At 40.2% G+C, this 144,179-nt stretch overlaps 3 protein-coding genes and 2 pseudogenes across 3 annotated transcripts; 3 read left to right on the forward strand and 2 right to left on the reverse strand.

Moving 5' to 3' along the window:
- The first annotated feature begins 3,196 nt into the window (after window positions 1-3,196).
- Window positions 3,197-27,540, forward strand: LOC132479208 (RAD52 motif-containing protein 1-like). The gene is made up of 6 exons (XM_060082778.1): window positions 3,197-3,286; window positions 22,272-22,394; window positions 22,771-22,939; window positions 23,898-23,996; window positions 25,646-25,731; window positions 27,189-27,540. The coding sequence occupies exons 1-6, from the start codon at window positions 3,197-3,199 to the stop codon at window positions 27,288-27,290; spliced, it is 669 nt and encodes a 222-aa protein (XP_059938761.1). The 3' UTR covers window positions 27,291-27,540.
- A 947-nt stretch (window positions 27,541-28,487) lies between these two features.
- LOC132479210 (leucine-rich repeat-containing protein 37A3-like) lies at window positions 28,488-54,042 on the forward strand (annotated as a pseudogene).
- Window positions 53,951-57,635, forward strand: LOC132479211 (leucine-rich repeat-containing protein 37A2-like; annotated as a pseudogene).
- Window positions 57,636-58,633: 998 nt separating this feature from the next.
- LOC132479212 (uncharacterized protein SPEM3-like) lies at window positions 58,634-61,309 on the reverse strand. Its single transcript, XM_060082779.1, is given in 3 exon segments — window positions 58,634-60,070; window positions 60,072-60,364; window positions 60,367-61,309. Coding segments are annotated over 3 exon segments (2,673 nt in total).
- Window positions 61,310-61,827: 518 nt separating this feature from the next.
- LOC132479213 (uncharacterized protein SPEM3-like) lies at window positions 61,828-82,852 on the reverse strand. The gene is given in 8 exon segments (XM_060082781.1): window positions 61,828-61,843; window positions 62,112-62,262; window positions 62,508-62,623; window positions 64,776-65,319; window positions 65,322-66,508; window positions 66,510-66,921; window positions 66,924-67,380; window positions 82,763-82,852. Coding segments are annotated over 8 exon segments (2,973 nt in total).
- Window positions 82,853-144,179: the final 61,327 nt, after the last annotated feature.

Raw genomic sequence — 144,179 nt, forward strand, 5'->3', positions numbered from 1 at the left:
AGCAGAGCAAACATGGATTTTAAATTTTATTTATTTTCAGTGTACAGATGGAGGCATATTCATGCCTTAGACCTCCCAATCTGTACCTTTTATCATTTTCTTTTAATACATATTACTTTGTGGAAAGAACCAATGATCTACTTTTGGGCCTATGGAGATGTTTGTTTATAATCCAAAAGGGAATATTTAGAAATAGGTCATCTTGTGTGGCTAGTGTTGTTTGGCCTGAGCTGTGTCAAGACATTTTCCACAATTTTCACACGTGTAGACCATGAGAAGTGTTAGTATTGACTTCAAAGTGAAGTTGGTGGTTGGCCACTGAACAGGTTGTCACACAAAGCATTCTAAAATGGGAAATGCCATAGTACTGAAGTTTGTGGTGAAGCGAGGGTCTGTGTCTTTGAGTTGAATGAAGACATAGCTTTTTTAGTCTGTCCTTTTGGCTGGGAAGCTGGGACACTATTTTTAGGTAAGGCGGGAGTTTTGGGGAGTCAGTAAATGCCTCTCTATCAGCTGGTGTGCTTGATTTTTGCAGTTGTTAGCAAGAAGTTTCATTTCTAATACCATAAGTATTCAATCTACATTGTTTTAAAGTCTGTATACATTTATGCACAGTCCAGAATTTTACTGGAGAAGGGAGTGATGCCAAAATAACGGGAAATCATTCCTACTTGCAAAGCACCTTGTGTAGTTTAAAAATATAGAGCATATTCATGAAAGGCTAAGAATATTGCAGAGGGACCTACAAATAAGTAGACCAGATCTTACACATGCATTTTTGTCCTCTGTTTAAGAAGTAGGCATGGTATTGATATTAAATGCAAATTAGTCTATAATTATCTGTCAGACTATATTTAAGATTCTATTTTTGTTTTTTGCGGTACGCAGGCCTCTCACTGTTGTGGCCCCTCCCGTTGCGGAGCACAGGCTCCGACTGTGCAGGCTCAGAGGCCATGGCTCATGGGCCAAGCCGCTCCGCAGCATGTGGAGTCTTCCCGGACCGAGGCACGAAGCCATGTCCCCTGCATCGGCAGGCGGACTCTCAACCACTGTGCCACCAGGGAAGCCCTAAGATTCTAAATACAGGCCCAGCACAAGATGTAAGGTCCTTTGGTCTGTTGTTTTAAATGCTTAGCAGTTTTAAATGCATAGTAGATTTGGGGCCAAGTTTATCAACTTGTCGATAAACAAGAGATGGGGAGGAGCTACTTAAAAAATTATAAACAAATTGTTATAGCTGTTTATTTCCATCAACTTAGAGAAGTATACATGCAAATATAATTTGATTTCTAAATAATAGTTTGAATTGTTTTCTAGGAGAGAAGTATGATATGTGTGGAGACTGTGGCCGCAGCAGCTTGTAGTTCATTTAAATTGCTGGGTGTAGTCAGGATGACTTCGGTAGCACTGGCTAGGAGCCACATAAAACTTAGTGGTATGTCACTTCACCGGTGGCTGAGATTATACTTTTGAGCCATCCTGAATTTAATAAGGTTAATATTCCTCTTTCAAAAATAAATAGTAGATATAACATGAAGATTTTTAATTTATATGTCTATATATGTGTGCATATATATTTATATATGTATATATCTTTATTTTAAAAGCTACCAATTGTCTAAAGCAAATTGAAAGTTTTTCAGCATACTACTAAAGGTCATACCAACCTGTTTACTGGTGTAAATTGTACTGGGTCAGTTTCTCCAAGGGCAGGAAGTTGTCTGGTAAAGCCAGAATTTGTGTGTTCAACTTGTTTTGACCCCCGGAAACCATGATACATTATTAGGTTCTTCAAAGAATGCAGGCACATTTTTTTGAGTAAACCATTGTGACGTGTGAATGTTTGTGATTTTTGTTATTTCTGTGCCATATTTTAGGTGTTCTCAGAACATCTGAATTTGCTTTTTTGCTTTCTTCTGTCGATATTCTCCTGGTGGTGAAAATATTCCTGTGAGGCGAGCTTCCTTTCAGTAGGCAAAATATGTAACTAATATAGTTTAAAAAATTATTTATTTTTATGTAAAGCTGATGCATGCTATGGTAAACAAATCCAAGCATTGCTAAGTGTATATAAGAAAAAAGATAGGGCTTCCCTGGTGGCGCAGTGGTTGAGAGTCTGCCTGCCGATGCAGGGGACACGGGTTCGTGCCCCGGTCCGAGAAGATCCCACATGCCGCAGAGCGGCTGGGCCCGTGAGCCATGGCCACTGAGCCTGGGTTTCCAGAGCCTGTGCTCCGCAATGGGAGAGGCCACAATAGTGAGAGGCCCACGTACTGCAAAAAAAAAAAAAAAAAATAGATAAAAGATAAAAAGCCTCTGCTCTCCTTCCTCCATCGTTAGCCATGTCCCCCTAATCTGACCATAGAAAGCAGTTGGTGTTACTTGGTGTTTGGAAGACCTCTCTTGCCTAGGTGCTAGGGCTGTAGTGAAAGCAGAGGGAGAAGTCATGGAAGGCATGGCCACTGAACTCGTTTAGATGTTAGGCAGGTATTCCACCCTTATTTCCTGTGATGTTAATTAATATTGATAATCTTAAACCTCCATTAGTTTAAGATAACTGTAATTGAATTGTTAGTGAAACACTCAAACAGTTAATTGCATTGTCAGGTTGGTATAGTTTTGATTTGTTGATCTTGTAAGGAAATAAATATTTGGAAATTGAATTCACGTAACGTTAGGGCTGGGAGTAATGTTGGTAATTATCATCTGTGGAATTTTATGATGAGATGCACAGTATACTTACTATAGCTTCTATCTAGTCTGTCTTATTTTCCAGATGAGGAAATTGAGGCCTGGAGAAGTCAAGTGACTTTCCCAAGGTCACACAGCTGATTAGTAGCAACATTAAATCAAACTGTTATCTCTGGACCCTTATCTCAGGACTCTTGGTCCTGGCTGGTTATGCTACATTTTACTGCAGTACTGTGGACCAAAGGACCATATGCTGTGACCACTGGATACAAATGCTTCAGAACTGATACATCAGCAGTGGTGTTTTCTAGTATGTATTAAAAGGTTCCTTCTCTCTCTTTCAGAAATTATAAAGAGCTCTGATGGGCTCTTTGGGTGATACCCAGTGCAGTGAACTGCAGGTGAGTAAGGTCTGGAAGAGCCTTATTTACAAAGCAAGGACTTGGTAATGCCTGAGGAAAAGACAAAAGGGACTTAATCTAGAGGAGGGTGTCTGGTCAGCAAGATGAGGTGGGACAAGGTGGAGGAAGTAGGGCCCTGGTGCAGCAGTGGTGACCTGGCTGAATTGGTTACTTCTGGAGCCGACTGGATGATGGTGAAGCTACTCCAAACAGACTGCCTGATGCTTTGTCAGTTTGTTTGAAGAGAAGTGAGGGTAGGTTAATCTTCCACTTCTGTTTTGAATGAGTAACTGCACAGGGATTCAACCTATCTTCATATGATTGGATCTTCAGAGGTCCTTCTGTTTCTGTGTCAACATTCTTGAGTGTTGATCACCCAGTGCTCTGATGAACGAGTTAAGTATTAAATAGTTTGTTTTCCTGTTATGTACTATGTGTGTATTGTCATGAATGACTACATATGTGCATTTTTGAGGATCTGGATATCAGGAACATATCAATGGAAACAGAAGGTTAAACGTTTTTCCTAATGGTTGTATTAGTCCTTTAGATTATTTGTTTACTGCTGAAATGCCCTAAGAATGACATTTTAGTCTTGAGTATTTATTATTTCACAGTAATTAATCTACTTGGTCCATTATAGTATCTTGGCCATTCAGTATTAAACTAAGAAAATGGTAGTACTACAGAGAAAACAATTAGAAGACAGTTTTAATATTGTCCTTGTGGGGCATCAGTGCTAAAATTATTTTTTGATGTATTTTTAATGCTAGTCCCAGAGACTATAATGAGACAATGCTATATACTTTTAGGGTTTATAATTAAACTTAGGCTTGGCTACTTATTGATTGCTAAAGTAAAACATTGCTGTAGGGGTTCTTTGTTTCTTGAGTTAGGGAAGTTTGCACGATTCATCCCCCACAGGTTCATGGGGATGATCAGAAGGCTAGTTGAGCTGGTTTCTTGGTCCTTGGAAAGCTGGGATCTAGGTTGTCATAGGTCATTGTGATAAGAAGTACATGAGCATTCTCAGTTAAGGCCAAAGTGAGCAGTAAAGAGAGGTGTGGACCTCTTCCTGAGACTTTATCGAGTTTGCATCCTGGGACCCCTAAGTTTCCTCAGTATGGTAGAACTTTCTCTCTTAAATTATAAAATAATTTAAGCATTGTTATTAAGTAAATTGTTAAATATTTGGGTTACTACCCCTAAAACAGTTGATTTTCTTTTTGGCATTCTGTTAAAAAATATATATATAGATATATATCTATATATATGTATATATATTACACACACACATATTTTATTGTACTCATTTTTAATTATAATGCATTTAATTTGAATTTTTTCTACTTATTACATTAGGAAACATTTCCATGTTATAGTTGTCACAATTTTAATTGACATGATTACACTTTGAGAGGCTGCAAAATATGTCATCAAGTCATGCCCTCAATAATTTACTTAAATCTTTTTATGTTAGATATTTATGTTGCTGGCTGGTTTTCAGTTAATACTTTAATCTACATTATTGCAGATATTATTGTATTTTTTTCTGGCTAATTATATCTCTAGGATAAATTTTTGAATGCATTATGGTGTTAAATGGTATGAATGTTTTTATGGCTTTTGATATATATAGCCATACTGTTTTTGAATAATATTATACCAGTTTGTACTACTAACAGATACACAGATGTACCTGTTTCACCATAAATGGATATAAATACATTTTTTTCTTAAAAGTTTTTGCTTTGTTAATAGTGTAAAGTTGTATTTGTACTTCTTTGTTCTATAATGTTGAATTTTTCTCTTTGAGTCTCTTCATGGTGAATTGTGTGTTCATATCCTTTGCTATTTTAATCAGTAAACTATCGATGTGGGCTTTGGATGGTAAGGCAAGTATAACCAGCTAATAAACAGGTGATTATTACAAAGATGATCACAACCTGTTCGGGGAGAATGTTCAGAGAGAGTCTAGTCTGGATGGTAAGTTTTCTTGAGAACATAGTGGTTGAAGGGGAACGGGTGAGTTATTCCAAGGTTCAGCTCAGCACATGTTTAGTGCGCATCCATTGTGTACCACGTGTTGCGTCCTCTTAGTGCTCCTCAAGTCATCGTGGCGAATACTTGGCTGAAGGAGGGGGCTGCTTGAGGCTTGACTTGTGGGACTTTGGCTGCTGAAGTCTCTTTGTGGAGGGCTGAGGGGATGACTGACAAGAACCTCTTTAGCTCATTCATGGCATACCACAGTGCCACGTCACAGTCTTTGAGAAGCTCTGTTCTGAAGGATACAAAGACGAATAAAGCATCATTTTCTCTGACAAGGATCGAATAATCTAGTAGAGAGAGTAGGGGCACCAAAACAAGAAAGGACTAATAGTAGTTTGAAAGGTGCTGTAAGAGGGGTTCAGACAAGGTGCTTAGGGGTTCAGTGGAGGGAGTGATACTGCCCCCTTGGGGATGTAAGGGAACACTTCAACTGAGGAGGTGGCATTTAAATTGCACCACTGTGAAATTAAGGCGCCAGGGCAAGAAGAGGGCATTCTGGAGGGAAGGGTAGCTTGAGCAAAGGCTGAGGGGTGGTGTTGGAAATGAGGTGGATGTCCGGAAACTGAGTATCCAAATTACCTGGACCCTGGGTTACATGAAAGGACATAGTGGACAGTGAGGCTGTTGAGAGGTCATGACTGGGTTTTGGAGAATGCATATGATGGATTGTGAGTGAGGAGAAACTAGAGACAGGGTTTTCAGTCGGGTTCATGGTACTACTCCAGGTGAGGGATGATGAAAGCCTGAGTTGGTGTGCTTGGGAATGGAAGGAGGTGGTGGAGTCAAGAGATACTTTGGAGGTTGAACAGAGAGATGTGGTGACTGATTAGGTAGGAGGGGAAGGAACAGTCAGTTCTGTGTCTTAAGTCAGAGATGATGCTGAGGTGTTTGTGGTTGGATGGCTGGCAGAATGGGACAGCAGGAATACAGAAGTCAGGAGGAAGAGCAGGTCTTAGGGGTTTAGAATAGAGAAAAGACGATTTTGGTTTTGTGTGTTGAGTTTAAGGAACTAGTAGAAAGGTGAAATCAGAATCTTAACCCTGGAAGGAACAGATGCGGAAGTTCGGGGCCCAGAGGAGCTTGAGGGACCAGTGAGGTCTCACAGTTAGATAAAGCAGAGTGAAGACTGAAGCTTCCTGATTCCCAGTGCAGCACTCTCTTCAGTGCCTCAGACTGAGAAACTTCTCTGCTGTGGTGTTTTCCTCACACCCAGGTGTGCTCAATAGGATGTTGGAGGTGGGAGAGCTTATGTTGGGAGTGAAGAGCTTATTTCTCAATTACATTTTTTATTATGGAAAATTTCAGATGTATAGAAGTGGAAAGGGTATAATCAATCCCACTGTACCCGTTGTTCGACTTTAATAGTTAGTAATGTTGTTTCCTCTGTTTCCTCCCTCTCCATCAATTCTATTGAAGCAAATCGGATAAAGTGTTTTGGTGAACTTGAACTCTGGGTATCTGTAGTTAAGGAGAATGGAACAGTTCAGTAGGGTATGTTCTGAGCTTTCTGGGTGGGGGTCTAGAGTGAACAGAAGTAGCATTAATTGCCAGGATTCCTGGGCAAGTCGCTTCCGTCTTCTGCGCCTTCGTCTGTCTGTGAGACGGAGGTAATCATGGCAGCGTCACAGAAGCCCCTGAGATAAGGTGGAGCAAACGCCCTGGGAGCTGCGGGCCTGAGCTGTTACGCAGGTTTAGTTGTTGGTCATAACAGAGAGGTAGTGCTGTTCCTCCGGGCTCCTGTGTTGCTGCCATTCAATACATGTTTATTAGTCAACCAAGAATTATGTGACGTACCTGAGGCTTCAACAGGAAACAAAAGAGACAAAATCTCAGCTCTCCTGGAACTCCTGTTCTAGGTCTGGAGTATAACAGGAAGCTAATACCTTAATAGTGATTAGTGTGGGCCAGACACTGTTGTAAGTGCTTTCATATTTTACCCTATTTAATTCTTGCAGTAATGCCTTGAAGTGTAGCCCTGTTATTATTCCCATTTTGCAGATTTGGAAATCAAAGCAGATTTTTAAGCAGATTGCCTCAGGTCACAATGCCAGGATTCAGATTCAGGCAGAGCCGGCTTCAAGCCTGTACTCTTACCCCTGTGCCATTAAAACGCTTTAGCTCATTCATGGCGTACTAGTGTTTGGTACAAATAAGAAAGGTAGGCCCTGATTGAAATTATTCCTAAACAAGTAAGTGTTCTCTTCTTGAGGGAGAAAAAAAGACAAAACCAAATGAAAAAAATGGCAGTACACAGTTCTCTGTGGATGGGGGTCTATTAGTATTCTTACACAGAAAAGAATGTTTCTTCCTAACTTTTTATAGGCTTCAGCAACTTTCTTGGTTTCTTTAGATACACATGGCTACCTCAGTGGAACGAAGTCATTTTCCTGCTGGTACTTGGGAAGAGTCTCTTCTTGAATGAATCTCCTTCTTGCTTACAATTCTTCTTTTTTCTCCTACTCCTCTCTTTCCTTACCTTGGGGCAGTTCCCTTCTCTGATTTCCCCTGTTGTCTGATCCTCCTTTTCCTCACAGCTGTGGTGTCCCTTCCCAGTGTGATCAGCTGCCCATGTTCTCAGGGATTTCCTTCCTTCTGCTTTTGCCTTCTCTTCCCTAGCCTGCCTCTGTCCGTCTTCTTGGGCCTTACCCTCTGTTGTGGCTCTTCTGAGTTTCTTCAGCGGGACTAACGTCAGGACCAATTTCCCGCCTCTGGCTCTGGCTCTGCCCTGCCAGCTCGTGGTTCTCCTTCCTGGGCAGGGAAGATGGGGAAATGGGCAGTGAGCATTCCTTAAGTTTGCATCAGGATTAGGACATGGGCCTCACTCCTTTTAAGGAGGGTTAAGAGGGTATTATGGCTTGCATACCTGTGGGTTTTTTTTTTTGAGTATTGTTAAAATATGCATAACATAAAATTTACCGTTTTAATCATTTTAGCATACAATGTTCAGTGTCATTAAGTGCATTCACATTGTTGTACAACCCTCACCACCATCCATCTCCAGAACTTCATCATCTTCCCAAATTGAAGTCTGTACTCATTAAACACTAACCCTCCATCCCCCTCTCCCTCAAGCACCTGGCAAACATCATTCTACTTTCTGTTTCTAAGAATTTGAATAGGGTCCATTCATACCATAGGTACCTCATATAAGTGCACTGATACAATATTTGTCATTTTGTGACTGGCTAATTTCACTTAGCATGTCTTCAAGGTTCATCCATATTGTAGCATGTGGCAGCATTTTCTTCCTTTTTAAGGCTAAATAATATGCCATTGTATGTAAATACCACATTTTTAAAAATCCATCCAGTTTTTGATAGACACTCAGGTTGCTTCCACCTTTTGGCTCTTGTGAATAATGTTGCTGTGAACTTGGGTGTATACATATCTGTTCAGGTCCCTACTTTCAGTTCTTTTGGGAAATACCCAGAAGAATTGTTAGATCATATGGTAATTCTGTGTTTAATTTTTTGAGGAATCCCCATATTTTATTCCATAGCAGTAGCACCGTTTGATGTCCACCAGAAATGTAAAAGGGTTCCAATTTCTCCACATCCTCGCAAACACTTATTTTCTATTTTTTTGATAGTAGCCATCCTAATGGGTGTGAAATGATAATATATACTTGTTTTTAAAGGTGTTTTATGTAGAATAATAGAATTTCAGGACTAGAAATGGTATTAAAGGTTTCTGGTTCAATTAGCTGTAGACAGCAACAAATGTTCTCATGTCTTAGCATTTTCACTTCTTTCTCAGTTGGAGAAAGGCATTTTGGGCAGATGGGTCTCTACTGGATCTTCGGCTCGATGAACTATGTCTGACCCAGGCAGGGTACATGGAATGCAGCTTTGCAAGAGATCTGCTCTTCTCTTCTGCCAGTGACTCTATTTCTTATACTTCTTTACAGTTTCCAACTGTGTCTTCTGGGTTATTTAATCTTCTTTCCAGCTTCTTTAAGGGATAAGGTAATTGTATTCAAATAAACATTTTTATTTAAAAAAAACGAGGTAAGTTAGCAATTAATGAGCCCACAATCAGTATAAACTGCTCAGATGATTAAAAAGACTGTATTCAATATCAATTTGAAGGAAACCTAAATATTACTCCTGGATGTTAGCTATAATTCCTTACTATGTAAAATAAGTCACCCCTTTTCATTTTTTTTTTAATTTGGAGGAGATGAGTTAAGCAGCATAAAATAAAATATATTTTATATTTACGAGAAGATTATAACTTCTGGATTAGTTTGGGTTTTGAATCTTTTTTAAGTTAAAGAAAACTATTAGTTTAATTTATATTATGAAAATCTTTACACCTACAGCAAAGTTGTAAGAATAGTATAATCAATACCCAATTGTTAGCATTATATCATAATTTGCCTTGTCTCTCTTTCTCTGTCAAATAGATAGAATTTTTTTTTCCTGAGCCAGCTGAAAGTAAGTGGCAGACATCTTAGATGGCATTTCATTCATACTTCATCATGTGTCTCCTAAGAATGAGGACATATTTCTTCATAAACATAATACCATTCTCACACCTAAGAAGATAATTCAGTAATACTAATAGTTATACTATCAGATATCAAGTCCATGTATAATTTTTCCTATTTCTTCCCAAAATATATTTTATTTCTTTATTTTGTTTTTGACTCTTTAGTTTCTATTTTTTAAATTAATTTATTTAATGTATTTATTTTTGGCTGCGTTGGGTCTTCGTTGCTGTGTGTGGGCTTTCTCTAGTTGCAGCGAGCAGGGGCTACTCTTCATTGTGGTGCACACGCTTCTCACTGTGGTGGCTTCGCTTGTTGTGGAGCACGGGCACTAGGCGTGGGGGCTTCAGCAGTTGTGGCGCATGGGCTTAGTTGCTCTGCAGCATGTGGGATCTTCCAGGACCAGGGCTCCAACCAGTGTCCCCTGCACTGCCAGGCGGATTCTTAACCACTGCCCCACCAGTTATTCGTTTTTGAAAAAATTTATTTCCTCATTTGTTTTTATGTGATGATGCCTTTATTTATTTATTTTTATTATTGTTTATTTTTGGCTGTGTTGGGTCTTTGTTGCTGCGCGCGGGCTTTCTCTAGTTGTGGCAAGTGGGGGCTGCTCTGTATTGTGGTGCAAGGAATTCTCATTGTGGTGGCTTCTCTTGTTGCGGAGCACGGGCTCTAAGTGCGCGGGCGTCAGTAATTGCAGCACCCGGGCTCAGTAGTTGTGGCACACAGGCCCTAGAGTGCGCGGGCTTCAGTAGTTGTGGCGTGTGGCCTCAGTAGTTGTGGCTCACGGGCTCTAGAGCACAGGCTCAGTAGTTGTGACGTACGGGCTTAGTTGCTCTGTGGCATGTGGGATCTTCTAGGACCAGGGCTGGAACCCGTGTCCCCTGCATTGGCAGATGGATTCTTAACCGCTGCACCACCAGGAAAGTCCCAGACATTCCTTTTTTTAATGACAATTTTGAAGAGTCCTGGTTCATGTATTTCATAGACTGTCCCTCAACTTGGGTTTGTGTGATGTTCTCCTCATGACTGGAAGGGAGTTAGGGTTTTGGGGAAGGAGATGTTTACTTTTAATATTTTGTTTCATCTCTCTCTCTTGGCTTTTTATATAAGATATTCAGTGCAAATAAATTTATATTTTAAAAAGTATGCTTGTAGACTATTATTTTATAATCTGCTTGCTATTTTGTAATCTGCTTGGGATGATGGTGGTCGTGGTGATGGTATGCTTATTTTTTTTCTGTATGGGGGCCTCTCAGTGTTGTGGCCTCTCCCATTGCGGAGCACAGGCTCCAGACGCGCTGGCTCAGCCGCCATGGCTCACGGGCCTAGCCGCTCCGGGGCATGTGGGATCTTCCCGGACCGGGGCACGAACCCGTGTCCCCTGCATCGGCAGGCAGACTCTCAACCACTGCGCCACGAGAGAAGCCCAGTACACTTTTGTTTCAATTATGCAGTTGGTTCTCTTGCGTTCATTTACATTTTATTTATAAAGCTCCACTGCTTTGGATTACGATGTGTTTACTAGGCTACACAGATAATCTGGAAGGGAAAATGCAGAAATACAAATGACAGAAAATATTTAATAATAATAAAATTTCCTTGGCAAGCAGCAAAGTTTTCTCAAAGTCAGTCGTTTAATATAATTTGCTTGCTTCATAAATATGGGTTTTTTTGTTTTTTCATATCTTTATTGATTAGTAAGCATGTTAAATGACTTGGGAGGAATCTCACTCTCTTCAAGAAATAATTTGGAATTATTGATCCAGAATGCTGCCAGTTCTCAAAAATGGGTCAGGATAATCAAAGTAATAGATGGAAAAAAAATCTCAATTTTAGCTGTTGATATAACTTTTCTTAAATTTAGGGTTCTTTTTTATAATTTAAGTTACTAAAAGAGATGGTGGAAGGTCCATCAAGATATTTATTTTATGTATTTCAAGCATTTTACTCTGATGTATTGAATTCCATTCATTCTGGAATTTAGGAGAATTTACCTCTTTACTAAAGAGATTATTCAAAGTAGAAAATGATTGATGACCTTCGCTTCCAGTTTTCTTCTCAATAGACTTAGTCTCTCTTCTAATGCTTCTTGCGTACTCAGTAATTGTATAAGTTTTAGAGAAAAATGCAGGTCTGGCTGAATATTAAGCACAGTACAATAAATAAAGCTTTTTGACTTTGCAGAATATTTTACATGTGTGTCCCATAGATTCATCAGAGATTCTAGTTTTGGATAAAGGCAAGTACATTTCAAGACAATACAACATCCCTGTGTATGACATTGGCATTCAAATGAGAAGTGAATTTGGTTCAGGACAGTTCTAGAAATGCTTAGCATTTACGTTATTTTAGGTCAACTCTTTGGGAAATTCAATTAGAGTATTTATTGAATGGTTTTAGTGAGCTGATTGGTTGTCATGTCATGTCATAGATGGTATAAAACATGACTCCTATTTATAAAATAGTTGTGTTGGTCATATAAGCCATCTTCCATGTGTTATTTAATCCAAGATAATGGATGATTAAGAGGCAGATCATTCTCTAGGAAGTAATTTTGGTTTTGAGAGAGGCATTCTTAGGGAAATAGGCCTTGAAGTGTTCATTTAGAGCTGGGCAGGTTTGAGGTTTCGGAGAGAGGAGGGAAAGGATATTTGGGTAGAGGGAAGGGCATTGGCAGAGCCTCAGAGGCCTGACGGTTCCTGGGCCCTGTGTGGGAATGGTGGGAAAGTTGGGTTGCAGTCAGCCTGTGGGTGGCCTGGACGTTGTGTAATGAGCGTGGCCCTCAGTTTATGGGCGCCCTCTCTAGAGTGGTCTGTAACTTGCTTCCTCTCTGAGGAAGTGTGACATGCTTCTGCTAGCTGCAGTGTCTTCCCCACAGCTGTGCTGTCCATTGAGGAGAAGGGGGCCTGCTCTGCCATGGCTTCCTTACTCCTCAGGGTATGGCGTGTGAGTTATTTTAATAATGTATCAATCTGCCTTTTCTTTCTTTTGTCACGATGCATTTACTTTCTAATGTGGTCTTGTTTTCAGGGTAATAACAGGGTTTCCACAGGGAAAATCATAATTTATGAGGCAAATTACTGACTTAAAAAAATGAATCTCTAATTTTTTCTAGTAGTTCTTCTTTTGTTTAAATTTTTGTTTTGTTAGTTATGTAAAAAACTTATGTATACTAATTTCTGCTCAGGTGGATAGTGGTACTGTTTAGCACAGCTCATTGGTCTTCTGAAACCTTTACAAATGCAGTCTGATTCATTCCAGCCAAGTTAATTATGAGGTACATCATTTTTTCCCCTAATGGAGACAAATGTCAAAGACAGAGATACAGAAATCATCTTCAGTTTAGATTGAAGAAATGTCAGTTACTACTGTTTGTTCCTGCTATTTGATCACAGTTTATTTTTATTTTTTGAAGTCTGTCTCTAATCAAATAAGATTTAATGTTTTAGCAGTAAAAGAGGACCCTGACTAAATTAATAAGAAAAGTTAATTTAAGGACAAGAATTGATTTTTAAAAATATAAAAGTACATTTCATGACTTGATTTCAAGATTATCTGGTGGTATCCTTATACTGTCGCAGAAGGAAGTCCACAGTGGGATGAGAATGATGCTTACAAATCACCACCCTTATTATCTATTACTGAAGATGTCTTAGTCCAGGCCAGTCTGCCTACCACCTCTGTGGTACACTGTTGATTTCATTTTTCTTCCAGTATTTACTTTTGGTCCTGGACCAATTATCTAGCTGTGGTGGGATTCTTCAAAAGTATCCTACATTTTGTACTTAGTGAACTAGTGATTGTCCTGTTTGCAGACATTCTTTCTGAGGCTCTACTATTGCCTCGAAAACCGACATTTGCAGAAAGGGAAATGTATAGGTTTTCCTTTTAAATGTATTTATTTTTATTTATTTTTTATTTATTTTTGGCTGTGTTGGGTCTTCGTTTCTGTGCGAGGGCCTTCTCTAGTTGCGGCGAGCGGGGGCCACTCCTCATCATGGTGTGTGGGCCTCTCACTGCTGTGGCCCCTCTTGTTGAGGAGCACAGGCTCTAGACGCGCAGGCTCAGTAGTTGTTGCTCACGGGCCCAGTTGCCCCGTGTCATGTGGGATCCTCCTCTTCCAGGTCTCTTACCCGTGTCCCCTCCATCAGCAGGCAGACTCTCAACCACTGCGCCACCTGGGAAGCCCAGGTTTTTCTTTTATTAACAAACTTATCCTTCTTTATTTCTTTCCAGTTTTTAAAAACCTTGTCCATTGTGACATTGAGATTCATATTTAAAAATAATTTTAAAATTTTATTCTTAAAATTATCATACAGTAAAACTAACTTTTTTCTTTTATCCTGTTAATTTAACACGTGTAGTTTGTGCAACCATCACTGCAATCAGAATACAGAATAATATTATCACCCCCCAGAATTCCCTGATGCTATCCTTTTATAGTTAACTATCCCCATCCTATAACCTCTGCAACCTCTGACCTTTTCTCCATCCCTATAGTTTTGTCTTTTTGAGAATGTCCTATAAGTGGAATCATACATGCAAGCTTTTGAGACTGGGTTCTTTTACTGTGTCTTTGAGATTCATCTACGTTATTGCATGTATTGAAAGTTTATTCCTTTTTATTACTGAGTAGTTTTCCATTGTCACTCATTAAAGGACATTTGCATTGTTTCCAATTTTTAACATTTAGGAATAGAGCTGCTGCAAACATTTGTGTACAGACTTTTGTGCAAACATAGTTTTCATTTCTCTATCTTTAGGGTAGCTGTCTCTGGGGAAAGGGAATTGCTGGGTGATATAGTGAGTATATTTTTCACTTTATAAGAAACTGTCAACCCTTTTTCCAGAGTGTCTGTACCATTTTGTATTCTCCCACTAGCAATGTATGAGAATTCCACCTATTCCACATCACTGACTCCATCAGTGATTTTAATTTAGCCATTCTAATAGGTATGTGGTAATATCTTATCATGGTTTTAATTTGCATTTCTCTGATGACTAATGCCATTGGACATCTTTTCATGTGCTTATTTGCCATCATTAGATCCTCTTAGTGGAGTGCCGTTGAAATCTTTTGCCTAGCTTTTAATTGGGTTGTTTTCTTACTGTTGAGTTTTGAGAATTCTTTATATAGTTGGATACAAATCCTTTTTCAGGTATGTGATTTGCCATTGTTTTTTTCTCAGTCTTTAGGTTGGCTTCGTATCCTTCTAACATAATAGTGTCTTTCAAAGAGGAAAAAGGTTTAATTTTGAGAAAGTCCAGTTCATAAATTTTTTTTATTTTTTATATTATACTAAGATGGATAGATTTTAAAATAAGTTTCTGTTCTATAAAAGTGGTGAAAAGTAACTTAGTGATGGGAATGTCCTCATAAAGTTGACTTTGTGGAAGGTGCAAATGTTATTTTCTGGAAAGGTAGTACTAATTAATATACCTCTTAGTCTTGGGAACATCTAGGACTTTTGTTTAACCAAAGGATGCAATTGGTTGAGGTTTGTGAGGGTTTTCACACTTTTTAAAAAAATGATAATCACTAATGTGGTTAAATATGTATACTTTCATAATGCAGAACTATGTAGGAATTAGTCCTTAAGACTCTTCCAGGGTTAAAATAGTGGTATATTACATTCACATTTGATGCTTTGGGTAGTGCCTGAGTTTCAGTTTCTGCTTCACTGGAACAGCAATAGAACTCTGAGTGTAGGTTCAGATTCAGTGTCATGGCTAAAAGCACGAGCTGCCTCAGATTGTCTGCATTTGAATCCTGCCTTTTATTTACAGTGTAACTGTGGCTGAGTAACTTAACTTGTCTGTGCTTCAGTTTCCTTATCTGTTAGTGGGAATGATAATAATAGCATCCACCTTGTAAGGTCATTATGAGGACTCAAGCAGATTACATAATATAGTCATTTCAGCGGCCTCTGGCCCACAGTAAGCATTCAGCAAATGGCTCTTGTCATTCTTCTTATTATTGCTGAAATAGCTTTATGATAAAATTGTTTAAACAAATGTTTTGGAATATTTTCAAGAGTCAGAATAACCACATATCACACTAAGTCATTTCTCTCCCATGCCCACTTTTTTCTCTTTGCACTTGTTATTATTAATCAATACCTGTGACCAGTGTTTTTAATAATCATGTATATACACACTGTTTTACAAGACAGCTATCAGTTCATTCCATTTTTCACATCCTGTGAGGTACTAATCAGATATACACATATACATCAGTTCGCTTCAGCTGCCTGAATTATCAACCTAAATTGGCTTAAGCTGGAAAGAAATTTGAGTTAGGCTCACCTAACTGCAAAGTCAGGCACAGCTAGCTGGATTCAGGGCTCAAGTAAAGTCATCAGGACTCAGGTTCTCCCCACGAGTCAACTCTGCCTTTTCCTGTATGGACTTCAGTTGTAGGAACTGTATGTTAGAAACTTGGCTGTAGCATATTCACCCCCTGTAGCCTGTCAGCATTTAGATTCAGCCGGAAAGAGCGCCTGTCTCTTTCCCAGAAGCCTCAGCAAAAGTCTCATGATGTCTCATTGGCTCTTATGAGGTCACATGTCTGACCTGGAGCTAATCGCTGTTTGAGGCTGTGAGACTGGGATTGGCCAGTTCTGGTCACGTGTCACCCGTGGCTCTTTGGCGGAGTCGAGCCCACCGGAGCCACGCTGACTGAGAGGCGGGGAGAGGTACGTACTCTGAGGGAATTTGTGGGCTTTTATTACCAGAAAAAGGGATGGACGCTGGCTGGTCAAACGACTAATGTGCTGTTAGGCTCTTTTTGTATATCGGCAACGGATCACAGGGGTTAATGGATTTGAATTAGACCGGATTTGAATTAGAACCTTGGTTACTGATTCCAGCTTTTTTGTCTCCAGGAGTGCCGTTCCCCACAGGGGCAGGAGTTTGCAGAAAGTTAGTGTTGTGTATTCTTTTGGTGAAAGTCGGATAATTTTTAACAGGAAGAGAAAGAGTCAAGGCAAATAGGGGTGGCCTTCTCAATGGGTGGACGTGGTGCTTCTTCCCACACTGGTGGGTTTAAGCGACTCAGCGCCCTTCTCCGGGCCTTTCTGTCCCCATGGCAGAGGCTGTACAAGACCCACTTTGGTCAGTGTCTGTCCGCTACGTGGCAGGTTTGCATGCCGTAGACACGGGTGTATCCGTGTATCCTGGCCAAGAGTGTTGGCTACATGGTGAGGTGTGTCTGGTGCTGGCGTCGTTTAGAGGTAGTTTCTAGATCTCTGTATTTTTTATAGTCCATTTTAGTGTGGCTTGAGACATTGTGTCACTTTGACTGCGGCTGGCAGTTTCTATTTTATGTTTTTCAAGAAGACGCTTGAAATTCTTCAGGAGTATGTGTAGCCAGGTCATGCTGTTTTCTGAAGAACCAGAGAAGGCAGTTACCAGAGACCTGCCTTGTATGGAGAGCTACGCTACAGAAGTACCCGCAGTGAGGTTCAGGGAGACCGCAGTTAGAAATGAACTGTTGGGACCTGATTAATTGTGGTAGGCATCTTCATATCCAGTGCTGAGGTGGGCACCTGAGCCTACATATCAGAGACATTAACTCTTGAAATTAAGTCACTTCCCCCCATAGCTCCCGCAGTTAGTAATTCTGTCCCTAATCTCTACTTCTGTGTTACTTTTATTGAGATATCCCTGGCTAATATGTTTGGTGATTAATGTTGATGGTAGGTTTTGTGATCTCCCCTCAGAGCCAGTTTTAGGGGTTAGCTTGTCTTTGTCAGCGATGTACAAGTACACTTGTTTCTCCAGTGGCTATTGGAGAGCATAATCATTATTATGGTTGCATAATCATAACCATTATTATTTTACCGAGATGGTGAAAATGGGTGAAAATAATTCCTCTGTCAAGTAGACAGAGTAGTTACATAGCATGATATTTTATTTTCTATAAATACAGTGTTGCATGTTGAAATCTGTAAAGTGATTTCCACTTTGTATAAATTGAAAATATGGAATTTTAGTGAAATAACAATAGCTAACACTTACTGAGCACTCACTGTATGCCAGGCATTCTTTTAAGCACTTTACACGTATTATTTCGCTTAATTCTTAAGTGAAAATAAATAACCATAGGAGGTAGGTATTAGTTCTCTCCTTGCCATTTTAGAGGTGAGCAAGTTGAGATACTTGAGGCTAAGTCATTTGCTCCAGGTCACACAGCTGGTGAGTTCTGAATGTAAGTCCTCTGGCTCCAAGTCTGTGCTTTGGATCACTATGCTGTGTTCTCTCCCTAGTAAAGATTTTAGCTCATGTGTTGTTAGTTTTTCTTTTCATTTTGCTTCCTTTTGTAATATTTTCTAGATGTGGGCTAGGAGTTGTATAGAGAAGATTTGCTAATTCTAGGACCTTTGGAATCCATGGATTTATCCATCTTCTGTTGCTGTTATTTGGCAAGCAAACACTATATGCTTGTTTATATCAGTAGGTGTTAACCAGGAATGAGTTTGCCCCCCAGGGGACATTTGCTGATGTCTGGAGACAGACATCTTTAGTTGTCATAAGTCAGGAGACGTGCTCCTGGCACCTAGTGGTCAGAGGCCGGGATGCTGCTGAAACATTTATGAGGCACAGGACAGCCTTCCGCAACAAAGAATTGTTCAGCCCAAAATGTCAATAGCATCAACTCTGGCCTATAGAATAAGTGACTGATGATCTTGTAATGCCATTCTGATCTCTGATGGGCAAAGTCACATTAGTAATGTAGAAATGATTACTTTTGATGTTTGTTTGATAATTGATTTCCCCGAATTAATGCATGTTTGTATAAGGGACATAAACACCAACCATAACTTAAATATTGAAGTTCCCTTAAAGTAACCTGGGAATTATAGCCCACTGAGGGAGGCCATGTAATGCCTGAGGATACAATACACCAAATATTTGTTGGATTACCTTGTGAATTACACAATTAGAATTCATTTTTTGTGTTGTATTAACTTGTCAAATGTATAAACATTTTAAATATCCTGTAATTTTTAAAACCGTGTTTTGGTATATTTTTAATTAAAAATTTCATACTGAGAAAAGTGGAGAATATTACATTGTACCCCGTGTATGTACCACCCATATTTAACAAATGCTAACAAATACTGAAGTCCATTTTGAGCTCTTTCTCATCCCATCCCTTAGGTGTTTCTACATTTTTTATTATACCAAACATCTCAAAAGTTGAAGGGGCCTGGAACTCTTCCGATGTCTGTCACCAGGCCTCACTCACTGCTGCTGCCTTTTGTCTGCCTGTCAGCTTCTCCCCTCATCTTTCACTGCAGTATATAGGCGGTAGAGGGCGGAGCCAGGTTGTCTTTTCAAAGCTGGAAAGGCCAGGCCGAGAGTGGATGCGTAGGCTGGAGGGAGGCGGGAGGACAATAAGTATGGGTTTCCCCCAATGACTGAAAGCAGAGCGTTCCCATGAAACCTTTCATAAGCCGAAGTGGCGTAAAGCGAAGAAGCAGTGACCATAGGACACATCTTGCTAACGGATGCACAAAATAAATTGAGCTAAAGTACAGAAGCTCAGTGACAGTTCAAAGCTATGGCGGCTTGACGCTGAGGTGCTGAGTGTGGTTCCTGGGAAGGAGCTGGGTGGTGCCCCTTGCACCTGCCTTTGCAGCGCACAGTGCGAATTGCCTCTGTACGGGCTGCTGCACAACACGTGCCGGGCACTGTTCTCATTTTCCCCCCTTTTTTGTGAAAATAGATACCTCTTTGGATTTCTTTTGGTTGGGAAAACAGGCGCTAACGTGGGTCTTTCTTAAAAGCGAAGTGGCATAAATTGAGCTTTGGAAGGATGGAGGAGACCTGTACCTTGGGGCCGTTTGGTGAGGTAGAAAGTGGGGAGAGTGAGCGAGGGTGAGAACAGGCAAGAAGAGCAGTCTCAGAACCAACAGAGGTGGTGGTGGGAGGTCTGCAAGCGTGGTCCGCTGGAGCAATGTTGTGACTGTCAGGTCAGAGGATCTTAGGTCTTCTTTGCCCAGGATTGCTGCTCCCTGCATTATGAGTGGTATAGCTCAGGAGAGGCTGCGCTTGAATTCTCAATCTCTATTACTTGGACTGCTTAGTGGTCTGTTATTAATGGCAATGCCTGCTCATCACCAGTTGTTCACAGGACTTCTACATGATAGGTTCCTTCTTTTTTTTTTTTTTTTTGACCACACCATGCTGCCTGCGGGATCTTAGTTCCCCGACCAGGGATCAAACCCTCTCCCCGCCCCTTTCCGCCGTGGAGGAAGCGCGGAGTCCCAACCACTGCACCGCCCGATAGGTTCCTTCTTTATTTAAACACCTCCCATCATGCTCCATTGCTATGGAATAAAGCCCTCGCTTCTTGTGGCATTGGAGGGCATTCTTAGCTCCTTTCCCTCCTTCTCTGACACACCTGGAGTGTATCATGTGCTTTTTCTTGTCTTGGTGACTTCTTGTGCATTCTCTCTGATAAACTCCCCTGTGCTCTCCCTATCATCTCTGCACAGTGAACTTGTGTTCTTCTGTTGAGGGCAGCTCATGCCTTTCGGCAGATGGAAGGTATTTCTTGTTATTTTTCATTTGTGCTTTGCCTGTCTTGCTAGAATCTGAGTTTCTTGAAAGCAGTGATGGCATGCTTCCTCTTTGAGTTTAGTGCTGCTAACACAGGGCCTGGCCTCAGGAAATGTTTGCTGAACTGTATTAATAGCCAGTTCGAACTTGCCCTTGAGCCAGTGTTTTGTACTGGTGGGAAAAATCCTACACGGTGTGGACTTTGATTCTCTGAAGTGTCAGTTACAGTATTGTAAGACGGAAGATAGGAGTCTGGGATAGGAAACAGTTTTGCACCTTCTGGTTTTTTTTTTTTTTTTTTTTTTTTGTGGTACGCGGGCCTCTCACTGTTGTGGCCTCTCCCGTTGCGCAGCACAGACTCCGGACGTGCAGGCACAGCAGCCATGGCTCATGGGCCCAGCCACTCTGCAGCATGTGGGATCTTCCTGAACCGGGACACGAACCCGTGTCCCCTGCATCGGCAGGCGGACTCTCAAACATCGTGCCACCAGGGAAGCCCTAGATTTCTTTTGTTAATGCAGAGCCTTAGTTTACTACCCACACCCCCAATATTGTTACCTACTTTAATTATGTGTTCTTTTTAAATTTTAATTATTTATTTTTTTGGTTGCACTGGGTCTTAGTTGCAGAAGGTTGGCTCCTTAGTTGCGGCTCAAGGGCTCCCCAGTTGTAGCAGGCAGGCTCCTTTAGTTGCAGCTCACAAGTTCCTTAACTGTGGCGTGTGAACTCTTAGTTGCAGCATGCATGTGAGACCTAGTTCCCTGACCAGGGATCGAACCCGGGCTCCCTGCATTGGGAGCACAGAGTCTTAACCACTGCACCAGCAGGGAAGTTCCAATTATGTGTTCCTTTATTCATTGGCATGTAAACATAATTCTTATCTTTTTTCCCCTGTATTTTTATAAATACAGAAAAGTGAATAACATCTTAAAATAAAATGAAGGAAAGGCCTAATGTATCTGAGTTTTTCTCAGTAGCACGAAGGGAAATGTTTGCCAGCAAGAACTGTGGCAAGGTTATCCCAGATGTCAACTCTCTCTACTACCAGGGGCTCAGAGCCCTTCTGAAGCTTCCTAATTGTCCAGGACAGCTCCATTATGACTCACCGTACAGGGCCTAGCCTCTCATGCGACACTCAGCATTTAAAAATTAGTCTTCATTTCTCCTTCCCAGCAGGCAGCTTCAGTTGGAGAAAGTAATTTCATTTTCTTATGTACTCGTTCATTCACTCAGTCAGCAGACCATCACTCCTCTCTTATATGCCAAGACCTATGCTTGCGTCTGGTAACAAGGAAAGAATAACATATGGTTCCTTCAAGCACTTAAGGAGCTCATAAACTAGTGACAGAGGAAGATGCACAAACCAATCAATAAAGAATTAACAATGCTTTGACTTTATTTGTATTATTTGAATTTTTATGACTATATTTATATACTACACCCTGTTCAAAGTGGAAATAGATATTTAAGAAAGAACTAGTGATGTAAAAAATCCACAGTAATATGTAAGTTATTTAGAGAGTTAAGACTGGAAATATTTGCACTCTCAAAGAAGCTTGTTCATGCAGATGAACCCCTACTTCTTTTGGTTGCTTTATTTACATTTATAGAGGTATAGGTATTCCCTCTTCTAACAGGGGTTAGTAACTTGGGGAGGGGGTGCTACAGATTAAGGTCCTGATTCAGTGGCAGGTCCATCTTACCTCCTCTTCAGGTCATATTCTCAAGCAGGAGCTACAGGATGAGATGAGTAAAACAGTTCACTTCCTTTGCTTACCCCCAGCCCCATAATAGGCTTCTGCTGGGCTTCCTTGGTTGTTTTCATCATCACTTTCACCACCAGAGGTCAGGGAACCTTCCGGTTAATCAGGGGACCTGGAAATGATGCAGAAAAGTACTGACTTAAAAATAATAAATAACATTTATTTAGGGCTGACTGTGAGCTCATTGTTTAAAATGTCCTACTTAATCTTCACAACCACTCTATGAAATTGGTATTGATAAATCTCAGGTATATCCAAAACAAGTCTCTATGTAGGATTGTGATATTTTTAGGACTTTTATGTCTTTAGGTTCATCTTGGCACCAGACATAAGGCGGTTCAACATAATACGCTGGCCCTAAACAGCTCCAGATGCCAAGAATTGGCAAATCACTACTTTGGTTTCAATGGGTGGTCAGAAAGGATCATCAAGGTGAACTCTGTAGATTTTCTTTGACTAACCAGACTCCTTTCAACATTGAACTCCTAGACTTTAGAGAGAAGAATAGAACAGGGCTATGGGGAGGAGATGTGAGAGCCTTCCACATGGAAGCATGTGAGCATTGGCCTGCCACCTAGAATTAGTGATAATCTCAATGACTTGGATGGCGGTGTCCATAATTTTCTCCAGTATTTGTATGGTATATAATAAAAAATAGTTGTCCATATCTAGTCATTCATTTGCAAGTCTCAACTTGATTTTGAAGCTATTGCATACCTAAACTATTACCTGGGATTGCTGGAGTTTCGTTTTTATTTCTAACAACAGGATATTTTGAAGTCTAGCCTTTAATTCATAATCCTAACAGCTTCAGGATCTTTCTAACCTTGAAGAAAGGGAAAATGAAGCTATTGTGACACCAATTCAGAAGCAAAGCCTGAAGTTCTTCTGTGCTTTAGAGGTGGTGTTGCCCTCCCACGAGTGCAGGAGAACCGAAGTTGTCATGGCTGAGGAACCTTTGGATAAGTTGGAGGAAGGTCTGTTTTCCAGTATGTTTGTGTGTGGGGAGGTGAGGGTGTGGGATTTCTCTTTTTTCCTTTCTTTCTGAAACTCACCTTTTCAGACACATCATCACTTTTCTAAGCCACTAAAAGCCCTGGGCAGATTTTTTCTGCCTGACAATATAGGTTTTTATCTTAGGCAATACCTGACAGCACCTTAAACTTTAGAATTTTAGAACTGACCGCCTGCCAAGAAGCTTAGGAGGAGGGAAAATGAGTTAGTTTTTTTTGTTGTTGTTGTTAATGATTTGTTATGTGCTAAAATATTCCTTCAAATACAGATGTCTTCTGGCCTTCAGTTATCCCAAGAAAATCATTGTCTAAAGATGGAAATAAACTCTTGTGTAAATATTCAGTCCTTTGCCTCCTATAGAAGGGCCTGAGCAGAAAAAGTAAATGTAGATCCCTGGAAAGGGGATTCCGATTGGTACTGAGTTTTTTCCTAGAATCCATGGCACTTGGGCTTAGGGTTTTAACTCAGAGGCAGAGCTGTTAGCGAATGGAGTGGAGGAGGCTCCACCATCCACCTGAGTGGGTGATGGTTGAGAAGAGGCCGGATCATCTGCACTACCGGCAAATCTATCTCACTGTATGAATCCAGCCCTTTACGCACAGGAGAGCAGGGTCTGTAGCAGTGCAGCCTCAGCTTGTCCATTTGAAATCTGTGAGTAGTATGAGATTTGTGCACGTTCTTGGTTTCCATTTCCCATCGAGTGTTTTAGGAACTTCCAGAATAGATCTGAGCAGTAAAAATGTGCCATGCCAGGGTATACCTACAACAGAGACATTCACCCGTACCCCAGTGTTGTGCCTGCCCTTAATCACTAAGATAATGATCTAAGAATCACAGATGCATTTTTAGTTTTACACACCTAACCTAGAAATCAGTTATGCAGACAGGCATTTTAAATTCATCTGTTTTGGTTGGATTTAGGGTCATTATCATTCCTTATGGAAAGGAAGGTAACCCAGAAGCTTGCTATTCAGAAGGCTATGACAGATGCATTCCAGAAACTGCTGATTGTGGCTTTAGGTAAGACCTTTTTGATTGTCCTTGAAGTACTTCAGTTTCAGTGAGCAAATAAAGTTACTTGAAAAGTTAATTGGATGAAAATAATGGTTACCTAAAACATTACATATTCTTTCATTCACCAGATGCTTTCACAGCAGCAGTCTTAAATTTGTTCTTTGTGGCATTTATGAGAAAAATGACAGCAAATATTATTGTCCCCAGTGTTTAGATGTAGAGTGACTTGCCACAGTTCATATAGAAAGTGTTTGATCCAGTTCTTCCCCAATTGCTTGCTTATCTTACAGAATAGTGTAGTGATTATAAGCCTTGGACACCTGTGTTTGAGTCCTAACTTTGTCTCTTAGATTTTGTTGTTGTTGTTGTTGTTGCAATTTTAGGTTTTTCTAGCCAGAGACATTTGAAGGTATTTAATATCTCTAAGCTGCAATTTCTTTATCTGCAAATAGGACTAGTAATACAGCTTATCACCTAATGGAGGATATTGTAAGAGTAAATGAGATGATGAATGTAAAAAGCTTAGAACTATGCCTGAAACATAGTAAGCAGAGAAAATATATTGACTATTATTATCATCATTTTTTTCTTGTTGAAGAGTTTATTAGATTATGTTTTTGAAATCAGTTTAATTTCAGTTTTCATTTCTGATATACTGGGTGAATATGATTCTTATATAATAATTGGCTATGTTTTTGTGGGCCTTGAAAGTGGTCATGCTATTGAATAGTGTTGATTGTGTTCCCTATCGAGTTATACAGCAGTGAGAATGTCACAGGCTGTGCCCAAAGGAAACTTTATGATGAGTAGATTCCCAGAACAGAATTGCTCCCCTGCTTCACAGCCCTGCAGGCTTAGAGAAAATCCGAGCTAAGTTGTCAGATACCTTATTTGCTTGTAAGAGTTGACCCTGGATTGGTCTTGGCCTTCCAGCCTGGGCAGTCCTTCCAGTGAAGTTTGACTTCCCTGGTCATCAGGCAGAATCTCCATCAGCTGTCAACTCTGGGTAACAACCTTTAAGAACCAAACTAAATGTCTGGGTTGTTTGTCCCTAATATGCCAAGGTATTCCTTATATGTACTCCAAACTCCTTAGACAAAAAGCCTGGTGGCTCTAGCTTGCCTTGAGGAAAGCTGTATTGTCCAAAAGGTACATGGGCCAGTTTCTGCCAGTAGAGTGTTCAAATGCTGTCTCTCTCTGTCTCTGTCTCCAAAGCTTTGTTCATTGTATCTGGTAGAATTTTGGTCCCAAGGAGTAGGCACTTGCCTTGCTTCTAATATGAAGTATCTATTATAGTCCAGTGGTATCTCTCCAGGTTTGAACTCATTTTGACCCCCACCTAATGCCTTCGTATTTCATTGTATTGTGATTGAACATTTTTGTTTCCACAGCTTTTAATTTCTATGTCATTATTCCTTAGTTCTTATTTCTAAGATCATAAAGGTTTTTGAACCAAAGTTGATACTTCTTATATATTTTTTCACAAATAATTATGATAAAAACTGGAGTGTCAGATGAGGGAACTTCTAGGAAAATGCTCTTATTTTCTGCTTTTAGAAATCAAAAGAATGTCTAATTATTGGGTGCTACCATTGTATACAGGAAGTTTTAGAACAAGAAAACTTCTGAATTGATCCTTGTTAACTTTATTTCAGAAATTGGTAAAACAGCCGTGGCATATAGACTCTGTGAAGACGTCACAGATGCTAGAACCAAAGAGGAACTACAGGATTTAATTCAAGTATGTGGAGATACAAACTCAAGGGGTACACAGCCAGTGTAGCCATAATTCAAAACAAGCAGCAGGATTTGGAAGACTTTGGCATGTCTACTCAGCTCTGTCTTCCTTAGGAAAATGTGAAACTCTGAAACTGCTTTTGAGGCAGGGAATTTCTAGGACTTTTCCAAGTCCCGAGCCTTGCCTCTGGCCCGTTATTTGAAGTTTGGAGAGCAGGATTGAGGGCCATCAGTGTACGTCTACAGTTGTGGACACAGGAGAAGACACAGGCCTTTTAGAACGCCCCTCAAATAGAATTGCAGGGATTTGGGAACAAAGTAACTATGGCCTTAAGTGTGATTATGCTACAGTGTTTTAAAACTATTCATGCCTTTCAAGTAAGGTATATTACCCAGATCTCAGCATCTCATATATATCTTGTGTTAAATATTTTGCTGAAGAACCTTTCTGTAAACCAGTTATATGGATGCCTCGAATTAGGGATTAAGTTGTCAACTTAATTTCTAAAAGAAAACATTAATGTACTGTATATAGGATTTTTATTTAAAAGGAGCAAAAAAATGTGTTTCATGTCATTGAGAGCTTATTTTGGGGCTAGTTTTCTGATTATTTAACTCACCCCAACGTTGCAAAATTTGTTTTGAAGGGAAGAAAGTAGAGAAAGGAAAGGTGGTTATGTTCTGAAAAATGTAAAAATTTTGAAAGTTTTTCCTGTACAAAATAATTATTTTAATTCAATTGAAATCAGTCAAGGAACCTTCAAACATATCCATGTTTTGGACTTTAAGAAGTCTAGCTTCCTGTGAAATGTGAGAGGAAAGGACTCCGTATTGATAGTAAAGATTTCGGAAAACTGATTATAACAACAGATCCATTCCTAAATGAGGCCAATCTTGGAATCAGTTCCATTGAGAAACCATTATGTGCTAGGCACTGGAAATAAGATGAAGCTCCTTCTCTCTTGGAGTTTAGGTGTTACAGGTGTACCAGACAATTAAAAAGGACTAAAATTAAATAGAATATGAAAAGGACTGTGAAGAAAGTAAACTGGGTGCTAGTTATAGTATTTGAAGAAAATTACTTAACATGCTGACTTTAACATTCTAAGTGTCTTCTCCATGTCTGCACACAGGGTAGACCTCTGAAAAGTGACACAGTAGTTTTTTCTAGATTAATGGCTCTGTTGAGACAACGTGGGATGGGGGAAGTTTTCCCATGCTAATATAAAGGGCCATTCACTTGGTTTTAGACACTCTTTCCCAGGATGAATTGCTCACCTGCCCCAAACCCCTCCTATAGATGTTCTGGAGTCATCACTGATTCAGTGGTAACTTCTGATAACAGAGTGGTGAATTGAAAATGAGACGTGAATACTGAGAGTTTGGAGGAAATGGCAATATTTTAGAATAATTGTAAGGTGTGTTCCACTCCCGCCACCCTGACTGGTGCTCATTTTGCAGGTCAGCTACTTTTCTTGTCAGCCCTGTAGCCAAAGGGAGGAAGAATGTCTCTCAGACTTCAGCTTCGAGGAGGAAGAGTTCAGATTGCCAGAACTGGACTAGCACTTTTGAATTTCTCAGAATGCCACATCCTGTGGTTTCCTCGGGAAGCTCTGCATCCTTCCCAACCCCGCTCCACCCCTGGGCTGCTGGAGTTTGTGGCCACTGGGGTCTGCAGCCCAAATCCCGCCTCATTGTTTGGGGCCTGGGAGGGCAGGGCGGGGTTGGGAAGGGGGCCCGGCAGGAGGTAATTGTCGCCTTTGCAAGGGGAAGGGTGGCTTGTGCCCTGGGGACTCTGGGAAAAAGGCTCACTCTGGTGGTGTGCATTGGATCTCTGCAGGAGCCTAATAAAGGTGGAGTAACTTACAGATGTCATAGAAAACGGGTGGGACGTTAGGTGGGGGAGGGGTGCGCGGTTGCTAACGGTTGCTAACGGTGAGCCCTCGCGTTGCAGCGCTGGCATAACGGTTCAGTTCGGCTCTGAAGGAGGATGTGGCTCTGGCTTCTCACTGGCCTGGGTCACTGTGCCCGGGAGCCGCCACATGTTATGTCCTGGCTGTGCCTCTGTGTTGCTGCTGCGCCCCACGGCTCCTCCTCACATGGCAACGACTGTGGCTTCTAGTCCAGGCAGTTCATCCTCCGGAGTGGGCCCTGGGCCCCGTCCAGGTGACCCCCTACCCCCCGTGGCTGACTGAGTCTTGGTCTTCATACGCCTGAGACAGCCCTCCCAAATGGCCACATGCCCTTACACCCCTGGCAGAAGCCGGGGGCTTTAATTACTTGATGTTCTCGTCTCCAGTCCAGATGTTGGCCCCACCTCATCAGGAGTTGACTGAGACTGAGGCTCCATACCCGGACACGGATTCCGTTGGAGTGCTCCCTACAGGGCCAGATCAGTTTGCTGTTCCACATCAGTATCTGAATAATGAGCAAATCCAACATGAAAAGCTCCCAGAGGCAGTTCCAGTGCTAGAGTGGGATCAGAATCAGCCCTTGGTTCTGCCTCCTCGACACAAAAGTAAGACTAAACACATAGGTCTAGATCAGGCTGAAGGTCACCAATCATTTGAAATACTTGTTCCACCTCTAGGTAGTAAGAGCTCAAAACCAATGAGCTTTATTGTTTCACCCCCAAACCTGAAGAAAGTTCTAGTTCAGCATCGACGGCTTGCCAAAGTTGTTGTTGGAACTATAGCCAATTAAAAAAATAGCACTCAGGGTCTAGAACAACAGTTGCAGGGTGATTATTTATATCCCAGTATGGATGCATTTTATCCTGAGGAGAGCATACCTAGGGATTTTCTGGGGAGCACAGATGAACCTCCAGAGCCCCCTGAGGAAGCTGAAATTTCTGCATCCCAGCAGGAGGCCCAAACTCGTCATCCAGAGCTCACTGAGGAGGCTGAATCTTTACCTCATCAAGAGGCCCCTGCTCAGCATCCACAGACCCCTGAGGACGTTGAATCTTTTTCACCCCAGGCAGAGGCCCAGGCTCAGCATGCAGAGCCCACTGAAGAGGTAGAACCACCTCCACTTATGCAGGAGGCTCCATCTCAGCCTTCAGAGGCCCCTGAGGAACTAGAAACTTCAAGTCCTCAGGAGGCCCTCGCCCGGCCTTTGGAGACACTTAAGGAGGTTGTAGTTTGACCATGTGTTCATCATGGGATAGATGAAGCTCAGCAGTCACACTTGTACAATGTCACTGTTAAATCTCTGGCTCTGGCACTTCCCATAAATCCACAGGTCACTAAAGAGGTTGAACCTTCTCCAGTCCAGCAGAAGACCCCACCTCAGCCTCCAGAGCTCCTTAAGGAAGTTGTAGCTCAGTCTCCATTGTATCCCGAGGTGACAGTTCCAGCGCAGAGCAGGATCATGCTGAGCATCCAACATCCCCCAGGATCAAGAGCAGTGGTTCTCAACCAGGGTGAGTTTGCACACAGGTGACATTTGGTAGTGTCTGGCGACAGTTTTGCTTGTCAGAACGGTATATGCTACTGGCATCTAGTGGACAGAGACCAGAGATGCTACTAAACATCCAACAGTGTACAGGGGAGCCTCCCACAGCAAAGAATTATCCAGCCCAAACTGTCAATAGTGCTTCCTAGCTAGAGAAATAAAGATCACTTAACACAAGTATTTAATGAGCATTTAGTATTTTGTATCTAATGCACCACATATATAATCATGAAAGTATAAATCATAATATCTCCCACAGTGAGATTTCTTTAGTGTATGGAGGGAGTAGTGATGTTATGTTTCATCATATATAAATTAGAATTATTGCCAATGGATAAATGTTCTGAAAGAATATCTATTTTTCTAATTCTTTTGCTCGTGTCTTGTTTTGTAGAAATCTTGGTTGCGATTTACTCACAGAACTGAGCTTTGGAACGTTTCAGGCCTGGCATGGAATGCAGTTTTTACACAAGTTGTAAGTGAAATAGAAGATGAATACATGTAAACAACTGTGTGTAAAAACAGTCATGCAGTTATTGGTTAGCTGGGTGTAATTAAGCCCAGTATGAATTATGGAAAGTATGCCTTGAGAGCCATTTATTTATTTTTTTCAAATGAGGAAACTAAGGTACAAAGAGGCCAAGAGACTTGTTTAACTCATATATATGAAAGGCTCTGCTTTCCATAGTACTGATCTTTGGCATGGTCAATTAAAGGCACCAAACAAAAACACTCAGATTAGCATTGTCATGGAATCCCACTGATGCCTCTCCAATATGAGAATGGTCCAGGAACTTCCACTTTTGAATTTCACTTGGATTCCTTTTCATGTGCAAAGTTCCTAACTGCTTAAAATGTATGCAACACAGAGCTGCATAGAACTAAGTTGAGCAGGGTGTGGTTCAGTGGGTGTGGGTGCTTCCCCAACCATCATTAGCTCTTTTAAATGGTAAAGCAGAAAGAATTCCTGAACACCCACCACAGGGCTCTCCCCAGCCACCCAGAACATTATTTTTCAAAAAAGCATATATTGCTGAAGTGAATTATCTGTGGCCAATAGGAAGCTTTGAGGTATGGAAAAAGACGTTGTTTGTGTTCAGCTGTAGTGTGAAAAATATAAAGAAAAGACTTTGCTGTGGCCTAATTCAATATATTTTCTTTGCTGACTACTCTTCAGTAAGAAGTGTGGGTTTTCCACCCCTTCAGCTCAAAACTTCTCTGATTTCTCATGGCACAAGGAAATGATAGTGGGTACGTTCAATGGCCCGAAGGCGATTTTAGACTCAAGGTAAAGAGCTCTTCTACACCTGGCTTTGGAAAAGACTCTCTTACCTGTCTTGTGGTTCAGAAATCCAGTTTCACACAGTTCCCACATTTTGGGTTAATGAAGGTGTTGAGGCTGTGTCTGGAGCTGGGTTAACAATTCCTGCAGATGCCTATCTTTAGCGGCCTCCTTCCTTTCCCTTGTTAGTTTGCTGACGCCTACCTTGGGGAGAGAGCACCAAGGGTCGGTTTTTCTTCTGTTAGCACACCGGAGAGCAGGCTCGTGAGGTCCCTTCACCAGGAGGTTTTAGTAGCGTCAGTACAACGTCTGAAACTCACCACCTTTCCTAAACATCCCAGAACACCAAGAGTTCCTTATAAGAATCAGAGTTTCACTATAGTTATGTAGGCAACACAGGACAATACATTGTGGAAATAAATAAATAAATCACAGTTTAAAAATTAATGAATTCATTCCAAAACATTCACTGAGTGCCTTGCCCACTGTCTGTGAACACTGTACTAAGTGCTGGGGATACAAAGACGCATAGGGCAGGGACTTTGTCCCCAAGAAGCTTTCATACTGGAAGGAGAAATATGGATGTTGATGGGAAAACATATGAGAGCCATTCTAGCATCTGTGCAGCAGGGTAACAAGGAGAGGGATGGGGTGATGAAGTAGCAAATGGGTGGTAGGTTAGAAAAGATTTGTAACGGAAGAGGCACCAAGTTGTTCCTTTGGAATTTGTACTCCTCTTAAATGACAGAAAAAGGTAGTGAAAGAATCAGAACTATCTGGTGTTGGAAATAAATTAGTATTGTACTCTGAAAACTCATTCACAGTTACTTTCAAAAGATTGTCACAGTATAGTAAGTCTTTGTTTTGGACTAAGTCTTTCTAATAGATAAAGCTAATTTGCTTCAGGAAACATTTGCCATGGTGAGATATAAACTTTATTGCATCTCTTAACCAAAGGCAAGCCACCAAGGGAAGATGCCACCCTCGAGTTAAATCAGTTTACTACCTATAATGACATATTACTGGGGTGTTTATAAGTTGCTTGCATTAAATAAGTTTGGAAAAGGGCCCCAGCTGAGGTGGATTTATCATGAATTCAATGAACCTTAGGCTTCAGGGCTCCTCACTTGCATAGGTCCCTTCCAAGGTGTTGAGAGGGGTCCTAGGGATTTGTCTATTTATAACTTTGCATGTTATTATTAGATAGGATTTCCCAAAGTAGATGAGGTTCAGGCCCCACAAAACCTTGATTCATCACTGGGTGTCAGGTAATTATAAGTCAGTAGGTTTCTTGAGTGAAGCCTCTATGTTATTGAGAAATATCAGGTGAAGTAGTTAGCAGTGTGGTAGTCTTTTAAATCCGAAATCTACCTCAAAGATGAGCCAAGAGCTTATTAATTAATAAAGTACCACTTTTTGAATGGTGGTAGTAATCATATCTCTTTCAGATAAAATCAGGAATGAAATATACTTTGGAAAACCGGCAGAGGTTGATAATCCTAAACGTTAAGTATGCTTTTTTTTTTCTGACTGTAAAGTGTTTCTCCTTCATTCACCTATGCAGGTCCAGACTGATGGCTTATTTTTAAAAATTCTTTTAGTCACTTCATTGGATCTAACAATACAAGCTCCATGATTTTAGAAACTGAAGGACTCTACAATGTAGAAAGGCTATATAACTTAAGCAGACAGAGCACATTCACATGCTGGCTTGTCCGTGGTACATCAATATTGTACCAAGAACATAAGCACGAAGAGAGAATAAGAGGAAAATCAAAGCCTTATCCCTATTGAATTATTTACCCCATTGTTGAGAATATCAGTGCGGGAGGTGTGTCCACACTATGAAGGCAAATTGAGCTGCGGTCACAGAGCCGCCCTAATGCTCCCCCAGTCAGCTAGCATTGGTTTCCTGTACATAGCTATGTACACACAAAAGCTTCCACACTTCAGGGTGTTGTCCTCAATTTTTGCTATGTACTAGAATCCTGGCAGCTTCTCAGATTTAGAAAGGCATAAACACTAAAAGCAAAAATAACTTGGGTCTGCCCTTTGGGGTGATTCAGGGTGGCTGTTTTATTTGTAATAGTTCAAAATTTTGAGATTGTCACACCTAGCAACTACTATACTTTTCTTCTCCCAACTGCATCTTATTCTTCCCACCTGTAGTATTTTCTCCATTCCATATGTTTATTCACTTTCTTGATAGTGTCCTTTGAAGCACAAACTTTTTAGTTTTTATAAAATCCAATTCATCTATTTTTCCTTTGGTTGTTTGTGCTTCTGGTATCATATCTAAGAAACTGTTGTCTAAAGCAAGGTCATAAAGATTTACTCCTGTGTTTTCTTCTAAGAGTTTTATAGCCTTAGCTCTTACATTTGGATATTTGATCCATTTGGAGTTAATTTTCATATACGGTGTGAAGTGTAGGAGTCCAGCTTCATTATTTTATATGTGGATGTACAGTTGTCCCAGCATCATTTAAAAAGACTGTTCTTTCCACATTGAATTGTTTTGGCACCCTTGTTGAAAATCAATATACCATAAATATGAGGGTTTATTTCTATATTGTCAATTCTGTTCCATTGATTTACATGTCTGTTCTTATTCCAGTACCACACTGTGATTGCAGTAGCTTTGAACTGAGTTTTGAAACCAGGATGTGTGAGTCCTCCCACTTTGTTCTTTACCAACATTGTTTTGGTTATTCTGTTTCCTTGAATTGCCATAGGAATTTTAGAAACAGCTTGGCAATTTCTGGAAAGAAGTCAGCTGGGATTTTGATAGGAATTGCAATGGAACCATAGGTCGATTTGGGAAGTAGTGAAATTTTAATAAGATTATGTTGCAGTCCATGAATCCAGCATGTCTTTATATTTATTTAAATCTTCTTCAATTTCTTTCAACAGATTTGTACTTTACAGTGTGAATCTTGCACTTACTTGGTAAAATTTTCCCCTAAGTATTATATTTGTTTTGATGCTGTTACACATGGAATTGTTTTCTTAATTTCATTTTTGGATTACTCATTGCTGGTGTGTAGAAATAATATTGATCTTATATCCTACAACCTTTGCTGAACTCATTTATTAATGCTAACAGTTATTTTCCTAGATGCCCAGGAATATGTCTTGTGGTCTTCCAGTTTCCCAGGAATACATTGGAATATTTCAAAGTGTCTGTGGACATCTCATTCCTCAGCTTTTCTTTTAAGGCTTTGCGGTTGGGTTGTTTTTTGCCCCAAACTTGTTATCCATTGCCTCATGCCACTGCCATGTTAAAATATTTGCTTGAAAATGTTTTCCAGAAATGCCACCTGAGCAGAGGCTTTTCTCACTAGACAGCCCTCAGTCAGGTCAAAGGCAAGTCTTTCAAGTGAGGTCTTCCAGGGGACCACCAGACATGTAAAAAAATGACAGTTCTTTGGGAATGAGGCTTTGAAGGACCTCTCAGTCCATGCTGCTAGTTCTGGTACCAGGGATGTGGGCTGTTTTTCAAGGCTACCACTGGCATGGAGACCAAAGGTCGAGGGCAAGTTAAAGCAACACAGATCTCATTGTTCTTACAGAAATTAATTTGTTTTCCTTTAATAAATTGCTCCCCCATTTACTGCCAGCATGTTGGTTAAATTTCCAGAGTTCAGAAGAAGTTGATTCTGACCATTTTTGCCAGTTTTGTTGTTGTTGTTATTGTTGCTTCTATGCAGGGATGAATTTTCAGATGTCCTTCCTGCATCATTTTTACTGATTTTCCTGCAATTTAAAAAAAATCTATAAAGTCTCAATGACCATAGGCTAATTAAATATTTATCACAAGAGATGATTAAGGAAAAAATAAATAAAAAGAGAAATAAATAAATAAATAAATAAATAAAAAGAGAAAATATAATTCTCATAGAGGCTTTCCCAGATGGGTAGATGAAGTTTGAAAAGGTATTTCTATATTTAGTGCTGTCAAAATTAAGGTTAAAGTAACAGATGTTTTAAAATAAAACCTTTTTTTTTTCATTCAGGTTAAGCACAGGCTTCTTTGAGCTTGATGACTTAAGACAAGTTATGTAACTTCTCTGTGCCTCAGTTTCCTCATTTGTACAATTGTGTAATATATATATCACATAAGGTTACTGTGAGGATGAAATGTTAAATGCTGATCATATATGCATGGCAACCCAAAAGATATTAGTTTTGATAATTATCTTTATAATATTCTTCAAAAGTACACTAATAATTCTTGAGTAGAGTTAACCTAAAATCAGATATTCTTTTCTTTCTTCCTGTTTCTTTTCCCCCTTATTTGTTTTAAAGAATTGAGGAAAAAAAGGAAAGAAAGAACTATGAAGAAAACCTATTCCAACATTTTGGAATAAAATTTTGTTCCCCAAAATTAATTTGTTTATTTTATTGATATATAAACAAAATGTTATTTATTTATTCAGCAAACATTTATTAAATGGCTAGTAAATATTAGGCACTATGTCAGGCACAGGAATAATAATGACAATAAAGTGTGGTCCCTGCTCTCAAGTTGCTGACAATCTAGGAGAGTGACAAGTAAACAGTTGATTACATACACAGTAACAAAGGCTATGGCACAAGAATACACACGGGACTATGTGATGAGAGTATGGCTTTCACCAGTTTTTCTAGGATTTATCTCTTCTTTGGCTCCAGAACCAAGGAATTAGCCTTATTTTTGTCTTTAGCTGGGTAGTTTAAATCATGAAATTTTTCAAAATTTGTAGAGATGGAAGAAAAACACCTTGAATTATGGAGGACACTAGAAATACTACTTTTTTACAGAGCAGGGGCTTCCTACCAGCATAGTCACTTTGAGGGTTTTTAACCTGAAAAGTACTTTGGCATATTTTTTCTTTGCTAGCCACTTTTTTTCTATTTTATTGTTTGTTTGTTTGTTTCTCTTGTCCACTTTATCATCTAGAGACCTGGGTAGTTCCCAGTGAAAGAGTGTTTTACAGATTCTAATGGTGATTTAAGGTAAAGACAGAAAATGATTTTTTTAACCTTCAAGTTCCATACCAAAAAAAATGAATATAAACTTTCATGGAAGTAATTGAAAATGCAGATAATTTTAATTCCATTCCATTTTTCAGAATTCTCAATCGTAATCCTTTGCCAACAGTTGAAGATTCTTGTCTTTTTAAAGTGCCAGCATTAAAATACTTGTAAGTACTGTAACAGTTTCATGGCTCATGAGATAATTTCTGTTCCTTTTTACTTTCGTCAAAAATTGAGTACTTTGGCTAAACAGTCATAATTTAGATTTTAACTGGGTTATTGAAAGTAGGAGTTATTGGCAAAGAAAAGGATTAAGAAAGAATATATATGGGTAAGAGAGCCAGCAGATGATGAGAACAGTGTTGAAGAACACATATAGATAGGGAACATGAAGATGCATATAGGAATAGTATTTATCCAAGAAAGCAAAAAGGAATAAGGGGTACATTATATTTTTAAAAAAGAGTGATTAAAAGAGGAAGATGCAATTGAAAATGAGAAGTGAGGATAATAGAAAATGATTGTACTGTTCAGCACCATGGTCATTAATTTGATGATGCAAATTTAAATTTCTTCAAAAGCATCTCTTTGGAATTATCATCTATGGCAAGTAAGAAGCCAAAGTGGAAGGAATCACATGTTAAGTATCTTCTTCAGTTTAGAAATTTTGTCTTTGGGTTTTATATCATGCATGTTTGGGCTTCTCCTTCAGAGACATGGGAACAGCACAAGTGTCACTTACAGCAATTGAAAGCATCCTCATGATGACCCTTGAATTGGAAACACTGTACGTTGATTTTTCTTACATTGATTTTCACTCAATTGTATTTTTAGGTTTGTTTGATTATCTTCTTAAGTCATGTTTATTTATGTATAATTTTCATTTAACAAAATTCACTCTTTTTAAATATACAGTGTGATGTGTTTTGACAAACGTATAGTTCTGTAGCCACCACCACATTTGAGGTAAAGAAAACTTCTGCACTCCCAAAAGACCCCTCATGTCCCTCTGTAGTCAATCCATCCTCCTGTCACTACCAGCCCCTGGCAACCACCAATCTGATTTTTGTCCGTATAATGTTGCCCTTTCCAGAATATTTGATAAATGAAATCATGTGGTATGTAGCTTTTTGTTTTTGGCTTCTTTCACTTAGTCTCTTTGGAGATTCATCTGTTTTGTTGCACCTGTCAGTAGCTCATTCCTTTTGAGCACTGAGCAGTATTCTAGTTGTGTGGATACACAATTTGTTTATGCATTCATCGTTTGATGAACATTTGAGTTTCTTCTAGTTTTTTGGCTATTATGAACAAAGCCTCTGAAAACACTCACGTGTGTGTGAACATATGTCTTGTGTGAGCATATGTTTTCATTTCTTTGGGGTAAAATACCTCAGGATTGGAATGCTTCATCATATGATAAGTGCCTATTGAACTTTTTAAGAAACTGCTGAACTGTTTTCTAAATTCCTGTGCCATGTTGCTTTCCCACAAGCAGTCTATGAGAGTTGCAGATGCTCTACATCTTCACCTGATCCTTATATTTGTTTTTTAAAAAAATTTTAGCCTTTCTAGTAGGTGTGTAGTTGAATCTCGTGGTTTTTGCCACATTTTACATTTCTGTAATAGCTGATGATGTTGAGTGTCTATTCATGTGCAAATATCTTTTTAAATGAAGTGTCTGTTCAAATCCATTTTTTAATTGGATATTTATATGGAGATTTAAGAGTGCTTTATATAAAAAGCAGTGGAAAAAGTCCTTGCTCTCAGATATGTGTTTAGTAAATATCTTCTCCCAGAATGTGACTTATCTTCATTATATTAAAGTGTCTCTGAAAACTAGAAGTGTTAAATTTTTTTTGATGAACTCTAATTTAGCAATTTTTCTTAATTTTTCATATTTATTTAATTTATTTATTTGGTTGTGCTGAGTCTTAGTTGCGGCAGATGGGCCCCTTAGTTGCAGCTCATGGGCTTCTTAGATGTGGCATGCGAACTCATAGTTGAGTCATGCATGTGGGACCTAGTTCCCTGACCAGGGATCGAACCCGGGCCCACAGCATTGGGAACTCGGAGTCTTAACCACCAGGGAAGTCCCTTAGCAATTTTTCTTAGATGGTTTCTGCTTTTTTGTGTCTTAATCTAAGAAACCTTTCTCTGAGACCCCACTGTCTAACCCAAAATCACAAAGATTTTCTCCTACGTTTTCTTCCAGACGTTGTATAGCTACATTTAGGTCTATGATTCATTTTGAGTTAATTTTCATATATGTTGTGAGGGAAGGGTCAAGTTTTATTTTTTTGCGGTTTAAAAAACTATTTCTGTAGGACCCTATTGTGACAGTTTATTACACAACTTACTGCACCTTAAATTGTGCCATCCCCCCTCCAATATGGCAAGCTAATTGAAACTTTCTGTCACGCCAAGGCTAGTTGAGGGGATTGCGTGAGATTAGTATGCGGAAACGGCCCTGCATTTAGCAGTCTGTTCCAACCGTCTTTGTCAGGTCACCTGACAAATGACTGTCTTCACCGTGCCGTCACGCATTGGTCACTGCTCTAGCCTCATCTTCCTCAGCGTCCCACAGCATCTGCCACAATTGCGATCCCTCTCTTGTCAGCTAGATGCCCTCCTCTCTGGATATTAAAAATTATTTCCCTGTGTAGCGACAATACTGTTAATACACAGTATTGAAGAAATTAAATTCCTACACAATAGTATTACCTAATAAAGTGTTGCTATTCAAATTTCCCCAATTGTCTTTCTTATATAATATCATTTCTTTTAACAGCTTTTTGAGGTATAATTGACATGCAATAATCTGTGTTCACACACACACATACATACACACCATGAAGACATCACGAAAATCAAAATGTCCATCACCTCAGAAAGTTTCTTAATGTCTCTTTGTAATTCTTCCTTCCCATAGTTCCTTGCACTTCCCAATCACCATGCAACCATTGATCTGCTTTCTGTTTGCATTTTCTAGAATTTTATGTAAATGGAATCATACAGTGTATACTTTTTTCTAACTGGCTTCTAACCCAGCATGATTATTTTAATCTTCATCCATATTGTTGTATATATCAGTAATTCATTTCTGTTTATTGCTGAATAGCATTTCTTTATATGGATGTACCACCATTTACCTATTGACCACTATTTTCCATAGTGGTTTGATCATTTTACATCTCTACCAGCAGTGTATGAGAGCTGCATTTTCTTCACGTTGCGGCCAACATTTGCTGTGCTCAGTATTTTTAATTTTAGATAGTTTAATAGGTGTGTAGTTGTATCTCACTGTAGCATCCCTAACGATTAATCATGTCAAACATCTTTTCATATGCTTATTTTCCATCTGTATATCTTTGAATCTTTTATCTATATTTTTCTGGAGGTTTGAGCGTTCGTTATATATTCTGGAAATTAGTCCTTTATCCAATATGTAAGTTGCTAAGTATTTTCTCCCATTCTGTGACTCACCTTTTCATTCTCTCAGGAGTGTCTTTTGCAGGGCAGAAATTCTTAATTTCGATGGTGTCTAATTTATCTATTTTTTTCTTTTATGCATTATGCTTTTGCTGTTGTATCTAAGAAATCTTGCCGAACTCAAGGTCATAAAATTTTTCACCTGTTTTGTTCTAGACGTTTTATAGTTTTATATTTTACATTTAGATCTTTGAACCAATTTGAGTTCATTTCTGTATATGGTTTAGATGGAAGTTCATTTTTTTTTCTTTTTGCACCTGGATATTCAGTTGTTCCAGCATCATTTCTTGAAAAGACTATCATTTCTCCACTGAAATGCCTTTGAACCTGAAAGTCAGTTCTCCACATCTCTCTACTTCAGAACTTTGTATTCTGTTCCTTTGGTCTTTTTGTCTATCTTTACACTACTATCACAGTGTCTTGAAGGTGTAGCTTCATAATCCTTGAAATCAGTTACTGTTAGTTCTTCAACTTTGTTCTTTTTCAAAGTTGTTTTAGTTATTCTAAATTTTATTTCCATATGATAGAATTAGCTTGTCAATGTCTATAGAAAAGCCTACTGGGGTTTTGATGTATAAATCAATTTGGGGAGAATTGATGTCTCAACAATATTGAATCTTCTGATCCATGAATACTTTATATCTCTCCATTTATTTAGGTCTTTCTTAATTTCCCCCGGCAGTATTTTACAGTTTTCAGTGTGCAAGTCTTTTGTCAGATTTATTCTAAGTATTTTATATGTTTGATTCTTTTATAAGTAGCATTTTAAAACTTTGATCTCTGATTGTTTGTTGAGACAAATTCATCTTTTTGTATGTTGATCTTGTACCCTGAAAACTTGATAAACTCATTTATTAGTTGCAGTAGCATATTCTTAGATTCTGTCAGGTTTTTTACATAATCATGTTATCGGCAAATAAAGATAGTTTAACTTCTTCGTTTCCATTCTGAATATCTCTTTTCTTTTTGTTGCCCTATTGCACTGGCTAGAACCTTCAGTGCAATGTCAAATAGAAGCAATGAGAGCAGATATCCTTGCCTTGTTCCTGATCCTGGTGAGAAAGTACTTTGTCCTTCACCCTTAAGTATGATGTTAGGTTTTTTGTAGAATTCATTTATCAAGTTGAGGAAGTCTCCTTCCATTCCTAGTCTACTTAGGGCTGTTTTTTTCTTTAATCAGGATTGTATGTTAGATGTTTTCATTCTTTTCCTGCATCTATTACAATGATTATATGCTTTTTCCCTTCTTTTCTTAATTTGTTTATTTATTTTTGGTTGCATTGGGTCTTCATTGTTGTATGTATCCAGTATTCTTAATCTTTTATGTAGATCCATATTCCAATCTGGTGTCATTTTCCTTCTGCTTAAAAATACTTCTTTTAACATTTCTTATTGTGAAAGTCTACTAGTAATGAATTCTTTCAGCTTCTGTATGTCTGAGATAGTCTTTATTTTGCTTTTGTTTTGACAGATCTGGGTATAAAATTCTAGCTTGATAGAATTCAATTCACTACTTTAAAGATGTTATTCCACCGAATTCTTGTTTACGATTTTTCAAGCAAGAATTCTGCTGTCATTGTTATCTTTGTTCCTCTGTAGGTAGTGTATAATTTTTTCCTCTGGCTCTTTTTAAATTCTTCTCTTTATTGCTGGTTTTGAGCAATTCGATTATTTTTTGTGCCTTGGTTTAGTTTTGTCCATGTTTCTTCTGCTTAACTTTCATTGATCTTCTTGACTTTGTGGGTTTATAGTGTTTACCAATTTGGAAAAATTTTGGCTGTTATTTCTTCAAATTTTTATATTTCTCCTCTCCTTCATGGACTCTAAGTACACATGTATTAGGCCACTTGAAGTTGTTGCACAAGTCACTGAGGCTCTATTCATTTTGTTGTTGTTTTGTTACTCCTTTTGTTTCATTTTGGATAGTTTCTGTTGCTATGCCTTAATGTTCACTGACCTTCTGCCGTGTCTAATTAGCCTTTAACCTCCTGCAATATCTTTTTCATTTAGACATTGTTTTTAATCTCTAGATGCTCATTTTAGGTCTGTTTTACATTTTCCATGCCTGTACTTAACATTTTCAGTGTTTAGTCTGGGTTTTTTAACATATGAAATACAGTTATAATAACTTTTCTTCATGTATAATAACTTTTTAAAAGTTCTTTTCTGCCAATTCTAACATCTGTATAGATTATGGTTTATTGTTGATTGATTGCCGTTTCTCCTCAGTATGGGTCATATTTTCCTACTTCTTTGCATGCTTGGCAATTTTTCATATGATCCCAGATATTGTGAGTTTTAGTTTATTGTGTGCTGTGTATATTTATATTCCTGTAAAATGCCTGGGCTTTGTTTTGGGTGAAATTAGGTTACTCAAAACAATTTTATTCTTTTAGGTCTAGCTTTTAAGGTTCGTTGGGTAGGAGTCCAAGTAGCCTTTAGTCTGGAGCTCATTATTTGCAACTACTGAGACAAGTCCTTTCTGAGTATCATGAGGTTTTCCAGTCTGACTTGTAGGAACAGGTACTATTCCTACAACACTGTGTGATATCCAGTTGTTCTTCTTATTAATCCTTTCATGTGGTTCTTTTCCTGGCATCAAGTTTTTCCTCACACAAATGTACTGACCAATACTTTGTTGAATTCTCAAGAGCTCCCTCTGCATATCTCCAGAGTTCTTTGTCTGTGCACTTCTTTTCTCTCTGATACTCTGCTTTGTGAACTCTAGTTACCTTGGTTTTCCCAGACCCTTATCTCCATTTCGTCTGTCAGGGAGCCCACTAGTCTCTGTCCGGACTTCTCTTCCCTGTACCATGACGTGGATACTCTCTCAGAGAAGTAAGGGCAATTATAGGGATCACTTCATTTATTTCCCATCTCCTCGGGAATCACTGAAATTTATTGCGTGAGGTTCAGTTTCTTGAAAACTGTTGTTTCATATGTTCCATCTGATTTTTTCCTTGTTTCAGGTGGGAGGTTAAGTTGGCCCTTGTACTTCATCTTGGCCAGAAGCCAATAACATTCTTTAAGTCTGTTTTGTTTTGATACAGGATCCAATTAAAGATTAGGCATTGCATGTCATGTCTGTGTTTCTGTTAATCTAGAATTGTTCCCTACTATTTTTTTTTGGTCTTGGATGACATTGGCTTTTTTGAAGAGTCTAAGCCAGTTGTCTTGTAAATTGCCCCACAATCTGTATTTGTTTCCTCATTAGATTCAAAGTAAACATTTTGGGGAAGAATACTATATAGGTGATGTATTCTTCATACTTCATCACTTCAGGTGGCCCCGTGCTAAGTTTGATCACTTGATTAAGGTGGTCTATTCCATATCTCTCCATTGTAAAGTTATTTTTCCCCTTGGTAATTGATAAATAATATGTGGGGTGATCCTTGGGATCAGTGAAGATCCTACTTTCAAACAACTCTTCACCCAACTGTGCATCATTGATAATCCTTGTCTGAATCGATTATTACATTGATAGGTGCAAAATAACACTTTCCTAATTCTATCCTTCCTTTTGCATTTATTAGCTGACATTATTCTATAAAGAAGAGATCCCCCTCTTTTCATTTGGAGTATCATTATGAACTCATGTGCTTTTTTTTCAATTAACTATGTTATACCTTATTATAATGATAATGTTATTCTTTGGAATGTTCCTTTTGTCCAGATTTGGTCAATGTGATCTCTGTTATTGTTTAGCCACATGATGCTATTTTATTACTACAATAATTTCTAATATATTACTACTCACAAATAGGAACTGAGAAAGTGACTCCAGAATGTGCGGTATTATTCATACTCTTCTTAGAAGTCTGCCTTCTTCCTGTGTACTCTCAACCCAAAGTGAGGCTTTCGGGTTGGAAGGAGATACTTCTGAATTAAACTACAGATCAATGTCACCCAATTCTAGTCCCTATTCCCTTTTTTCTAGGCATATCATACCTACTGCCATCCTAATCCTTCTGTTGGGCACCTCTCTCCTCCTCTATATTTATTTCCAACAGTCAAGGGCAGCAATTGGCCAACCGGCCCCTATCCAGTTCTATAGTCCATATGCCCCAAGAACTCCTTTTTGCACTGGTCTGTGGTGGCCTTGGCCTACCTCTTCTACCTACTCAGGTAACTCTTTTACCACGAATTTAATTACCTGTGTTTCCATTTATAGGATCTTACCCAGCCGTAGGGCCTGCTGCCTCTGCCAATTTAAAAATACTATTGAGGTTGTCTGTGAGACAGTCAAGCTGCGTTGTGACAGTGAACGCCTGAGGGACGTCACACGTTGTGGTGAGTCTCAATTGCGGGATAATACATTTTTAATTTTTAATTTAATTTGTTATTTTTAATCAAGGATGATACATTTTAAAACTAATGATGTAATTACATTATTTTAATACATTCATTCAGAGTTCCAGCTCCCTAAATTTCTAAGAATTACCCCCTTGCTAAAAATCAGATTCTTGGTTACATTATTAAGGTAATAATAGCTCAGTTACATTATTAGCTTCATAATGTAACTGATCTACATATATAAAGGAACAAGAGCAAGGAATGGAAGGGGGAAGGGAATTCACATTAATGGCCACATATCCCATGCTGCCCTCTGTGCAAATGAGAACTTATTCACATAGTACATCACAGTTTGTAAACTGATTTTATATACATTAGGTCTCAAGTACCCTTTGTCTTATAAGACAGGTGTAAATATATTTTTGTTTATTTTGTTTGTTTCTGCAATTTTATAAAGAGTACAAGTGATGCTGTTTTATGTCCTATCTGGAGCCTGAGAGTTTCTGGTCCCATAACCGGAAGCTGCTACCAAGCCCTTCTAATGCATAGGGGAGCTAGTTATTTCTTTGACTGTCCAGCTCTGAACTTGCTCTGAATCGCCAGTTTTTTATCCACAAAACACTCAGGAGCTTTCAACTATTTTTCTATATATTAGATTTATGGGCACTAACTTGATGACTTCCAAAATGTGCTTTCATGCCCAGGTAGCTTGAATACAGGTCTCTTTCAGTCATCTAGAGCACATCATAAATAATAACACTTTGCCACTTATATAAAGACAATATTGCTGATTTTTCAACACAGTTTTTTTTTTCCTTTGGCCACAAAGCTGGTGGGATCTTAGTTCCCCCAGCAGGGATTGAACCCGGGCCACAGCAGGGAAAGTGCCGGGTCCTAACAACTAGACCACCTGGGAACGCCCCCAAACATTTTTTTTACTAATTATATTACTCCCTTCACCCCCAGAAGTGTGCAGAAAAGGCATTTTTAATCTCCTTTTACAGGTGAGGGAAAACAAGATCAGAGGTGTTAAGTGCTATGACCCTAGTGCCCCGGTCTCCTGTCCCCAGTTTGGGGCTCTCTGCTAGCCTCTGCTCCTCCTTTCTCATGACCCTTCCCTCCTCCTTTGACCCTCACCAAAAATACTTTTAATCCTTTTGGGAGACAAGCCCAGCTACACAATGGTACACATTACCTTCACACAGTCAGAAGATTTGAATGATTCCCCAAGTAGAACTGGAAATATTAGAAGTAAAATGAATTGAAAGCAAAGTAGCCATCTGACATAAGTTGCTTTTTCCCATCTACATTTTTGGGCCTCAAGTATTATTCCATTGATTTGTTGAACATTCCACATGGGCATACAATCTGGCAAATCTCTTAACTTATACCCGAGATCCCTGCCCAAATTTTAGCAAAGAGCCAGGGAAGACATAGTGTTTTTTTCTGTATAGAGCCTTCTGTTATGGGGACTGGGATATATAGAAGCAGGGACTCAGCAAAGGACTCAGTGGGTAGTTGGAGAAGGACATGTCCAGATGATGACCTGTTAGCGGCGGTGGTTGTCGTGGAGATCTGTGATAGCAGCAAGAACACAAGCACACTGAAGAGGTGGAGAGAGGAAGCCTCACACTCCTCTGCCTCTGAGGAAGGACAGGATGGGGTATATGAATGTGAGGAGTCACAGTAGATCTGCAGAGAGTCCAGCTGATTAGGGGAATATTTGTCTTCCAGGCTTGGCTTTTCTTGAGTACTGGCCCCTGGGAACCAGTGGAGTAATCTTGAATATAGTTCCTATATTTCACGCTACAGAATTTTCTGAGTAGATAGCCCCTTTTTCAAGAGAGATCTTTTTCACATTTTGTTGTTGCCAGTCATAGGCTGAAGTGTGGGTTTCTTTTTCTCCTAAGTGGCACTCAAACTTTGACTGATTCCTAATTTCTTTGGCTGTGGACTGACAAAAGGCTGTCCCATCAGTCTTCAATGATCAAAAACAGTCCCTTCTATTTTGACAGATGAAGAAACATCTATAGAGAATGCAGGAGGATCTTTGATGAAGGTGTTACAAGCCCAGAAGAAGAACAACAGCACCGAGCTGACTATCGAGTCAGACAGGATGTCCTCACCTAACAGTGCTGTCAGCTTGTCAGGCTTCATGAATGAGCAGCTGGACTTTAATAATAAAAGTGATATTATCAGTACACTAAATTACATACTGCCTTATATCTCAGAGGGAAATCTAGGAGATGTGGAATCAACATTATTACCATTCATTCAACTTCTTTTTTCAAATACACAAGATGAAGATATGCCGCTGTGCCTTTTGAAAAACAATACAAGGAGCCCTTCTGTTAAACCTGTACCCAACAATTCAACTAATAAAAACAAATTGAGGGAACTCCATTTATTGGAAAATTTGTTAGATGCAGAAACTCAAGAAAAAATTGATGAGGTTAAAAAGGAAGAAAAAGCTGCCACGCGTACGCGTTCCAACCTTTTCAGTGCCGTGTCTACATGCTACATCTTTCAAAAGAAATTAGAAACTGCCCAACCACAGAAAGCCTAGCAAAGATTGAGAGTACGGAGGAAAAGCTGCTGAGAGTGAACAAGGTCCTCAAGGGGCATACAGAAAATGCACCTCAAAGCAGTGGGAGATGAGAGCGTCAGGAGGAAACAGAATGCCCAGCCATCTGTGGCGAACACTGCCAAAGAATGAAAGCTCAGGAGGCCATCCCCAAGAAAGCTGAAACAGCTTCTCATGGTGCAGAGGCCCAGGAAGCTGGTGGGAAAGTCCTCCAATGCAGAGTCTTCATTCATAAAGGAACACAAGGCCGCAGGCTCCTCTTCCCTGAAACCGTACTTCAAGGGCAGGCCTTGTGCCTCCTTCCCGCCAAAATCCCCATCTGAGGTTAAGAGCAAATCAAAAGACTTATCCAACACTATTCATGTTTTCGAAGATGCAAAGGCAAGAGTTAGAGATATTAAGGACTTTGAATTAATCTCACATTCTGGAAAAAAAATACATCTTTCATAAAATTAGTTCTCATCGGGTCCACAGAAAACCCAAAGTTAAAAGGAGGCAAGGGGCTTTCCTGGTGGCACAGTGGTTGGGAGTCCGCCTGTCGATGCAGGAGACACGGGTTCGTGTCCTGGTCCGGGAAGATCCCACATGCCGTGGAGCGGCTGGGCCTGAGAACCATGGCCACTGAGCCTGTGCGTCCGGAGCCTGTGCTCCGGAACGGGAGAGGCCACAACGGTGAGAGGCCTGTGTACCGCAAAAAAAAAAAAAAAGAAAAAAAATGGAGTCGAAAGTTCAGAAAGAAAAGTTCACTTGATAGAATGATGCTTGCAAGCCCTCCGTTCTCTGTCGTGAGGAGTCTCATAAATTGCCCTCCACGAGAGGCTGTTTCATCTTCAGGAGAAGTGACTTCTCAGGAAAATCCTTTTCCAGAATTATTTTCTCTTTCAGACCCTTCTGCAGAAAACACTACTTCAGAAAACAATACTGCACAAAATGTTTCTGAAGCAATTATTTCTACAGGAAACACTACTCTGCCAGGAGGAACCGGCCCTGGAAACACTAGCCATAGGAACGTCTCCACTGCACATTCTACTGTTGCTGCAGACAACAGTATGCCAGCTGTTCAACACAGCAACAAAACACAATGGGAGCACCACAACATGGTCACTGAATTATCCTCTAAGCCCACAGGCTTCACTTTCCCAGGGCTCGCATCCCCGGGTGGTCAAGTTGAAACTCAGCTAAACCAGCAGCTCTGGTCCCTCATCCCCAACAATGACGTGCAAAGGCTCATTTCTCATGTTATCCAGACTTTGAACATAGACCGCTCGGACACCCACGTACAGCTGGCCTGTGCCAACCTCATCTCTAGAACAGGCCTCCTGATGAAGCTTCTCAGCCAGCAGCAAGAAGTAAATGTGTCCAAAGCAGAATGGGATATGGACCAATGGAAAGCTGACAACTCTATCAGTGAGAGCACAGAAGGCCAGAGTGAGCAGAAAGAGCAGGAGTCAAGTGAGGTGAGGATAACTCCTGACACATGGGACTTGGACACTTACTCAGTTTAGGACATGCCATTAACGTGCCCAAGCGGGAATACCACGGGCTCCTAGTCAGTATCTTATCTTTGGCCATGAAACGGGCTAAGACCGTGATCTCCAACTTTGCTCATTGAGAGAGTGTGTCACTATTCCTAGGGTAGACGCGAAAAGGACATAACACAAGATAAATTGTAGATAGATTGTTGAAGAAAATGCTAATGATAAGACTAATAACATTAAATTTGGCTTGTTCTTATAGAAGCTACTCGCCTGAAAGGATTGGGTTTCATAGTTTAAGAATAGTTAGCTATCGTTTAGAATAGGATTAAGAATCGTAAGTTTTCATCCCTTCTATCTCCTTGTTTTTAAAAATTTTTATATATTTTTTTAGCTCACAAAAGTAGTTCCAGGTTATGACTATAACAACAAACTCATCTTGGCAGTATCTGTACCTGTAGTAGTGACGATTTGTGTTAGAATTCTCTGTCTCATTGAGGTAAGAACAAGAATTAATTCAGATTCAGAACCCAGAAACTGAGAATCAAATCCACCTTTCCACCTGCTACTACTTGATTCTTCCCTTTAGCCATGAGGACTGACATACACTTTGTTCTTTTAATGAAAATTATATTCCCAGTATGTTTTTTTGTGTTTTTTTTTTTTGGATGCATTGGGTCTTCATTGTGGTGCATGGGCTTCTTACTGAGGTGGCGTCTCTTGTTGTGGAGTATGGGCTGTAGATGCACGGGCTCAGGAGTTGTGGCACACTGACTTAGTTGCTCCGCAGCATGTGGGACCTCCCCAGGCCAGGGATCGAAACTGTGTGCCCTGTGCTGGCAGGCAGATCCTTAACCATGGCACCACCAGGGAAGTCCCCACAGGATTTTTAAAAGGAACTTCACTCCCAGGAGATCCCTATGGAATTGGATCCATGATAACAAGCTATTGGACTATTTTGAAAAGTGAAGTTTATAAGAAGGCCAGAGTTGACATGATAGTAGATTTTCTTCAACTCAAAAAAGTATGCTGATTTGAGGTACTCACCAGTCACTCTCATTCTACTGTTGATTTCTTTCCTTCTTGGCTGAAGTGATGAGAGATATAGGGTCTCCATACTCAAGGAGCTATCAGTCACCCTGGGAGGGCTAAAAGGACATGCCTAAAAGACAAAAGTGTAATCTCGTCAATTCCTCAGGTTTACTTAGCTGTTTTCTTCTCCGGTGTATTAGGAATTGTGTAGATAGGTTCCATTAAAACACTGCAAGTAAAATCTTGCAGCAGGCTACCCTAAAATATTTATAGTAGCCTATTCCTGGAGCTAGCCTGTTTACCTTTTGTTCAGTTACATAGTGGTTTATTACTTTTCCCAGCAGGCAGTTGCTAACATTATAAGAGTGATTTTAATAGGCTGACAGTCTTGATTCTACCCTACCACTCCACATTACTTTAGTTATCTTTTCTCCTGTAATGGCAGCCCTCCATTCCAGCCAAAGCAGCTCCTCACTATACGCTAGTTACACCATACCCATTCCTACTTTTGTCTGTGCCTTTGTCCATCGAAAATTCCTTTATTTTGCTTTGCCTGTGGAACTCCTATGAATCTCTGAAAAGCCAACTCAAGTTCAGATATCTTTCTTCGTAAAGCCTTCCCTGAATACTCCAGCCCTCCTGATCCTAGTCCTGTGAGGTTTGTCACCATCTCTTAGGGGCCATAGCAAAGCAGTCCCCTCCCCTCAGAACTCACAAAAGTGGTAAGCAGTTTTTTGAAAGGCAGCCCCCCAGGAGAGAGCCACCAAGGTTAGCCCATCATGGAGCTGAGCAGAGATGTGTAAGGACCAATGGCTTCCTGGCCTATCACACTTGAATCAAACCTGGCATGATGTACTAACTTCTAAAGAGAAATGTGTCTATCTGCAGGAGGGTTGGTCACTAGTGAAAGCATAGAAAAGGTGAGGAGAGACCAACATGGGCAGTGCCCATCCTCACATTGCCCAAGAGTAGAGATGGCACCTTAGGCAGCATAACTGCAGAGTCAGGCCCACTAGCCAGGCTGCCTGTTGAGGAGATGGATGGATCCAGTTACCTCAGGCCTTCCCATTAAATTCTGGACTCAGCTGATTCCTTTTCTAATTCTGTTGTCACCAAGTAGCCTTCGATTCTGTGATTGTGCTTCAGTGTGCCACGGAGGCCTGTCCCCACAGAAGGTAATTCTCTGATTGTGTAGACACAGATGCCCTGTGTGTAGAACAGATGTATTTCTCATTGTCAAGTAATAATTTGGCATTCTGATGTTTGATCAATCCTGTGATATTGCTAAAGTGAGACTGCCACAACAGGAAGACGTGAGTTCTCGCTTGGTGAGGAAGAGTATGATTTCTGAGCCTAGGAGGCTGGGGACTAGCTTGCTAGTCATTGGCCATTGCCCAGACTGTACCCTCTACATCTCAGGTGGCATATGGCCTTTGGCATTTTTAGAATTTCTGTAAAGTCCCCTTTTTCTTGTTTTCAACTTCTTGCATTTGTTTTGTTTTGTTTTGTTTTGTTTGGGCCTGTGTGATCTTAGTTCCCCAAGTAGGGATTGGACCTGTACCCTCAGCAGTGAAAGCGAGGAGTCCTAACCGTTATTTCCTCTCCCCACATATACGATAAGCTTTTGGAGGACAGGGGCCATGCAGTGTTCTTCCTATGGTAGACAATAATGGTGTTCAACGGAAGAGAGATGAGGCGTTATGTCAATTCCACAGTGAGGAATAATTCAACCGAATATTTATTTGAAGTAGGATAGAGTCCAGCAATAGACCCCTGTGTTCTTAAGACTTTTGAAATGTCATGTTTTAATATTGCAATCTGCCGAAGAAAATGAATAAATGGTGATAGAATAGCTGCCTAAGTATTTGGGGGGTAAATAGCAGATCCCCATGTTTCATCTTAAATAAACATATATCCATAAATGTGAAAAAAGACCACATAAAGGTATTAGAAGAAAATAAAAGTAGTATTTCTATAATCTTCTGGTGGGAAAGAGCCTTCAGAGGCTGATGCCACAAGCAGAGCCTTTGATATATTCCACCATCTTGTCTGTGACACCAGCTTAGCACTGATTCATGCCAAGCATAAGATGAAGAGTTTTACATATATTGTCTGATTTAAAGCCCACAGTCCTGTGAGGATGATATTACTATCCCTCCTTCATGGATGAAGGAGATCAGTGTAAGGCCCCAGCGGCCAAACCCAAAGCAGAAGGCAGTTTCACCCGACTGCAAAGCTGGTGCTCCCTACTCCACTCTTTTGTCTTGTCTCCTTAGAGTCAAAAACACTGGAAATATTCGAAACACTGAAATTCAATGAAAGCCAGTATTTCTTTACCATAAAGAGTTTTTGTTTGTTTGTTTCGAAGTGGTGGGGTTTGGCCATGCTGTGCAGCTTGCAGGATCTTAGTTCCTTGACAAGGGATTGAACCTCGGGCCACAGCAGTGAAAGAGCCACGCCCTAACCACTGGACCACCAGGGAACTCCCAAGAGTTTTATAAGTCAACAAGAAGCAGACAAACAGTTCAGGGGAAAAGGGGGCAAGGGCTGTGAAGAGTAGGAGGTGTGTTGACAGTCTGCCACCATATCTGCCTGTCGTCTCCTCATGGCTCATGTGGGGTGGGTTTTGTTAGGCAGGCCTTTGTCACCTCGTGACGTAAAAATCATCTCTAATATTTTCTTCAAGTACTTTTATAATCTGTCCAAAATTTGTTGTATTTGTTCGTTCGTGTGGTTGAGGTAGGGGATCTAACTTTTTCCCCCTACATGAAGATCTGATTCTTTTCAAATCTTTCACTGAATGGTTTATTCTTTCTTCCCTGGTCTAATATGCTATCTTCATCTGGATGCTGTTGTGTGGTCCAGTTATCTTGTCCTGTACCAGTACTAATATCACACTGCTTAATTCCAGTTGCTCTATAACATATTACATATTTTATATCTGGTAGGGCAAGGTCCTACTCTTTGACCTTCTTTTGCATACATTTCATAACTATTCTTACATATATCCTCTACCAAATGTCAGCTGGCCAGGTTTTATTTAAAAATTATTTTGGCTATAAAATGGATTGCATTGAATTTTTAGTTTCATTTGAAGAGAATTGACCTCTTTACAACATTGTAGGAGGATGGTATCTCATGCCATGTAAGTACTTCTTAATGTCCTTCAAAAAAGTTTTAATATTTTCATCACATAGGTCTTACAAATTTGTGGCTAAATTTATTCCTAGGTGCTTTATGCATTTTTATTGATATAGTAAATGGGATGTTTCTTCTGTTTTTTAGTTAGTTGTGTTATATGGGAAAGCTACTGAGGCTAATATGTTGATCTCTTGATTTTGTATGGAGCCATCTTACTCATGTTACTTGCAGTAAAATTTCAGTTGATTCTTTTGGTCTTTTTAGGTCCCTTGTTTCATATGCAAATATGTTTGTCTCTTCTTTCCAATACTTCATTTTTCTTATCGTACTGATTAAGACCTCCTCCACAATGCTCAATAGTAGCAGTAATGATTGGGCATCCTACTCTTGTTCTTGACATTAAAACAATGCTTAGGTTTCTGCCAGATACTTTTATTTTCTTTTCCTACTTCTAAGAGTTTTTATTAGGAATTATCTGTTGAACGTTATCTAAAACAGTCAATAAAATATATCGCCAGCTGCATGCAAGACCCTAAGTTAGGTACTGTGGAAGAGTCAAAGGATTATTAAACAGGGTAGAATTCCTTTCCTTGAAAGAGTTATCATCTTACTGGATAGATAAGATTTAAAGTAAAAAGGAATGAATAAGGATTTGGACATAGTTGTAATGGATAATCATGATCATGTTTTCTTTCAAAACAGATTTCTTCTCATAGAATTTCAAAAGAGGAAGATAGAAAAAGAAGCAGAAGGTAAATATTGGTCTTTGAAAGCAGAATTTTACAACTAGAGGAGAACTTAGAACTCATCTATTTCAATTTCCGCACCAAAGGCAGGAAGAACGCTTAATTACCCTAATGGTTTACCCTAATTTATTTATCAGCAGAATTAGCTCCCCAGCCCAAGCTGAATTAGAACAGGACTGGCACACATTCATCTGCTCTCACTAGTCCTTTAAGGAAAGAGGGTGGACGGGGAGAGGTTTTGGTTGTACCTGTTCCTGCTGGGCTGATGCCTGGCTCCCAGGCATCAGGCCAGGCCGGAGGCCTTCTAGGAGGCTCTGGGGTAGGGAGGGCCACATGGTTGGGGATTTAGGGGCTGGCCTCACTCAAAGCTGACGAAAGGTAGAACATATGAGTCCCTTCTGGAAAGTGGCAAGAAAACTTCCCTTCTCATCCTACTGTTTTTCAGGCCCCTACTCTCTATTCCCTTTATCCAAACCTCATAGAATTTTAGCCGGGAGAAACTTTAGACAGTAGTTTGTCTCTTCCTTTTGTAATAAGGAACTGGAGAAAGAGAAAGGGAAAATATATTGCCCCATGGTCATACTGCTGTTGATTACCAAGAAGAAGATGGTCCCTTTCCACTGAGGACTTCTCTACTGATCACACACTGTGCTTGGGCTGTGAGCTACGTTTTATGTCACAGTTGAGTAGACACATACTATATGGACATAAGTAGTTTCTGAAACAAGCTTATTGTGCACTATGATTTTTTTCTATTCTATTTGTATTCGAAAAGAGTATTTTGTGCTTCCCTGCTGGTCGTGGCCTTTAAACTGATTCCACAATTCACTGACACCTGAGTGACAGCCTGCAGAGTGAAAGTCAGAGAGCTATAGATGACTTTGCTCATTGGGTTCAGGTGTTTACTTGGTGTGATTCAACTTATAGGATAGAGCAGCCAGGAAAATAAAATCACCTTCTCCCCACACCCACACTGCCAGCAAATGCTGCATGTGTGACTAAGTCCGAAGCAGACTGGTGTGAAGCGCGTCTAAGGGAGTAACAAGTTTCTGCCCAGTGCCGTTGTGCAGTGTTTTCACTGCACGAGGGCAGTTGGCCAAGGGCAAAGAAAGGTGAACGGGGCTGAAAATCCTGCCTATGCTCCATGCTAAGCCACATACAAATGTCTCTCCAGAGACACTTGGGGTCCATTTTGGACAGACACAGAGAACTTCTGGAAGGCCAGCATGCATGCAATGATTTTCATGATCCCGGGTCTGTGGTGATTTTGTTCATTGTGATTATGGACTGAGGTCCCCATTTAGTCCTAATGAAAGCAGAGATAACACATTGTGAGAGAGATGAAAAGTGACATGCAACACTAACAGTGTGTGTTTTCCTCCAAGGGGCTTTTTTTTGATTTCTGCTGCATAAGAGAAGTTCAGGGGAAAGTGAGAGTCAGGTAGATGTGAGGAGGATAAAGTAGTGTGGCCAGAGAAAGCAGGGGAGATGCAGAATTAATATTTCCCTTTCTGTGCTCTAGGAGGGCTTTTTTGGGAGAAGGCGGCCACTTTGGCTTAGGGATATGTATAGGCCTCTCAGCACCACACACAAGGAAAACATGGCCCAAAAGCTACACGACAGGAAGTCTTCTGATGCGGATGAGATATTTCTGCATCCCAGCAGGAGGCCCAAACTTGTCATCCAGAGCTCACTGAGGAGGCTGAATCTTTACCCAGCAGGAGGGCCCTGCTCAGTATCCACAGACCCCTGAGGACGTTGAATCTTTTTCACCCCAGGCAGAGGCCCAGGCTCAGCATCCAGAGCCCACTGAAGTGGTAGAACCACCTCCACTTCAGCAGGAGGCTCCATCTCAGCCTTCAGAGGCCCCTGAGGAACTAGAAACTACAAGTCCTCAGGAGGCCCTCATCCAGCCTTTGGAGCCACTTAAGGAGGTTGTAGTTCGACTAGAAGCACATCAAGGGGTAAATGAAGCTCAGCAGTCAAACTTGTACAATGGCACTGTTAAATCTCTGGATCTGGCACTTACCATAACTCCACAGGTCACTAAAGAGGTTGAACCTTCTCCAGTCCAGGAGGAGACCCCATCTCAGCCTTCAGAGTGCCCTGAGGAGATTGAACCTTCTCTACTCCATCAAGAAGCCCCAACTCAGGCTCCTGAGAGCCCCGAGGAGGTTGAACCTTCTCCAGTCCAGCAGGAGGCCCCATCTCAGCCTCCAGAGCACCCTGAGGAGATTGATCGTTCTCTACTCCATCAAGAGGCCCCAAGTGAGGCTCCAGCTTTCCCTACTGAGTATATACTACAAATTCCAGTGACTGATGAGGTAGCATCTCTACCTGGCGTTCAGCATCACGCTCCTTCAAACTTGCCCAGTGTTACACTTCAACCTCTGGATTTGGAATTTACCATCAATTCAGAGGCCACTACGGAAGCTGAGTTTCCTGCAGCTCAGCAGGAGGCCCTGGCTCCACCTCTTGAGCATCCTGTGGAGACAGGATCTTCTCCAACCGAACAAGAGACCACAGCTAGGCCTCCAGAGCCTCCTGGAGAGGATGAGCTTTCAAGGGAGCAGTAGCAGCCAGCTCAGCCTTCTGAGCCTCCTGGGGAAGTTGAACCTTCTCCAACCCAGCAGCAGCCGACAGGTCAGCCTGCAGAGCCTCTTGTGGAAGCTGAGCCTTCTCCAAGTGAACAGGAACAACCGACTCAGCCTTCTGAGCCTACAGAGCCTCCTGAGAAGGTGAAATCAGCAACCCAGCAGGAGATCCCAGCTCAGCTTTCAGAGTCTTTTGGAGAAGCTGAAACTTCTGCAACCCACGAGGAAGCCTCAGCTCAGTCTCTAAAGCCTCCTAATGAGGCAGAATCTTCTCCAACCCAGCAGGAGATCACAGCTCTGTCTCCTCCGGAGATAGGACCTTCTGCAACCCTGCAGGAGCAACCAGCTCAGCCTCCAGAGCCTTCTTCAAGGGAGATGGAACCTTCTCCAACTCAACAGGAACAGCCAGCTCAACCTCCAGAGCATCATGAAATGACAGTTTCACCTCCAAGTCACCCTCATGCTCAGCATTCAAAGTTATCCAGTGTTGCTGTCAAACCTGCAGATATGGAGCTTACCATCACAAAAGAACCCACTCCAGAGGGGGGACCTTCTCCAAATCAGCACAAGCCTTCAGCTCAGCCCTCAGTGCCCCTTACTAATGCAGAATTTTCTACAGCCCAGCATGAGGCCCCCACGCTGCCTTCACAGCCACCTGAGGAGTTTGAACTTTTGCCAGTTCAATAGGAAGCTCCAGCCCAATCTCCAGAAGCTGGTATACATAATAAACCTTCAGTACAAGAGGAGACCCCAGCTCAGTATCCAGAGCATCCTGGAAAAGAAGTTATTCCTGCCACAAGCCAACAGGAGGCTCCAGATCAGCATCCAGAGGCTCCTGAGGTTGTACCTTCTCCACCTCAGCAGGAAGACACAGCTCAGCATCCAGAGTGTCCTGGTGAGGTTGAATCTTCTCCAACTCCGTCTCCAGAGCTCTCTAATGTGACTGTAGTTTTCTCTCCAGAGCGTCATGTGACAACAGTTTCTCCTCTAGGTCAGGATCAAGCTCAGCTTCTGCAGCGGCCCAATGTCACTGTTAAACCTGTGGATCTTGCATTGCACTTATCGTAACTCCAGTGTTCACTAATGGGGTTGAAACTTCTCCACCCCAACAAGAAACCTCGGCTCAGTCTACAATGTCCCCTGAGCCGTTGGTACCTTTGTCAGTTCAGCAAGAGGTTTCAGATCAGCATGCAACCCCCTGTGAAAATGTTGAACCTTCTCCGGTCCAGCAGGGAGCCCCAACTCAACCTCACGGGCTTCCTGAGGAAACTGAACCTTCTCCAAGCCAGCAGGAGAGCTCAGCTCAGCATCCAAAGCCCACTGAGTGGGTTGCACCTTCTCCAGTCCAGCATCAGCACCCAAGTCAGCCTCCAGGGACCTCTACGGATGGTGCAGCTGAAACTTCAGTGCATAATGAAGTGACATTCTCACCCCTAGGTCCAGGTGGAGTTGAACATCCAGTGTTGCCTAACATCACAGTTCAACCCGTGGATCTGGCGGTTCTCTTAACTCTAGAGCCCACTAAAGAGTTTGAACATCCTCCAGTGCAGCAGGAAGACCCTACGCAGACTCCAGATCCCCCTGGAGGGGTAGAGCTTTCTTTAGTCCAGGAGGAGGCCCCAGCTCAGTCTCCAGTTCCCCAGGGGGTCTCAGCTACATCTCCTGAGCCCCCTAAGGAAGTGATACCTTCTCCCACACAGCAGGAGTTTCATGCTCAGTCATCAGAGCTCCTTGCAAAGGTGGAACCATTTCCAGTCCCTCAAGGGACCTTTCCTCAGCTTCTACAGCCCCCTGAGAATATGGAATCTTTTCCAGTCCAACAGGAGATCCCAGACCTACCTCTGGAACCCCTTAAAGAGACAGAACCTTCTCCAGCCCAGCAGGAGGCCCCACCTCAGTCTACAGAGCCACCTAAGGAGGTTGTAGCACAAACTCCAGTGCATTATGGTATTCCACACTAGGACAGGATCAAGCTCAGCATTCAAACTTGCCCAGTGTCACAGTTATACCTTTGGACCAGCAGCTTCCCACAGCTCCAGAACCTACAACGTAGGCTGAACATTCCGCAGCCCTGCAGCAGACTGCAGTTCCTCCAACTTACCCTGAGGTGACATTTCCAAATCCAGAGCAAGTTCAGGCTCAGCATCCAACCTGGAGTGAGGCCACAGTTCAACCTTTGGACCTGGAACTTACGTTAACTCTGGAATCCAGTATGGAGGTTGAACCTTCTCCAACCATGCAGCAGACCCAAGCTCAGCCTCCAGAGCTCATTAAGGAAGTTGTAACTCAATCTCCATTGTATCCCGAGGTGACAGTTCCAGCACCAGATCAGGATCATACTGAGCATCCAACATCACCCAGGATCACAGTTAAACCTTTGGACCTGGAGCTTACCACAACTCCAGAACCTACTAAAGAGTCTGAACATTCTACAGCCTGGCAGAAGACTACAGCTCCCCCTCCAAAACACCCTGAGGTGAAACTTGCACAACCAAACCTGATTCAAGTCACAGTTCCACCTGTGGACCTGGGAGTTAACATATCTCAGCAACCAAAGCCATCTGAGACAGTTCTTTTTCCTTTGACTCAGTATTCAGTATCCACAGGTCTTCCTGGTGTAAAATATACCCCAGAAAAGAAACAGCCAGAACAGAATGCCACCACAAACGTCAGCATATGTGAGCTCTGTACCTGCAGAAATGAGACGCTGTCGTGTGTTGGTCTCAGCCCAAAGCAGAAGCTCCACAGAGTGCCTGAGCCAGAGCCTAACACCTACAACAGCACCTTCACCATCATGTAAGAATCGCCTTTCCTCATTTGTTCTCTGCATCCTGCCTGACATGGCAGCCTTTCTTCAGGTCTTCCTGGGTCCTCCTTATGTCCCCAATCCACATTGACTGACTTTCTGTTTCCACCTTTTCTTTGTCAATGATTCCTTATCTTCATTCTCCTTCTTACTATTTTTCCTCTCCTCCAGTCTTTTAATTGCCCTTATTTTTCCCCCATTATTTAATTTTCTAACATCTACTCTTCTCCCATCTTTACTCCATCCTCTTTACAGCAACATGTCCCTCTCCCCATCTCATTGGTGGTAATACAACAAAGTGGTTAACAGTAGATATTCCGGAGCCAGACTACCTGGGTTTGAACCCAGGTCACTCATTTATTAGCTTTATGACACAATTTCCTATCTGTAAAATGGGGATTATGGTAGTTATCATCTCATCACATAGGATGACTCTTATGACTCCTCAACAGAATTGGATTCCAGGGAAATTCTGTTCCCTGAGAAAGAGAATTTTTAACTTTTTAACTTAATTTTTAACAGAATTAATTTTCCTTAATTTTAACTAATTTACATTCTAATAGGCATTTGGCTAGTGGCTACTATAATTGACAATGCAGCTCTAGGGCCTTGGGGATAACGGATTTAGCTAGACAGCAATGGAGGGAAAGTAGGGATAGTTTAGGTCCTCATCAGGCCCTGTGGGATGGGGCTGGGGTGGATGTCCTCAAACAACCACAGAACACTTCTCTTGTCTCTTTATTCCTCATGCATATCTGTCCCCTCTTTTTCTAGGTTTCTCATCACACACTGATATCCCCACTCCTTGATGGTCTCCGGTGAGTTGTTGGATGTCTCTCAGTGAAGGCGCCTGGGAGACAGAGCTTCGCACTTGTCCCTGTCTGCTGTCTCTGGCAGGCGTCAAAGACCACATGCCTTAGCCAGGTGCCTGACCCAGGACAGTAGGGCTTCCAGCTGGTTTTGGAAGGCATAGACATCTGGCGATAGTTCTGTCAGGCTGGAGGAACTGTATCCATGCGGTGGTACACCCATTCTTGGCTGCCTGTTCGCTGCGAGGAGGTTAGCAGGTCATTGTAGCCCCCCTGAGCCTTGGCAGAGCAGGAGTTGTGACTGGGTGGGACAGAAGTCCATGGTATGTGCTGCCCTGCATCCTTCTTTCGAGGAACTGTCTCAGATACAAATGACTTTTGGGTCTGATGTGGGCCCAAAACTTGGACAGAGTCAGTTCCCAGAGAGTTCTTGTGGAGGCCAGGGTTTGGGCTAAGGCCTGAGTTGTTATGGAGGCCTGGTCTCTTGGGTAAGCCAGAGTCTTGAGTAAGGGCTGGACCCTTATGGGGGCCAGGATCTCAATTAATTCCTGAGTACTTGTGGAAGTTAGGGTCATGGGTATGTTCTGAGCTCCTGTAAATTCCAGCATCTTGGGTAAGGCCTGGATTCTTATGGAGGTCAGAATCTTGAGTAAGGCCTTGGCTTCTGCAGACACCAGAATCTTGGGTCAGACCTGGATTCTTGTAGTCTCCTGAGTCTTGGGTAGGTCTTGAGCCCTTATAGATGTGAGGGGTTTGCACAAGGCCTGGGTTCTTACGGAGACTAGATTCCTGGCAAAGGACTGAGCTCTTGTTGATTGCAGAGTCTTGGGCAATGTATGGACTCTTCTGTGGCCCAGAGTTTTGGGTAAAGTCTGGACTCCCAGAGACTCCTGAATCTTGGGCATTACCTGTACTCTTGCCACATCCAGAGTCTTGAGAAGGGTGTGGGCTATTATGGAAGTGAGTTTTTTGGGAAAGGCCTTGACTTTTATAGAGTACAGTCTCTTGGTTTTGCTCTAGATTCCTATAGACTCCAGAATCATGCATATAGCCTGAGCTCCTCTGAATGTAAGGAATTTGGAGAAATGATGTGTTCTTGTGGAGACCAGAGGGTTGGGTGTGATACTGCCTTTTAAACAAACGTCCATGTAGAGTAGAACCTAAGACCTTCTGGGAGCCAGAATCTTGGGTAATGACTGGGTTCTTCTGAAGTTCAGAGTCTTGGGAAAGGCTTGGATTCTTGCAGAGGTAAGAGTCTTGGGTAAGGCCTCGAAGCTTGCGGAGGCCTGGATCTTGAGCAAGGCCTGGGTTCTTGGGGCTGCCTCGGTCTCGGGTAAGGCCTAGGTTCTTGTGGAGGCCTGGGTCTTGGATAAGGTCTTGGCTCTTGTGGAGGACTGGATTTGGGGTAAGGCTTGATTTTCTGGAAACTCTACAGCCTTTTGAAGAGCCTGTGGCGCTTTGGAGGACAGAGCCTTGGTTGAGGCCTAGACCCTCATGAAGTTCAGCGGGTTGTGGCTTGTTTGGGGTTTGGGAAGTAGTGGATAACTGGGGAGGGATGGGAACCTGCGGAGAGAGGACAGACTGAGGAGACTTGGAGGTTGGGGGAAAGGTCGGGGGTTCATATTAACGTGGAGGGCTCCTGGTGGTTGCTGTGTTGATGAAGGACAAAGGATCTGGGAGAAACAAGAGGCAGAGAAAGAGTGCATGGTGGAGGCATGGTGCATGGTGAGCTCTGGGCACTGGTTGGAGAATAGAAGCAAGGTTGAGAAGGTGCATCATCCTTGGAGTACATTAGGAATTTGGGGTACACTGGAGTCTGGAGGTCCGTGTTTCTCTTCTCAGACCTGCAAGGATGGAAGCTACAGTAAGGGAAGGTCTTGGACTGTACAAATTTGTCTTTGGCACCATTTGAGATTTCCATTCCATATTCCCCAACTCCACGTAACCCAATATGGGTCCTGTGGAAGGCTTGGCACTGTCCCCACTACATTGCTTCAGTGTTTGCTCAGCTGTACCAGAGCTCACCAGGCCATGCCCCTCTTGGGGCCTGGAGAGGGTACCCAAGTCATTTCTGGAGTACCCAGAGTTCTGAGGGGGACACACATGGAATAAGTTCTGCTTTACACTGCGGGCATCTTAGACCACATGGCCAGTGGAAAGGCCTTGGCTGAAGGCAGACAAGGTAGAGGGAATAGAATCTAGGATGGGGGTATGGGTGGTGGAAGGGACTGGAGTGGTCGTCAGGGCCATGACCAGTGCTGGGACAGAGGTTGTGGCAGAGATCGGGACAGGGGCTGGTGTAGGGGCGAGGGCAGGAGTAGTAGCAGGGGCAGAAGTTTGGGGAGGGACCAGAGTGTTAGCATGGGTATAGGTCAGATGAGCATGGGTCAGGGTGCAGAGAGAAGTGTGGCCCAGGAATTGGGCTGAGGTATGTGAGGGGGCCTGGGCTTGGGCCTGGGCTGGGGTATGGGCTGAGGTATGCTCAGGGCCATGGACCTGGGCAGGGCTGTGCTCAGGGTTGAGGGCTGTGTAGGGGGTCTGAGCTGGGGGGGTGGTGTGCTCAGGGGGGTGGAATGTGGAGCAAGTCTGGGCCTGAGGTTGGGCGTGCTCAGAGGTGTGGGTGGAGGAGAAGGTCTGGGCTTTGGCAGGAGTGTTCCCAGTGGGGTGCACTAGGGCAAAGGCCTGGGCCTTGGCGGAAGTGTGCTCATGGGCATGGCCTTGGGAGCAGGTATCGGCCTGGGGGTGGTGTGTGCTCAGTGGGATGGCCTGAGGAGAAGGTCTGGGCCTTGGCAGGAGCATGTGCAGGGAGCTGAACTGGGGAGCAGGTCTGGGCCCAGGCTGGGGCCTGGACTGGGTCATAGTCTGGGGTCTTAGTCTTTCTCTCTTGGGGCAGGCGGAGTGGAACCACATCCACCTTGCTCATCCTGCGGAGCTTGGAAGATGTCTGTTACCTGCAGTTAAAGGTGGCTTGGGACTTTAAGGCTGTGACTAGAGGGGCCTCCCCAGCTCGCACTACCCCCTCCTTCCACAGTCCCCGTGGAGCCTCCGTGGAAGCCCAAGCCTATCCACACTGAGGCGGCATCCAGCAGCACTTAGAAGCCGTCTCATCATCTTGTCTGGTATCCAGGAGTCAAGGTGGTTTGGGTGCCCGAGCAGGAAGCTTGGGCGATGGCAGAAGCTGGGAAGAACTCTTGAGCACAGGTTCTTGGGATCCACGGAGCAGCACATGCACATGCGATGGCTGCCTACACAGCTGGCTTGCTTGTCTGTGGGGAAAGGCGAGATGGGACCGGGACAGGCCCACATCCCCTTAGCACACGCTGGTGTCCACTCACCTTTGGGGAAAATATGATTGAAAAGTGCCTGCAAGGGTCCCTTCAGATGCCTCCATAGCTGAAGAAAGCAGGGGACGGGGGAGGCCGGGAGCAGGGTGAGCCCTGGAATCCAACCCTTGCCTGGCCACACCCCAGCAGCCCTCCCACCTCAGCCCCTTCAAGACCCTAGGGCTCCCCCAACTCCACTACCCAGATCCTGCCCTGACCAGAATCACCACATTGACCTAAGGAAAGAGAAGGGATCGTAAAAGGCGTGATCCAGTGCTGGGGCAGGGTGAGGCGGAGCTGAGAGCTGCAAGTTCCCGAAGGCTGGGATGGTTACTTACCAAGCAAAGTCCTTGGCCTGGAGGAGATCTGGTCCTGGCTTGGGACCTTCACTCCAGCTCGCCTGCACACCCAGCTCCTGGATCAGCTGGGTTAGTTCTTGCTGCTGTGCCCCAGAGCAGAAGTCGATGTCCGTGAGCAGCCGGGCAGGGGCTGGGCGTGGTGGGCCCCACCAGGGAGCACTCCCCCAGACTGCAGAAGCCATATGACTCTGTCGTTTTGGAGCTAGGAAATACACAGAGGGGAGGAAGCCCAGACGGGCCATTCCTTTTGCTGCGGAAAACTGGCCCCCATTCTTTGCTCTTCCAGAGGCCAGGAGGGTTCCCAAGACACAGTGCGCCAATGGGTCTGCAGACGAAGGGCCCTATATTTAGTCTTGAAAGCGAACAAATAGATACCTTCTCCGTCCTTGCCCTTTCCTCGTATGCTGGTCCCCATCCCCATGGAACGGTTCACCTGACTCAGCAGGTAGAAGGTAGCTGGCCCCTCTGAAGGAATGCAGTAGCCTCCTTCGCTGTGCCTTGAATACGTCCCCTTACCTCTTTCAGAAGAGGGTAGTGGTTTGCAGCTTCCCTCTTAGGGTTAGCTACAAAGGCTGGGAAGTGAATGGAGAGGAGGATTCAACAGGTAACTTCTTCCTGCTGCCGGCAAGGCCACGCCCCTAAATTATAACCACGCCTCTTTTGGGAGACTGTCAGGGTGGTTCTGGACCAGCCCGGCCTCCAGTCAGAGTTCAGTCACTCCTTTCGCTCTGCGGAGATCTCGCGGCTATCCTGTGAGTTGTAGTTTGTCTTCAAAGCTACCAGGGCGTTGGGGCCACGCACCCACATCCTTTCCCGTTCCCTTGAAGTAGTGCCTGATGGAAGTTGTAGTTTCTATGGAGATAAACTCTGCTGTGTTTTTACAAGGCCAGGTCAACCGCACAAACACTCCTTGGGGTTAGAACAGAGGCCTAATAGGATGGATCTGAATAACAATAATGAGGGGCATACACTAGGGCATGCGGAGAAATAGGGGACTCTACATCTCACTTGGGAGTAGAGGCGCCCTGGTCATTTGAATCTAGAAGGGTTCTTGCATGCAATTATAACTTCAGATAGAGATGAGACTGCAAGCCTAGAAAGGTTGCACATGACTTGCCCAAGGTCGGAGCTGAGCCAGAGAGGTGTTGGAAATGGGCTCTCCAGCTGGGACGTATCTCCTTGGAATCGGTGGTGGTAACGTTAGACAAGAACACACCGATAGTGTGCATGTAGTGACCCAGGGATGGACATCTGACTCGGGGAAAGGACATATTAGTGTTGCCCACCTCAGACACACAAGTGGTGGCAGGGAAAACACTTTGGAATCTCGCAGCTTATGTGTGTATACGGAAGAGTTATCAGGACTGAAAATCAAGTCCAGAGGAAACCCCAGCTGGGCTAGGGCAGGGCAATGAAAAATTATCAGAGGAAGGAAATGGCTTTCAGCGACCAGTGCTATCATGGACACAGCTTAAGTCCAGGATGAAACTAGGAGCCAGAATAACAGGGCAGATAGATAGGACACCAGAGACACGCTCAGAGATTAGACCAATGCATACTGGACCAGGAATTCTTACATTCCTTTTTCCCAGGGTTCTGTCTCCAAAGTGAACTAGGCCTAAGTCCATGGGCAAGAAAATTAAGTGGAGACACCTCGAAAAAATTAGAGGCCTATGAAGGAGGGGACACTCAGAATCCAGGGCTCAATTTGGGGGGCCTAATACACAAGGTTTCCTACTCACTGACAAAGAGAGGTCTTCTCCCTCAGTAACCAAGAGCACCAAACAGAGCCCAGAATGGCGGAGGCAAGTTTCCATACATCTGCTCGTGACCCAAGAGACCAGATGAGGAAAACTGAAGCCTAGGCTCTTTCTCACAGGCTGGGGAAATCAGGCATTGGGTGTCCATCCCTACATGTTACCTCCTCCCCAGAGGGTGGCTTCTGAGCCAACCTAAAAAGAAATAAGTTTTCTGCACTCTGGGGGAGCTTTAAGATGCTGGGGGTGGGTGACAGGGAAAGGAAAATTGCTCTAAACTCTAAAACACTGCTCTCCAATAGCATTTTCCATGATGATGGAAATGTTCTAAATCTGTGCCGTCCAATGCAGTAGCCACTAGCTCCATGTGGCTACTGAGCACTTAGAAGATCATGACACTGAGGAACAGAAATTTCTGTTTTTTTCTGGCCAAGCCATGAAGCTTGCGGGGTCTGAGTTCACCAAGCAGGGATTGAACCCCAGCCACATCAGTGAAAGCGCCAAGTCCCAACAACTGGACTACAAGGGAACAGAATTGGATGCCAGGGAAATTCTGTTCCCTGAGAAAGAGAATTTTTAACTTTTCAACTTAATTTTTAACAGAATTAATTTTCCTTAATTTTAACTAATTTACATTCTAATAGGCATTTGGCTAGTGGCTACTGTAATTGACAGTAGCAGCTATAGGGCCTTGGGGATAACAGATTTAGCTAGACAGTGATGGAGGGAAAGCAGGGATAGTTTAGGTGCTCATCAGGCCCTGTGGGATGGGGCTGGGGGTTGGATGTCCTCAAACAACCACAGAACACTTCTCTTGTCTCTTTATGCCTTATGATTATCTGTCCCCTCTTTTTCTAAGTTTCTCATCACACACTGATATTCCCACCCCTTGATTATCTCCGGTGAGTTGTTGGCTGTCTCTCGGGGAAGGCGCCTGAGAGACAGAGCTTCGCACCTGTCCCTGCCTGCTCTGAACTGTGTCTGGAAGGCGTCAAAGACCACATGCCCCAGCCGTGTGCCTGTCCCAGGACAGTAGGGTTTCCAGCTGGTTTGGGGAGGCATAGTCATCTGGCGATAATTCTGGCAGGCTGGAGGAACTGTATCCATGGGTTGGTACACCCAGTCTTGGCTGCCTGCTCGCCGGGAGGATGATTGCAGCTCAATCAGTACAGGTACCTCTGAGAAGGTTTGCAGGTCATTGTAGGCCCACTGAGCCTTGGCAGAGCAGGAGTTGTGACTGGGTGGGACAGAAGTCCATGGTATGTGCTGCCCTGCATCCTCCTTTCGAGGAACTGCCTCAGATATAAATGACTTTTGGGTCTGATGTCGGCCCCAAACTTGGACAGAGTCAGTTCCTAGAGGGTTCTTGTGAAGGCCAGGGTTTGGGATAAGGCATGAGTTGTTATGGAGGCCTGGTCTCTTAGATAAGCAGAGTCTTGAGTAAGGGCTGGACCCTTATGGGGGCCAGGATCTCGATTAATTTCTGAGTACTTGTGGAAGTTAGGGTCATGGGTATGATCTGAGCTCCTGTAAATTCCAGCATCTTGGGTAAGGCCACATCTCCTTTTGACTTCAGTGGCTTGGATAAGGCCTGGATTCTTATGGAGGTCAGAATCTTGAGTAAGGCCTTGGCTCCTGCAGACTCCAGAATCTTGGGTCAGACCTGGATTCTTGTAGTTTCCTGAGACTCGGGTAAAGCTTGAGCCGTTATGGAAGCGAGGGGTTTGCACAAGGCCTGGGCTCTTATGGAGACCAGATTCCTGGCAAAGGACTGAGCTCTTGTTGACTGCAGAGTCTCGGGCAGTGTATGGAGTCTTCTGTGGCCCAGAATCTTGTGTAAAGTCTGGACTCCTCGAGACTCCTGAATCTTGGGCATTACCTGTATTCTTGTCACATCCAGAATCTAGGGAAGGGTGTGGGCTACTATGGAAGCGAGTTTTTTGGGAGAGCTCTTGACGTTTATAGAGTACAGTCTCTTGGTTTCATTCTAGATTCCTATAGACCCCAGAATCATGCATAAAGCCTGAGCTTCTCTGAATGTAAGAACTTTGGAGAAATGATGTGTTCTTGTGGAGGCCAGAGGGTTGGGTGACATATGGCCTTTTAAAGAAACGTCCATATCGAGTAGAACCTAAGATCTTCTGGGAGCCAGAATCTTGGGTAATGACTGGATTCTTCTGAAGGTCAGAGTCTTGGGAAAGGCTTGGATTCTTGCAGCGGTAAGGGTATTCGGTAAGGCTTCAAAGTTTTTGGAGGTCTGGATCTTGCACAAGGCCTGGGTTCTTGGGGAGACCTGTGTCTCCAGTAAGGCCTTGGTTCTTGTGGAGGACCAGATTTGGGGTAAGGCCTGGGTTTCTGGAAACTCTACAGCCTTTTGAAGGGCCTGCGGTCCTTTGGAGGACAGAACCTTGGTTGTCGCCTAGACTCTCATGAAGTTCAGGGGGTTAGGGCTGGCTTGGTGTTTGGGAAGTAGTGGATAACTGGGGAGGGATGGGGCCCTGGGGAGAGAGGACAGACTGAGGAGACTTGGAGGTTGGGGGAAAGGTGGGGGGTTGTATTAAGGTGGAGGTCTTCTGGTGGTTGCTGTGTTGATGAAGGACAAAGGATCTGGGGGAAACGAGGCAGAGAAAGAGCGCATGGGGGAGGCATGGTGCATGGTGAGCTCTGGGCACTGGTCGGAGAATGGAAGCAAGGTTGAGAAGGTGCAGCATCCTTGGAGTACACCAGGAATTTGGGGTAGACTGGAGTCTGGGGGTCCGTGCTTCCCTTCTCAGAACTGCAAGGATGGAAGCTACAGTAAGGGAAGGTCTTGGACTGTACAGATCTGTCTTTGGCATCATTTGAGATCTTCCATTCCATATTCCCCAACTCCACGTAACCCAGTATGGATCCTGTGGAGGGCTTGGCACTGTCCCCACTACATTGCTTCAGTGTTTGCTCAGCTGTACCAGAGCTCACCAGACCATGCCCCTCTTGGGCCCTGGAGAGGGTACCCAAGTCCTTTGTGGAATACCCAGAGTATTGAGGGGGTACACATGGAATAAGTTCTGCTTTACACTGCGGGCATCATAGACCACATGGCCGGAGGAGAGGCTTTGGCTGAAGGCAGCCAAGGTAGAGGGAATAGAATCTAGGATGGGGGTATGGGTGGTGGAAGGGACTGGAGTGGTCGTCAGGGCCATGACCAGTGCTGGGACAGAGGTTGTGGCAGAGATCGGGACAGGGGCTGGTGTAGGGGCTAGGGCAGGAGTAGTAGCAGGGGCAGAAGTTGGGGGAGGGACCAGAGTGTTGGCATTGGTATAGGTCAGATGAGCATGGGTCAGGGTGCAGACAGAAGTGTGGCCCAGGGACTGGGCTGAGGCATGTGAGGGGGCCTGGGCTTGGGCCTGGGCTGGGGTATGGGCTGAGGTATGCTCATGGACATGGACCTGGGCAGGGCTGTGCTCAAGGGTGAGGGCTGGGGAGGGGGTCTTGGCCTGGGGGCTGGTGTGCTCATGGGGTGTGGAATGTGGAGCACGTCTGGGCCTGAGGTGGGGTGTGCTCAGAGGTGTGGGTCGAGGAAAAGTTCTGTGCTTTGGCAGGAGTGTTCCCAGTGGGGTGCACTAGGGAGAAGGCCTGGGCCTTGGCGGAAGTGTGCTCATGGGCGTGGCAATAATTCCTATTTGTATATGATGAAACATAGCATAACTACTTCTTCCATACTCTAAAGAAATCTCACTGTGGAAGATATCATGATTTATACTTTCATGGTTATATATGTGCTGCATCAGATACAAAACAGTAAATGCTCATTAAATACGTGTGTTAAGTGATCTTTATTTCTCTAGAAAGGTAGCACTATTGACATTTTGGGCTGGATAATTCTTTTCTGTGGGAGGCTCTCCTGTACACTGTTGGATGTTTAGTAGCATCTCTGGCCTCTGGCCACTAGATGCCAGTAGCATATAGAGTTCTGACAAGCAAAAATGTCTCCAGACACTACCAAATGTCACCTGCATGCAAAATCACCCTGGTTGAGAACCACTGCTGTATAATGATTCACTCTGATCTGTGTAATAATTCTCACACTAATCTTTGCTAGAGACAAAAACGTTTTGCTTCAAAATTTTAGTAGTAATTTTAATCATATTTCAAAATGAGTAACAAATTAATTTTATAAAAAATTAATCTTTACACAAATTCCAAATATAATAAAGTTATATTTGTAATTTACATAAACTGCAAAAAAGTAGTGGTTCAAATGTACGTCTTTAGATAGACTGTATTTTATTGCAGGATAAATCTCTAGGAAAAGTAAAAGGAAAATATTGCCTCAATTAGCTATTAGATATCTAATTAGTAGGAATAACTAGTAGAGGTTAGAATGATAATAATAAATAAGAAGCTTTGGTCTAAACTCCAAACCTTAGGAATTATTATTTGAACCTTCCAGAGCCCCTAACCCTGTCTTCACCTCTCTTAAGAGTCTCACCTTCAAGATCTTCATAAATTAAATATACAACTATAGATCTTGATAGATTTTGGAGGTAATCTTTCCTGAGAGCAGAAGCATTGATTAGATTCCACCTTTTGTGGTCTCCTCAAATTCTAGATTATGTGCTCAAAATTTTTATCTCTCTATATAATTATAATTTCTCATATTACAAGGAATATTCTTATATTTACACACTTCCCAGTATAGTTCTGTTTTTCTAGACCATTTCATGGCCAGAAGAAATAAAAGATGCCCTTTCACACAACTTGAAAGGAAGTTACTCCTCTCATTAATATGTAACTTTAATTCAGTATTACACTTTCTATCATATTGACTTTTATTTGAAAATAACTACTCTTGACTATAGCTGACTATCTTATTTCCATTGATTCCAGCTTAGTCTCTCATTTCACCTGGATGGGTATAACTGTCTTCTGACTGGTGTTTCCGTCTCTACCCTCTCCCTTTCTAAGCCATCCTCCCCGCAATCACCAGATTAACTCTCCAGAAGTGTTTCTCAAATACCAGCATCTCTTGTGAACTTATTGAAGATACAGATATTCAGCCCTACTCTGGACCTCTTGAATCAGTAACTATGGGGGTGGAGCTTGTGTTTTCACAAGCCCTCCAAGTGGTTGGTTCTGTTGCAGGCTAAAGCTTGTCCTAAATCTCTGCTGTGGTAACATGATAGCTTGCCATGTTATTCTTGGCTTGGGCTCCAAAGTCCTAGATGATCTGGCTCTAATCTCCTACTCTTCCCACTTGTACTCTACAGGTACTCAGAGTATTTTTCCTGGGTTTTGCCTTTCTCCCACTTTCCTTTTGCAAGCTTATTCTTCCCAAGATGTCTGACATTGATACCCAATGCCCCTTCGAGGTCCCATTTAAACAGCATTGCTCTAGTAATATCTTCCCTGACCCAATTCGAAGATTATTCCCCCTTTTGTGCTCCAATACCAACTTATAGCTCTCATTGCCCATATTCATTTCTTTCTTTAAATATAGCTATTTTTGCAACCCATTTCCTCTGAGCATAAACTCCTTCAAAGTATGGACTAGATCCTGCTTATGTGCATCATCTATCATCTTTAAAGCCAATGCGTGGACATAAAGCAAACTCAAATATTTATAAAATCCACAAATAGCTGGGGAGTGGATAGAAGGAGGAAATGACTTTTAAAAGAAATGTAGTTTTATTACTTCATGGTGCCTCCACAGCACTTTGTCATTATGGTTTGAGCTTATTATATGTTTATCTTCCCTGTGAGATCATGAGTTGCTAAAAGGAATCCTGTCTTAACCATATTCATGTTTACAACACTAGGCATAGTGCTTATTAGCATATACTTTGTTTGCTTTTTTATTGATTCCCTTTTTTTTAAGAATGAGAATACTTATGCTAACATGAAATAATCAGATTATAAAGTATTTCATAGTCGAAGTAATGAAGGGCCTAGTCCACTGAGCAGTTATCTTATTTGTTTTTCTCCAAACTGTGTTTGTTAGGTTTGGAGCCCAGATGGCAGAGAAGTGACTAATATAAACGTGATTGCCCAGTAAGGCTTGGAAGTTTTGATAATTAAAAGAACTATTTTTATGGTCATGTGAGGCTCTTTATACCAAGTTCCCTTAAGCCTTTTAGAAGAATCTATTTGCTAAAGAGGATCATTAATTGGCTTAATAAGGATTAATGACATACACAGCTTTGGATGCCATGGACAAAGGACAAAAACTTAGCTTTTATAGCAAAAAACACAGTTATCTACTTATCCTTAAATAAAAAGAAATACTAGGCAAGCATTTCCTCTTTGATAAAGAAGCTGGAGAGGGAATTCCCTGGCGGTCCAGGTGTTAGGACTTGGCGCTTCCACTGCTGGGGACCTGGGTTCAATCCCTGGTCAGGGAACTAAGATCCCACAAGTCCTGTGGCGTGGCCCAGAAAAACAAACAAACAAACAAACAAAAAACAGAAAAAAACGGCTGGAGAGATTTTTGTTAGGGGCATTTCTGATATGCTTATTTAGTGTAAACATTTCTAAATATACCACTTAACCATCATCTTAAACATTCTTAATATTCGTCTCACAATGCCTGCATTGACACGCTTAACAGCAGTTTGTTCTTTTGGTAACTTAATGTGTTCTTGACAATACTGATTCTTTTTCAAGATTTTTTTTTGATGTGGATCATTTTTAAAGTCTTTATTTAATTTCTTACAATATTGCTTGTTTTTTTTATGTTTTGGTTTTTTGGCCATGAGGCATGTGGGATCTTAGCTCCCTGACCAGGGATTCAACCCTCACCCCCTGCATTGGAAGGCAAAGTCTTAACCACCAGACCACCAGGGAAGTCCCTTGACATTACTGTTTACATAATTCATCTGCTTAAATATTTAAATGTTAATTTAATTTACATTAACTTATCAAAAGTTAGGAGTTAATGGCATTCATATTAATGTAAGTGTTCTATGTTTTCTTGTCCTGTAGGTGACAATTTGAGGTTAACTTTAATTCCTCTCATTTCACCTAACCAACTTTTTCAACCCTTTTCTGTAAAGGCCAGATAAGTAAATATTTTAGGCTTTGCAGGCCACATACAGTCTGTGTCACATATTTTTCTTTGTTTCTTTTTCTTCTCATTTACAGCCCTTTGAAAATCACTTTTAACTTCTGGGCTGTATAAAAACAGACTGGGGGCCAGATTTGATCCATAGGTCATAAACAAAATATAAATACAGATGGAGAGTATATGAACAATTATATAACAAGGTTCCTGTGGGAGTCTATAATTGCTCAGACCTCATTACCAGTTTTCCTCTATAACTAAAGTGTGTTTTTCTATCTATACCTTGTTTATGTAATTAAATATTAAAAATGGATAGGAGATATTTAGTGCTAGTGATGGGCTGGGGACCTACACAGACTTACAGAATTGTATAATTTTATTACCAGACGAAATTGAAGAGATTATCTAACTTGAACCCCTTAATTACTTTATAGATACTCTACTTTATAGATAAGAACTCATAAATAAATATGATAAATTTACAAATATCGGATGGATAGCAAGCCTTCAAATGAGTCCTTATGTAATTCAGTCAAATAATTTTCACTGAGAATTCTGAAAAATGAAAAGGTTATTTCTAGATCAAAATGTGAAATAACTACAGCACTAACTCCTATATGTGGAGGAAAGCTGGTAATGGTGCCACCTAAACAACCTAATTCTTATTTCATTTAGGGATGGTGATTTCTGCTCTGTTTTCATTTAAACCTTCTTTTCACGTCCTCCTTTGTGTCCATCTCTCTCCATCACGCATGTGCACATGCGTGCACACACACACACAACACCCCACACACTCTTCCCACCAAATCATAGAGTTAATGTCTACTCTCTAGATCACGATGTCTCTGTCAGAACCCAGCTCTGGGTGGCACCAACGTTGCAGAGCTGCCCTTCCCTCCTGTCTTTGCCCAAACCTTACTGGGAAGTCCCACACAGAAGTGTATCAGGGCAAATGAAGCCATCTGATTTTTTCCCCCATTGAAAATTTTTTGAAAACTAAAATGTGCATAAAATATACATAACTGTTCAATAATTCAATTGAACAGCTCTTCAACTGTTTAATAATTACAAAACAGATCCCCACATAACACCATTCATGTCAAGAAACAATCCTGCCAGCATCCTAAAAGACCCCCATGTGCCCTTTTCCAATCAAAACCCTCTCTCTGACTTCCTAGAGGGAACCACCATCCTGACTTTAAGAATAATTTCCTTGCTTTTTAAATGTAGTTTTGCCTTTTCTCTATCAGCCATAAACAACACAGTTTAGCCTTGCTTCTTCTTGAACTTTATATAAGTGGAATCATATTACATGTATTATTTTCCACATTGCTTCTTTCATTCAACATTATTTTGTAAATTTATTTTATTTTTGTCTGTAGTAATGTAGTGTTGCATGTCCAACTACATAAGGCTTGTGAGTATTTGAAAGTGGCGAATGTGACTAAGGAGTTGAACTTTTAATTTAATTAATTTCAATTATTTTAAAATTAAAATTTTAAAACCTGATACGCAATGTAATTACTGGAAAATGTTTATGTTAGCAACAATTTGCATATGTGATACTACTTTTTACACTATAAATTTTATGAAATCTAAATACCGATCAAGTATTTGCAATAAAATTTAGCAACCAAATTATGATTTCAAAGTGTTAGTATGGGGAAAAAAGTAGATTCATTAATTTTATATCGATTACATGTTGATATGATAATACTTTGGATATTTTTAAATACTTAGTATGAAAAAAATGTAGAATATCTTATTAATGTATATAATGATTACATGTTAAAATGATAATATTTGGGATATAAGGGTTAAGTAAAAGATATTAACATTTATTTCATCTGTTTCATTTTACTTTTATTTTTAAGTGGCTACCAGAAAATTTAAGATTACTTACGTGGCTTGCATTATGTTTCTGATGAACTGTATGACATCTAAGTATGATTATACCACAGATTATTCATTCAACTGTTGGTGTATACTGAGATTTTTCTAATTTTTATTTATTAAAAACAATACTGCTTTGAACATTCTTGTCTTTGTATCCTGATAGATATTTGCCTGAGTTTGTCTAGGATGTAATAGGGATACAAAATTGTTTCCTAAGAAGTTGTGCTATTTCAAGTTGGCAGATTGAAACATGTCAAGTCTCTACCCCTTCAACTTCCACCAAAATCCTTAAGAATGATAGAAAAGATATAACTAAAAAATCACAACCTTAGCTCAATGTGTGGGAGAAGCTCCACAAATGCTCCCCTACCAGAAATGTCCCGGAGCTACCTACAGGGTGATCAGTTGGAATAGTGCAGTAGGAGCAGCCTACAACACACATCAACCCCACATCTTCCCTCCTTGATCCAGGCAACAAAATGTGTCTTCCTCTAGGCAGGAGCAATTGGTGTTAGAAAGGGGGTAAGGTCCCAGAACTCTGGAAGAACGGTATGCACTCCCTGACTAGCCACCAGAAGGCACCTTCCACCTCTGCCTTATTCTCGGGGTAACCCATTGGGAGTTATAAGCCACAGCAGCTCATTTCACTTCTCCCCCAAAGCTGGGAAACAAACGTAGTAGAATCTCAACTACAAAGCTGAATTACACTCAGGAATGACCAAACAATGTGAGAAAGCCAACTCCATTAAGGACAGATTAAAAAAACAAACATAAGAGTTTATAGCCAATGAATCAGCCTTAACAAAGCACAAGAGGAACTTAGGATAGCACAATTATTTCTCTCAGACTGATGTAAGCAGATAGTGCTTCCATTAATCAACTCAAGAATATACGAATAAAAAGCATTAGCAATAATAAATAAAACTCAGTATATGAGCAGCAGAAATGACAGTTAAAGAATAAATCAGGAAAGTGAGAGATCCAGCCAATGACTTCTCCAGAATGCAGAATGAAGGGAGCAGGAACGATTCACAGTCAATCCTGACGCCTGGGTCTGCCCGAGGAATGTTAAGCCCTTTGCTTCTGTTGTTCTCAAAATAAAGACTAGGAACATGCTGTGGGGAGGAGGGGGTGGTGTTTTGCACCTGTTTCTTATATCTGATAAACAGGAAGGCACATAGCCAGTATCCCAAGAGTGGAGTGAGGGAGTGGTAGAGACAGCCAGTACAGAAGAAACTCTATAAGATGTCAAAGGTAGGTTTCTCTTGCCTGGAAGAATCCCCTTCCTTGCAGGTGATATTAACAGTGCTACATCCTTCAGGAGCCTTGAGGATCTGAGCACAGGCTATGTTGCCTTGTGAAACTTTTTCCACTGTGTTCTGCATTTAAAACCTTCTGCTTTTAACTCACAGTGTATCTTGGTCACATATTTATATTAATTCCAACTCATAACTTAATTCCAGCTCATAAATTAATTCTTTACTCATAGCTTATGAGAATTAAAATATTACTACCTGGAAACTCTGCAACTCAGTTATTAAAGTGTTTCATACTATACAGAATATAGTCACACACATTTTTAAAAGATCACTAAAACAAAAACACAAAAGACTTCAATTCCCACAAAGAACTCTTGGAGCCATGAGCTTGCTTCAAAGACCCTGACCTCTTTGAAATTTACCATTTTAGAAGGAATCGCAGTGATTGTCAGAATACATGTTAGGGGGAATGGTCAACAGATGGTGCTAAGATTGATTGCTTTCTCACCTCTAAGTAGTGGTTTCATATTTCCATGGAAATGATCCAAAAAGAAAAAAAAAACAAATCAATATGTCCAATGACATGTATGCTAACCCTATTCCTACCTTCAAAGGTAGGAAAAAACTCTACCTCCCCATATCACATAACAAAACTGTAAGTATATACCATAATTGATATACAAACGTCACAGGAAATCATGGTGTATGAAAAGAAGCTACACAAAAGTGGAACTCATATATACTAATTATAATTTTGAACGTTGACAAGGATTCAGTAAGTACAGCAAAGTGACGGGGATGATCCTCAACTCTTTATGACACTGTCTTCTCTGATTGGCTCATGCCCATATCAGACTGGTTAGAGTTTGAATATCATGGTAGGACAGGGGGTAACGAAACAGTATGCATTTCAAATTAATGGGGTTTCTTTCTGTCAACTTTTTCGGATGACAGGAGAGTAAAATTTTTAAAAAATAACAATGATAAATTCAGCCTAGAAGTAAAGTTTAGATTGAGCATGAGTCAGTCACCAAAAAATTACCCAAAAAAGAGCTTCAAGTAAGCAATAACTGAATAAATGAAATAAAATACATTAATCTGTAGAACTCCAAATATTCATTTTGACTGAAGAAAAAATTTCAAAACTATGGGGAATCAGAGTTAAAGCCAGATCTAAAACTTTCTCACACCATGAAAATATCAAAACGGGGCATGAAGTAACATTTAAGAACTATGCATGTCTAACTTCTCACCAGGGTTCTGGTCTAAGGCAATCTTCTGAATTTCACATTCATTCTTGATTCTGTATTACTGACAATTATCCTTCTCTCCACCTCTGTAACTTCTAGGAAATTGAGAGGGCTCAGGGTTTGTTTGTTCAATTGATTTAAGTATATGTATAATGCAAACAAAAGGCCTTTCTGGAACTGATTTACTCTCCTTTCCCTGCTTTCTTTCTCTCCAAAGTACTTACCAATGCTTGAAATTATATCTATCTATTTATTATATACTTATTTCTATATATTTTTAAACCCCCTGAGAACTGGGGTACTTGGGCTGTTTCATTCTTGGGCCTGTAACCCTGGCATGTAAAACAGTTCCTGGCATATAGTAGATTCTCGGAAAATATTTACTGAATGAATTCAGAAAGTGACATGTTATCAACTATCAGATACTTTTATTTAAAACAAATTTTCCATTTATCATCACTCATGAGGATAAGTACAGGAAAAGAAATGTCTTTCTTCTCCCCAACATCTGTGACTCAATCTTTAGAGACAAGAATCCTTTGAGAATTTCATAAAAACAGTGGTTCTTTTCCCTAAAAAACTGCACCTTCTTGAATACATGCAAAAGTGTGCATGCAATTTTGACTTGTGGATCATCCTTTTAGGGCAGAGGTCTGTGAATAGAGAGGACTGAATCCAGAGTGCCAAACTTGGATGGGAATTAAAATTACATCTCAGTTTTCACAAAACTCTAACTAAAATCAGCACTTCCTTCCATTATGAATATAGGCAACAAACCACAGTAGATCAGCAGTATAGTTAACTTGGTCCCCAATAGAAATCACAGGTCATTTCATATCACGTATATGCTGCAGATACCTCGAAATATCATTTATTCTCATCACTACCCTGGAGTTATAATATTTATTAGACCTACCATTATATCTTGTTATTTAATGTGTTAAAAGAAGCATATTTATTACTATTTCACTAATTTTAAAAATATTCTGAAAACTGTTTCAATATAGTTGGTTTCCTTTGTTTTTCTATATACTTTGTCCTATTATACATTTTAAAACATTATCTCAAGAACATAAGCTTCTGCAACTTGCCAAAGAGGTATACACGGGGGAGCAGGAGGGAAGTTAAGAAATTCGGCTTTGGAGAACCACTGACGTCAAGTTAGGAACCTCTGCTTATAAGGTGTAAACCTCAAGCTGACTTAGAAATATTCAAACCTTACCAGACTCATGTTATAGTGGATCACCTCCCAAACACATGCTTTTTTAAAAATTAATTTTTTAATTTCAATTCAATTTTCAAAAATGTGTAATATATATTCACATCTCAAAATTCCAAAAATATGTAGCACACAATTCAAACCTTTTCTCTTACCTCTGTCCCTCAATCTACCACCCCCCTCCACTCCCAAAGGAAACTAAGTTACCTATTTCTTATGCCAAATGACTTTCACGTTTCTTACAAATTTGGGAAACAAAATCTCCAAGTTAGATACTATCACGGGAAATATAAACTACACATAGTATTTAGGAAATCTGTAAATTAAAAAAATTGCCTTGTTCTAGCATTTTTTTCCTTACAAATAAGATATCAGAGTAAGGGGGCATCTCTTTAAGGGTGGTCATAATACCTGTTTTTAGATTGACTGTTATGTCTTTTATTATTAATTCAGAAGTCATTTATGACTTGTCTATTCAAGCTGAACTAAGGATATGACCACACTGTCATCAAAAATTACTTTGAATGATGTTTTCCAAAATCACTTATGTATCTAAACTGACTTTTTCTACAAATCAATAAAAAAAATAGTAACAGAAAAATGGGCAAAGGACAGACAATTCAGAGATAAAATACAAATGTTCAGTAAACATATAGAGATATTTAAGTTCACAAGTAATAAGAAAAATTCAAATTTAGATGGGACCCCTTTTATTCACCTGTCAGATTAGCAAAGAAAAAAAAAAACACAGAGAATATCCAGTGGTGGAAGGGTGTGGGGAAATGAATGTCATCACAGCATGATGACTAGAGTATAAGATGGCACCATTTTTTTGAGGGCAATTAAAATTTTATATCTAAATAGTCTTCACTCCAACAATCCCATTTCTAGATAACTATTCTATAGAAATAAATGACAAGGCTCACAAAAATGCATGTACAAGGATATTCATTGCAGCAATGCAAGTAACAAAAAACTGGACATAATCTAAACATCCTTCAATAGGGGCATTATTAAACTGTGATACATTCATACTATGGAATATTATGCAGGAGTTTTAATGAATGGGGTAACCCTCTATGTACTGGGAAGGAAAGAAATCTAAGACATATCATGAAATGAAGGAATCAAGTTGCAGGATGTTACTTATGTAAAAAAAGATAAGAAAAACACTCAAACCTCTTTTGCTATCTGTAAATATGTATGTACTCAAACATATGGAAAAGAGTCTGGAAGGATTAATACTAAACTCAAAGTAGTGGGTGGGGGATTAGAACACAAGGAGGGTTTTCACTATACCTGTTATTTCATTGTTATATGTTGAGAATATGATCATGTATTACTTGTATAATGGAAAATAAGTTTAAATTGTCTCTTACTGGTTTTAAAGATGTCCTGCCAAATTTAATTTTTAAAATAAACGAAGAATTTCAATCATTAGGTTGCTTTGGGATATGGAAGGCGAAATACCTTTTCTCACAGGTATTGACCTCAAAATTCTGGAGCAAGAAGGATCTTAGAATGCATTTAGCTTTTTCTATTCATATTTGGGGAGAGTATACTCACAGCTTCTCAGCCCAGCAGTATGCCTTCCGTATACTTTCATCAATGTAAGAAATGGAGTTTCTTTGGAAATTTCTGTGAAGAAACACAGTTCATGTCCTTGAATAGGTAGGAAATGAATGTAGAAAATAAGGAAAAGAATCATGGCCACCGTGTGGGGAATATTCAAATGCACAAAAGACCAGCTTTCTAATTCCCACAGCTTATCAGCTTACCAGTGTGCACAATTACTAAAAACTTACTGTGAGGCCACTGGCACAAACAATGAGGCATCTTCTCAGAAGCTGAACTTCTTATCTGTCCAATTTCTTGGATACATAATGCCAATTACTTTTTTTCCAAAATCACTTATGTGTCTAAAATGACTTCTACAAATCAATGAGAAGCATGGCAAACATTTATAAATATCAGCAAATAAATATAAGGAAATCCTATGCCATGCAACACAAAGCTTTGGCTCAGTGTCCTCAGACTCTCTCCAGGTGTTAGAAGGATATGGGCAATTAGAAACTAGAGGGACTAATACGACAATATCTCTTAAACATATTGCGTAGGGAAAAGCACAAATCACTGAGCAAAGAGTAAAATTATTACCTCATTAGGGGAACAAAATGCAAAGGAAAGGGATCAGAAGGAAGGACACATCAAAACACTTACAGGAGTTACCTTATTGGTGGTAGAGAAGTTGGGGTGGAATTTTCACATTTTATCCTATATACTTCTGTGACATTTCTTTTTTTAAACAGTGAGAATGTATCCATGAATCAGACATGTTTAAGAGAAGCTGTTAAATACCTGAGGTTCAGTTTGAACCACTAACTCAGTGGATGACTTTGAATCTTTAGCTTTAGCTTTGTCCTCTTCCCTCAGCAACAATGTAACTATTCAGTTTATATGCACATTTTTCACGGGAGTCAGAAATAAGTCAAAACTGATACCTGTCTGCCCATCGGCCTGAGGGACATTTCCACTCAAACAGAGCATTCTGGTTGCTTTATGCTCACCAATAAAAGATGCCTAAGACTCAACTCATCTCCCTCAAACTGACTCTGCTTCCCAACTGCTGTATTTCCACCTGTTATACCACCATCATTCTGCCCATCAATACATGTGATTTTTCTCTTTCTGGTACTACAATCCCCCAACTGTAGTCAATTTCTACATCTTGTCAGTTTTTCCTCTGTAGTACTCTCACGATTTTCTTTCTACTTCAATCACAACTACTCTAATTTGGCCCCTTCTCACTTCAGTCCTAGATTTTGCTAAACCATTCTATTTGGTCTCCCTGAATCAAACTTTCCTCTCTAGATCACTCTACATATGAAATCTAAAATAAGCCTCTTGTTTTAATCATTTGTCTCTCTTGCTTGAAAACTTGCAGTGGCTCCCCATATCTTACAGTGTAACATTCAAACCCACATTGCCGATAGCCAAGGTATTTCATAACCCTATCTTTCATTGTTGCTTAACCCAATTCTTTACAGCCAGACTAATCTATTAAATTCTGATCACCCCTTCAGTCACACCTTTGCCTAGACTGTACTGCCTATTATTTTTCTGACAAATTACAGCCAATCATTAAGTAACAGCTAAAGATTTAGCTTATCCATGCAGCCTTCTGTGACATCCACAACCCTGTGATTACAGGTTCTGGTGAATTACATCATCGATCTGTATTTCTCTTAATACTTAATTATATATTACCTCCCTTTTAAGGTATATCTGCTTTCTTCCCACTTGTCATTGTCATGTTCTGGAGACAATGCCATATACTTCTGTGGATCCCACAGTATTTAGCCCTGGGTTGGGCACAAAATGGGTGCTACATATAGAAAGCCAGGGGACAAAGGTGAGTTCTAGATATAACTGAGAGATTAAATAATATTAATAGCTAACACTAAAATATATGCTAGGCACTGATAGAAGAGCTTTACTATAATAAGTCATCTAAATCTACCAATGAGATTGGAGTCATTGGGAGATTGAGGAGTCATAGGAGTCATCCTATGAGATGATGACTACCATAATCCCCATTTTACAGATGAGGAAATTGAGTCATAAAGCTAATAAATGACACACCTGGGTTCAAACCCAGGTAGTCTGGCTCCAGAATCTCTACTCTTAACCACTTTGTTGTATTACCATCAATGAGATGGGGAGAGGGACATGTTGCTGTGAAGAGGATGGAGTAAAGATGGGAGAAGAGTAGATGTTAAAGAATTAAATAATGGGGTAAAAAATGGTGAAGGCAAAAATAAGGGCAATTAAAAGTAAAAGACTGGAGGAGAGGAAAAATAGTAAGAAGGAGAATGAAGATAAGGAATCATTGACAAACAAAAGGTGGAAACAGAAAGTCTGTCAATGTGGATTGGGGAGATAAGGAGGACCCAGGAAGACGTGAAGAAAGGCTGCCATGTCAGGCAGGATGCAGAGAACAAATGAGGAAAGGCGATTCTTACATGATGGTGAAGGTGCCTCTGTAGGCATTAGGCTCTGGCTCAAGCACTCTGTGGAGCTTCTGCTTTGGGCTGAGACCAACACATGACAGCGTCTCATTTTTGCAAGTACAGAGCTCACATATGCTGATGTTTGTGGTGGCATTCTGTTCTGGCTGTTTCTTTTCTGGGGTATATTTTACACCAGGAAGACCTGTGGATACTGAATACTGAGTCGAAGGAAAAAGAACTGTCTCAGATGGCCTTGGCTGCTGAGATATGTTAACTCTTAGGTCCACAGGTGGAAATGTGACTTGAGTCAGGTTTGGTTGTGCAAGTGTGTTTCAGAGGGGTGCTGTAGTCTGCTGTAGGGCTGTAGAATGTCCAGCCTCCACAGTGGGTTCTGGAGTTGTGGCTTGCTCTAGGTCCACATGATGAACTGTGATGCTGGATGATGTTGAATGCTGACCTTGATCCTTACTTGGAGTTGGAACTGTCACCTCCTGCTGGAATGGAGATCGAACTACAACCTCCTGAGTTGCCTCTGGAGGCTGAGTTAGGGTCTCCTTCATGGTTGGAGAATGTTTATCATCCTTAGTGGGTTCTGGCCTTATGGTCAGTTCAAGGTCCAAAGGTTGAACTGTGACCTCAGTCAAGGTTTGATGCTCAGGCTGAACTTGCTCTGGATTTGGAAATGTCACCTCGGGGTATGTTGGAGGAACTGCAGTCTGCTGCACGGCTGCAGAATGTTCAGCCTCCATTGTAGGTTCTGGAGCTGTGGGAAGCTGCTGGTCCAAAGGTTTAACTGTGACACTGGGCAAGTTTGAATGCTGAGCTTGATCCTGTCCTAGTGTTGAAACTGTCATCTCATAATGCACTTATGTTTCTGCTACAATCTCCTTAGGTGGTGCTGGAGGGTGAGATGGGGCCTCCTGCTCATCTGGAGAAGGTTCTGTCTCTTTAAGGGGTTCCAGAGGTAGGTCTGGGAACTCCTGTTGGACTGGAGAAGATTCCATATTCTCAGGGGGCTGTAGAAACTGAGGAAGGGTCCCTTGAGGGACTGGAATGGTTCCACCTTTTCAGGGAGCTCTGATGATAGCATGAAGCCCCTGCTGTGTGGGAGAAGGTATCACCTCCTTAGGTGGCTCAGGAGATATAGCTGAGACCCCCTGGGGAACTGGAGACTGAGCTGGGGCCTCCTCCTGGACTAAAAAATGCTCTACCCCTCCAGGGGGATCTGGAGTCTGCGTAGGGTTCTCCTACTGCATTGGAGGATGCTCAACCTCTTTAGTGGGCTCTAGAGTTAAGAGAACCGCCAGATCCACGGGTTGAACTGTGATGTTAGGCAATACTGGATGTTCAACTCCACCTGGACCTAGGGGTGAGAATGTCACTTCATTATGCACTGAAGTTTCAGCTGCACCATCCGTAGAGGTCCCTGGAGGCTGACTTGGGTGCTGATGCTGGACTGGAGAAGGTGCAACCCACTCAGTGGGCTTTGGATGCTGAGCTGAGCTCTTCTGCTGGCTTGGAGAAGGGTCAGTTTCCTCAGGAAGCCCTTGAGGTTGATTTGGGGCGCCCTGATGGACTGGAGAAGATGCAACCCACTCAGTGGGCTTTGGATGCTGAGCTGAGCTCTTCTGCTGGCTTGTAGAAGGGTCAGTTTCCTCAGGAAGCCCTTGAGGTTGATTTGGGGCGCCCTGCTGGACTGGAGAAGATTTAACATTTTCACAGGGGGTTGCATGTTGATCTGAAACCTCTTGCTGAACTGACAAAGGTACCAACTGCTCAAGGGACACTGTAGACTGAGTCGAGGTTTCTTGTTGGTGTGGAGAAGTTTCAACCTCATTTAGTGAATGCCGGAGTTACGATAAGTGCAAGATCCACAGGTTTAACAGTGACATTGGGCCGCTGCAGAAGCTGAGCTTGATCCTGACCGAGAGGAGAACTGTCGTCACAGGATGCTCTGGAGAGAAAACTACAGTCACATTAGAGAGCTCTGGAGACTGAGTTGGAGAAGATTCAACCTCACCAGGAGACTATGGATACTGAGCTGTGGATTCCTGCTGAGGTGGAGAAGGTACAACCTCAGGAGTCTGTGGATGCTGATCTGGAGTCTCCTGCTGGCTTGTGGCAGATACAACTTCTTCTCCAGGATGCTCTGGATACTGAACTGGGCTCTCCTCTTGTACTGAAGGTTTATTATGTATACCGGCTTCTGGAGATTGGGCTGGAGCCTCCTGTTGAACTGGCAAAGGTTCAACCTCCTCAGGTGGCTGTGAAGGTAGCGTGGGGGCCCCATGCTGGGTTGCAGAAAATTCAGCATTAGTAAGGGGCACTGAGCACTGAGCTGAAGACTTGTGCTGATTTGGAGAAGGTCACACCTCTGGAGTGGGTTCTTTTGTTATGGTAAGCTCCACATCTGCAGGTTTGACAGTGACACTGGATAAGTTTGGATTTTGAGCATGAGGGTGACTTGGAGGTGAAACTGTCATTTCATGATGCTCTGGAGGTTGAGCTGGCTGTTCCTGTTGTGTTGGAGAAGGTTCCACCTCCCCTGAAGAAGGCTCTGGAGGCTGAGCTCGTTGCTCCTGCCAGGTTGCAGAAGATTCTGCCTCATTAGGAGGCTCTGGGGACTGAGCTGAGGCTTCCTCCTGGGTTGCAGAAGTTTAAGCTTCTCCATAAGACTCTGAAAGCTGAGCAGTGGTCTCCTACTGGGTTGCTGTTTTCACCTCGTCAGGAGGCTCTGTACGCTCAGAGGGCTGAGTCCGTTGTTCCTGTTCACTTGGAGAAAGCTCAGCTTCCAGAAGAGGCTTTGCAGATTGACCTGTGGTCTCCTGCTGGGTTAGACAAGGTTCAACTTCCCCAGGAGGCTCAGAAGGCTGAGCTAGTTGCTTCTGCTCCACTGAAGGCTCAACCTCTCCAGGAGGCTATGGAGGCTTAGTTGAGGTCTCTTGTTTGGTTGGAGAAATCCTGTCTCCTCAGGATGCTCAAGAGGTGGAGGCAGGGCCTCCTGCTGAGCTGTAGAAAATGCAGCTTCCATAGTTGGCTCTGGAGTGATGGTAAGTTCCAAATCCAGAGGTTGAAGTGTAACACTGGGCAAGTTTGAATGAGCGTGATGCTGAACGCCAGGTAGAGATGCTACCTCATCACTCACTGGAATCTGAAGTACATACTCAGTAGGGAACCCTGTAGCCTGAGTTGGTGCCTCTTGATGGAGTAGAGAAGGTTCAACCTCCTCAGGGTGCTCTGGAGGCTGAGATGGGGTCTCCTGCTGGACTGGAGAAGGTTCAACCCCTTTAGTGACCTGTGGAGTTATGGTAAGTGCCAGATCCAGAGGTTTAACAGTGACATTGTATAAGTTTGACAGCTGAGCTTCATTTACCCCATGATGTGCTACTGGTCGAACTACAACCTCCTTAAGTGTCTCCAAAGGCTGGGCTAGGGCCATCTGAGGACTTGAAGTTTCTAGTTACTCATGGGCCTCTGAAGGCTGAGATGGAGCCTCCTGCTGAAGTGGAGGTGGTTCTACCTCTTCAGTGGGCTCTGGATGCTTAGCCTGGGCCTCTACCTGGGGTGAAAAAGACTCAACCTCTTAAGGGGTCTGTGGATGCTGAGCAGGGGCCTCCTGCTGGGGTAAAGATTCAGCCTCCTCAGTGAGCTCTGGAAGATGAGTTTGGGTCTCCTGGTGGGATGGAGAAATATCTCATCCTCATCAGAAGACTCCCTGTCATGTAGCTTTTGTGCCACATTTTCCTTGCTTGTGGCGTTGAGAGGCCTATACATATCCCTAAGCCAAAGTGGCCACCTTCTCCCAAAAAAGTCCTCTTAGAACACAGAAAGGGAAATATTAATTCTGCATCTCCCCTGCTTTCTCTGGCCACAGTACTTTATCCTCCTCAAATTTACCTGACTCTCACTTTCCCCTGAACTTCTCTTATGCAGCAGAAATCAAACAAAGCCCCTTGGAGGAAAACACACACAGTTAGTGTTACATGTCATTTTTCATCTCTCTCACAATGTGTTATCTCTGGTTTTATTAGGACTAAATGGGTACTTCAGTCCATAATTACAATGAGAAAAATTACCACAAACTCGGGATCTTGAAAATCATTGCATGCATGCTGGCCTTCCAGAAGTTCTCTGTGTCTGTCCAAAATGGCCCCCCAATGTCTCTGGGGAGACCTTTGCATGTGGCTTAGCGTGGAGTATAGACAAGATTTTCAGCCCCGTTCACCTTTCTTGGCCCGTGGCCAACTGCCCTAGTGCAGTGAAAACACTGCACAACGGCACTGGGCAGAAACACGTTACTGTCTAGATGCGCTTCACACCACTCCGCTTTGGAATTAGTCGCACGTCCAGCATTGGCTGCGGGTGTGGGTGTGGGGAGAAGGTGCTTTTATTTTCCTGGCTGCTCTGTCCTATAAGTTGAATCACACCAAGTAATCACCTGAACCCAACGAGCAAAGTTATCTATAGCTCTCTGACTTTCACACTGCAGGCTGTCAATGAGGTGTCAGTGAATTGTGGAATCAGTTTAAAGGCCATGACCAGCAGGGAAACACAAAATATTCTTTTTGAATACAAATAGAATAGAAAAAGATCAGAGTGCACAATAAGTTTATTTCAGAAACTACTTATGTGCATATATTATGTGTCTACTGAATTGTGACCTAAAACGTAGCTCACAGCCCAAACACAGTGTGATCAGTAGAGAAGTCCTCAGTGGAAAGGGACCATCTTCTTGGTAATCACTAGCAGTATGACCATGGGGCAAGATATTTTCCCTTTCTCTTTCTCCAGTTCCTTATTACAAAAGGAAGAGATGAACTACTGTCTAAACATTCTCCCGGTTAAATATCTATGTGGTTTGGATAAAGGGAATAGAGAGTAGGGTCCTGAAAAACAGTAGGATGAGAAGGGAAGTTTTCTTGCCACTTTCCAGAAGGGACTCATATGTTCTACCTTTCATCAGCTTTGAGTGAGGCCAGCCCCTACATCCCCAACCATGTGGCCCTCCCTACCCCAGAGCCTCCTAGAAGGCCTCTGGCCTGGCCTGATCTTTAGGAACCAGGCATCAGGCCAGCAGGAACAAGCACAGCCAAAACCTCTCCCCGTCCACACTCTTTCCTTAAAGGACTAGTGAAAGCAGATGAATGTGTGCCAGTCCTGTTCTAACTCAGCTTGGGCTGGGGAGCTAATTCTGCTGATAAATAAATTAGGGTAAACCATTAGGGTAATTAAACATTCCTCCTGCCTTAGGTGAGGAAACTGAAATTGATGGGTTCTAAATTCTCCTCTAGTTGTAAAATTCTGCTTTCAAAGACCAATATTTACCTTCTGCTTCTTTTTCTATCTTCCTCTTTTGCAATTCTATGAGAAGAAATCTGTTTTGAAAGAAAACATGATCATGATTATCCATTACAACTATTTCCAAATCCTTACTCATTGCTTTTTAATTTATATCTTATCTAACCAGTGAGATGATAACTTTTTTAAGGAAAGGAATTCTACCCTGTTTAATAATCCTTTGACTCTTCCACAATACCTAACTTAGGGTCTTGCATGCATCTGGCGATATATTTTGTTGACTGTTTTAGATAACGTTCAACAGATAATTCCTAATAAAAACTTTTAGAAGCAGGAAAAGAAAATAAAAGTATCTGGCAGAACCCTAAGCATTGTTTTAAAGTCAAGAACAAGAGTAGGATGCCCAATCATTACTGCTAGTATTGATCATTGTGGAGGAGGTCTTAATCAGTACGATAAGAAAAATGAAGTATTGGAAAGGAAGAGACAAAAATATTTGCACATGAAATGAGGGACCTAAAAAGACCAAAAGAATCAACCGAAATTTTATTGGAAGTAACATCAGTAAGATGGTTCCATACAAAATCAAGAGATCAACATATAAGCATCAATAGCTTTCCCATATAACACAAATAACTAACAAAAAAACAGAAGAAACATCCCATTTACTATATCAATAAAAATGCATAAAGTACCTAGGAATAAACATCACCAATAATTTCTAAGACCTATGTCATGAAAATATTAAAACTTTTCTGAAGGACATTAAGAAGAAGTACTTACATGGCATGAGATACCATCCTCCTACAATGTGGTAAAAAGGTCAATTCTCCTCAAATTAACCTACAAATTCAATGAAATCCATTTATATCCAAAATAATTTTTAAATAAAACCTGGCCAGCTGACATTTGGTAGAGAATATATGTAAGAATAGTTATGAAATGTATGCAAAAGAAGGTCAAAGAGTAGGACCTTGCCCTACCAGATATAATATAAGTTATAAAGCAACTAGATTTAAGCAGTGTGACACTGGTACTGGTATAGGACAAGATAACTGGATCACAGAATAGAGTCCAGATGAAGATAGCATATTAGACTAGGGAAGAAAGAATAAACCATTCAGTGAAAGATTTGAAAACAATTAGATCTTCATTGTGTAGGGGAAAAAGTTAGATCCCCCACCTCAACCACACTAAAAAACAAACACAATACATTCTAGACAGATTATAAAAGTTCTTGAAGAAAATATTAGAGATGATTTTTACTTCATGAGGTGACAAAGGCCTGCCTAACAAAACCCACCCCACATGAGCCATGAGGACAGGATGGGCAGAGATATGGTGGCAGACTGTCAACACACTTCCTACGCTTCACAGACTTTGCCCCCTTTTCCCCTGGACTGTTTGTCTTCTTCTTGTTGACTTATAAAACTCTTGGGAGTTCCCTGGTGGTCCAGTAGTTAGGGCTTGGTGCTTTCACTGCTGTGGCCCAATGTTCAATCCCTAGTCAGGGAACTAAGATCCCGCAAGCTGCACAGCATGGCCAAACCCTGCCACCTCCAAACAAACAAACAAACAAAAGAACTCTTTATAGTAAAGAAATACTGGCTTTCATTGAATTTCAGTGTCTTGAATCTTTCCAGTGTTTTTGTCTCTAAGGAGACAACACAAAAGATTGGAGTAGGGAGCACAAGCTTTGCAATCGGGTGAAACTGGCTTTTGCTTTTGGTTTGGACCCTGGGGCCTTAGATTGATCTCCTTCATCTACGAAGGAGGGATAGTAATATCATCCTCACAGGACTGTGGGCATTAAATTAGACAATATATGGAAAACTCTTCATCTTACGCTTGGCATGAATCAGTGCTAAGCTGGTGTCACAGACAAGATGGTGGAATATATCAAAGGCTCTGCTTGTGGCATCAGCCTCTGAAGGCTCTTTCCCACCAGAAGATTATAGAAATATTGCTTTTATTTTCTTCTAATACCTTTATGTGGTCTTTTTTCACATTTATGGAAATATGTTTGTTTAAGATGAAATATGGGGATCTGCTCTTATTTACCCCCCCAAATATTTAGGTAGCTATTCTATCACCATTTATTCATTTTCTTCCACTGATTGCAATATTAAAACATGACATTTCAAAAGTCTTAAGAACACAGGGGTCTATTGCTGGACTCTACGCTACTTCAAATAAATATTTGGTTGCATTATTTCTCACTGTGGAATTGACATAACGTCTCATCTCTCTTCTGTTGAACACCAATATTCTCTACCATAGGAAGAACACTGCTTGGCCCTTGTCCTCAAAAAACTTATCATATAAGTGGGGAGAGGAAATAACGGGTAGGACTCCTCGCTTTCACTGCCATGGTTACAGGTTCAATCCCTACTTGGGGAACTAAGATCCCGCAGGCCAATACAAAACAAAACAAAACAAAACAAAACAAATGCAAGGTCAAACTACATAGAAGTTAAAAACAATAAAAAGGGGACTTTCCAGAAATTCTAAAAAAGCAAAAGGCCATATACCACCTGGAGATGTAGAGGGTACATTCTGGGCAATGGCCAATGACTAGCAAGCTGACCCCATGCTAGTCCCCAGCCTCCTAGGCTCAGAAATCATACTCTTCCACACCAAGAGTGAACTCACGTCTTCCTGTTGTGGCAGTCTCACTTTATCAATATCACAGGATTGATCAAAAATCAGAATGCCAAATTATTACTTGATAATGAGAAATACATCTGTTCTACACACAGGGCATCCGTGTCTACACAATCAGAGAATTACCTTCTGTGGAGACAGGCCTCCTTGGCACACTAAAGCCCAATCACACAATCGAGGGCTACTTGGTGAGAACAGAATTAGAAAAGCAATCACCTGGATCCAGAATTTAGTGGGAAGGCCTGAGGTAGCTGGATCCATCCATCTCCTCAACAGGCACAGCCTGGCTAATGGGCCTGACTCTTCAGTTATGCTGCCTAAGGTGCTATCTCTACTCTCGGGCAATGTGAGGATGGCCCTGCCCATGTTGGTCTCTCCTCACCTTTTCTATGCTTTCACTACTGACCAACCCTCCTGCAGATAGACACATTTCTCTTTAGAAGTTAGTACATCATGTCAGGTTTTATTCAAGTCTGATAAGCCAGGAAGCCATTGGTCCCTACACATCTCGGCTCAGCTCCATGATGTGCTAATCTTGTTGTTACTCTCTTGGGGGGCTGCCTTTTAAAAAACTGCTTACCACTTTTGTGAGTTCTGAGGGGAGGGGACTGCTTTGCTATGGCCCCTAAGAAATGGTGACAAACCTCACAGGACTAGGATCAGGAGGGCTGGACTATTCTGGGAAGGCTTTATGAAGAAAGATATGTGAACTTGAGTTGGCTTTTGAGAGATTCATAGGACTTCCACAGGCAAAGCAAAATAAAGGTATTTTGGATGGGCAAAGGAACAGACAAAAGTAGGAATGGGTATGGTGTAACTAATATATAGTGAGGAGTTGCTTTGGCTGGAATGCAGGGTTGCCATTAAAAGAGAAAAGGTAAATAAAGTAGGTTGTATTGGTAGAGTAGAATCAAGACTGTCAGCTTATTAAAATCACTCTTTTAATGTTAGCAACTGCCTGCTGGGAAAAGTAAACCACTATGTAACTGAACAAAAGGTAAACAGGCTAGCTCCAGGAATAGGATACTATAAATATGACATACTTTAGGGTAGCCTGCTTCAAGATTTTACTTGCAGTGTTTTAATGGAACCTATCTACACAATTCCCAATACACCGGAGAAGAAAGCTGCTAAGTAAACCTAAGGAATTGACGAGATCACACTTTTATCTTTTAGGCATGTCCTTTTTAGCCTTCTCACTGTGACTGATAACTCCATGACTTTGGAGATCCTATATCTCTCATCACTTCAACCAACAAGGAAATAAATCAACAGTTGAATGAGAGTGACTGGTGAGTATATCAAATCAGCACAGATTTTTGAGTTGAAGAAATTTTACTATCATGTCAACACTGGCCTTCTTATAAACTTAACTTGTCAAAATAGTCCAATGGCTTGTTATCATGAATCCAATTCCATAGAGATCTCCTGGGAGTGGAGTTCCTTTAAAATTCCTGTGGGGACTTCCCTGGGTGTGCAGTGGTTAAGAATCCTCTTGGCAGTGCAGGGGACATGGGTTCAATCCCTGGTCTGGGAAGGTCCCACATGGTGTAGAGCAACTATGTCCATGCGCCACAACTCCTGAGCCTGTGTGCCTAGAGCCTGTACTCCACAACAAGAGAAGACACTGCAATGAGAAGCCCGTGGACCCCAATGAAGACCCAAAGCAGCCAAAAAAAAAGCTACAATGAGATATCATCTCACGCCATTCAGAATGGCCATCATCAAAAAATCTAGAAACAATAAATGCTGGAGAGGGTGTGGAGAAAAGGGAACACTCTTGCAGTGCTGGTGGGAATGTGATTTGGTACAGCCACTATGGAGAACAGTGTGGAGCTTCCTTAAAAAACTTCAAATAGAACTACCATATGACCCAGCAACCCCACTACTGGGCATATACCCTGAGAAAACCATAATTCAAAAGGAGTCATGTCCCAAAATGTTCATTGCAGCTCTATTTACAATAGCCAGGGGATGGAAACAACCTATGAATCCATTATCGGATGAATGGATAAAGAAGATGTGGCACATATATACAATGGAATATTACTCAGCCATAAAACGAAACGAAATTCAGCTATTTGTAATGAGGTGGATGGAACTTGAGTCTGTCATGCAGAGTGAAGTAAGTCAGAAAGAGAAAGACAAATACCATATGCTAACACATATATATGGAATTTAAGAAAAAAAATGTTATGAAGAACGTAGGGGTAAGACAAGAATAAAGACACAGACCTACTAGAGAATGGACTTGAGGATATGGGGAGGGGGAAGGATCAGCTGTGACAAAGTGAGAGAGTGGCATGGACATATATACACTACCAAATGTAAAATAGATAGCTAGTGGGCAGCAGCTGCATAGCACAGGGAGATCAGCTTGGTGGTTTGTGACCACCTAGAGGGGTGGGATAGGGAGGGTGGGAGGGAGGGAGATGCAAGAGGGAAGAGATATGGGAACATATGTATATGTATAACTGATTCACTTTGTTATAAAGCAGAAACTAACACACCATGGTAAAGCAATTATACTCCAATAAAGATGTAAAATAAATAAATAAATAAATTTAGTATGAGTGAAAATAAAAAATAAAAAAAATTCTGGGAATATACTTTTGAGTAAAAGGACAAAGTGTATCTCAGTCCTCATGAGTAAAGAGAAGAATCAAGTAGTAGTAGGTGGAAAGGTGGCTTTGATTCTCAGTTTGTGGGTTCTGAATCTGAAATAATTATTGTCCTTACCTCAGTGGGACAGAGAATTTTAACCAAAATCGTCACTACTACAGTTACAGATATTGCCAAGATGAGTTTGTTGTTATACCCATATACTGGAAATTCTTTTGTGAGCTAAAAAAATAAATAAATTTTTTTAAAAGCAAGGGTATAGAATGGATGAAACCTTACTATTCTTAAACCTATTCTAAACGATAGCTAACTATTGTTTTTGTTTTTGGTTTTTGTGTGTGTGTGTGTGTGGTACGCCGGCCTCTCACTGTTGTGGCCTCTCCCATTGCGGAGCACAGGCTCTGGACTCGCAGGCTCAGCGGCCATGGGTCATGGGCCCAGCCGCTCCGTGGCATGTGGGATCATCCCGGACTGGGGCACAAACCCGTGCCCCCTGCATCGGCAGGCGGACTCTCAACCACTGCGCCACCAGGGAAGCCCTAACTATTCTTAAACTACTATAAAACCCAATCGTTTCAGGCGAGTATCTACTATAAGAACAAGCCGAATTTAATGTTATTAATCTTATCATTAGCATTTTCTTCTACAATTTACCTACAATTTATTTATCTTGTGTAATGTCCTTTTCTCGTCTACCCTGGGAATAGTGGCACACTGTCTAAATGAGCAAAGTTGATCACTGTCTTAGGCAGTTTCATAGCTGAAGATAAGATACTGAATAGGAGCCCATAGTATTCCTGCTTGGGCACGTTAATGGCATGTCCTAAACTGAGTAAAAGTCCAGGTCCCATGTGTCAGGGGTTATCCTCACCTCACTTGACTCCTGCTCTTTCTGCTCACTCTGGGCTTCTGTGCTCTCACTGATATAGTTGTCAGCTTTCCACTGGTCCATATCCCATTCTGCTTTGGACACATTTACTTCTTGCTTCTTGCTGAGAAGCTTCATCAGGAGGCCTGTTCTAGAGATGAGGTTGGCACAGGCCAGCTGCACGTGGGTCTCTGAGCAGTCCATTTTCAATGTCTGGATAACATGAGAAATGAGCCTTCACACGTAATTGTTGGGGATGAGGGACCATAGCTGCTGGTTTGGCTGAGTTTCAACTTGATCACCCGGGGATGTGAGCCCTGGGAAAGTGAAGCCTGTGGGCTTAGAAGATAATTCAGTGTCTGTGTTGTGGTGTTCCCATTGTGTTTCTTTTGTGTGTTGAACAGTTGGCATACTGTTGTCTGCAGCACCAGTAGAATGTGCAGTGGAGACGTTCCTATGTGTAGTGTTTCCAGGGCTGGTTCCTCCTGGCAGAGTAGAGTTTCCTGTGGAAATAATTTCTTCAGAAACATTTTGTGAAGCATTGTTTTCTGAAGTAGTGTTTTCTGCAGAAGGGTCTGAAAGAGAAAATAATTCTGGAAAAGGATTTTCCTGAGAAGTCAGTTCTCTTGAAGGTGAAACAGCCTCTTGTGGAGGGAAACTGATGAGATTCCTCAATGCAGAGAACGGAGGGCTTGCAAGCATCATTCTATTGAGTGAAATTTTCTTTCTGAACTTTCGACTCCTTTTGACTTTGGGTTTTCTGTGGACCCAATGAGACGGAGTTTTATTGAAGATACATTTATTTCCAGAATGTGAGATTGGTTCAGGAGCCTTAATATATCTAACTCTAGCCTTTGCAGCTTCTAAAACAAAAATAGTGTTGGATAAGTCTTTTGATCTGTTTTTAAGCTCAGCAGGGGATTTTGGCGGGATGGAGGCACAAGGCCTGCCCTTGAAGTACGGTTTGAGGGAAGAGGAGCCTGCAGCCTTGTGTTCCTTTATGAATGAAGACTCTGCATTGGAGGACTTTCCCACCAGCTTCCTGGGCCTCTGCACCATGAGAAGCTGTTTCAGCTTTCTTGGGGATGGCCTCCTGAGCTTTCATTCTTTGGCAGTGTTCGCCACAGATGGCTGGGCATCCTGTTTCCTCCTGACGCTCTCATCTCCCACTGCTTTGAGGTGCATTTTCTGTATGCCCCTTGAGGACCTTGTTCACTCTCAGCAGCTTTTCCTCCGTACTCTCAATCTTTGCTAGGCTGTCTTTCTGTGGTTGGGCAGTTTCTAATTTCTTTTCAAAGATGTAGCGTGTAAACATGGCACTTAAAAGGTTGGAACATGTACGCGTGGCAGCTTTTTCTTCCTTTTTCACCTCATCAATTTTTTCTTGAGTTTCTGCATCTAACAAATTTTCCAGAAAATGTAGTTTCCTCAATTTATTTTTATTAGTTGAACTGTATGGTACAGGTTTAACAGAAGGGCTCCTTGTAGTGTTTTTCAAAAGGCCCAGTGGCATATCTCCATCTTGTGTATTTGAAAAAAGAAGTTGAATGAATGGTAATAATGTTGATTCCACATCTCCTAGATTTCCCTCTGAGATATAAGGCAGTACATAATTTAGTGTACTGATAATATCACTTTTATTATTAAAGTCCAGCTGCTTATTCATGAAGCCTGACAAGCTGACAGCACTTTTATATGAGGACATCCTCTCTGACTCAATAGTCAGCTCGGTGCTGTTGTTCTTCTTCTGGGCTTGTAACACCTTCATCAAAGATCCTCCTGCATTCCCTATAGATGTTTCTTCATCTGTCAAAAAAGAAGGGACTGTTTTTGATCATTGAAAACTGATGGGACAGCCTTTTGTCAGTCCACAGCCAAAGAAATTAGGAATCAGTCAACGTTTGAGTGCCACTTAGGAGAAAAAGAAACCCACACTTCAGCCTATGACTGGCAACAACAAAATGTGAAAAAGATCTCTCTTGAAAAAGGGGCTATCTACTCAGAAAATTCTGTAGCGTGAAATATAGGAACTATATTCAGGATTACTCCACTGGTTCCCAGGAGCCAGTACTCAAGAAAAGCCAAGCCTGGAAGACAAATATTCCCCTAATCAGCTGGACTCTCTGCAGATCTACTGTGACTCCTCATGTTCATATACCCCATCCTGTCCTTCCTCAGAGGCAGAGGAGTGTGAGGCTTCCTCTCTCCACCTCTTCAGTGTGCCTGTGTTCTTGCTGCTATCACAGATGACCATGACAACAACCGCTGCTAACAGGTCGTCATCTGGACATGTCCTTCTCCTCCCACCCACGGAGTCCTTTACTCAGTCCCTGCTTCCATATATCCCAGCCCCCATAACAGAAAGCTCTATGCAGAAAAAAACACTATGTCCACCCTGGCTCTTTGCTAAAATTTGGGCAGGGATGTGGGGAATAAGTTAAGAGATTTGCCAGATTTTATGCCAATGTGGAATGTTCAATAATAGTTGAAGTCCTAAACTGCAGAAGGGAAAAAGCAAGTTCTGTCAGCTGGCTACTTTGCTTTCATTTCATTTTACTTCTAATATTTCCAGCTTTACTTGGGGGACCATCTAAAGCTCTGACTGTGTGAAGTTAATGTGTACCATTGGGTAGCTGGGCTTCTCCTCCAAAAGGATTAAAAGTATTTTTGGTGAGGCCCAAAGGAGGAGGGAAGGGTCATGAGAAAGGAGGAGCAGAGGCTAGCAGAGAGCCCCAAACTGGGGACAGAGATCGGGGCACTAGGGTCATAGCACTTAACACCTCTGATCTTGTTTTTCCTCACCTGTAAAAGGAGATTAAAAATGCCTTTTCTGCCCACTTCTGGGGGAGAAGGGAGTAATATAATTAGTCAAAAAACTATTTGGGGGAGTTCCCTGGTGGTCTAGTGGTTAGGACCCGGCACTTTCCCTGCTGTGGCCACGGTTCAATACCTGGTTGGGTAACTAAGATCACACAAGCTGTGTGGCACAGACAAAGAAAAAACAATTGTGTTGAAAAATCAGCAATATTGTCTTTATATAAGTAGCAAAGTGTTATTATTTATGATGTGCTCTAGATCACTGAAAGAGACCTGTATACAAGCTACCTGGGCCTGAAAGCACATTTTGGAAGTCATCAAGTTAGTCCCAATACATCTAATACATAGAAAAATAGTTGAAAGCCCCTGAGTGTTTTGTGGATAGAAAACCTTGAGATTCAGAGAAAGTTCAGAGCTGGATAGTCTAAGAATAAACTAGCTCTCCCATCCGTTAGAAGGGCTAGGTAGCATCTTCTGGTTATAGAACCAGAAACTCTCAGGCTCCAAATACAGGACATAAAGGAGCATCACTTGTACTCTTTATAAAATTGAAGAAACAAACAAAATAAACAAAAATATATTTACACCTGTCCTATAAGACAAAGGGTACTTGAGACCTAATGTATATAAAATCAGTTTACAAACGGTGATGCACTATATAAATATATTCTCATTTGCAGAAAACACAGCATACGATATGTGGCCATTAATGTTAATTCCCTTCCCCCTTTCATTCCTTTCCCTTATTCCTTTATGTATGCGGATCAGTTACATTATTAAGCTAACAATGTAACTGAGCTATTATTAGCTTAATAATGTAACCATGAATCTGATTTTTAGCAAGTGGGTAGTTCTTAGAAACTTAGGGAGCTGGAACTCTGAATGAATGAATTAAAATAATGCAATTACCTCATTAATTATAAAATTTATCATCCTTGATTAAAAATTAAAATTAAAAAATTAAATAAAAGCTAAAAATTTATTATCTCACAATTGAGACTCACACAGTGTGTGACATCTCTCAGGCATTCACTGTCACAATGCATCTTGACTGTCTTACAGACAACCTCAATAGTATTTTTTTAATTTATTTTTTATTTTTTGCTTTATAACAAATTTAATCAGTTATACATAAACATATGTTCCCATATCCCCTCCCTTTTGTGTCTCTCTCCCACCCTCCCTATACCACCCCTACAGGCAGTCACAAAGCACCAAGCTGATCTCCTTGTGCTATGCGGCTGCTTCCCACTAGCTATCTACCTTACGTTTGGTAGGGTATATATGTCCATGCCACTCTTTCACTTTGTCACAGCTTACCCTTCCCCCTCCCCATATCCTCAGGTCCCCTCAATAGTATTTTTAAATTGGCAGAGGAAGCAGTCCATACAGCTAGGTAAGATCCTATAAATGGAAACAGAAGTAATTAAATTCGTGGTAAAAGAGTTACTTGAGTAGGTAGAACACGTAGGCCAAGGCCACCACAGACCAGTGCAAAAAGGAGTTCTTGAGGCATATGGACTGGAGAGCTGGATAGGGGCCAGTTGGCCAATTGCTGCTCTTTACTGTTGTAAATAAATATAGAGGAGGAGAGAGGTGCTCAACAGAAGGATTAGGATTGCAGTAGATATGGTATGCCTAGAAAAAAGAGAATAGGGATTGGAATTGGATGACATTGATCTGTTATTTAATTCAGAAGTATCTCCTTCCAACCCAAAAGCCTCACTTTGGGTTGAGAGTACACAGGAAGAAGGCAGACTTCTAAGAAGAGTCTGAATAATACCGCACCTTCCTGAGTCCCTTTCTCAGTTCCTATTTGTGAGCAGTAATATATTAGAAATTAATCAAGTAATAAAAAAGCATCGTGTGGTTAAACAATAACAGAGATCACATTGGCCAAATCTGGATCATTGGCCAATGACTGGCCAAAAGTAACATTCCAAGGAATAACATTATCATCATAATAAGGTATAACACAGTTAATTTTTAAAAACGCACATGAGTTCATAATGACACTCAAAATAAAAAGTGGGGGAGCTCTTCTGTATAGAATAATGTCAGCTAATAAATGCAAAAGGAATGAGAGAATTAGGAGAGTGTCATTTTGCAACTATCAATGTAATAATCGATTCAGACAAGGATTATCATTGATGCTCAGTTGAGTGAAGAGTTATTTGAAAGTAGGATCTTCACTGATCCCAAAGTATCACCCCACATATTATTTATCAGTTACCAAGGGGAAAAATAACTTTACAATGGAGAGATATACAACATACCACCTCAATGAAGTGAGCAAACTTAGCACTGGGCCACCTGAAGTGATGAAGTATGAAGAATACATCACCTATATAGTATTCTTCCCCAAAATGTATACTTTGAATCTAATGAGGAAACAGACAAATCCAGATTGTGGGGCAATTTACAAGACAACTGGCTTAGACTGTTCAAAAATGCCAATGTCACAAAAAACCAAAGAAAATAAATATTAGGGAAATATTCTAGATTAAAGGAAACAAAGGCATGACATGCAATGCCCAGTATTTAATTGGACCTTGTATCAAAAGAAAACAGACTTAAAGAATGTTATTGGCTTCTGACCAAGATGAAGTAACAAGGACCAATTTAACCTCCCACCTGAAACAATGAAAACATCTGACAAAATATGAAACAACAGTTTTCAAGAAATTGGACCTCAGGCAAAAAGTGACCTTCAGTGATCCACAGGAGATGGGAAATAATTGAACTGATCACTATAATTTCCCTAACTTACTTCTCTGAGAGAGTTTCCAGGTCATGGTAAAGGGAAGAGAAGTCCAGGCAGAGACTGGTGGACTCCCTGACTGAGGAAATGGAGCTGAGAGTCGGGGAAAACCAAGGTAACTAGAGTTCACAAAGCAGAGTATCAGAGAGAAAAGAAGTACACAAAGAACTCTGGAGATATGCAGAGGGATCTCTTGAGAATTCAACAAAGTATTGATCAGTACATTTGTGTGAGGAATTACTTGATGCCAGGAAAAGAGCCACATGAAAAGATTAATAATAAGAATAACTGGATATCACACAGGGTTGTAGGAATAGTACCTGTTCATACAAGTCAGACTGGAAAACCTCATGATACTCAGAAAGGACTTGTCTCAGTAGTTGCAAATAATGAGCTCCAGACTAAAGGCTACTTGGACTCCTATCCAAGGAATCTTAAAAACTAGACCTAAAAGAATAAAATTGTTTTGAGTAACTTAATTTCACCCAAACAAATTCCAAGCATTTTACAGGAATATAAATAACTATAGAAAACAATAAATTAAAACTCACAATATCTGGGATCATATGAAAAATTGCCAAGCATGCAAAGAAGTAGGAAAATATAACCCATACTGAGGAGAAAATGCAATCAATCAAAACTAACCCATAATCTATACAGATGTTAGATTTGGCAGAAAAGAACATTTAAAAAGTTATTATACATGAAGAAAAGTTATTATAACTGTATTTCATATATTAAGAAATCCAGACTAAACACTGAACATGTTAAGTACAGGCATGGAAAATGTAAAACAGACTCAAATTGAGCTTCTAGAGATTAAAAACAATGTCTAAATGAAAAAGATATTGCAGGAGGTTAAAGGCTGATTAGACACGGCAGAAGAAATGGTCAGTGAATATTAAGGCATAGTAACAGAAACTATCCAAAATGAAACAAAAAGAGTAACAAAATAAAGCAACAACAAAATGAATAGAGTATCAGTGAGTTGTGCAACAACTTCAAGTGGCCTAATACATGTGTATTTAGAGTCCATGAAGGAGAAGAGAAATATAAAAATTTGAAGAAATAATAGCCAACATTTTTCCACATTGGTAAACACTATAAGCCCACAAAGTCAAGAACATCAATGAACTTTAAGCATAAGAAACATGGAGAAAACTACACCAAGCACAAAAAATAAACAGATTGCTCAAAACCAGAAATAAAGAGAAAAATTTAAAAGCAGCCAGAGGGAAAAACTATACACTACATACAGAGGAACAAAGATAACAATGACAGCAGAATTCTTGTTGGAAACAATGTAAAGGAGAACTCAGTGGAATAACATCTTTAAAGCAGTGAATTGAATTATATCAAGCTAGAATTCTATACCCAGATCTGTCAAAACAAAAGCAAAATAAAGACTATCTCAGACATACAAAAGCTGAAAGAATTCATTACTAGTAGATTTCACTATAAGAAATATTAAAAGAAATATTTTTAAGCAGAAGGAAAATGACACCAGATGGGAATAAGGATCTACACAAAAGATGAAGAATAGTGGAATTGGGACTGCCCTGGTGGTTCAGTGGTTAAGAACCTGCCTGCCAATGCAGGGGACACGAGTTCAATCCCTCATCTGGGAAGATCCCACATGCCATGGAGAAACTAAACCTGTATGCAACAACTACTGAGCCTGCACTCTAGAGCCTGTGTGCCACAACTACTGAAGCCCAAGCACCTAGAGCCTGTGTCCTGCAACAAGAGAAGCCATCCAATGAGAAGCTGGTGCACCGCAACAAAGAGTAGCCCCTGCTCGCCGCAACCAGAGAAAGCCCAGGCGGAGCAACAAAGACCCAAAGCAGCAAAAAAATAAATTAAAAAGAAATACTTACCAAAAATTTTTAAAGGATTATTGTCATTCAATATATGTCTATGACCATAATGGAATTAAATTAGAAATTAACAAATCCGAAAAATCTCCAAATATTTGGAAACTAAACAACACACTTCTCAGTAACTTTGTGGTCAAAGAAGAAATTAAAAGGGAAATCAGAAACTACTTTGAACTCATGGAAATTGAAAACATAATATGTCAACATCTGGGATATGGCTAACGCTGTACAGCTTCCTCAACTTCCACCTTAAACTGCAAAAATGAGAGCAAATTAATCAGAGTAAGAGAAGAAAGAACATAATAAAGATCAAAGTAGAAATAAATAAAATGGAATACAGAAAAATACTATACATATTAAAAGGATAATAAGATAATATTATAGAATACTTTATACCAATAAATTCAAGATGAAATGGACAAATTCCTTGAAAGACATGCACTACTAAAGTTTATTCAAGAATAAAGATATTAAACAAATTGAATGTGCAGTTTAAAACCTTCCAACAGAGAAAGCTTAAAGTTCAGGTGGTTTAACTGATAAATTCTACCGAACATTTAAGGCATAAAATAATGCCAATTCTACACAAACTCTACCAGAAAGTTGAAGAGAAGGTCATACTTCCCAACTTATTTATAAGGCCAACTTTCACCGTATCAAGATTAGACAATGACATTACAGGAAAACTATAGACCGATAACTCTCATTAACACAGAGGCAAAAACTCTTAACGAAATTTTAGCATATCAAATCCAATAATATATAAAAAGATGATACATCATGACCAAGTGGGGTTTATCTCAAGAAAGAAAGTTTGGTTTAATATTTGAAAATCAACTTAACCAACTTAGTACACTAAAAAAGAAAAATCAGGACATCTCTGGTGGGGCACTGGTTAAGAATCCACCTGAGATTGCAGTGGACATGGGTGTGAGCCCTGGTCCGGGAAGATCCCACATGCCACGGAGCAACAAAGCTCATGCACCACAACTACTGAGCATGCACTCTAGAGCCCATGAGCCACAACTACTGAGCCCATGTGCCACAACTAGTGAAGCCCATGAACCTAGAGCCCGTGCTCTGCAACAAGAGAAGCCACCACAATGAGAAGCCTGTATAGGGCAAAGAAGAGTTGTCCCTGCTCACCACAACTACAGAAAGCCTGCGTGCAGCAATGAAGACCCAATGCAGCCAAAAATAAATAAACAACTTAAGAAATGAAAAGAAGAGAAAAATCACATTATCATTACAATAGATGCAGGAAAAGAATGAAAGAATCTAACATCCAATCCTGATTAAAGAAAAAACATCCCTCAGTAGATTAGGAATGGAAGGAGACTTCCTCAACTTGATAAATGAATGCTACAAAAAAACCTAACATCATACTTAATGGTGAAGGACAAAGTACCTTCTCTCCAGGATCAGGACAAAGGCAAGGATATCTGCTCTCATTACTTCTATTTGACATTGCACTGAAGGTTCTAGCCAGTGCAATAGGGCAACAAAAAGAAAAGAGATATTCAGAATGGAAAGGAAGAAGTAAAACTATCTTTATTTGCAGATAACATGATTATGTAGAAAACCTGATGGAATCTACAAAAATGCTACTGGAACTAATAAATGAGTTTATCAAGTTTGCAGGGTACAAGATCAACATACAAAAAAGATTAATTTATCTCAACAAACAATCAGAGATCAAAGTTTTAAAATACTACTTATAACAGAATCAAACATATAAAATATTTAGAATAAATGTGACAAAAGATGTAAAAGACTTGCACACTGAAAACTGTAAAATATTGCTGGGGAAATTAAGGAAGACCTAAATAAATGGAGAGATATAATGTATTCATTGTTCAGAAGATTCAATATTGTTATGACATCAATTCTCCCCAAATTGATTTATAGATCAAAATCCCAGTAGGCTTTTCAATAGAAATTGACAAGCTAACTCTTAAGTTCATATGGAAATAAAATTTAGAATAACTAAAACAACTTTGAAAAAGAACAAAGTTGAAGAACTAACAGTAACAGATTTTAAGGCTTATGAAGCTACACTTTCAAGACATTGTGATAGTAGTGTAAAGATAAAAAGATCAAAGGAACAGAATAGAAAGTTCATAAGTAGAGAGATGTGGACAACTGACTTTCAGGTTCAAAGGCATTTAAGTGGAGAAACGATAGTCTTTTCAACAAATGAGGCTGGAACAATTGAACATACAGGTGAAAAAACAAAACAAAAAAACCCAATAACTTCCATCCAAACCATACACAGAAATGAATTCAAATTGGTTCAAAGTTCTAAATGTAAAACAGAAAACTATAAAACATAAAATTATAAAACATCTACAACAAAACAGATGAAAAATTTTATAATGCTGAGTTAGGCAAGATTTCTTATCTACAATATCAAAAGCATAATACACACACACACAAAAAAAGATAAATCACACACCAACAAAATTAAGAATTTCCGCCCTGCAAAAGACACTCCTGAGAGAATGAAAAGATGAGTCACAGAGGGTTTCCCTGGTGGCGCAGTGGTTGAGAGTCCACCTGCCAATGCAGGGGACACGGGTTCGTGCCCCGGTCTGGGAAGATCCCACATGCTGCAGAGCGGCTGGGCCCATGACCAATGGCCACTGAGCCTGCGCATCTGGAGCCTGTGCTCCACAACGGGAGAGGCCACAACAGTGAGAGGCCCACGTACCACAAAAAAAAAAAAAAAAGATGAGTAACAGAATGGGAGAAAATACCTAGCAACTTAGACATTGGATAAAGGACTAATTTCCGGAATATATAAAGAACTCTCAAAACTCCAGAAAAATATAAATAAAAGATTCAAAGATATACAGATGGAAAATAAGCATATGAAAAGATGTTTGACATGATTAATCATTAGGGAAGCTACAGTGAGATACAACTACACACCTAGTAAACTAGCTAAAATTAAAAATACTGAGCACAGCAAGTGTTGGCCCCAATGTGAAGAAAATGCAACTCTCATACACTGCTGCTAGAGATGTAAAATGATCAAAGCACTATGGAAAATAGGTATTTTTAAAACTTAAACACACACTTACCAATGATCCAGCCATTCTACTTGCAGGTAATTACCCAAGAGAAATGGAAGTATACATCCATACAAAGACTTGTAAACAAATATTCATAGCAACCTTATCTGTAATAGACAAACACTGAAACAACTCAAATGTCCTTCGATGGTGAATAGATAAATTGTAGTACATCCATATAATGAAATACTATTCAGCAATAAACAGAAATGAATTACTGTTATATACAACAATATGGATGAAGATTAAAATAATCATGCTGAGTTAGAAGCCAGTTAGAAGAAAGTATACACTCAATGATTCCATTTACATAAAATTCTAGAAAATGCAAACAGAAATCATATGAATGCTGGCATGGCGATTGGGAAGGGCAAGGAATGATGGGAAGGAAGAATTACAAAGAGACATTAAGAAACTTTCTGAGGTGATGGACATTTTGATTTTCATGATGTCTTCATGGTGTATGTATGTGTTTGTGTGAACACAGATTATTGTATCTCAATTATACCTCAGAAAGCTGTTAAAAGAAATGATATTATATGAGAGAGACAATTGGGGAAATTTGAATAGCAACACTTTATTAGGTAATATTATTGTGCAGGAATTTAGTTTCTTCAATACTGTGTGTTAACAGTATTGTAGTTACATAGGGACATAATTTTTAATATCCAGAGATGAGGGCATCTAGCTGACAAGAGAGGGATCACAATTGTGGCAGATGCTGTGGCAGGCTGAGGAAGATGAGGCTAAAGCAGTGACCAATGTGTGACGGCATGATGAAGACAGTCATTTGTCAGGTGACCTGACAAAGACAGTTGGAACAGACTGCTAAATGCAGGGCCGTTTCCACATACTAATCTCACGCAATCCCCTCAACTAGCCTTGGCGTAACAGAAAGTTTCTATTAGCTTGCCATATTGGAGGGGGTATGGCACAATTTAAGGTGCAGTAAGTTGTATAATAAACTGTCACAATAGGGTCTTACAGAAATAACTTTTTAAACTGCAAAAAAATGAAACTTGACCCTTCCCTCACAACATATATGAAAATTAACTCAAAATGAATGATAGACCTAAAGGTAAGAATACAACTACTGGAAGAAAACATAGGATAAAATCTTTTTGATTTTGGGTGAGACAACGGGGTCTCAGACAAAGATTTCTTAGATAAGACACAAAAATGTACAACCCATCTAAGAAAATTTGCTAAGGGACTTCCCTGGTGGTTAAGACTCGGAGTTCCCAAAGCAGGGGGCCCGGTTTCGATCCCTGGTCAGGGAACTAGATCCCACATACATGCCGCAACTAAGAGTTCACATGCCACAACTAAGAAGCCCATCTGCTGCAACTAAGACCCAGCACAACCAAATAAATAAATTAAATAAATATAAAAAAACAGAAAAATTGCTAGAGTTCATCAAAAATTTAAAACTTCTAGTCTTCAGAGACACTTTAATACAATGAAGATAAGTCACAATCTGGAAGAAGATATTTACTAAACACATATCTGAAAGAAAGGAATTTTTCCATTGCTTTTTATATAAGGCACTCTTAAATCTCAATAACAATATCCAATTAAAAAATGGATTTGAACAGACACTTCATTTAAAAAGATATTTTCACATGAATAGATAGTCAACATCATAAGCTATTACAGAAATGCAAAATGTGGCAAAAACCACGAGAGGTAACTACACACCTACTAGAAAGGCTAAAATTTTTTAAAAAACAAACATAAGGATCAGGTGAAGATGTGGAGCAACTGCAACTCTCATAGACTGCTAGTGGGAAAGCAAAATGGCACAGGCACTTTAGAAAACAGTTTAGCACTTTCTTAAAAAGTAAAATATGCACTTAGCATATGATGAAGCAATACCACCCTTAGGTATTTTACCCCAAAAAAATGAAAACATATGCTCACACAAAACATATGTTCACACACACGTGAGTGTTTTCAGAGGCTTTGTTAATAATAGCCAAAAAACTAGAAAAAACTGAAATGTTCATCAAACGATGAATGCATAAACAAACTGTGTATCCACACAACTAGAATACTACTCAGCAATAAAAAGGAATGAACTACTGACAGGTTCAACAAAACAGATGAATCTCCAAAGAGACTGGCTAAGGGAAAAAAGCCAAATACAAAAGGCTGCATACCACATGATTTCATTTATAAGATATTCTGGAAAAGCCAACATTATATGGACAAAAATCAGATTGCTGGTTGCCAGGGGCTGGTAGTGGGAGGAGGATGGATTGACTAAAAAGGGACATGAGGGGTCTTTTGGAAGAGCAGAAGTTTTCTTTACCTCAAATGTGGTGGTGGCTACAGAACTAAATGTTTGTCAAAACACATCAAACTGTATATTAAAAAATAGTGAATTTTGTTAAATGAAAATTATACATAAATAAACCTGACTTAAGAAAATAATAAAACAAACCTAAAAAACAATTGAGTGAAAAAATTGTAAGAAAAATCAACTTACAGCTTTTCCAATTCAAGGGTCATCATGAGGATGCTTTCAATTGTTGTAAGTGACACTTGTGTTGTTCCCATGTCTCTGAAGGAGAAGCCCAAACATGCATGATATAAAATCCAAGGCAAAAATTCTAAACTTAAAAAGATACTTAACATGGGATTACTTCAATTCTGGCTTCTTACTTGCCATAGATGACAATTCTAAAGAGCTCTTACTGAAGAAATTTAAATTAGTGTCATCATATATATATATATATATATATATATATATATATATATATATATATATATATATATATATATATATATATATAATTTTTTGCAGAATGCGGGCCTCTCACTGTCGTGGCCTCTCCCGTTGCAGAGCACAGGATCTGGATGCGCAGGCTCAGTGGCCATGGCTCACGGGCCCAGCTGCTCCACGGCATGTGGGATCCTCCTGGACGGGGGCACAAACCCACATCCCCTGCATTGGCAGGCGGACTCTCAACCACTGCACCACCACGGAAGCCCTTGCATCATCATATTAATGACCTTGGTGCTGAACAGTACAATCATTTTTTATTATCCTAACTTCTCATTTTCATTTGCATCTCCCTCTTTTGATCACTCTTTTAAAAAAAATGTACCCTTTATTCCTTTTTGCTTTCTGGAATAAATAATATTCCTATATGCATCTACATGTTCCATATCTATATTTGTTCTTCAACACTGTTCCCATTCTCTGTTGGCTGTCTTACCCATATATATTATTTCTTAATCCTTTTCTTTGCCAATAACTCTTATTTTCAATAACCCAGTTAAAATCTAAATTATGACTTTTTATCCAAAGTACTCAATCTTTGACGAAAGTAAAAAAGAGCAGAAATTATCTCATGAGCCATGAAAGTGTTACAATACTTACAAATATTTTAATGCTGGCAATTTAAAAAGATAAGAATCTTCAACTGTTGTCAAAGGATTAAGATTGAGAATTCTGAAAAATGGAATGGTATTAAAATTATCTGCATTTTCAATTACTTCCATGAAAACTTATATTCATTTTTTTTTGGTATGGAACTTGAAGGTTAAAAAAATCATTTTTTGTCTTTACCTATAAATCATCCTTAGAATTTGTAAAACACTCTTTCATTGGGAACTACTCAGGTCTCTAGATGATAAAGTGGACAAGAGAAACAAACTAACAATGAAAAAAATAGAAAAAAAGTGGCTGGCAAAGAAAAAATATGCTGAAGAACTTTTCTGGTTAAAAAACCTAGAACTGCCTATGCTGGTAGGAAGCCCTTGCTTTGTAAAAAAGTACTATTTCTAGTGTCCTCCATAATTCAAGGTGTTTTTCTTTCATCTCTACAAATTTTTAAAATTTCATAATTTAACTCCCCAGCTAAAGACAAAAATAGGGCTAATTCCTTGGTTCTGGAGCCAAAGAAGAAGAGATAAATCCAAGAGGAACTGGTGGAAGCCATACTCCCATCACATAGTCCTGTGTGTATTCTTGTATCATAGCCTTTGTTACAGTGTATGTAATCAACTGTCTACTTGTCAGTCTCCTAGACTGTCAGCAACATGAGAGCAGAGACCACACTTTATTGTCATTATTATTCCTGTGCCTGACATAGTGCCTAATATTTTCTAGGTATTTAATAATTGTTTGCTGAATAAATAAATAACATTTTGTTTATATATCAATAAAATAAACAAATTAATTTTGGGGAACAAAATTTTATTCCAAAATGCTGGAATAGATTTACTTCTTAGTTCTTTCTTTCTTTCTTTTTTTATTAGTTCTTTAAAGCAAATAAGGGGAAAAGAATAAAACAGGAAAGAAACAGGAAGAAAGAAAAGAATATCTGACTTTAGGTTAACTCTACTCAAGAATTATTAGCGTATTTTTGCAGAATATTATAAAGAAAATTATCAAAACTAGTATCTTTTGGGTTGCCAGGCATATGTGATCAGCATTTAACATTTAATCCTCACAGTAACCTTATGTGATATATACATTACACCATTGTACAAATGAGGAAACAGGCACAGAGAAGTTACATAACTTGTCCTAAGTCCTCAAGAAGCAGAACTGGAATTTGAACTCAGTTATGACTCTAAAGCCTGTGTTTAACCTGAATGAAAAAAAAGGGTTTTTTTTAAAAAAAACATCTGTTACTTTAACCTTAATTTTGACAGCACTAAATATAGTGCTTCATCTACCCATGTGGGAAAGCCTCTATGATAATTATATTTTCTCTTTTTATTTATTTATTTATTTCTCTTTTTATTTATTTTTTCCTGAATCATCTCTCATGATAAATATTTAATTAGCCTATGGTCATTGAGACTTTATAGATTTTTTTAAATTGCAGGAAAATCAGTAAAAATGATGGAGGAAGCACAACAGAAAATTCATCCCTCCATAGAAGCAACAATAACAATAACAACAACAACAACAACAAAATTGGCAAAACTGGTCAGAATCAACTTCTTCTGAATGCTGGAAATTTAACCAACAGGCTTGCAGCAAATTAGGGAGCAATTTATTCACGGAAAACAAATTAATTCCTATAAGAACAATGAGATCTGTGTTGCTTTAACTTGCCCTTGACCTTTGGTCTCCATGCCAGTGGTAGCCTTGAAAAACAGCCCACATCCCTGGTACCAGAAGGAGCAGCATGGACTGGGAGGTCCTTCAAAGCCTCATTCCCAAAGGACTGTCATTGTTTTACATGTCTGGTGGTCCCCTGGAAGACCTCACTTGAAAGGCTTGCCTTTGACCTGACTGAGAGCTGTCTAGTGAGGAAAGCTTCTCCTCAGGTGGCATGTCTGGAAAACAGTTTCAGGCAAATATTTTAACATGGCAGTTGCATGAGGCAATGGATAACACTTGGGGGCAATAAACAGCCCCACCGAAAAAGCTTAAAAAGAAAAGCTGAGGAATGAGATGTCCACAGAGACTTTGAAATGTTCCAATGTATTCCTGGGAAACTGGAAGACCACAAGACATATTCCTGGGCATCTAGGAAAATAACTGTTAGCATTAATAAGTGAATTCAGCAAGGTTGTAGGATATAAGATCAATATTATGTCTACACACCAGCAATGAGTAATCCAAAAATGAAATTAAGAAAACAATTCCATGTGTAACAGCATCAAAACAAATAAAATACTTAGGGAAAAATTTAACCAGTAAGTTCAAGATTCACACTGTAAAGTACAAAACTGTTGAAAGAAATCGAAGAAGATCTAAATAAATATAAAGATGTGCTGGATTCATGGACTGCAACATAATCTTAATAAAATTTCACTACTTCCCAAATCGACCTATGGTTCCATTGCAATTCCTATCAAAATCCCAGCTGACTTCTTTCCAGAAATTGCCAAGCTGTTTCTAAAATTCCTATGGCAATTCAAGGAAACAGAATAACCAAAACAATGTTGGTAAAGAACAAAGTGGGAGGACTCACACATCCTGGTTTCAAAACTCAGTTCAAAGCTACTGCAATCACAGTGTGGTACTGGTATAAGAAAAGACATGTAAATCACTGGAACAGAATTGACAGTGTAGAAATAAACCCTCCTATTTATGGTATATTGATTTTCAACAAGGGTGCCAAAACAATTCAATGTGGAAAGAACAGTCTTTTCAAATGATGCTGGGACAACTGTACATCCACACACAAAATAATGAAGCTGGACTCCTACACTTCACACCATATATGAAAATTAACTCCAAATGGATCAAATATCCAAATGTAAGAGCTAAGGCTATAAAACTCTTAGAAGAAAACACAGGAGTAAATCTTTATGACCTGCATTAGACAACAGTTTCTTAGATATGACATCAGAAGCACAAACAACCAAAGGAAAAATAGATGAATTGGATTTTATAAAAACTAAAAAGTTTGTGCTTCAAAGGACACTATTAAGAAAGTGAATAAACATATGGAATGGGAGAAAATACTACAGGTGGGAAGAATAAGATGCAGTTGGGAGAAGAAAAGTATAGTAGTTGCTAGGTGTGACAATCTCAAAATTTTGAACTATTACAAATAAAACAGCCACCCTGAATCACCCCAAAGGGCAGACCCAAGTTATTTTTGTTATTAGCGCTTATGCCGTTCTAAATCCTAGAAGCTGCCAGGATTCTAGTACATAGCAAAAACTGATGACAGCACCCTGGAGTGTGTAAGCTTTTGTGTGTACATAGCTATGTAAAGGAAACCAATGCTAGCTGACTGGGGGAGCATTGGGGCGGCTCTGTGACCGCAGCTCAATTTGCCTTCATAGTGTGGACACACCTCCCGCACTGATATTCTCAACAATGGGGTAAATAATTCAATAGGGATAAGGCTTTGATTTCCCTCTTATTCTCTCTTAGTACTTATGTTCTTGGTACAATATTGATGTACCACAAACAAGCCAGCATGTGAATGTGCTCTGTCTGCTTAAGTTATATAGCCTTTCTACATTGTAGAGTCCTTCAGTTTCTAAAATCATGGAGCTTGTATTGTTAGAACCAATGAATTGACTAAAAGAATTTTTAAAAATAAGCCATCAGTCTGGACGTGCATAGGTGAATGAAGGAGAAACACTTTAAAGTCAGAAAAAAAAGTATACTGAACATTTAGGATTATCAACCACTGCCGGTTTTCCATAGTATATTTCATTCCTGGTTTTATCTGAAAGAGATATGATTACTACAACCATTCAAAAAGTGGTACTTTATTAATTAATAAGCTCTTGGCTCATCTTTGAGGTAGATTTCAGATTTAAAATAGACTACCACCTTGCTAACTACTTCACCTGATGTTTGTCAATAACATAGAGCCTTCATTCAAGAAACCTACTGACTTATAAGTACCTGAAACCCGGTGATGAATCAAGGTTTTGTGGGACCTGAACCTCATGTACTTTGGGAAATCTTATCTAATAAAAACATGCAAAGTTGTAAATAGAAAAATCGCTAGGACGCCTCTCAAGACCTTGGAATGGACCTATGCAAGTGAGGATCCCTGAAGCCTAAGCTTCATTGCATTCATGATAAATCCACCTCAGCTGGGGCCCTTTTCCAAACTTATTTAATGCAGGCAACTTATAAACACCCCAGTAATATGTCATTATAGGTAGTAAAATGACTTAGCTCGAGGGTGACATCTTCCCTTGGTGGATTGCCTTTGGATTGAGATGCAATAAAGTTTATAACTCACCATGGCAAATGTTTCCTGAAGCAAATTATCTTTTTCTATTAGAAAGACTTAGCCCAAAACAAATACTTACTATATACTGTGACAATCTTTTGAAAGTGTGAATGAGTTTTAGGAGTACAGTACTAATTTATTTCCAACACCAGATAGTTCTGATTCTTTCACTACCTGTTTCTGTCATTTAAGAGGAGCACAAATTCCAAAGGAACAAGTTGGTGCCTCTTCCATTAAAAATCTTTTCTAACCTACCAACCATTTTCTACTTCATCACCCCATCCCTCTCCTTGTTACCCTGCTGCATAGATGCTAGAATGGCTCTCATATGTCTTTTCCCATCAACATCCATCCTTCTCCTTCCAGTATGAAAGCTTCTTGGGGACAAAGTCCCTGCCCTACGCGTGTTTGTATCCCCAGCACTTAGTACAGTGCTGAAAAACAGTGGGCATGGCACTCAGTGAATGTTTTTGAATGAATTCATTAATTTTTAAACTGTGATGTCTTTATTTATTTATTTATTTCCACAATGTATTTTCCTGTGTTGCCTACATAAGTAGAGTGAAACTCTGATTCTTATAAGGAACTCTTGGTGTTATAGGATGTTTAGGAAAGGTGGTGAGTTTAAGACTTGTATTGAGGCTACTAAAGCCTCCTGGTGAAGGGACCTCACGAGCCTGCTTTCCAGTGTGTTGGCATGCGAAAAACTGACCCTTGGTGCTCTCTCCCCAAGGTAGGCGTCAGCAAACTATCAAGGGAAAGGAAGGAGCCCCCTCCCGCCCCCCCACCCCGGTAAAGATAGGCATCAGCAGCAATTGCTAATCCAGCTCCAGACACAGCCTTAACACCTTCATTAACCCAAAATGTGTGAACTGTGTGAAAGAGGATATCTGAACCACAAAACAGGGAAGAGTATTTTCCAAAGCCAGGTGTAGAAGAGCTCTTTACCTTGAGTCTAAAATCGCCTTCGGGCCATTGAATGTACCCACTATCATTTCCTTCCGTCATGAGGAATCACAAAATTTTTGAGCTGAAGGGGTGTAAAACCCATACTTCTTATTGAGGAGTAGTCAGCAAAGAAAAAATATTGAATTAGGCTATAGCAATGTATTTTCTTTATATTTTTCACACTACAGCTGAACACAAACAACGTCTTTTTCCATTCCTCAAAGGTTCCTACTGGCCACAGATAATTCACTTCAGAGATATATTCCTTTTGAAAAATAATGTTCTGGGTGGCTGGGGAGAGCCCTGTGGTGGGTGTTCAGGAATTCTTTCTGTTTTACCATTTAAAAGAGCTAATAATGGCTGGGGAAGCACCCACACCTTTTGCTCCCTGAAGAAATACGTGCTAAACTTAGTTCTTTGCAGCTCTGTATTGCATACATTTTAAGCAGGTAGGAACTTTGCCCATGAGTGGGAATCAAAGTTAAATTCAAAAGTGGAACTTCCTGGACCATTCGCATATTGGAGAGGCATCAGTGGGATTCCATGACAATGTTAAGATGAGTGTTTTTCCTTGGTGCCTTTTACTGCCCGTGCCAAAGATCAGTACTATGGAAAGCAGAGCCTTTCATATATATGAGTTAAAAAAGTCTCTTGGCCTCTTTGTACCTTAGTTTCCTCATTTGAAAAAAAAAATGGCTCTCAAGACATACTTTCCAGAATTCATACTGGGCTTACTTACACCCAGCTAACCAATAACTGCATGATTGTTTTTACACATAGTGTTTTACATGTATTCATCTTCTATTTCACTTACAACTTGTGTAAAACCTGCACTCCATGCTAGGCCTGAAACCTTCCAGAGCTCAGTTCTGTGAGTGAATTGCAACCAAGATTTCTACAAAAAAAGACACAAGCAAAAGAAGAAGAAAAATGTATATTCTTTCAGAATATTTATCCTTTGGCAATAATTCTAATTTATATTTGATGAAACATAACATCACTACTCGCTCCATCCACTAAAGAAATCTCACTGTGGAAGATATTATGATTTATACTTTTATGATTATATGTGTGGTGAATTAGGTCCAAAAGAGTAAATGCTCATTAAATACTTGTGTTAAGTGATCTTTATTTCTCTAGAAAGGCAGCACTATTGACACTTTGAGTCTGCACATATCTGTCCATATTCTTCCTGAACTTCTTCACAATGAAGAAATACAGTAGAATGTCTAATTAGAGTAGATGGGGAGAGGTGATTCATATGAATGCATGGCCTCTTAAAAGAAGACATTTTCTAATACTCAAATACTTTTAATACCTAAAGAGATATAATGTGTGTCATTTTTCCCTTCATGTGCACACTTCCCACAATCTTTTAGAGGGCAGTGGAAGGGAATGGATATACTGCTCTGAAATACATGAAATTTCATACAGTCAGAGATTTCAACTGTGAAAAATCATTCTAGATGTTATGTCTACTTGATAATACTAATCATTTCAAAAACGAAGGCACTAAAAATATGAAACATAGTTTTGTTTTAATCCAAGGATCCACTGCTTCCATACAACCCTCTAAGTTCTGAAGTTATACCAACTCCTACCCTCAAGTGTCTTTCAGAGCCAATGTGCTAAAGGAAACACCACAGCAGGCCAAGACAGATGCTAGAAACAGCATGCTTGTGTGTGAGTCCTGTCACCAGCACCCACCAGCTATGTGAATTTGGCAAAGTAATTTCACTCTTCTGAGGCTCTGTTTTCTCATTTGTAATATAGGAATATATTCTCATCTACCCTGAAGGCTTGCTTGAGGGTATTAAGTAAGATAATGCATATAAAGCATGTGAGATAACCCTTGATGATAGCCTTATCTTTGCTACTACAGATTCCCATTTCATCTTTCCTCAGAAAAGTTGCACAGTGTTATCTGTGGCATCCTATCAACTCCATCTGATGGCTTGCTGCTTACTGTTTCTGCCCCTTCTCTAAATTGAAGCTTTTTGGGCACACTTCCAAGCCACTAAGGATAATACCACTTTATTTGGACAGATTCCCAGGTATGACCACTATCCTACTGGACTTCAAAATGGAAACACCCCAGCCAATGTCTCACCAACTGTGATAAGCCTTCTGCTATGATTATTGCAGTTATCTTTAACCTCTCATAGCCTTTTGGATCCTTCACGCCAGTATCCTTGTATTTTTCAGGGTTCTCCAGAGAAAAAGAACAAATAGAACGTGTATAGAGATTTATTTTAAGGAATTGGCTCACATGATTATGGAGTCTAGCAAGTCCAAAATCTGCAGGGTAGGCCAGTAGCCTGGAGACTCAGGGAAGAGCCCAATGTTTCAGTTCAAGCGCAAAGGCTGTCTGCTGGCAGAATTCCCTTTTACTCAGGGGAGGTCAGTCTTTTGTTCTATTCACACCTTCAATTATTGGATGGGGCCCACCCACATTTAGGAGGGCAATCTGCTTTACTTAAAGTTCACCAATGTAGGGCTTCCCTGGTGGCGCAGTGGTTGAGAGTCCGCCGGCTGATGCAGGGGATGTGAGTTCGTGCCCCGGTCTGGGAGGATCCCACATGCCACGGAGCGGCTAGGCCCGTGAACCATGGCCTCTAAGCCTGCGCGTCCGGAGCCTGTGCTCTGCAACGGGAGAGACCACAACAGCGAGAGGCCCACGTATCGAAAGAAGTTCACCAATGTAAATGTTTATCTCATCTAAAAACACCCTCACAGAAAAATCCAGAATAATGTTTGACCAAATATCTGAATACCATGGCCCAGCCAAGTAAAACAAAATTAACCATTACAATCCTCTCTTAGGGTTGCTGTCTGGGCAGGTTATATTATCTGAATGCCCTCAACCCCAACATAAGTTTTCGTTTGCTGCTGGTCTCCTCTGTACAGGTTTTGGCACACAGCTTTCTGTGCTGTAATACCAATCCCTAACTGTCAAGCAGCATAATGTCCCTAATCATTTCAAGAACAATCAGATCATCAAAATCAGAAATCTTTCATATTTTAGGCCAGCCCATAGTACCCAGCATTGCATTCTTCAGACAGTAATATGTACCACAAATATTTGTTAAGAACATACCAAATTCTAGGCTTTTATCAGTCTTAAATATGGGGAAAAAAAGAAGCCCCCACTCACACAAAACTTATTTGCTGACTTCATTATTTTGGAGGACACCTAGTCAGAAATGACTCCTTTCATTGCATTTATCACAAGCTGAAATCATCAAGGCACTGTGATAGAGTCTGACGATGGAAGGCAATTGAGATGCAATAGCCTGGCAAGGTCTGAGGGTGACACTTGAGCTGAAACTGAAGGATCAGAAATGAAAAGAGCTGTGAGAAACTCCAGGTAAGGGAACAATAAGGAAAAGAATTTGAGATGCAAAGAGCAGTGTGATTGGAATACACAATTGAGAGGACAGTTTGGCGGCAAAAGGTCTAGATCATATAGGATGTGGTAGGTCATGGTAGCGCTTATGTTACATTAAAAATGCCACAAGACACGAGTGCATTTTAAGTGAGGATGTGGGACAAACCAATTTACATTTTAAAACATATTCCTTGGACTTTTATGAAGAAAACAGAATAAGAAATTGGTCTACAATATCTGCCCCTCAATTATCTATCAACCGTCTATAACATTGGACCTGCTCATTTATATTTATTCCAGTTGGCACAGTTGGGAGATTTAGTTAAATGCTTCCATCATCTTACTTGCCTTGATGGTTTAATTTCTGCCTAATCCCATTAGTCCTAAAATAGAGGCTTAGTCACAGTTTGGAGTAATCCCTGAAGCTTCAACAGTCTTGGTTTGCACCATAATCCATCCTTACCATTCATTCAAGGAACCAGGGTCTTGTATACTTTATTATAGTTAGGGATAGGTTTTAAAAGAGATATAGAAAATGAAGACATTATAGTTCTTCAGAATCTCTATATTAGCATTTATACACACACTTAAAATATTTATGGAACGTGTACTATGTTTCAGGAGCTGTGTTGGCCACTAGGGTTATAGTAATTGATAAAACAGGCTATTCCTCTGTGAAAGAGAATAAATGACTGAATAAATGCATCTCAAAGTGTTAAGGTCAAAGGTCATATTAATTAACAAAATTTTCCTCTAAAACAAGAAAGTGTCTTCATCTGGAAATGGGGACAAAAGGATTGTTTTAAGGGTAAAAAAATTTAAATTGTCACATTGACTAGCACATAGCAGATACATTTTAAAAAGTCACATTTATAGAGCTCTGGATATCAGAAAGTGAAGTGCTTAGAATTATAGCACTACTCTGATTTCCTGTCCTATAATCAAGGCTTCTTTGAGCTGCAGATGCCAATGGATTTTAGGAATGGATTTATATATGATCTGCTAGGAATGAGCAATTTCTTAGCATATTACCTAGACCACACCAGTTGGGTTCATCCTTCAATTATATTGTATATATTCTTTTATATTAATACACATTTTATCTATCAAAGTGGCCATGAGTTTGGCTTTAGGAACAAAATTAGCTTTAAAAATCTAATTTTTTAATGTACAAATAGAGATAACAATCTGAATCTGATTGGTAGCAGAACAGCATTTAGGGACTCACAGACAGTGGGTATCACTTTCTTCCAGACAAGATAGAAGTGAGGTATTGTATTATAAGTTTAGTAGTAACAATTGCATCATTTGTGTCATGAAAACAAATGTGAACTTTATGCATAATAATCTATTCTCCTGGACTGGAGATAATCTAATAATAATAATAAATTCCATTCATTGAACATCATAATGACAATAGTTATAATGATATTTATTGACATTTATGTATCTGTTTTAAGCACTTGGTATCTCACTTAATCTCCTAGCAGCCTAATAAAATTGTCTGTTGCCTCCATTTACACTTAGTAAAACTGGGGCTTGGAAAGGTTATGCAAGTTACCAGTGGAACTGATAATCAAACCAAGGCATTCATCAAACCAGAGCCATCCTCATGATGCACCAATACTGCACCAATATAGGGTAATTGGATATAGGGTTGTGGTCTCGTGTAGGTAGGCCTACCTGGCCAGAAGTGCTGCTTCAGACCTCCTCTCTGGATGAACAAAGTAAGGCTGTTCAGGAACTATCATGCTGGAAATGAACAACTTTCAGATGTCAGTGGCAATGACACTGAAAGTACACTGGTGGTAAACAGGAGCCTTCTGTAACAACTAACACAGGCTTTTGCCAAAGATGAAGTTGCAACACACTGGCTGAGAAAGCCACACTCTTTCTGTGAAATCTGCAATTCTGCACACTTTGCAGAATTGTACTGTATTACTTCTGAGCACACTGAATTTTAAAGCATTCTCTAGAAGAGAAAAAAATGCAAACTCAGTAAATCCCAGTATTTTTACTGCCTTTGCCAAATTGGACATCTTTCAAAGTAACTGTAAGAAGAACGCACAATCTCTGTCAACCGCATGATTTAGCAGCTATAAAATCTCTCTGAATCAAACCCATTTTGAAATAAAAAGGAACCTGCTTGAGAATTTCATTGCACTGTTGGATACCTACTCAAAGATCAATCACCTCTCTTCATTCTGTATTCCTGGTATATTTTTAAGTTTAATCTTTTTTGCAGCTTACCCACTTAGTTAAGGGTAGAATTTTAAAAGACTAAAGATTGAGAAAGGAGGAGGAGGACATGCAATCTGAACAAAGAGTTTCTTTATATTCTGCACAATAGAATTGAAAAGGATGGTCTATTTTCTTTTCATCTTTTTCCCCAGTGGTGCAGTACCTAGATTCTCAAAACTTGAGTGTCCTTTCCCCCAAGGAAAATAGTATCTCTCTGCAGGCTGTCTAGTATGATGAAACAGCTGTGTTTCCTACTCCACAGGGGATTTCTTCAGGTGAAAGTCTATTTTTTGTGCTGAATATGATTGGGTGAGCAGAAGGCTAAACACATTGCTTATGGTAGGTCTCCAGTGACAATTGATAAAAGGTGTTCATAAAATGTAGTATAAAAGGAATTAATTTAACTATCTTGAGACTGAAATATACATTGTAAAATAAAATACTGGCTATAAGGAATATAAAGCTGTGAATAGCACCAAGCCTCAAAGGAATAAAAATAAAATTGTTTGAATTTTGGTCTCTATAAAGGTTTAGTGTCTATGGAAAATAAAATTCTTGGCTCTCACTTTGAGTCTCACTAACGCAAACATTTCAGTTATGACGTATGCACAGACACTTCAGTTATACTGTATGTTTAAAAGTGAAGGCAACGAAGGAAGATACTTTTCCTCACAATAAGAATGTTTATTTAAAGGACTAATAATATTCATCTATAGAACTACTAAGAAAATACTAAGAAAAGTCAGATATGAGCTAAATTCCCATTAAGGGGCAAAACCTTATGTTGGAAATACCTCATAGCCATTATCTTCCTCTCTCTGAAACAAGTCCCCAAAAGAATCACACCTAGAAACCATTCGTAGACTCTGTCTACTAGACCATATTTTTTTGGTTTGGACAACCAATAGTATTTTATTAATAGCCCAAATTTATTTCCACAGTAGTCAACTTCAATGTGTATCCATTCATGTGGAATTGGTATGGCGCTCCCAACATGAGGAATAGATTTGCAATTGTGTCATTATAAGGAGCCCACAAACCACAACTAAGGAGCCAGCCTGCTGCAACTGAGACATGGTGTGACCAAATAAATAAATATTTTTTTAAAAACATAAGATTTTTGAAAGGGTGTATATTTACTCTGCATAAAGCCATGAAGCTGCTAAATTGTGATTAATGTCTTAGATGCAAAACACACATAGTATCTGAAACTTCCTTATAAAATCCACTGTAGGCTAGATTCTGTGTGTGTGTGTGTGCGTGTGTGTGTGTGTGTGTGTGTTGGAGAGTCTGGACCACAGGAAAATTTAGAAATAAAAATAATAATTTGCCACTGAAACATAAATTAGAATGTGGGTTATTAGTAGAGTGATCATATAAATTATTATCTAAAATGGACAATCATGAGAGTTAAAGGGGGCACAATTAATAATTGCACTGAGACAACAGGCATAAACTAGGGTATATAATGACACTATATATTAGCAAAATTTTCTCTTCCTAATCAGAACATAAGAAAACAGCAGCATGATGTGGGGAGGGAGGGTGTGCTTTGGAAGCAGCTAGGCTTAGAATTGAATCTAAACTCTGATTTACATTAGTTATATGCAATTGTTTCCATATCTCTCCATTTCCTCATCTGTAAGATAGCAGGATGTATACCAAACTTTGATGTAGTGTTTACAATGCACCAGAAAATATGTTAAGGTGTAATATTGAATAGCTTCATTTAAATCTCTTAACATCTACTCATATTGTTACTCTTTTCCCTATTCTACACGTGAAGCAATGAATTAAGTGAGGTTAAATGACTTGCTTGTGCTCATTCAGCAAGTGGTAGAGCTGAAATATGAACCCTGGCAGTTGGTCTGCAGTGTTCATACTCTCAAACCTTGTAATATCCTGAAGATGTCAATACCAATTTTTCAGAGTTTTTGTTAAGACTAAATGAGACACTGGATGCAAGACAACAAGCACAATGCCCAAAACATAGCAGAAAATGAAAACAGAGTTACTAAAATATTTTTTGTGATAACCCACCCGGGACTACTTTGGAGGTGACATTTATTTACAATGAGGCCCTTTGGTAATTCTATAGCTAAAGCTCTCACTTGACTAGAAAACTCTACTAACGTGATTGATACTGAAAAATTGTTTATAAATCACAAGGTGAGACTGAAGTAAGAGTCATTTTAAACTCCTGGTAACCTGGGATTATAGCCATTACTGAAATGTTTTACTCAAGTCACTCAATAATTTTTGTACAAGTATTTCTTCTCAAGAAGAAGAATCAACCAGGTTGAAAATGCCTTGTCAAAAAGCATTTGACAAAAGTCGACATCCATTCATGTTAAATAACTCTCAACAAACTAGGAATAAAAGAAAACTTTCTTTAAGCTAATAAAGGGCATTTAGGAAAAAACCCGGGTCAGCTAACATCATACGTCATGGTGAAGGCTGAATACTTTTCTGCAGAGTGGACAAGAGAAGGATATCCACCCTCCCCATTTCTATTCCACATTATACTGAAGGTCCTAGCCAGTGCAACTAGTCAAGATACGTAGATAGATAGATAAACAGATAAATGTATAAATATAAAGATAAATAATAGTATATATATTGAAAAAGAAGAAATAAAACTATCTCTATTTTCAAATTATAAGATTATCTTCATAGAAAACACACGGAAGTCTACCCCCAAAAAACACTAGAACTAATAAGTGAATTTAGCACAGTTGAAAAACTCAAGATCAACAAAGGGACTTCCCTGGTGGTGCAGCGGTTAAGAATCTGCCTGCCAATGCAGGGAACATGGGTTCAAGCTCTGGTCCAGGAAGATCCCACATGCCGTGGAGCAATTAAGCCCATGCACAACAACTACTGACCCTGTGCTCTAGAGCCCGTGAGCCACAACTACTCAGTACGAGTGCTGCAACTACTGAAGCTCATGCGCCTAGAGCCCATGCTCCACAACAAGAGAAGCCACTGCAATGAGAAGCCTGCACACCACAACGAAGAGTAGCCCATGCTCGCCACAACTAGAGAAAGCCCATGTGCAGCAACAAAGACTCAATGCAGCCAAAAATAAATATATTAATTAAATTAAATTTTTTTAAAAGATCAACATAAAAATCAACTATATTTCTTCATATAGTAATGAAAAATTGTACACAGATTTTTAAAGTGTTGCCTTCTCTCCCTTAGTATGTGTAAATCTGGAAAGAGTATCACTCCCACCTAACAATAAGGAAAAGCTGGATAATCAACAAAACTAACTTCTGCCAAATCTTTTGGAGAGCTGTGGTCACAGCAACCAAGTAGCCTAAGGAAAGACAGACATCTCCAAGGAGAGATGAAAACACAGCACTGCCTTATCTAAGACACAGCACTTGACAAAGACAAAGCCACCATAGAAGCAGGTAAAAATATTTCTGTTAAAATTTTTAACAAACTCCTGAAGAATAGAACCCCTAGGAGCTACAGACACAATGAGTGTCTGTAGTCCATTTCTAGATTCTTCCCCATAGAACCTAATGGGTGCCTGTTACGGTTTGAAAATTTATATGTTGAAGTCATAATCCCCAGTAACTCAGAATGTGGCCTTATTCGGAGACACGGTCTTTATAGAGATAATCAAGTTAAAACGAGGTTCATTACAGTGGGCACTAATCCAATATGACCAGTGTTTACATAAAGAGGGGAAATCTGGACAGAGATACACATAGAGGGAAGAAGATGTGAAGAGACATGAGAAGAAGGTGGCCACCTACAAGTCAGGTAAAGGCGTGGAACAGATCATTCCCTCACAGACCTTAGAAGGAACCAAACCTGCCAACACCTTGATGATACATTTCTAGACTTCTAGCCCACAAGTCAATAAATTTCTGCTGTTTAACTGACCCAGTTTGAGGTCCTTTGTTGTGGCAAGCCTAACAAACTAATGCCGTGCTCATGAGAAAAATGGGAGTAGAGTGGGAAACCAGAGATAACTTCCCTCACTGGTGCTGGCCTGGTTGAAAGGAGCAACAATTCACCGCAGGAAAGGCACAAATCCCCATACGGATCCTTCTCTCCTATCTCCCCTAAAGAACAAAAGTCATAAGCAGGAAACCCTGCGGCCCACACAGCACAGGTGAAGACCCATTGAAGCAACTGGAAGGAAACAAAAAATAATAATAATCCTCTGGTTCAAGAAGGGGCAAGGCTCCATCCTGGACCTACCATTAGAAATACCCTAATGCTACCCACTAGGTAAGGACAGAATCACTGAAAAATCCTCATCTTCAAGATCAAGAAACAATGGGTGTGCCTAAGACTGAGGCTACAATGAGACAGAATCTCCCCCGACACATACCACCAGGTAGCAATGAGCAAGTCACACATAACAGCAGTCTAATTCAGGGGAAAGGTACAAAACTTAGGGAAAAGCTCTCACTCTTGACGTTCATGCTGATAAAAGAAGTCTAAATCTAGAGTAGAACAGAAGAACTGAGAGAAGCCCTCCAACACCCAACCCCAACCTAAGCAGAAAGTAATCAAAGGACTTTGAAGCCAGTGGTTTACTGAGAGGAACCACTGTAACAACAAAACACAAACCCAGCACACCTCTTGGGTAAATTAATTGAACTCCACACACTAATAGCCTAGCAGAAAAACAGCTATGTCTCTTTCCTGGCATATACCTTAGTCTCTACTGTTCTAAAGAGAATATCTCCCAGTCAACCAAAAGTGATGAGACTCAAGATTAGAAAGAAAAAACCAAAAAACAAAAAAAACATTGTCAAGAGACAAAATAATCAATGGAATTAGACTCATGATAGTTCAAAATATCAGACAAAGAATTTAAAATTCCTTAAGAATGTCCTTAAGACAAGGAAAGAAAAGTAACTTTCTATAACTCCAGTGGTAAAGGTGAAAAATATAAATGAACAAATGGAGAATTTTAACAGATGAAAACTACAAGAAAGAATCAAATGAGATGTTAGGGGAAAATGGTAAAAGAAATTAATAATGCTTTTGGTGGGTTCATCAGTACTCTAGGCAACTGAGGAAATAATCAGTGAATTTGAAGTTAGGTCATAGAAATTATCCAAACTGAAATGCAGAGCAAGAGTCAAAAAAAAAGAAAAAAAGAACAGAGTATGCAAGAGCTTTAAGACAATAACAAACGGTCCAATACACATGTAATTGGACTCCTCAATGGAAAAGAGAAAGAAAAGGGCAGAAGAAACATTTGAAAAAATAATGGCAAATATTTTCCAAAAATAATGGAAGATGAAAATCAAAGATCCAAGAAGTTCCAAGAACACCAAGCAGGATTTTTCAAGTAAATGAATGAAACATCACATTCAAACTGCTGGAAACCAAGCATAAGGAGAAAATCTTGAAGGCAGTCAGAGGAAAAAGACATATTATATTAAAAGGAACAAAGATATTAATTATAGAAGAACTTCTCATCAGAAGCCATATAAGCCAGAAGGGAACAAAGTGACTTTTTTTTTCAGTACGCGGGCCTCTCACTGTTGTGGCCTCTCCCATTGTGGAGCACAGGCTCTGGACGCGCAGGTTCAGTGGCCATGGCTCATGGGCCCAGCCACTCTGCGGCATGTGGGATCATCCCGGACTGGGGCACGAACCAGTGTCCCCTGCATCGACAGGCGGACTCTCAACCACTGTGCCACCTGGGAAGCCCCAAAATACATGTCTTGCTTGGCAATACCCAGACTGTTGTCAGGAAACAGACACAAATCAACTGAAAAACTTGTATTTATTCATACCCAAGACAGGTTTTCTTGTCAATAACTATGTATGGATTTTTCCCTACTGATTTAAACAAAAGGAAGATGCAGAACGTTTTGGTCGTTTATTCTTATCTTCATTTGTATCTCTATAAAAGTTGAGTTAGTGTTATATGGTGCCAATATACTGTGAGCAGAGTAGTACTCTCAGTACAGCTATGACCTTTTCCCCTGTAATTAGTTCCAACTGAAATTAGATTCAGTAAAAGCATGGCTCCAATTAGAGTTAAATCAAAACAAAACTCGGGGCTTGATTTCATATAGCAAAAGCATGGAGGAAAAAAAGGGGTGAAAGAAGAGGGGATATTCTTCCAATATAGTTCAGCAGATCAAACCATATGGTAAGTCCTTTGAACTCTGGAGAAAATGTACATTTATTTCCATATAGGACTATGTTAATATTTTCCATGAATCATAGGGATTTTTCAGTCTCACCTTGGTTGACCAGTTTTCCAAAACTCTGCATGCGAAAAGCAAATCAAAAATTTTCAAAGTTCTGATCTAGGAAAAGAGCGATTATCTCTAGGAGAAGACGAAAAGAGAAATCTTCAAGCTTCCTTTGGGGATAACCTTGTAAAACAGAAAGCCAAGATTATGAGAGTTATCAGAAAGCATTTACTACTTGTCTCACCCTGAATAACTCTACATAGCTTCCTGACATGCAAGTCTGTAATGCAGCAGAATTTCTTTCTAAGTTCAGTTTCCTTATCTGTAAAACAAATGTACAAGTGAGCAAATAAACAAAAAGGATGGTAAAGCTAAATCCTGATTCATGAGGCATACTATAAATGTGAGTTACATCTCTTCCCTTTCTCTTATCAAACTTGTGTTGAGGCACAAAGCAGGAAAGTCCATAACCTAACCAGAATAAAGGCTTCATGAAATACAGTAGTGGGAAAATTGGGCTTCAAAAAATGAGGTTTGGGAGCTTCAAAGTCCTAGTTAAGAAGCTGTGGCAAACATAAGGATGTGCCTCACAGACCTAAAGGAACAGACAGTTATTTCTGGTATGAATTTGTCTTTCATTCACAGAGAGCCTATTCCAGCACTGCTATCTGGGGATTTATGGAATTTCTAGTCCACAAGCATGAAATTCCATATTGCATAGCATCCAAAGATGGGACCCGCTTACAATAAAAGAGTTGTAGGAGTGGACCCATGACTATGGGATTTACTAGTCATATCACATACTACACCATCCAAAAGTAGTCAATTAGCTTCACAGAACACTAGAACAGCTTCTAAAGGCACAAATAAAGTGCCAGCTTGGAAGAAACACTCTAAAAGGATGGGGTGTCATCCTTCAAGATATAGTTAACTTACTAAGTTAGAGATCACTATATGATACTGTCTCCCCAGTAGAAGGAATATATGGGTTTGGGAATGAAAGAGTAGAAGACTTACCCTTTCTGCCAATGACCCTCTCTCCCAATGACCCACAGGGGGACCTTGTGCTTTCTGCCCCTTTAATTCTGGGCAATGCAAGGTTGGAGCTATTGGTCCCAAGAGGGGGCAAACTCTTATAAGCAGACATCACCAGGTTCATTCTACTGAACTACAAAATACAGACTCCTCCAGGGCCATCTGGACTCCTTGTGTCCAGAGGCCAGTAGATGAAAAGAGGAGTCACCATACTGGCAGGAGTAGTTTACCCTCATCAGCAGGAGGAGATAGGGCTTGGGAGAAATATATGTTGAACCTAGGTAATCCACTGGGTGTCTCCAGGTACTCTCTTGACTCAGAATAACTGTGAGTGCACACATTTAACAACCCTAAACTGGGAAGGGTATGATTATCAAGTGTTCAGATCATTCAAGAATGAAGGTTTGGGACTTCCCTGGTGGCACAGTGGTTAAGAATCCGCCTGCCAATGCAGGGGACACGGGTTCGAGCCCTGGCCCAGGAAGATCCCACATGCCGTGGCACAACTAAGCCCGTGCGCCACAACTACTGAGCCTGTGCTCTAGAGCCCGCGTGCCACACCTACTGAGCCCATGTGCCACAACTACTGAAGCCTACGCACCTAGAGCCTGTGCTCCACAACAAGAGAAGCCACTGCAGTGAGAAACCTGTGCAACACAACCAAGAATAGCTCCCGCTCGCCACAACTAGAGAAAAGCCCGTGCACAGCAGCAAAGACCCAATGCAGCCAAAAACAAATAATTTTTTATAAAAAAGAATGAAGGTTTTGTAACACCACCAGGTAAGCCACACAGACTTGCCAAAGTGATAGCTGAGAATAAATAGAATTTAAGAATGGATAATAAAGGAGGAGAAAGTATCAGTGGCAGCCCCAAGATCAACTGCAGTGATGGGAGTTACAGTTCATCTCAGTGACCTCCTTCTTTTTGAAATTCCCCTCAAGAAGAAAGGCTGCAGAAACCATGGAAGAGTTGTTTCCCAAACCTGTGTGGAAAAGTAGATCTGTGTGGCACAAGGGTAGAGAATGTTCCAAGCAGATCTCCTATAACAAGTCTCAGAAAGGGTGAGAGCCTCCAAGGACCTCGGGTTTAGAGGTCATTAAAACTTCCATCTAGAAATGTGCCATTGCCTTGGCTCAGAGACCACTTTCTAGTTTCTATTTTTCACATTTTAAATTATCAGACAAAGAATATGACTGATCCAGCTTGGACTGGATGTCTAACTCTGGTCCTGTCATCTCTTCCCAATGCGGGAGGGTTATCTAGCAGAAAGTGGCTGTCAGAGTCTCAGCCCTCGAGAAGGCACCCCACTGAACAGACCTCCATCTGCTAAGAAAATCAAAAGCACTTGTTTAAATTGTTATGACAAATATACCCTCTGCAATTCCTCTGATACAAAAGAACCCACTTTTTTTCAGAAGCAGCTCTTCCATCTGGAGACAGTTCTAAATATTTCTCTCTGTCCCTGGGTATTTTTGTAACTGCATGAGGCCACTGCCTCTTAAGGTAATGTTACTGAACCCAGGTCTGGCTGCTTGCCACTCAAAAGTCAATTTTCGAGAAACAAGTGTTGGTAGGAAAGGAAAAGCTGCTTTATTTCAGAGGCCGGCAACTGGGAGAGGGGTATTGGGGGAGGGCAGATGCCTGTCCAAAGGCCAACTACCGCTCCCCACCCCACCCCGACAATCAGGGGGCAAGAGCTTTTATAGACAGAGGGAGGGGGCTAGCAGAAACAATACAGTCAGCTCTGTCAGTCATCTTGAAATTGGTCACTGGTGGTCTGACCAGCATCATCTTGACTGTTTTAGGTACAGTTAATCTTCAGTTCCAGGGTTGGTTTGTTTCCATTTCTTTGAGGGCAATTCTTGAAACTATGGCAGCTTTTGTCATGGCTCCAGCCTGGTCATCATGTAGTCAACTTCTCCCACCTGGTGGGGTTTCAGTATCTATAAGACAGCTCACAGGATACGGCTCAGAATATTATCTATAGCCCTTAAGGAGGAACTAAAGGTCCTTGACTATGCTTAATGACTAAACTATTATTATTTGGTCTCCTTTGACTCTTTTCTTCTGTTTCTGCATTTTCTCACTTCTCTGATTAAACTTATTCTTCGGCTAAATATTTTCCACAGACAAAAGGCAGGCTGAGGAGATGGGGGAGGTGGGGACAAGGACCATAGGGTCCTGCTCCATTTCAGTAACACTGATGATATCTGCTGTCTCTCAGAATTTCAATAAGTGACCAGGAATCTGTTATCTTTTGAGTCTATGGAAATTTCATCATTTGACGTGATTTCAATCACTTTTTTCTGTCACTTTTCTCTCCATGCCCCATACACCACTACAGATAAGGAAAACAGCTTAAAGATATGTGTTATTCTCCAATATCTGTTTGGGTTACTCACTTGCAAGTGTTGCGATGCCAATGGTTATTTCGGACAGAGCAAATCTCCACTTAAGCCAATGAGGGGCGACATAGGAGAGAAGTTCAGACTTGTCATCTTTTTCTACCTACGTTTCCATTTTGTTTCTTAAACTTCAGTCTCTCCAGAACGCAGTGTTTATTAGGATTCTGCATCTAAAAGAAATTTCGATGCTCAAAGCTTTTTATCTTCTGTTCCACAAATGAAATCTATCATCCCACAGTACAAAACATCACTTAGCGTGAATCCCTTTGGAGAGACATTATAGTAATATTTAAGCTTCATCATAATGGAGCTCCATCTGAAGATGTCCAACACAGAGACATCCTTCTTTTCTCTGGCCACTTGAGAGAGTGTGCTCTAAGAAAATTCTTGGAATTGTGCCACAAACATTGACAGGAGCAAAAAGAGCCTAACTATTGGCTGAGAAAAAAACCCTGAAAAGTAGGCTAAAAGAAAGGAATGCTTATAGAACCCCTCTGAAGGCCAGACACTGGGCATCCAAGGGCATTAACTTATTTAACATTTACAAGGAGCCTGAGAGATGGGCTTTATCCTTTTTGTCTTCAGGTGGGGAACTGAGGCTCAGAAAGGGTAAGCAACTTGCCAATATGGTCACACAGTTTATACACTGAAGAGATGGGACTCAAAAACAGATCATTCCAACATCCAAGCATACATTTTCAAAAGCACAGCAGAGCCCATTCTCTGGTCTCACCTGAACATTACTATTCCTCCTCCCTTGAAGGGAATATAAGAAGTTTTAAGAAGCAAATTTGGCATGACTTCACATTGAGTGGGCATTTGCTGTGCCTCATAGCAATGTCTGTAGGGGAAATAAAGGCAAAAAAACCCAGAAAAGAATAGATAATTTTAGCTTAAAAGCTAACCAAATGAGTATAAAATGTTAGTGGCTATCAAGATTATCTAACATCCCACCCTTTTCGCTACCCCCATGTGTGCTGAAATAGAGAAAATTATATGTCCATATGGCAAGGAGAACTAAAGTTTACTGAACAATATTATGTACTTCATGTTGTAGATGCTCTATCTTGTTGAATCCTAACAATCCCCTCATTCAGAGAATACAGTTCTCCTTTTACAGATGAATAAACTGAAGCCCAGAGAGAGTTTAACACTTAGAATTGTTAAATTCTACCTTTGTTAATTATACAACTGTTAAATTCTACAATTGTTAAATTGTACCTACAAGCTACAGAAAACCTGACTAACAGTGACTTGGGCAAGTAAATCCTTGTTTCTCATGAAACAGGAAGTCTGGGGTGGACAGCAGAGGCTAGTACACAGAATCAACATTGCCATCAGGGACTCAGGCTCCTTCTGCCTGCCTGTACACAATCCCCAGCATGTGGCTTTTATCCTTATTCATTCAACACGGCCGCTGGACCTCTGGGCATTATAAATACATTCCAGGTAGGAAGATGAAGGAATATGGAAGAGCAAAAGGTGAAGAGAAAAGAACCATGCCAGCTAAACCTGTCCCTTTTTATCAAAAGGACAACAGAGTTTCTGAAAGTCATACCCAAAGCTTAATCTTCTTTCTCAGAACTCCATTACATAACCACCTGTATCTGTAAGAGAAGCCAGTGAATTGAGTATTTAGAATATTCTAAACTCCAATGTAGTCCTGACTAAAATCAGAGTTAGTCATGAGTTAATATTTGTAAAGTGCTTAGAATAAAATCTGACACATAGTTAAGTGCTATGTGTTTAATACATGAAGAAATGAAGGAATTAAGTAATGAAAGAATAAATAAATGGGACTGGATATCAGGTAGGCAAGCAGAATTATTTAACATAGAGATAAATGACTTGCCTAAATTGCCCAGGTAGCAAATGGTAGTGATGTAATTTCCATTCTGAGCTCTTCTGATTTCAAAGGATCTTTTTACTATTTTTCTTATTATTACATAACACCCTCCCCTCATATCACACACACAGTTTTTAAACTCCTACATGACTATGTCTGTGAAGGTCGTATGATTTTCCTGAGGGCTGCTTAAAATATTAGGATTCCACGTGAAGAATCCAGTTATAAGAAAACAGGCATGGGGCTTCCCTGGTGGTGCAATGGTTGGGAGTCCACCTGCCGATGCAGGGGACGTGGGTTCGTGCCCCGGTCTGGGAAGGTCCCACATGCCGCGGAGCGGCTGGGCCCATGAGCCATGGCCACTGAGCCTGCACGTCCTGAGCCTGTGCTCTGCAATGGGAGAGGCCACAACAGTGACATCTGAATACCGCAAAAAAAAAGAGAAAGAAAACAGGCATGCCAGTCTATCCAACTTCATTCTCTGGTGGGTTCCATATGCCAGGCTGAAAAAAGATCACAAATAGCACTGGCATTTACAGAAGCCCAAACTTGGCTTAACTGTAATTGTGCACTAAACCTAGAGCCACTGATAAACTGAAAATAAAATAAAGACATGACTCCCCAATAAATACTGACAAATGAGCACTTGATTGTAATGTGGGCACTGCCTTTTGTCAGCTAAGTTTCTAGCCCCTCTGGTTTTTAGCCCTTAGGGTAGTGAATGATCTTAGTGTTCTAGGTCACCTCTTGGTAGTACATCCATATATCAACACAGTTGGTAACCTCCTTTGTTTGACCTTCAACATCCTTAAATATCAAATATCACCCTCTGTATACAGACTACCAGGTCAACTCGAGTTTATCCTAGGTGCGAGAAGAGAGAATTAAAGATCACCCCTTATAAAAATTCATTACTGATGAATATTGAAATATTACTGGAAAATTAATCAATATTATTAAACATCAAGAGATTAATGCTGGCTCATTCTATGGGAGATGGAACCAACCACTACAGAAAACCTATTAAAAGTGCTGAATGGGAATGTTTAAATATATATGTATATGAATGTGAAAATGACTAACTTTTCAAAGGTCCATCAAGGATAGAAAGCAAATGGAAAGCTGAGTTCAATGGCATAGAAGATTGTCCGTGGCCATTCTCAGCAGTCCTGTCACACCCACAGAGTTCATATTGACTCTCCCTGAAGTACCTCTTTACTAATCAGAGAAAGGGAGTTTGGCTTCTTGCTTTAGCCGAAATCCACTGTGAATTCAGTGGATATGCACTGACTACATTGAGACCTTAAGAACCAAATCAAATAATGAAATCCCATTGCTTCCCAAAAAGAGATTACTGTTTTCTTTTCATGTGGATTATGACTTGTTTAAACCCCAATGACTGTTCAGTTTCTGCTCACAGAAGACAAATGTTTGCTAATTAAGGGTAAGAGGAGGTAGAACCAGAAGGTCAGTCTGCTTATTCCTTGCCAGAAATCATAAGAGAAGACTTATATCTTCTGAATTGTGTTTACAAAACATTTAGAAATTCTTGTCTTGCCTTCCATATATACTGACATATATACATATATACATGTTCTTTAAACATATATACATGTTCTTCTTCCATATATACATGTTCTTTAAAACATGCCTTCCTTTGTGAGATTATTGTTGTGAGTCCCAGAATAAGAACAAAGGATGATTTCTGTCCTAGACACTCTTGAACTATTTCAGTCTGAATCTTGGTTAATCTCCAATTCATGTTCTGGTATTAGATTCCCTGAGTTTGAATGTGGGTTCTACTACTCACTCCCAGTATGGTCTTCAACAAGATATTTCATCTTGTAAGTCAGTTTCTTCTTCTAAAACATGATGATCTTGATAGTATGTATACCACAGACTTGTGGTTAGACTTAAAAGGGATCATACATGTGAAGTGTTTAACCTAACTCCTGGATACCTAATAAATATCCAATATGCAAGACTAGTTATAACTTAAAGCAAAACAAAGTGTACTCTTCTAGGTAGAAGGCGTTGAATCTTCTTATGATGGATTTACAGTGGACTTATATATAATATTTTTCCCAGTCACCCTGTCCTCTCAGGAAATTAATAAACTACCTAACAATATGAATACATCTCAAAAATTCCAAATGGATCTTAATGCAAAGCCAATTCTCCAGCACTCAATGGCTCACCATCTGATTAGTGGATTTATTCCTTTCCTTTTCTTCTGGAATGGAGTGATATAGTAGAAGGAATGCAGACCTCTCATCAGAGTGGTAAGCATTATCTTTTCCAAGATAAGAGGTATGATCTTTAGGGAATTTCACAGCCCCCTGCTTATAAGCCTCGTACATAAATGGATATGTATCAAGGTGCCTCTCATTTGCTTTAGTAAAACCTCCCTTTGAAAGACATTAATTAAAATATTTAGGGGGCTTCCCTGGTGGCAGAGTGGTTGAGAGTCCGCCTGCTGATGCAGGGGACACAGGTTCATGCCCCGCTCCGGGAAGATCCCACATGCCGCAGAGCAACTGGGCCCATGAGCCATGGCCGCTGAACCTGCGTGTCCAGAGCCTGTGCTCCGCAACGAGGCCACAACAGTGACAGGCCTGCGTACCAAAAAACAAACAAACAAACAAAAAATATTTAGGGATCACAGCTGAGTCTGCAATTTGAAAGGAAGTCAAATATTGAAAAAGGTCTCTCTTCCATTGTGCTATTTACTGTTAGTAGAAATATTCCAGTTGTGGCTCAGAATGCTAAAACAACACTTCAAAGATGTCATGCATTTAATATCCCCCTGTCCCATGAGAACCAGAGAAATGAGTCAGGATGTAAAGTGGTTCTCCTGTAGACATTCTGGTGCTGCAACAGTGGAATGGAGGAAAAGAGATGTTCTGGCCTCATGCAATAAATCCAGAGTACAAAAGGTCTCTAAAACTACAGTAACGGGCTGGTCCAAAGTCCAAATTACTGTGCCAATAGGCCAACATCTGTGATCTTTCTAGATATCACTGTGTCAAATGTATCAATAAACTTTGATGAATAATTTCACTTCTAGAATTCTCTTCTAATAAAATGATCAGCGTTGACATACCTCTCACTCTCAAATCTCTATTCTACCTCCGTTCAAATTTCTTTTAAACTTCACATAATAAACTGCTTATTCTTCAGGAATACCTCACAGCTTTTTAACCAACACTCCTCCACAGGCTGGCTTCTTCTATGTCACCTCTCCAAGCACATGGCACCACAATTAGTCCAATGAACACCATCTGTGACTGCTTCTTCTCCCTTAGTTGCTTAATAAAATCATCATGTCTCTTCCATATTAATTTTTAAAAAATCTTTTTCTCCATCCTAATTCCCACTCTCCTACTACCTTAGGTCCAACTATCATCATCTATACTTTGCATCATGGGAATAGTTTCTTAACTAGCCTCCTTGTCTACTTTGTTCTACCAATGCAATCTCCACAAAGCCACCAGTCATCTTTCACAATGCATTTCTAATTATGTTGCTCCCTTGATTAAAACATTTTAAATACTTTCACTGCCTTCAGGATAAGGAACAAACTCCTTACATTTTTTGAAAAGTCCTTTCATGATCTAACCCCAACCTATCTTCTCAAGAAATCAATCTTCCACATGTACTAAATTACTTGTAGTTTTTCCAACATGTCATGCTTTTTCTTGCCCATAGGTCTTTTGTACGTGCTGTTCACTACATTTAGAAAAGTGACCCTTTCCCAATATTTTCATTTATCTCATTGACTCTTATTCACCCTTCAGGTTTGAGTCTAGTTAACTTCCTTAAAATTTTCTGACTTCCAATTATATCCAGTACTTATCATATGCCCTCAGCACTTTTCACAGAATAATGTAATTGCTTTTCTTTTAACTTCCTCTCTAGACTTCTTAAGTTTCTTAAATTCAGCAATTGTGTTATGGCCTTGCACATAATAAGTCCTCAATAAAGAATTTTTAATGAACACCAAGATATTTGTTAAGGTTTGATTACACAAACAGAAAATTGATAACTAACCCTAACTATGCAAATGAGTAAACAAATTTTGGTGCATCTATAAGGTAGAAAATAGCATTTTTCCTTCTCAAAGTAAAAAATGTTTTTTAATTTTTTTCATAGATGGGAGCATAGAATTGATGGAATATTGAGTGAAAATCACAGATAAAATCTGCATTAACAATATCAATATGATAGGTAGATAACAAAGATAGGTAGGTAGGTGGAGAAATAGATAGATGATAGAAAGAAGGAAGGAAGGAAGGAAGGAAGGAAGAAAGAAAGAAAGAAAGAAAGAAAGAAAGAAAGAAAGAAAATTATACAAATATGATAATAGCTTTTATATTTGGCTTATGGGTAATATGTGTTTGCTTATTATGCCTTGAAGTATATTTCTGATTTCCTGTGATGAGTCAAGTAAAAACACAGTAGAAAAGCAGAAGAGCCACAGTGAATATTGACTTCATCTTGGCCAGTATCTATAACCAAAGCAGTCACAGTTGCAGATGTGGAACATCACAGCTGGACTCTCAGGACAGAGCTAATGTTGAAAGTTAGATGGGTGGCAATATTGGGGTCAGACACTAGTATCAAAGGCAGGAATGAAAACCAGGGAGCCAAGAGCAAGTCCAGAAAGCAGGGCTCAATGGCCAGGGACCAGGTGAAATTTCCTAGAATAGCTCCTAGTATCATGAATTGCACCAATAACAATCTAGTCCATAGATTTGGGTGGGGCAGCAATGCCAAAGGGATGGGACTAACAGATCAAGTTCTGGAAGCAGAGAAAAATCTGAGTTGTTAATTAGGAGCTGAAGTAGACTTATATAGATTAGATATGCATTGTCAGAATTAGGGTAATCATAATTTGGGGGCATGAAGGCAGGCATAAGATATCTAGACATTTCAATAAAACTTATACTGAACCCTACTAGCTAGTGGAAATTAATTCCCCCACATAAACCTATCTTCCTCAAAATGTGCACAAGGCTTAGAGAGGGGATAGAGTAGTAAATGAAAGCAATGACTTTATGTTTAAGAAGAAGGGTGGGGAAGTCAGAAGCAGAAGAAAAAGCAATTTTATGACTATTCTCAGATAAAGGAAATGCTCCAGCATTCTTTAGTAGTTTTCAAAATGGAACTAAATAATAAATGTTCTATTTGAAAAGAACAATTACCTAGTTAATTTAAAGAGTGTTTTCTTATGAGGATTGCAATTAAAAAGAGGGCAAGAGAAACTTGCTTTAGCCATTTGCCATCACCCCAGGGTTTGTTGATCAACTTTATGCTCCATGTATGTCTCCATAAGTCATACTATGGAATTAAAAGTGTGTGGCTGACATGAATATTGCCCATTTTTCAAATGAAAACCAAGGAGTAAGAAAAACTTTATGCAGAAGCATGAGTCTATCATACAAAAATTCTTTACAATTATTATATCTGCTTCCCCACAAAAGTGAGATTACTCTCTTGGTGGATGTCGTAGGATTGAGGCTTTGAAATGGAGATGCCAAGCTGTAAATTACATTTCTGAATCAATTATGCCTCTATCATAAAGGCTATAAATAACATGCAGAATTACCAGATGTGTAATTTTTTGTTACACTTGAACATTTGGCACGTTTAGAATGTCTGTCTAAGTGAGGGACTTGGGTTAATCTGTGCATTTCACGGATTCATCTGACAGGACAGCAGAAAAATGTGGGTGAGAATTATGATGACCTTGCTTCAAGGAGACTTATCACAACAAGGTCAACTCAGGAATTTTCCTTCATTTGTTTTAAAAGGGACCTGGGTTGGAAATGGTCATTAAAAAGCCCTTTGGTGTTTCCATTGGCTGAATTCTCAGAAGAGTTGAACAAAGGACACATTTGGTTTCAGGTGGGTTACTTGAGCAAAATATAATTCAGTGTTGAGCCTTTTTTTTGACAGCCTTACATTGATTTTATTTTGTCACCTTCTTCAGACGTCTAAGAGAGAAACTGTTGGACAGTTTATTATAACCAGTCTCAGCATCCAAAGCTTAAACATCAAACAGTGGGTACAGAAAGGCCTGGAGTTTATCAAGCAACCTCAGGCAGTGGCCTTCCCAGGAATATCATTTATTCCTGGGTCTGGTACCTCATAGCATTTTTTCCTTGTGGCAGGTTCAGCTTTTATTCCTTTTATTGTTAAGTGAGCACTGAGTTATTAAATTTGGAAGCTGTCAGTAACAGGACTAAAGAAAAAAATATGCCTCTCTATTTATGAGAATATAGCCCCCACCTTTCCCTGGGAATTTCTGGGGACAGGCAGGAGCTATTCTTTGTTACAGCACTAGAGGAAATCTGGTTCCCTCGGCAGAGTTCGGTAAATATTGTGCAATCAGATAAATTTTTACTGATCATGCTAGAGTTGACTACCACTCTTAAAGCTAGCAAATGGAATTAGATTGTTTTTTCTCCTTAGCACAGCATAATAGAACAGGAGTTTGGAATCATCTGGAGCCCAAAAGATGAAATATATCTAAGATCACAGTGTCTAAAACACAACACTGAGATTCCAGCCCAGCTCAGTTTGCTTATCTATAAAATGGATATAATGGTATCTACTTTCCAGCATGATTTTTAAGGTTAAATTGGATAATCCTTGAAAAATATTTAGCATAGTTCTCTACCTATAACTGGTACTAGAGGAAGTGATTCTCACTATCATTTAGAGTCTTTATTTTAATGCAACATGATTCCCCCACGATTCTTACCTTCTACCTACAACCACCTGTCCCCAGAAAGGAGTGTAACACAGCAGTTAAGATCTTAAACTCAGTTAGTCTGGGTTTGAATCCCAGTTCAGATATGTACTCATCAGCTTCATGAGCTCCAGCAAATTATGTAACTTTTTTCTGCCTCTGTTTTCTCATCTGTTAAATGGGGATAGTAATAGTAAGCACTCCATAGAGATGATACTTTCCTTACCTAACTAGTGTTTGTTTTCAGGTATAACTGAAATAAAAGAGGAAGAGCACTCAGAACACTGACACAATAAATGCTGCTTCTGCTGTGAATACATTTTAATATATGAACCCATTCTCCCTCCTCTATTTTGTTGGCTTCAAATTTCCATGGACACGTAAACTCCACAATATACGAGAAGCATATTAACTTCTTGTTAAAGTGGTCATCATCAACTTTAGAGTAACAGGATAAAAAGTGGACTGGTGATTGGATCTTCAAAGAATACTGGCAGATGTCAAAGCCAATGCACTTATCAGAAGAAAAATCAGGCTCAACGATCATAATGGGATACACCCAAAACAAATAGGTTAAGAATATGAAGGCTAGTAGCAAATCCTTCACAAAACCAAGCAAGAGAAATGAGGAGATAAAGAGGGTCCACATTCATGTACATGTGTGTGATTTCCTGGAGGGATGTTCTTGAAGGCACTGGATCTCACCCTTGAAAAAGGCCTCTTATATTCTGATTTCCAATTATTAGAAAATTAGCAGCTATGCATTTTTAGGAAGCTACTAATAAATGCTTGTGATGACTTGACAGCATTGTTTAGTTTTGATGGAGAGAAGTATTAGAACGCAATAGATGCCTCCTCAACAAGTACAAAATCACCCATGGTTTTGGCCTTGCAATTTCCAAAAGGATAAACCATCTGAATCATTTCTTTTTAACACTAAGGGTGAAGTTGTCACATTAGAACTTGACAGTGCACTTGCCATCATAACTGATCCAAGAAGATGTGTTAAACTGAGAGTCAAGGTTTCAACCAAATCCCAAAGATCCTGCAATATTCCCATGAACATTTTGCATATGGTTACCCTCAGAATGAAGGATATTTTTCCCATTTAGATTAACAATAGACAGTAAGATCAAATTTCTGATTAAGGTATAGTTTTCACATCACATCACACTACACCAATCATTTACACATTAAGCATTCTTATTTGATTAAAACACAGTGTTTTTCTCCCATATGAATGACAGCTTTTAGGCAGCAGAAGGAGAAACATTAAAATCTTAGTGTTTACTCTTTAAAGCATATAGTTGTCAAAATCAAGTCATAAAAGGAAAATTGATAGGGTCAAATCTTCTCTTATGCCAACAGTGAAGTGTTAGTAAATAAAAAGGAAAGTTGCAGGATTCTACAGATAAAATATATAATACAAGTTCAGTACAACTCACGCTAATTTGAAGCAAGAGTAAGACAGTACGGAAAAAACTAAATATATTTATAATTTAATGTTCGGTCAAATGTGGGTCAATTGACTATGAAGACAAAAAGAATTACTCTCACAATTTGAATATTTTTTAAAGATATGGCTTATACAGCATGAATAATACATACTAGTCTATAATTTCTTATTTAGTGTTTTGTTTTGGTTTAAATTTTTCATTTATTTATTTATTTGTTTGTTTGTTTATTTTTGGCTGTGTTGGGTCTTCGTTTCTGTGCAAGGGCTTTCTCTAGTTGCGGCGACCGGGGGTCACTCTTCATCACGGTGCTCGGGCCTCTCACTATCACGGCCTCTCTTGTTGCGGAGCACAGGCTCCAGACGTGCAGGCTCAATAATTGTGGCTCATGGGCCTAGTTGCTCTGCGGCATGTGGGATCTTCCCAGACCAGGGCTCGAACCCATATCCCCTGTATTGGCAGGCAGATCCTCAACCACTGCGCCACCAGGGCAGCTCTCTGATTTAGTCTTTACTTTTATTTATTTCATTGGATAAATAGTCCTAAATTGATTATAACCCAAAAATGAAAGAATTAATCCTTCACCATTCAAAAAATTTATTTAAAAGATAGAGTTTTGGTAGTATGTGAGCATTTTTTGGATGAATGAAAAAATTTCCACTGTTGCTAAAAATCTCGACTAATTGAGAAAATTTTATTAAAAACAGCTTTTGGGGCTTCCCTGGTGGCGCAGTGGTTGAGAATCTGCCTGCTAATGCAGGGGACACGGGTTCGAGCCCTGGTCTGGGAAGGTCCCACATGCCGCAGAGTGACTGGGCCCGTGAGCCACAGCTACTGAGCCTGTGCGTCTGGAGCCTGTGCTCCGCAACAAGAGAGGCCACGATAGTGAAAGGCCCTCACACCGCGATGAAGAGTGGCCCCCACTTGCCACAACTAGAGAAAGCCCTCGCACAGAAACAAAGATCCAACACAGCAAAAAAAAACAAAAAACAAAAAACAAAAAACAAAAACAGCTTTTGATAATTGACTTTATTCTCAACACAGTTTCATGGGAGATGGTATATAAAGACAGGAAGATAGACATAGATTTGAAAATAGGAGCCAGTGACTGAAACATTGCATTTAACTTGGATCTAGCTTTGATGAGGAATGGAAGTGAGGCAGCTGATGTTCTAGTTCAGGCAGTGTTCTGGGAGAGTTGGTTCCCATGGGTTTTTACATGAAAAGATGTATGTAATCAACAACAAAGGCATTCTCATGTGAAAAAGAGTATTAACGTTGTATATTCTCATTTACATATTTTAATATCTTATTTACAATATTATATCAAATTTTTTCCCTCTAAAAGATAGCTAGATCACAAAACTAATCCAAATCCTGGCTAGCTAATTTACTCTGGTAGGCCCCTATTATATAACTCAAATTTATTTATTTATTTGTTTGTTTATTTATTTATTGGTCATGACACGTGGCTTGCAGGATCTTAGTTCCCAGAACAGGGGTCAAACCCAGGCCCACATTAGTGAAAGTACTGAGTCCTAACTACTGAACCACCAGAGAATTCCCTATAACTCAAATTTAAAGAATTATAATTAGGCTGGTAACAGGCTAGAATTTTTTATAATAATCAATTTTATAAGGTACTTGCACAAATGCCACACAGTGGGCTGTTTAATATGAACTTGTTCACCTATCACATGTTTGTAACAAAATCCTGGTGAGCTGTGTCAGCGTCCAAATGAAGCTCTGGGCTCCTCTTGGTCCCATTCTCCTTCCTTACAGTTGTAAGGATGCTGATATGGATTGGCCAAACTCCAGGATAGTGTAACATGTCACACACTGAGAGACTGAGAATTTCAAAGAAGTGAAAAGATCAAGCATACGCATTGAATACTGCCTCTTCACAGATGTGGCTAATGGAAATGGACCTAGGAAATATTGAGAGCCACCCCGGGCATGCAGCCAGAGCCACCACACCATGCTAGCTTCACATTTGAACCGTTTTCCTTCTTTCCTCAGGTGGCCATGCTCATACCTGAATGATACAAGCCAAAGTATGTGTTTTTGTTGCAGTAGGGCATAGAGATATAACTTGTTTAGGTAAAAGGAGTCCTCCAAGAAGAGTTAAAATTTGTGGTTCGAGCCAAACTTCCAACTGGTAATAACATATTTCTACAACTTCCCTGTACCAAAACTCACAAGGAAGGAAAAATCTCTAGAAGCTATATTGCTAGAGGTTTCTACTTCTCTATAAGTATATGTCAAGACAATTTCCTAGCTCCATGAAGAAAACTTCTAGAGCATTTTCCTGTAATTCCTTTTCTGAATGAAGGGAACAGACTTGAGTTGCATTCTTTACCTTCTGCACATTTTACTTATCTCATATCCTGAGAGATGATAGAAAGGACTTTAAGCAAGGTTCCTGTCATTATGGTCAGGACAGGATTATTTAAACAATTGAGAGAACAAACTTATACAATCATAACTCACAGACTTTCTCATCCTTTGTTCATGTGGCTAAATTAGCCCCACAAATCAGTTTTCAAAGCATTCAGAGACACCTACTCAGAATTCACAAGTTCTATGCAAAATGTTGGTATTACTAAGAAAAACAACAAAGATCTCCTACTGAAACAATTTGGGCAAATAATAGAATGCCAACTTATGAAAATAATTTAGACACAAAATAGATTCAAGTAAATAAACATTTAACAACCTAAGCAGTGACCAACTGATAATTTTACTCAGTAGCTGGTAGAAAATTCTGGATTTGTTGAAGGGTTCATTATGCCTTGACAAGCAACTGTTCTCAATAGTTCCATAGAAATATTCAAAAAGATAAACTGCACATTATCATCTTCAGAGCACAAGGAAGTTCTCTTTTTCACTGCAATAAAGGAAATTAATACTTCCTTAATTCATTCTAATGTTTTCTTTGTTGTAATTTTTTGACAAAGTGCAGTCGGATAACTTTTTTTTTTTTTTTTTTTGCGGTACACGGGCCTCTCACTGTTGTGGCCTCTCCCGTTGTGGAGCACAGTCTCCGGACACGCAGGCTCAGCGGCCATGGCTCACGGGCCCAGCCACTCCACGGCATGTGGGATCTTCCCAGACCGGGGCACGAACCCGCGTCCCCTGCATCGGCAGGCGGACTCTCAACCACTGCGCCACCAGGGAAACCCTGGATAACTTTTTTTAAGCCAGAGACCTGAGTTCAGTTCCACATGAGCTACATAAATGTTTGACCCTGAGCAAATTGCTTAATTTCTCAGATTTCCCCATCTGCACAGTGGGAATGTTTACAAATGCTACTTATAAATAAGTCTGTTGAGAAAACTAAATGAGCAAATACCTATTAAAGATGCTCAGCAAGTGGTGAGTGTCTCCTGCACTTCAGGCCTTGTGCAAGGCATGGAAAATCTAAAAAGATATTTAGGGAATGTCACTACGTTTAAATAACTGAGTGTAGTTAAGAGACTGTACTTAATTAATTTTTATTATTTTCAAATAATACTATTGGGACCACAATGTGAAAACTGAATTAGGCTTCTATTCAACCATATTTGCCCCTTTTGTCATCAGGTTCTTTTTTGCCCCAGTCCACACCCAAGACAGAGACTACTATTCTTGACTGACAAATCCATGCTATCCTTGGCAATGTTCACCCATCCTAATATACATTGGCTTGAGTATGTGTTCTTTCTTAGTTAGGAAACAGGGAACTAAAGGAACTAACTAAACAGTAACATTTGTGAGAATAAAAATGATATTTTGTTAATTATTCTATTGTCAAAATATAACAGGTATTTCAATAAATTTTGGTTGAATGTTCCCAATCCTCTACTAGAAGAAGCTGACCATGTGCTTTCTTAGTCAATCCTACAAACTACCCTGATAGTGAAATATAAACACCATTTTGAATGGAGAAAACTGACGTTTAGGGTGTTTATTGATTTGCCAACATCTCATCTACGCTAATAGACTGAGTTGATATTTATTTCAGATCTGTGTAACTCCAAAGTTCCTGTGCTATCAACTGTAGCATCCTCTCTTCCTGCATGAGGTTGGGTTAATCACAAGATTAAAAAAATATTGATAATGCATTAGTAAAATCCTTTATGACATCCTGCCCAGAGAATAATGATAATGGACTAAGCATCCCCAATTAAGAGATGAAGTAATTATAATAATAACTAACGTCCATAATCATCATCATCAAGACTTTCAACTTTCATACAGTTCCTTAAAGTTTACAAATACTTTACACATTTGATTTAGAAATGTCAAGTGACTTGCCCAGTGTCACATGATTATAAATGATAGGACAATTTCTTTGTGATTCTGAAGCCCATCCATGAAATAATTTCTTATCCCCTAAAAAGTGGTAGCAATGTTGAAGACGCAGATACCTTGGCTGGACATTGCTTGCGAGTTTTCTTACAAACTGAAGGAAGACCTTTCTCTGAAGAGCCCTCCTCTGTTCCATTCCACTCAGACAGCCCAGTAATATGAGTGAGCAAGACAGCAACTCTTGTGTTGGCACTGAAGGCTGAAAATAAGTAAGTCTGGAAACAGCAGTGAATACTGGTAAGGTTTACTTCCTTGATGTTTGATTACTCAAAATGCTTCCCCAGCATGTGCATTCTATAATATTCTCTCCTTTGTTACAAACATTTCAAATTAACCATAAATATTAATTCTGGAAAATGTTTAGAAAACATATCTAGTCTTTTCTAACCATTTTGCAGATGAAGAATCTGAAATGCAGGAGCTGACTTTCCCAAGGAAAAATCAAGATTAAGTCAAGATTAATGGGAAAGTCAAGATTAAAAACAAAGTTTCTTTCCTTCCTCCCTCCTTGCCTCCCTTTTACAATAATTAATTACCTGTCAAATCAATGTAGGATTCAAATAATACAAATTATTTTCCTCTCTCTCTAGCTCTCTCTCTCTCTCTCCCCCTCTGTGTGTGTGTGTGTGTGTGTGTGCACTCCAAGCAGGGTCCTTGCCACTGAAGATACAAAGTTGATCCTCTAGGAATTCATTGTCTATTACTAGAGAAACAAAATTGTACATAAATAATCACCCAATAAAGCAGTTATAAGTGTCATGATGGTGATATTTTTAAGATAGAATATTCCTCCTTTGAGCCAAACCAGCTTGTTGCTGCCTTCTGTTTCTTAGTCTACAGCTTGTTTCTTCCCCACAGATTGATTCTTATCACCTTGTCAATTGCAAACCTCCTAGGAGACCAGAGTGGATGACACTGTAACCTAAAGCAGACTTTAGGGACCAGCCACTGTAGCTGCAACTATGACACTTTCCTTCCATTAACCCTGCCTGAGTACTAAAGATGGAACATTTTGGTTTACAATTCCCTAAGCACCTCTTGAGTTCAGCATGCCTCAAGTAGGACCCACGTGTCAGAATTACACTTTTCCTATCTTCAATGCCTTATACTCTGCTTAGTTCCAGGGCATTCAGGTTTCAAACCTGTTTTTAAAAGGTACTATTTCAAATATTCAGGAAATTCTTTTTGATTGTTTTTTTTAACTCAATGGAAGAGATTAACAGAAATGGTTTTCCACTTAAGAAGAAGCTAGTATAGAAGCTGGACTCTAATTAGTATAATTGGTGAGTACTCAACTTTTGTTTGGAAGAAGGCTTATCTGCCCACACCATCCAACATTCATATGTGCCACTGGTATCCATTTTTGCATTTAGTAAGTGGTTTAGGCAAAGGGATTATTTATAAGTTTAACCAACATGTACTTCCCTCCTCAAAATAACAAATACATAATACTGAAAAGTATATAGAGATAAATTTTAGAAAGAGCAGGTATATACCAGGTTAGGCTAGTTCTTAACCAATACATTTACAGAAGTAATGCACATAGTAGCACAATAATGATCAATCACAAAACTCATTAAATATACACAAAACATAATCAATATATATCCACCTGAGCCAGTCTTAACATCTGACTGTTGTGCACACTTGGACCAATTACTTCCATGAGGAGTAAGATTCCATCAGGTTTCCATTATTGACATCTTTAAATGACACACTAGCTCTGGTTTCCTAAATACTCAACATACTAAAGGCTCATGCCACATCTAATAGTTGCTTATACTCAGGAGTAAAGTTTTCTGGTTTAAATCATAAAAACTTTTCATGTCTGAGAGAAAGACAAACAAACAAAAAGTATATTGCTGGTATTTCTAATTCTAATCTTTCTTTGCCATGTACTAGTCCTTTTATCATATTCTTGAGTGAAACAAATTTATTGTTGAAGCGGGTGAACATTTTAGAAGAGTTGTGTTAGGTAATATGCAAAAAAATCCTCAATAAATATTTCTTCTGAATCATGTAATCATTTATACAGAACATATTTTTCCTAATTACTACTTTGTCCCATTCACCATGCAACTTCTGAGAATGCCAAGGTGTGTAAGACTTGTCCTCTTTTTGGAGTCACTGGAGCCTCTTTTTTGCAGACACACAAGCAAATAATTAAATGTCATTGCCAGAATAATAGTATGGATGCAAACAACCTAACCTGACATCACAGAAGAAAAAATAAAGAGCTGATGTAAGAGAAGTCAAGAAAACATAATAGAAGAGGTGACATTTGAGGACTGAATAGGAGAGTATTTTAGGTGCATGTGTCAGGGAGAACAGGAAGAGGTAGATGCAAAGTGGGGAGAGATTCCTAGGGGGTTTAATGATCCACCAGTTGCCCAATTTTAAGTGAAAAGGAGAGCAGGAGTGAAGGGACAGAGCTAAAGTATTCCTGTTCCTGCATACTGGCACCTATTTCATATATACAGTTATTGGCCAGGTAAAAAAAATCCTTAAAAATTAAACTGTTACTATTTATGGTAAAGATGACTTCTTCCAAACTGAAAAAGATTTCCTGCTTTTCCTTCCCGTGCTCTCCGTAATACCTCAGCCTTCTTCTTGCAGCCCCTCCCTCCAAACAGAAGCCCTCAAGTCCCTTCTACAGTACTTGTTAGGCAGAAGGCTGGGTGATGAAAAGGTATGCAAACACCGTAACAGACACTAACTATTCCAAGCGTATCTACTGACTGAAGAGATCTGCGTTATGAAGTAAGTCAGTGGAAAAAGACAATGGTAAATAGCAGCAAAAACAAAGAAATAGATCATTTAAATAAAGAAAAGGCATTAACAGCGCCACCATGTATCCATTTCTCCTCACTTGACATTTACCTTAGAGGAACTAATACAAACTAATATGAAAATATTACTTTCATTGTGTAAAAGAAATCCAGTGGAATGGAATGCTAATTCTGTATCTCCGACAGTCAAGCAGAAAAACAAGATATGCATTCAAATGCAATACACCCAGTTTCTGCTGTACACAAACTGTAAAATTCTGGAGATATAAAGATAAGATAGTCATTGCTTTCAAGGATGTAACAGTTCTTCTTCTTCAAAGGACACAAATAAGAAATTGCAGTGCAAAGTCGTGAAGTGGACAAAGGATGGGTACACAAAATGTCATGGGAGGATAGAAAAAGGAAGGAATCAACCTACTGTATTTGGTTGATATTACATGGGGGAGGGAAGATAATTAAACATGAAAACTTAAGAGGTTACATTCAAGCCAGAAGATTAATAAATGGAAGTGTTGATGGGAGTTACAGATTACCTGGGAGATGAAATGGGAATGATGTATGATGCC

Source organism: Mesoplodon densirostris, chromosome 18, assembly GCF_025265405.1.
Source record: "Mesoplodon densirostris isolate mMesDen1 chromosome 18, mMesDen1 primary haplotype, whole genome shotgun sequence".
Classification (NCBI taxonomy): domain Eukaryota; kingdom Metazoa; phylum Chordata; class Mammalia; order Artiodactyla; family Ziphiidae; genus Mesoplodon; species Mesoplodon densirostris.

Excerpts from the sequence above, each read along its gene's own strand:
- LOC132479208 (XM_060082778.1), top strand. The coding sequence starts at position 3,197 with ATGAGGTGGGACAAGGTGGAGGAAGTAGGGCCCTGGTGCAGCAGTGGT. Across the intron at positions 22,940-23,897 it reads TTTGGATAAGTTGGAGGAAG|GGTCATTATCATTCCTTATG; the intron begins GTCTGTTTTCCA and ends GGTTGGATTTAG. Across the intron at positions 23,997-25,645 it reads ACTGCTGATTGTGGCTTTAG|AAATTGGTAAAACAGCCGTG; the intron begins GTAAGACCTTTT and ends ACTTTATTTCAG.